General features: G+C 42.4%; 2 protein-coding genes across 17 annotated transcripts; both read left to right on the top strand.

Annotated features, from left to right (window-relative positions):
• Nucleotides 1-378: 378 nt before the first annotated feature.
• Nucleotides 379-78,753, top strand: LOC131131339 (pleckstrin homology domain-containing family A member 5-like). Of its 16 annotated transcripts, XM_078789435.1 has the most exons (30): nucleotides 385-605; nucleotides 684-760; nucleotides 3,779-3,836; nucleotides 46,315-46,398; nucleotides 49,132-49,170; nucleotides 54,324-54,444; nucleotides 55,024-55,128; nucleotides 56,643-56,715; nucleotides 58,372-58,472; nucleotides 59,221-59,336; nucleotides 61,192-61,677; nucleotides 62,032-62,515; nucleotides 62,843-62,926; nucleotides 63,473-63,592; nucleotides 64,898-64,951; nucleotides 65,597-65,677; nucleotides 69,344-69,400; nucleotides 69,482-69,562; nucleotides 70,084-70,233; nucleotides 70,319-70,420; nucleotides 70,493-70,645; nucleotides 71,892-72,038; nucleotides 72,444-72,558; nucleotides 73,058-73,173; nucleotides 74,358-74,573; nucleotides 74,659-74,814; nucleotides 74,919-75,052; nucleotides 76,116-76,255; nucleotides 77,769-77,871; nucleotides 78,023-78,167. In XM_078789435.1, the coding sequence occupies exons 1-29, from the start codon at nucleotides 514-516 to the stop codon at nucleotides 77,861-77,863; spliced, it is 3,837 nt and encodes a 1,278-aa protein (XP_078645561.1). In that variant the 5' UTR covers nucleotides 385-513; the 3' UTR covers nucleotides 77,864-77,871; nucleotides 78,023-78,167. The 16 variants fall into 16 exon arrangements, 14 of the variants coding, with proteins under 14 accessions (XP_078645561.1, XP_078645621.1, XP_057931949.2 ...); XM_078789495.1 differs by lacking the exon at nucleotides 77,769-77,871 and having other exon boundaries at nucleotides 386-605; nucleotides 78,023-78,753; XM_058075966.2 differs by lacking the exon at nucleotides 49,132-49,170 and having other exon boundaries at nucleotides 386-605.
• Nucleotides 78,754-79,004: 251 nt separating this feature from the next.
• LOC131131340 (zinc finger protein aebp2-like) lies at nucleotides 79,005-95,443 on the top strand. The gene is made up of 9 exons (XM_078790327.1): nucleotides 79,005-79,580; nucleotides 80,931-81,141; nucleotides 81,344-81,451; nucleotides 83,039-83,225; nucleotides 83,435-83,559; nucleotides 88,051-88,118; nucleotides 93,523-93,636; nucleotides 93,999-94,028; nucleotides 95,073-95,443. The coding sequence occupies exons 1-9, from the start codon at nucleotides 79,108-79,110 to the stop codon at nucleotides 95,077-95,079; spliced, it is 1,323 nt and encodes a 440-aa protein (XP_078646453.1). The 5' UTR covers nucleotides 79,005-79,107; the 3' UTR covers nucleotides 95,080-95,443.
• Nucleotides 95,444-121,896: the final 26,453 nt, after the last annotated feature.

The raw sequence follows: 121,896 nt of genomic DNA, 5'->3' as shown, positions 1-121,896 counted from the left end.
TACTTTCATTCATTCATATATTGTGCATTTCCAGGGGGCTAACCCCTTCGCCCCGGAACCGAGTGACGCCCCTGCACAACATTAAACGGATCAATGAAGGATCATGAACAAAAAATGTAATCCTTCATTTTCTGCATTTTAAATGTTACAAAGAGTTGTCACTAGAATGATAAGGAGCCGCACCGGTACCACTTGACTTTACCTTTTGCCAATTAAGGGGTCCCACCACACCCCCACCCCTCCGGGCGTCACGGCTCTTTAATCCGGCCCTGCCCCCTTTGGTGGTTTACGCGCCGGGCCGTCTTTGTTTGGGATACGCATCCAAACTGCAACATCAGAGAGGAAGACACTTCGGACGGGGCCGCGAACCGAGCCGGCACCCAATAAACGTCCCCCAATAAATGACAGCAGCCGGGAGTTGACGAGTGAAGCGAGGCTGGCTGCCGTTGCCAAGGTTTCCGTGTACGCGCCGACCGCCTGCCAGCCTGCGCGCGTCACCCTCCGTTGGCAGACATGGCGGCGGACCTCCAGCCACGGTGGGTCTGCGGTCTGCCTTCGTCCTGGAGTTACGGGATCACTCGTGACGGGCGGCTCTTCTTCGTCAAGTGAGTGGCAAAAACGAAAGAAAACGCCGTCTTTGCAGCAAAGTCGCCGCGTGATCGTGAATGCGTTTGTGTCCACAGCGAAGAAGCCAAGAGTACAACCTGGCTGCATCCACGCAGCGGAGAGGCGGTCATAACCGGACACCGGAAAACTCCAGGTGAGGCGTCACGGCCATTCCGGTGTGTTGTTCTTCACCGAACCTTGACTTCCACCCGGGCTGTGGGCTGTGGGCTGTGGGCTGGGACCGAGCCGGGGCCCCCGTAAGCCCACCTCTAACCTGCCCCTGACACTTCCTCATGGCCGGTGACACATTTTTACCTTGGACGCCAACACATTTTAGGAATGATCTGTCCAAGTCTTCTTTTTAGTTGCGTGGCTTCGGTGAGCTAAGACTTAATTAGTGATTGCTAATTCATGCCGTGTTTGCTAGTAAATGTTTAGGACTACACGGCAGCTTCCATTGCAAATGCAGGGCTGCAGTATGTACTCAATAATATAGATATATATATATATATATATATATATATAATAATATAACGACTTAATAAATATCTGCTGCTGTAGCCTTCTTCATCATCATCATCATGTCAGTGAGTCATCAAGTCCACAACAATATTTTGGTTTGCATATTATGACGTATTATGAGTATTAGGGCCACATTGGGGAAAAAATAAAGTCCTAAATGGAAGAGATTGAAAACTTTCCTGCTGATTCAGGCAAACTTTGATTGATAACGTGGCAGCAAGATGAAGGTAATAATACGTTTTATGGTAGGTATTGTTTTCCAGGCTGCACTGTGGGTGAGTGGCTAGCGTGCGAGAGTGGCTAGCACACAGTAGAGGCAAGCACACGCGAGAGGCTAGCGCGCGGCAGTGGCTAATGCACGCGAAAGGCTTGCGCGTGGCAGAGGCGAGCGCGCGAGAGTGGCTAGCGCGCGAGAGAGTGGCTAGCGCGCGAGAGTGGCTAGCGCGCGAGAGTGGCTAGCGCGCGAGAGTGGCTAGCGCGCGAGAGTGGCTAGCGCACGAGAGTGGCTGGCGCGCGAGAGTGGCTAGCGCGCGAAAGGCTTGCGCGTGGCAGAGGCGAGCACGCGAGAGTGGCTAGCGCGCAAGAGTGGCTAGCGCGCGAGAGTGGCTAGCGCGCGAGAGTGGCTAGCGCGCGAGAGTGGCTAGTGCGCGAGAGTGGCTAGCGCGCGAAAGGCTTGCGCGTGGCAGAGGCGAGCACGCGAGAGTGGCTAGCGCGCAAGAGTGGCTAGCGCGCAAGAGTGGCTAGCGCGCGAGAGTGGCTAGCGCGCGCGAGAGTGGCTAGCGCGCGCGAGAGTGGCTAGCGCGCGAGAGTGGCTAGCGCGCGAGAGTGGCTAGCGCGCGAGAGTGGCTAGCGCGTGAGAGTGGCTAGTGCGCGTGAGAGTGGCTAGCGCGCGAGAGAGTGGCTAGCGCGTGAGAGTGGCTAGCGCACGAGAGTGGCTAGCGCGCGAGAGTGGCTAGCGTGCGAGAGTGGCTAGCGTGCGAGAGTGGCTAGCGTGCGAGAGTGGCTAGCGCGCGAGAGTGGCTAGCGTGCGAGAGTGGCTAGCGTGTGAGAGTGGCTAGCGCGCAGGCCACACAGAACGAGTAATTTCAGTCATTTTAGCGCGTTGCAGAGGCGAGCGCGCGAGAGTGGCTAGCGCGCGAGAGTGGCTAGCACGCGAGAGTGGCTAGCGCGCGAGAGTGGCTAGCGCGCGAGAGAGTGGCTAGCGCGCGAGAGTGGCTAGCGCGCGAGAGTGGCTAGCGCGCGAGAGTGGCTAGCGCGAGAGAGTGGCTAGCGCGCGAGAGTGGCTAGCGCGCGAGAGTGGCTAGCGCGAGAGAGTGGCTAGCGCGCGAGAGAGTGGTTAGCGCGTGAGAGTGGCTAGTGCGCGAGTGGCTAGCGCGCGAGAGTGGCTAGCGCGCGAGAGGCTAGCGCGCAGGCCACACAGAACGAGTAATTTCAGTAATTTTAGCGCGCGAGAGAGTGGCTAGCGCGCGCGAGAGTGGCTAGCACGCGCGAGAGTGGCTAGCACGCGCGAGAGTGGCTAGCACGTGCGAGAGTGGCTAGTGCGCGAGAGTGGCTAGCGCGAGAGAGTGGCTAGCGCGCGAGAGAGTGGCTAGCGCGCGAGAGTGGTTAGCGCGCGAGAGTGGCTAGTGCGCGAGTGGCTAGCGCGCGAGAGTGGCTAGCGCGCGCGAGAGGCTAGCGCGCAGGCCACACAGAACGAGTAATTTCAGTAATTTTAGCGCATGGCAGAGGCGAGAGTGGCTAGCGCGCGCGAGAGTGGCTAGCACGCGCAAGAGTGGCTAGCATGCGCGAGAGTGGCTAGCGCGCGCGAGAGTGGCTAGCACGCGCGAGAGTGGCTAGCGCGCGAGAGAGTGGCTAGCGCGCGAGAGAGTGGCTAGCGCGCGCGAGAGTGGCTAGCACGCGCGAGAGTGGCTAGCACGCGCGAGAGTGGCTAGCGTGCGAGAGAGTGGCTAGTGTGCGAGAGTGGCTAGTGCGTGACAGTGGCTAGCGCGCAGGCCACACAGAACGAATAATTTCAGTAATTTTTCTGCTCAACTTGGATGTCAACAAAATTATTTAAAAATAATAAATTTTCATGAGAATATGCGGTAGAAAATGAATGAATGAATTAATATTTTTTCCCTTTTTGGTGTAAAAATAATTAATTTTCATGAGAATACGTGGTATAAAATTAATAAATGAATAAATATTTTGTCCCTTTTTGGCCCTAATACACCATATAATCCATATAATCCATATAATCCAATTTTGGTGCCAAATCAGTGCTTTTGAAACAAATTGTGGACTTTAGAGCTCCCATAACTCACACTTGGCAGATTTTCAGGCTTTTTTTAGGATGTGTAGTGAAGCCTGTTATTTGACTTGTTTTCATGAAATGGTACACATACCGTATACACAGGGCGTGCTTATCTAGGGGCGGTGAGAAGGTGTCTCCTTAATTGGGGCGTCATGAAAAACAAGTGACCATTCGATGGCCTCTTGTTAAAGTGAAGGAGGCCATAGATTTTTCCTAAGCTCCGAGTCCACATAGAAGTCCACATAGTCCACATAGAACATGACTGGAATGTCTGGAACGTCCATTTGTGTTCAAATTTCGTTCGACCTCAATGTGCTTGATCCATGACTGAAATATGGAACCGGCTTTCTTTCGCAGATCTGCCCACCGGATGGGAAGAAGGATATACGTTTGAGGGTGCACGATGCTTCATTAAGTGAGTGACATTTCACCCACGTGCATGACAGAATGATCACATCACAGCATATCATAGAATCCGTAGCCATTGCATCCATGGCAGCTAACCACCACAATGCATTTGTGAGAATGTGAAACCTTTAGTCCTCATATCGTTATGGGGCGGCCTGTGAAAAGTTAATCATTACACATGGAACAACATTGTGCAAGCACACGGCGGACGTGTGCATAGTGCATAGGCTCTTTTTATGATATGATTTTATGGCTGGGATCAGCCGATCCAACACTTCTCTTGTCTGCGTTTTTACCATCTTGAATAGACGGAGAAATATATCTCAGGTTTGCGTCAACGTGCGGGATCGTAGCAATTAGTTCCAGTTGTGCTGTGCTTGAAGACTCGGATATATGTCTGAGTAGCTTCTTATAATCGGGTTTCCATCCGAATGTTCCACTCATCTTTTTAGAAAACAGCATGCAAATGCTGTGCGTTCTATGCATCGCATGTTATGTAAGAGCTTGGCTTTTCTATCTCTTCCTCCTCTTTTAAGTTTTAATACGGGTTCTCCCTCGTTCAGCCCGTATTAAAACTTGGGATGACGTTAAATCATCAACTGCTGTTTTCAACCCATCAAACATCAGCGCTTGAGCCGGTCTAGTTTCGAGTATTACATTAGGGTGAAGGAATTCATCAGTGAACAGATAAATTGATCAGATAATTGATTTGGAAACGACTGAGGCGTATAGTGAAGAGCGCTGGCCGACTCGGGTACTGGGCCATACTTCAAAGATGGAAAACAACTAATTTTTATTTTTAAATAATTTTGTTGACATCCAAGTTAAGCAGAATAATTACTGAAATATTATATGATAATATTTTTATATTATTTTATTTTATGATGTTATGATGTTATGATTTTTAATTATTTTATAATTTTATAATTTTATAATTTATTATTTTATTATTTTATTATTTTATTATTTTATTATTTTATTATTTTATTATTTTATTATTTTATTATTTTATTATTTTATTTTAATTATTATGTTATAATAATTACACAATCATATTTAAAATAATACAAATAAATTTCACAACATGCACGGGGAGAACATGCAAACTCCACACAGAGATAGCCGAGGGTGGAATCGAACTAGCTGTGAGGTCTGCACATACAAAGGGTTGGAGAAAACAACTCCTTTTTATTTTTAAATAATTTTGTTGACATCCATCTATTTTATTATTTTATTATTTTATTATTTTATTATTTTATTATTTTATTATTTTTTTATTTTATTATTTTATTATTTTTATTATTTTTATTATTTTATTATTTTATTATTTTATTATTTTATTATTTTATTATTTTATTATTTTATTTTTTATTTTATTTTTATTTAATAATTACACAATCGTATTTAAAATAATACAAATAAAATCCACAACATGCACGGGGAGAACATGCAAACTCCACACAGAGATACCCGAGGGTGGAATCGAACTGGGGTCTCCTAGCTGTGAGGTCTGCGCGCGAACCACCCCAACCGTGCAGCCCCTCCACAACAAATAATCCCGCAAAACTAGCAGCAATGCTGAGCAATAATATCTCAGGATTTGACACTATTAGTGTAAAAATACCACCGTTAAAGTACTTTCTAAAGTACTATTCTGCACAATTCAAACAGTTGCATGACTGTGTCGAAATATTGATGTTCAGGATTTTGGCGACCCTGGATTGACCCACAAATTGATACCAAAACAATATTATTGTTGTAACATTTGAAGTGAAATCAATCACTTTTATGATGACGTCTCAGCACGTTTTAATCTTGAATTAATTAAAGGGATGGACGTTTGTCGAGATTTCACACACTTTAAACCAATCAAGGTGAAAATCAGGACGATGACTTAGCATATCGGGGATGAAAGGGTGTCGGTTCGCATCCCTGAGTTCCGTCTCTTTGACTTGCTGGCGTATTGGAGCAGCGCCATGTGGCGGGGGGGCTGTCAGGCGGTGACGCTGGAAGGGAGCCCAGTGTTTTATCGCTTTTATCGCTCAGTCAAAATTCCTGCTACTTTCTACTTCCTCAGTCATCAATAATCAGGAATTGTCAAAACGGTTCGATTGGTGATTGATTCTGAAATGCTTTGTATCGTCTTTGATTGTGTTATTGATTATATGACAGGTGAGTAGCACAGTTTATAGCAACCACTGTGTGTGTGTGTGTGTGTGTGTGTGTACAGCGAGCCTAGAGTGCCCCACATATTTGCTGAAGTCAGTTGCAATTAAAATACTCCTAAAACTCAGTCACGGCTAATTGAATTGACACATCCTCTGACCTGCAGCAGAAACATTTTGCTTTCTAGCGCTCGGAACCGCTTTTCCGGAAAATGCAGCGGAACCGTTCACATGGCCCCAAGTGTCTTTGAAACGTGTCAACTCACATCGACGCTTCGGTTTAAGGATGTCCGTGTATCTTCTTCGCTCGTGTTCGTGTCTCCAGGCATGGGCTGGGTACCGGTTTTATGGGGTACCGCGATCGGTTTGAAAACCATTAAGATTTTCCGTCTTGTTCTGTCATGTTCTCCCGTGCATGCGTGGGTTTTCTCCAGGTACTCCGGTTTCCTCCCACATTCCAAAAACATGCTAGGTTAATTAGCCACTCCAAATTGTCCATAGGTATGAATGTGAGTGTGAATGGTTGTTTGTCTATATGTGCCCTGGGATTGGCTGGCCACCAGTCCAGGGTGTACCTCTACCCCTGCGGCGAATATTTGAGTTTACCTCCTAGAAATGTTCTTGAAAATACAAAAAGAATGAATTCCCTCGACACGGAATTGAAGAGTGAAGCTATCACAGCTAACGTCAAACTTCTTTCTTATGATTGTGTGCAGTGCAAGTTTGAATTCGATTCATTGTTATTGTTACTGGGCTGCATGGTGGTCGAGTGGTTAGCGTGCAGCCCACACAGCTAGGAGACCCGAGTTCAATTCCACCCTCGGCCATCTCTTTCCCCGGATACTTCGGTTTCCTCCTACATTCGAAAAACATGCTAGGTTAATTGGCCACTCCAAATTTTCCATAGAGGCTAGCGCGCGAGAGAGTGGCTAGCGCGCGAGAGAGTGGCTAGCGCGCGAGAGAGTGGCTAGCGCGCGAGAGAGTGGCTAGCACGCGAGAGAGTGGCCAACGCGCGAGAGAGTGGCTAACGCGCGAGAGAGTGGCTAACGCGCGAGAGAGTGGCTAACGCGCGAGAGAGTGGCTAACGCGCGAGAGAGTGGCTAACGCGCGAGAGAGTGGCTAACGCGCGAGAGAGTGGCTAACGCGCGAGAGAGTGGCTAGCGCGCGAGAGAGTGGCTAACGCGTGAGAGAGTGGCTAACGCGTGAGAGAGTGGCTAACGCGCGAGAGAGTGGCTAGCGCGCGAGAGAGTGGCTAGCGCGCGAGAGAGTGGCTAGCGCGCGAGAGAGTGGCTAGCGCGCGAGAGAGTGGCTAGCGCGCGAGAGAGTGGCTAGCGCGCGAGAGAGTGGCTAGCGCGCGAGAGAGTGGCTAGCGCGCGAGAGAGTGGCTAACGCGCATGTGAGTGTGAATGGTTGTTTGTCTATATGTGCCCTGGGATTGGCTGGCCACCAGTCCAGGGTGTACCCCGCCTCTCGCCTGAAGACAGCTGGGATAGGCTCCAGCACCCCCGCCACCCTCGTGAGGATAAGCGGTAGAAAATGAATGAATGAATGAATTTGTTGTGGTATTTATTTGTATTATTTCAAATACGATTGTGTAATTTTAAATATTTCAGTAATTATTCTGCTCAACTTGGATGTCAACAAAATTATTTAAAAATAATCAATTTTGAGAATACGCGGTAGAAAATTAATAGATTAATTAATATTTTTCCCTTTTTGGCCCTAATACACCATATAACGTGACAACTATCTGGGAAAGTGCTTGTGACATTTTAAGTTTGTGTTACGAGTAGTTAGTATAAGGACCTTGTAGTCTTCGCCACTTCTTATGTTTGTGGAGTTTGAACATTAACGAACAAATATTTGTAACAAGGATGACATATTCATCTTTTATCTGGTAAATAAAGCGGAGTACACGATTGATTCATCACTTTGACCCAACACGTCTTTGGAAGCTGTAAAAGGATCGAAGCCCTTCTGATGCTTCTGCTTGTCTTGGCTGTCATCATCGGGTTACACAGTGTGAGCATGGAGGAGCAGATTGTGCTGACGTCGACTGTCCTCTGAAGGGGAGGACGGGCGCAGGGCATTGGTGAGATAGTGCGGATTCGGTATTGGATGGAATTATGGAATGTGAGTTTGGAATGAGATATCTCAGGCTGTTTTTATCGGCATGCTGTGAAGAGGCTGTTTTCAGTTGTGGAGCTGAGTGCTATCTAATTACTACTTGCTGCCATACTATGGTGTGAACATGAAGTAGCTGTGGTACCGGTTCAAGCCACATCTTCCACGATAAACACAAAAAAGCCCGACATTTGAGCCATCGTTGTGTTTGACGTCAGCATGGAATAACTTGTGAGACGAGGGCATCGGAGGCAAATCCTTCAAAACGCACAGGGGGCCAAAACTCAGTCGACTGAACAAGACGAAATCCCTCCCGGTCTCTGACTGTCTTATTCCTCTTGAAGGTGTTATTTACAACATATTGCGCAACTGCAGGGTCTTGAGACACATGCTAACTCGCAAACTAGAGAGCTAGCCACCTAAACGGTAGCCTCCAAGTTATTTCCTTTAAACTTAAATAGCCAAAAACTTACCACTTCCACACGGATAGGGAGGATAACTATTAGCAGTTATTTAACCTTTAACATGAACATGAATCAAACGTAATATTTTTTTCTGGGTACATGATACCATACAGCATCCATATCAAACTTTCATATCATTAAACTTTCATATCAAGGCGGGGGCCTCAAACTAGTGTCCTGCGGGCCACATTTGGCCTGCGGGCCACATGTTTGAGACCCCTGCCTTAAGGATTCCCCATGGGGCAAGTCATTTTTTTATATATATTTGACTTTTATATTTGACTTGACTTTTTAATGAGTATGGGTGGTCTCCTGTGTAGCCGTGTAGTCCAGTATCTTTGCCTCTGCAGAAAGCCAGACGTCCATGATTATTTTTCAAACTAGTAATTGGAATCGGTGATTGTTTGCACCAAGTTCAGCATATAAAGTAGAACTATCGACTCTGTACTTCCTTTTCTTTCAGCAAGTTGGTCCTCCCGTTCAGCAAAGGCATACAAACCTGTCACGTCCCTCTCATAACATATCACTAATTCACGACCCAACCGACCTACTCTGTTACTTACATAACGACTGTAAAAAGGGGCATAACTAATGTACTGGGTACCTGGGTCGTAGACACAGCGGTATCTTATGTGTCTTTATTTTTCAATCAGCTGTAACTCATTGAGTACAGAAGAACGGGTCAATAGCTGCTAACCCATTAGCACTGACACCTTGTTAAGCCGCTGCCTTCTGGCTCTGTTTTCACTGGGATAAATCAGGACAAAGAGGAATTTGTCCAGCTATTTAGCCGTTTGGGCACTTAAAAAGTGAAACCAATTACTGTATTTTCTGGAGTATAAGTCGCTCCGGAGTATAAGTCGCACAAGGCCAAAAATGCATAATTAGGTATAAAAAAAACATACATAAGTCGCACTGGAGTATAAGTCGCAGGAACAGCCAACCTATGAAAAAAAGTGTGACTTATAGTCCAGAAAATATGGTATATACCGTATTTTCTGGACTATAAGTCGCTCCGGAATAAAGTCGCACAAGGTCAAAAATGCATAATTAGGTATAAAAAAACATACATAAGTCACACTGGAGTATAAGTCGCATTTTCTGCAGGTAATTTATTTTCCAAACTACTTGACCAAAACAGACATTACATCATCTTGGAAGGCAAACTCAAACATTAATAAAAGAATAGAGAACAGGCTGAATAGGTGTAAGATATGCTAACACGATGCTTATTCAGATACACTAAAAATAAACATGAACAGAAAAGGTGTCCAGTGTTTATGGAACATAAACACTTTTTTCATTTATAAGTCGCTCTGGAGTATAAGTCGCAGGAACAGCCAACCTATGAAAAAAAGTGCGACTTATAGTCCGGAAAATACGGTATGTCAATGTCTACGAATAAATATTACCAGATCCAATAAACTTTTTTATGTAAGCCAACTATGTGGACAGCAATTCCATCTATCACCATTTTCGATAGCAATTATCCTCATTAGGATTGTGGGGGCATGCTGGACTTTTGGCGAGAGGCGGAGTCCACCCTGGACTGGTGGCCAGCCAATCCCAGGGCACATATAGACAAACAACCATTCACACTCACATTCATATCTATGGACAATTTGGAGTCGGCAATGAAACTCGGAGTACTCGGAGAAAAGAACATGCAAACTCCACACCGAGATGCCCAAGCGAAGATTCGAACCCCGGTCATTACGATCTCCTGACTGTGTGGCCAACATGCTAACCGTGCGGCACTGGACAGCAATTCTGGGGGGGAACGAAATGTGAGATTTTAAGAATCAAGTAATAAATGTAGGCGAATAAAGTGGTAATATTACGTGTCAGCATTGCTCGGCTGAAACAAAGTAAAAACTTTTTGTCCCTCAGCATTTTCGAGATCGTCTTAAAACGAGCTTCTGTCGGCCTTTTGTCCAAAAGACGCCACAATCTTTAAAGCTTCACTTGGAGTTTCCTTTTGATGAATTCCATCGAACAACGCGGATACACAACGATTCTCCGTCTGGATCCGTCACAGAGTTGATGTATTTACGATACTTTAGGGATTTCCTGACATCCATCGATATCTGTACCTCCCGTCCTGAAGCCGTAGCCTCTTGCCCGTTGACGCTGGATGTTTACTGGATGTTTCTCGTTGCAAGAATGGAGCTAATTGCCACGTAGATGAAAATGAAAAGCTGGAGTCACAAAGCTCGAGGCCAGTCTAATTGAATTACGGTATATTCCGTTTTTTATGTCTCAGTCAATGACTTCTCGCCAGTGTCCTTTGTGGGCAATTTGCTGCAGCATCAACATGAAGCGCCACATAAAATATGAAATATTGTTATAATGCACTGTGCAGTCGCTGCTTCCGGGCTGTTCGCTTGTACTCTTGCATAATTCAGCAAGCAGAACTGAGAAAGAAAGAGCATGTCAAATTGAACTTTGGCTAATTTCCAAAATCTGTCTTTGGCTCTTGGATCGTTCGCGCGGTGCGATCATTCTAAAATGGATCAGTTGGTCTGCAACTTTATCCCGTTGATGAAATTACAAATGAAAAATCTTAGTCGTGATTCTTCTTAATTGGGCGATAAATAGCTTCATCAGAATGTAGTAAAACAGTAGAAAAACATATTTAATCGGGAGGTAAAACAAAACATGAATCTGTATTGAACCGTTGGATACTGTGGTCTCGGCTCAGTACTCACTAGGAATTGAACGGCACGACATGTCACGTTGTGGCGTCTTAAGTACAACGCAAAACTGACTTTGTTGCTTGACGCCGCCGTGAACCGCTTTCTGAAAATGTGTTTATCTTCGCTTATTTGTTATTGCTATTATTTTTTTTTATTAATAGAAAATTTTTTTAATATATTCGTTTGACTTGGGCTGTATTGCCATTATGAAAACTGTTATAATTGGAATGTTTAATAGCAAATTGGATTTGTACGTGGAATTGTCTGTGGAATAATGAATACTGCATAGTTTGATTGAAATATCTAAGAACAGAACTATGGTTAACGGATGTGTAATTATTGTTGTATAGACTTGGGAATTTATTATTTATACTTATTTTATGAAAATTCATCCAAGGTGTACGCACATCAGAAAATGAGGCAATCGTATTTTCCAGGCTATAAGTCATGCTAGCCAAACATGCACAATAACGAAGAAAAAACAGAAGTCGTACTGAGCTATAATTGGCTGTTTTTAGGGAAATTAATTTCATAAGATCAGACACCAAGAACAGACATTTCATCTTGAAAGGTAAGTTATGGTCGTAACAATCAGATGGAGAAAACAAGCTAAAAACGTGACTAGCTATGCATTTGTGTTCCGTCTTTCTAAGTTGATGTTTACGTTGGTCATTTTCAGTGGTGCAGGAGTCATAGAAGTTGCAGATTTTCTTCTTCTTCTTTCTCTTTGGGCTTTTCCCTTCAGGGGTCGCCACAGCAAAGCGATTACCTCCATCCAACCTTGTCTTCTGCATCGGTCTCTCTCACGCCAACTACCCTCATGTTCTTCTTCACTACATCCATAAACGTCTTTGGTCTTCCTCTACGTCTCCTACCTCCCCTTCTACCAATATATTCACTATCTCTACTCAGTAACGTCCTTCTCATGTACTTGTTCCTGATCCTATCCATCCTGGTCACTCCCAATGTGAACCTCAGCATCCACATCTCTGCTACCTCCAGTTCTGCTTCCTGTCTTTTCCTCAGTGGAACTGTCCCTGATGTCATCTATTTATTCTCCACATTATTATTATTATTTATTATTATGTGGGAGCCAGGCAACGATATTTTGTTGGCAATTTCACTGCTGTGATATTGTGCAATGACAATAAAGAAATTCTATCTATCTATCTATCTATCCATTCATCCATCTCTATTATCAAACCATGAAAAAATGTGCATTTCATTTCAAAACTGTACTTGACAGCATTATTAGTGATTTAGATTTAAAAACCTGTATCGGTCCGAAAAGGAGAATCACTACATTGTTGATATTAAAGTCCACAAATGTACACCCAGGATGTGTTAACGACTGCATTGGGACTCCTTGACTGGATTGCGTAACTTTGGAAATTCCGTCCCATGCATGGGAAACATGTGACTGAGGATGGTGTAATCACGCAGCTAATTGCTTTCAACGTTTAGCAAGCTGCGCCAATCAAATATTGACCGAGCATCATTTGATGGGAGCGCACCACTTTCCAAAATAAAAAAAAAAAATGTTTATTTGAATTTTACACAGTGATGGAGTCCTCCGTCTTCTCAAAACATGATTGCAGCTCCAGGCAAGAATATTTCCACAGTTAACCTTCAGTGGGATGGAGCTTGGGAGTTTAACGTGTGGAAATTGCAAACTGACTCATCTATTCGGAACACTGAGTTACACGAAGCATTAGCCTCTTCAACAAATAGCGATAACAACACATGCCAGTCAAGTTTTTATATTTTAACTGTTAAGAAATTCAATTCAGCTGTCCAAATATTAACGTTTAAACTGCCCACTAATAATCAATAATGAGTAAGGACTACATAAAGTTTCATGTAAACTTAAATGAGCCAATATTTTATTTAAAAAAACAATATACAGTTTCAAATCCCATATTTTTTTTCCCCCATAGTGCATTTATGTTGTTTATTACGAGCGGTGACCATCCTATTTTGTTTGACGGCTCTTGAACGCACCATTGTGCTAACTCTCTGCCATGCTGCACAGATAGATTACCATACTGGACTTCTCCTGGGGTTTTTTTCACCTCATCCATGCATCCATCCATGCATCCATCCATGCATCCATCCATGCATCCATCCATGCATCCAACGGAAGGGAAGCATTTAGCCTCCAGTAGTTGTTTGCTCCCAAAGCCTCTTAGATTTGCGCTATCTTGTATTTAATGCTGAGAGAGCATTGAGTAATCCTGGTAGTAATCTGCAGCGAGCTGCCCTTTGCTGATGTTGTGCCAGGTTGAATCGAGGCACAGCTGCTGTCATGTTGCTCGCGCTGTTACTCCACTGGCATTCCCGTTTAGTATTTATTCAGGAAGAATCGCATCTACTTGGCACAATTCATGCCGATCCATGCCAAATCCTCAAAAGCGCTTTTGCTGCAAAGTGCCAACCAATGATGATGATGTTTTCATTTAAGTGCTTTCTCATATTTGGAGGGTGGAAAACAAAGCGGTAATCAATGCATGCAACGTTTGAGCTTACGGTGTGAGAGTGTTCTGGTTCAGTGGAACCTTGGTTAGCATACGCCCTGGTTAGCATGTTTTTCGCTTCATGCAAAAAAAGTACAGCAAAGAGTTGCCACATTTTCTGTTTGGCGTAAATACAGCACTAAGTTCCTATTGTATTTTTGCCACAGAATATAATTATTAGCAGCTTGCTAATTCAGTCGTTTTTCAAAAATTAATGAATGTTTCGAGGTTGACTATGGCCTATTATCAGTCAAATATTGAAAGACAAGTTATGTGGCATTTAAGTGCATGTCAGAGTCAGCCTTGGCATGTCTGACATGATAGAGTCGATAAAAAAAAGTTCTCCTCCCATTCCATGTGGAAGTGGTTGGTTTTTGGCTTCTTTTTTTTGTCGTTTTTTGAAACACTTTTATCACGTTCCTATGTTTGTGCAAGCGTGCACAATGTGGCGTAAACAAAGAATAACAGGGAGTGTAAAGTTGACTGTAGGGGTGTTATTTCATGTCTAGAGGGCTCTAATAATGGTTAAAATGTATTTAGACAGTCATAAACAGGTTTACTGTGTTGTTATTATGAAAGTATTTCATTAATATTAAATCCTGCTTCATGGAAATTCACGGATCGTGGTCGCGATAAACGAGGGATGACTATATTTTAAACACCTCCATACCGAGATGCTATTTCAGTTCATTGGTAGAAAGCACCTTTATGGGAAATCCATTTTTTAAGGTCAAAGCATCGGCCTTTTTGTCAAGGTAAACTGCTGTCCTATTTTGCCTCCACAAGCCAGCATGTTTTCACTTCCTCTTTCATCCCTTCCTTGTTTCTCTTCACTGTTTGCCTCCGTCCAGTGGACAGCGCGCAGTCTAGTTGTTTCCCAGATGGTCCGTGTTGATTAGGCAGCTTTTGGAAGCTATCGCTCTGCCCAAACGCTCCACAGCTGTGAGCTGTTGGAACGCTGTGCTAAAATGTGCACAGAGCGATTTTGGAGCCGTCTACTGCTTCCTGAAACAAATTGTTACAAATTCGGTTATTGACATTACATTCGTCTGGAGGCCTTCAGGAAAGTGGTCCAAATCTGTGATCTAAGCAGGCAGTTTGAAGGCTCACTGGGATGCATTAAGAGGTAATAAATGTCCGTTTCTGTGCAAAAGTTTTCCTAATATTTTGCTCTGCATCGGCTCATTTATAACAGATCTCTGCAAAGCGGATGTTGTACGTTGTAGAAAAGGGTCTAAAGATGCTGGGCTCGCCGCTAATTCTCATGACATATGTCTATCTTGTTATGGGTCATTTCTTGAAGCTATTCATGTAAAAATAATGACACGTATGAAGAGATTCTATAAAGAAAAAAAAAACCTCAAGGCAGAGTCGAACAGCTGCAAGAGGTCAACTCTGTGTGCATTCGCTTGTAAGAAGTACTCTGTGACTTGAGTGCATGTTGTGCATGTTGTGCATTGTTCCTAGGTCGTTGTGGCTTCTTCAATTTGAGCCTCAAAACAGATAAAGTGCGTCCTCGCATATTTGTGATTCAGCATTAATGGAGCCACCAGTTCATGGCTTTATGGTAAAAAATAATGTTTCGGAGAGCGCCATAGTTCCCTTCATATTGGAACAGAAAACGTTCAAACCCTAATGAAGGAGATGACAGATTTGAAAGAGTTGATGTTTGCTAAATCCAAGGATGAAGAGTCTTGAACCAGTCATGATGTGCTATATATATCACTATATTGACACTTACTATGGTACCCATTATGGCATTGGATGCTCATATCACCCAGTACTTCGGTATGGGACAAAAATAAAATAAAAAAAACATTGGAAAGCAGGAAGTCAATATACCATATCTTACTTATTGTGTAGAAATATGGGCTAATAACTATAAAAGCAATCTTCACTCGCCAAATGTACTTCAAAAAAGGCCAGTAAGGATAATTCATAATGCCGCCTACAGAGAACATACTAACTCCTTATTTCTAAAATGACAAATACTTCAACTTGCTGATATAGTTCATCTTCAAACAGCTAAAATAATGCATAAGGCTAAAAATAAGCAATTAGCTAAAAATGTCATCCAATACTTCTCTACAAGAGAGGAGAAATATGATCTCAAAAAACCTTAAACTGTATTATGGAAAGCAGGAAGTGAACAAATGTAACAGTTACTGATTGTAAAAGAAATACTATTTCAATACTATTTATTAGTATTGAGTACCTATACATTTTATACTTTAAATGTGTTTCAATTACTGGATGATTTTGGCTATTCACTGGAGGGATCTTCTTTGTTCAGCAGTACTACATGAACAGACATACTGTCTTTGACAGTACACAAGAATACACACTGTAGTAGTGTTTTCCCACTGAGCCAAGACCAATAGGTCGGGAATCACTGCACTGCGGAGTGTATACTTTAATTGTGTTTGTGGGTGACACGGAGGCATCCAGAGACGGGTAATACTCGAGTAATGAGTAGTACTTGTTTGTTTTTACTGCCCAGCTGTGGGCTACTTCACTGCTGCGAGTCTTCTCCCACACTCTGTTCTCAGATCTCCACGTCCCTGCCTGAACAAATATTTGAACTCTTCTCACTGAATCATGTATATGGCCTTTGATTGATATTGTACTTTGCTTTCTCACAATGGCGTCGTCACCGTTACTGAAAGAATGCGGGAACGCTGGCACACATCGCCATCAACAACGAAGACATACACATCACACGGGCTGCTTTTAATCGCTTTTTTCTTCCTGGGATTGCACAGATTTCCCAGTTTCACTTTGGATGCGGAGTTATTGACACGGGCACCTCTCATAGTGTTATTGCTATTCCGGGATTTGTCAGGTTTTCTTATTTTAAGGCACATTTGATTATGGATTCAGCACGTTTGATGTTTTTAACCTGCAGCTTCCAGTCAAAGTCATCCATCACTCGTCATTTCACACCTCCACTTTGTCGTTGTTCTGCAAAGACATATGAATTAAAAAATCGTGCTGTTTCATGGTTGAATACGGCCTATTATTAGTCAAAAATGTGTCATTTTTTAAGCACATTTTCATGTCTTTTTTTGCCAAAAAAAATGACAAAGGTCTTTGTAGTATTATGGCCACTAGGCGTCAGTAATGTTCCATTATTGTCAACCATGTCATGTTCGACATGTTCAACTTTCTCCTCACTTTCCATGTGGAAGTGGTACGTTTTTGGCTTCTTTGTCTTTCCTCCCCACTCCTTTTTAAACCCTTTGAATACAGTAAATAAATTGGAGGTGTTATTTCATGTCTACAGGGCTCTAATAATAGTAAAGGTTTTGTTTAGAAAGTCATAAACGGGTTTTCTATGCTCTAACAATTTATTAATATTGAAACCTACCTCTGGGAAGTTCACTTATCAGATTGGTGACTTGGCTGAAACGTGATTCCGGACTGAAAACGTCGATTGCGTTTGAGGTCCCTGCATAGTTCACCTTGGCGGAGGTCTGAGCTTTAGAACCTGATGAAAGTGAGTCCACCACTCACATTTCTGCAAATATTTGATGATCATTTTTCATGGGACGACACTGAAGAGGCAACTTAGAGTGAACCTAATGCCAAAGAGCATTAACCCTCCTCTTGTGTTAGGGTCGGCACCGACCCGTTTTACATTTTAATGCATAAAAAAATCCCATAACATTTGTTTATTGCATCAAGGCTTTTTGACTTTGTCAGGAAACTCTATTTCAACAAAATAAAACCAAAAAAATCATTTTACTACATTTTAAAATGGCCTGGTTGAAATGATGACAACTGTATTGTTAGGGTGGGTTTGGACCCGGTTATAATAATATGACTATAAAGCAATATGTTGAGCCAAAACAGAAATCATAAGTGTCCAATTAGCCAACGCAATGACAACCAGCTCCTCTTCTCATCATGGAAGCTTCAGGGGATTCTCATTTTCTTCACCGCTTTTCCAGTATACCAGCAGAAAAACAAGGTCCAGACATGTGAGGTGAATTCACTCATTTGATTGGCTGATTTCACTTTTACAATTTGGATCATGGAAAGAATGGCAAGAAGTACAGTGAACCAAGATCTGGACCTGTTCTGCTTTTTCATTTCACTTTATACTAAAGTTCCGTTGATGAAAACAATCACTTTTTCTACCTTTTCTTGACATGAATATATATGGGTCAAAATTCACCCCAACACCATAGATGATTCTTTAGTCATTAATACTAAAATGAGAAAATAAATACAACTAATTGATTTAAGAGATATGTTCTATAGCCCTCAGTAATACCCAGCTAACAAAAGAACCTTCAATTTATGAATATGATTCTTTAGAGGTTCATTTTACTATTTTTGGAAATAGAAATGGAGGGGTATAGTGACAAAAAAAGGCCTACATGCCAACACCAAAAGTATTAAAAGCAACATTTTCATGGATGAGGAAGCCTAAGAAGGTAACCAAGACATTAGAACCAAATTTGATGGTAACTTATTATTTTTAGTGTATTTTATAGCTGATTTAATATATGGGTCAAAACCGACCCGTTAACATAAGAGATGCTACCAGAAAGCTAACACAAGAGGAAGGTTAAAGCAGTGTTGGAAAATAATACTATAATAAAACAATATTCTCACTTTGGGTCCAGTTTGGATATTTTCACTTTGAGGTGTACTTACTTTGAGTAGACAGTAAATTTATACTGTAAATTTATACTATGTACACTGACTGAAAAGATATATAAAATATTTTTTAGAAATAAGTGAGGCTTGTACTTTTTATGTGAAATGTCTAGTTTTATATTTCGCTATATTTAAACTTTATATTGACTTTTTTTTAACAGTACAGCGTGAGCAAACACTTCTGACTGCATGGACTAATAGTCCCTTCTGGGCGGGAAAGCGCACACTATTACACAACATTACAAGCCTTCACTAACAAGTTGAGCCCATCCATCACATCAGTCCTTAAGTTTAAAATCAGCATACGCTTCATCTGGCAACACTGAAATAAAATCAGCCTGCTCTTATTATATCATGCGGTGCACTTTCACCCACAGCGTGGCTGTGAGGAAGAGCGATGGAGGCACCTGACAGGACCTTCATTGCTCTTATCAATCCATCAGTCTGATAGCTGATCAACTGTCGGCCATAAAGCGTCTCCGTCGTGTCAATTTCCAAAGTGCTTCTGCAAGGAGAAAAGACGTCTTGTCACAAATCAATGAGCAGGAAACCCTCCTCCTCCTCATATGAGGAATCCCACTCAGTGGTAAGATAGTAAGACCTCTGCTGGTGCTTCTAATAAATACAACTTCACGTGTGTGATGGCAGGGCCGCTATAATGCCTCGGTTAGTGATGATACAAGCTGAGACTCGCATGGAATGACCATGCCCAGCTTTTTGTTAAATTCACCAACGTGTGCAATCCGTATGCTAGCGCCGTTTCCTTGTGAAATCAATCCCTTTTTCATATTTGATGTGAGAAATGTCATGAATGTCATGAATAATGCAACAACTCTAAGCCACACTTAGCATACTGGAGGTCGGGAGCTCGCTGGGGTTACCAACCACTTCCGTTCCTTGACTGTGATGGAAGTCACATTTTCACTGAACCAACTCCTAAGTCACTCACGCTTCACAGAGAACACATGAAGTACATATAAAGTAAGGTCATAAAAAGGTAAGAATGAAATGAAACGGTAATAAAGAAAGAATACCAAGTACCTTTTACTACTGTGGGTGTCCTGCAGGCCTTAGTACCTTCTTGAAATGTCGTCACAAAAGTTATTCTGGAAGGATAACCGCATGTTCTCCTCCCAGATGTCCTTGTAATAGCGCACTGAATCCATGACCCTATATTCTGTTGAAATGCCGTCCAAAAAGTCCAACTTTTGTCTGGTCAGAACACTGACTATATTTTCCCAAAGGTCTTGTGACCCATCGGAAGGATTCACCTCTGTTCCATGTTTTCACCATTTGTTGATAATGGCTCTCACTGTGGTCGGCTGGAGACCCAAAGCTTTATGAATGTCTTTATTACCTTTTCCAGACTGATAAATCTCAATGTTTTGCAGGGGGTGGGGGGTGGGGTGACCGTTTCACACATTTTGTGTTCAATAGTCTTGTCATTGACTAATATTTAACCTTCCTCTTGTGTTAGCTTTCTGGTAGCATCTCTTATGTTAACGGGTCGGTTTTGACCCATATATTAAATCAGCTATAAAATACACTAAAAATAATAAGTTACCATCAAATTTGCTTCTCATGTCTTGGTTACCTTCTTAGGCTTCCTCATCCATGAAAATGTTGCTTTTAATACTTTTGGTGTTGGCATGTAGGCCTTTTTTTGTCACTATACCCCTCCATTTCTATTTCCAAAAATAGTAAAATGAACCTCTAAAGAATCATATTCATAAATTGAAGGTTCTTTTGTTAGCTGGGTATTACTGAGGGCTATAGAACATATCTCTTAAATCAATTAGTTGTATTTATTTTCTCATTTTAGTATTAATGACTAAAGAATCATCTATGGTGTTGGGGTGAATTTTGACCCATATATATTCATGTCAAGAAAAGGTAGAAAAAGTGATTGTTTTCAGCAACACAACTTTAGTATAAAGTGAAATGAAAAAGCAGAACAGGTCCAGATCTTGGTTCACTGTACTTCTTGCCATTCTTTCCATGATCCAAATTGTAAAAGTGAAATCAGCCAATCAAATGAATGAATTCACCTCACATGTCTGGACCTTGTTTTTCTGCTGGTATACTGGAAAAGCGGTGAAGAAAATGAGAATCCCCTGAAGCTTCCATGATGAGAAGAGGAGCTGGTTGTCATTGTGTTGGCTAATTGTACACTTATGATTTCACTTTTGGCTCAAAATATTGCTTTATAGTCATATTATTATAACCGGGTCCAAACCCACCCTAACAATACAGTGGTCATCATTTCAACCAGGCCATTTTAAAATGGAGTAAAAATGATTTTTTTTGGTTTTATTTTGTTATGGGAAAGTCAAAAAGCCTTGATGCTATAAACAAATGTTATGTGATTCTTTTGAAGTGTGCCAATCATGCAAACTAATAAGAAATCAATACGACAGCAAACACTTTTTTGGCACGGCTACATAAAATGTATGTGGAACAGGAAGTGTAAGATCTTGCGCTCAGCTAGCTTGTTTGTTTTTATTGTTTATTTACGGAGGAGGGAGACTCATTGGTCATTCAGAGAGACAATGGGAATATGTACACAAGCAGATTGCCCAATGGCGAAGACGCGTGTGCAATGATAACCTTATCTAAGGTTATAAAGTCATTTCCAGGGCGGGTCATGTGTCTTTAAATGTCCTGCTACATCGAGCTTTCTGTCTAATGTCCCTTTTTCACAGCTCATGTCTTACATATCAAAACAGTCAAACGTAGATGGATGAATAAAGCACACGTGAGCAGATCTGATCCGGCCAAATGTCTTCAAGCTCGTCCTTTTGAGAAGTCATGTCTTCTCGCAAGAAATTAGGCTGTTTTTTTTTTCAAGGCAGATTAAGACTGCCAGGAGCTCTGGGGCCGCTCAGTCAGTCTTAACCCGCTGGCAGCATATTCATTCTTAATTTGTAATATTCATGTAGAAAACAAGGCAGATGCTTTGGGAGCAACATTACACTGATTTTGTTTGGATAAAACATTCCTGGGGTTATTTGTGGTGGGGACTTTAGTCCAAGTCCGACTCGTCTTCTGGGAAATAGTAACACTCAAACTTACCTTGTGGAGAGGTCGTTTTCATTTTTCATTGTCATTTTCATCGTTTTCAATATGCTGGAGCCTATCCCAGCTGTCTTCGGGGTACACCCCGGACTGGTCACCAAATGTGCATATTGTTTGATGAATGATAGGCTGAGTTTTACCATGAAAATGCCTGAAAAAATGAATTCCAAGCACAAAGTTGCAAGGGAGCACTGTATGCACTTTATTGTTATGAGCAGCATAATATGAATGTAATATTTATGTTTATAATATAAGTCAGTCAGACATGACCACTTGGACAATAATAACAACAATAATAATAGTAATACTATAATAATAATAATAATAATAATAATAATAATAATAATAATAATAATAATAATAATAATAATAATAATAATAATAATGTGGAGAATAAATAGATGACATCAAATATGAACAATGATGTACAGCGTAAACAGTAAATTTGACAAATTATTTAAATAATTTTGAATAAATAATATATATCATAATATATATAATAATAATCAAATATAATAATCTGATAATAATAATATTATAATATTATGTAATAATATAAAGAGCATAAAGGTCCCCTTTAAGTAACTTAACATTCATTCATTCATTTTCTACCGCTTATCCTCACGAGGGTCACAGGGGGTGCTGGAGCCTATCCCAGCTGTCTTCAGGCAGTACACCCTGGACTGGTGGCCAGCCAATCACAGGGCACATATAGACAAACAACCATTCACACTCACATTCATACTTATGGACAATTTGGAGTGGCCAATTAACCTAGCATGTTTTTGGAAAGACCCAGGTTCAATTCCACCCTCGGCCATCTCTTTGTGTAGTTTGCATGTTCTCCCCGTGCATGTGTGGGTTTTCTCCAGGTAGGCTCCAGCACCCCCTCAGAGTTTTTTTTGGAATGTTTGAGGAAAAAACCCACGGAGAAAACCCACGCATGCACGGGGAGAACATGCAAACTCCACACAGAGATAGCCGAGGGTGGCATTGAACTGGGGTCTCCCAACTGTGGGGCCTGCGTGCTAACCACTTGTGCAGCCAAGCAACCAAGAGTAAACTACTGGTGTTTCATCTAGTATTTGTAATGTCTCCCATTTGCCGTTGGAGGGCAGTGTTGAGTTTTGGTCCAACATCCAATCCCCTACCAGCGGATGAAAGAGTCCATGAAATATTTGGCATGCCTTAAAATGAACGATTGAGTTTATGGACCATCTCATATCTTTGTAACGCCACTCCCTGTAATCATTCTCCCCGCCCTTCGGCCCTTTTTGTGCATGGTCCATCATTAGGGCCGATAAGCTCTACCTCAGTGCATTTTTCATCGGGATGATAAAAGGCCTTGCATCCTTGCATCCTTGCATCCTTGCATCCTTGCATCCAGCAGCGGTGGGAGGATGGCTGGCCAGATTTCACCTTGATGTCTTCACAGCTGAGTGGGTGTCCAACAAGGAAGACATCTTTCCACTTTATTGCTGGTCGCTGACAGCAGATGCATCTTGCACTTCTACTAGCAACTTATGAGGGAAACAGCACTATTTATTTATTTGGCTTTGCTTTTAAGGGGAACATTTATTATGTGTATGCATGTGTGTCATGTGATCATGGGGGGGGGGGTGGGTGCTAGATAACTCCATAACACACACTCAGTGTTTGTGGGTAGGTGGGTAAAACAGGCACTTTTTGGTTTGTGTCATTAAAAAAATTAAATCAATACCCGGCGGGCGAGTGGTTAGTGCGCAGGCGTCACAGCTAGGAGACCCGAGTTCAATTCCACCCTCGGCCATCTCTGTGTGGAGTTTGCATGTTCTCCCCGTGCATGTGTGGGTTTTCTCCGGGTACTCCGGTTTCCTCCCACATTCCAAAAACATGCTAGGTTAATTAGCCACTCCAAATTGTCCATAGGTATGAATGTGAGTGTGAATGGTTGTTTGTCTATATGTGCCCTGGGATTGGCTGGCCACCAGTCCAGGGTGTACCCCGCCTCTTACCCGAAGATGGGATAGGCTCCAGCACCCCCTGCGACCCTCGTGAGGATAAGCGGTAGAAAATGAATGAATGAATGTTATTTAAAGGGGACCTATATGCTCTTTATATTATTATATTATTATAATATTATTATTTGATTATTATATTAGATTATTATAATATATATTATTATAATATTATTTATTCAAAATTATTTAAATTATAAAATAATAATTATAATAATATTTATATTTTTTTATTTTATAATTATATAATTACTATATAAATTATAATAATAATAATTATTATTATTAAATAATTTACTGTTTTCGCTGTACATTGTTGTTCATATTTGACTAATCTATTTATTCTCCACATTATTATTATTATTATTATTATTATTTGATTATTATATTAGATTATTATAATCTATATTATTATATATATTATTTAGTCAAAATTATTTAAATTATTAAATAATAATTATAATAATATTTTTATTTTTTAATTATATAATTATATAAATTACAATAATAATAATATTATTATTAAATTATTTACTGTTTACGCTGTACATTGTTGTTCATATTTGATGTAATCTATTTATTCTCCACATTATTATTATTATTATTATTATTATTTGATTATTATATTAGATTATTATAATCTATATTATTTTATATATTATTTAGTCAAAATTATTTAAATTATGAAATAATAATTATAATAATATTTTTATTTTTTTATTTTTTATTTTTATAATTATATAATTATATAAATTAATCTATGTAATCTATTTATTCTCCACATTATTATTATTATTATTATTATTATTATTATTATTATTATTATTATTATTATTATTATTATTATTATTTTATTATTATTTTATTATTATTTATCTTCTTTTGTCTCTGGTAATATACGGGAACCTGGCAATGACATTTCGTTGGCAATTTCACTGCTGTGTTCACAAGTCTGTCTGTCTGTCATATTGAGTTGTTGACTCCGATAGAGCAGCTCGACGCAATAACCAGCACACAAAGCTTTCTTAATGATGAAGCACAAAAATAAAAAGGTTAATTTAAGCTAATGTGGAAATGACGGCCTGTCAATGGGACACTTTCTATTAGCACTCAATGTTTTACCACCTTAGCCTTAACGTGAATGTGGAATATAAAAGCCAAAAGGAAAGGAAGTGCAAGTTAGTGGCATCACATTGATTGAGCTACTCGCTAGCCGGCTCCGAAAGCTGCCCTCAATTTGTCAGCTGTGTATTCCTCTGTCACCGCCCAGCGCTTGTCGTAGCGTGGCATTGATTGCCCCCGTTTCAGATATGGATTAACTGGCCTCTGCAGTCCCGTATCAACGTGCGAAAACCAAACCGTCATTGCAAATTAGTGTCAGCGCCAACTTCTGGTTCTTCTTTAACCCTCTCTTCTTCTCATGAGAAGCAGGGGTGTCGTACACGGTGGGGGTGCACCAATCCGATTCCGATACTGATCATCCGGGACTGAAGCACATGGATTGATTATACATTTTTCCAATTATTTAGTGTAGACCAGGGGTCTCAAACTCAATTTACCTGGGCGCCACCGGACCTAGGTTCTGGGGGAAGCCGGGCCTCATCAGGTTTTAAAAAAACAAACAAAATGCATTTATTAAAAACTGGAAAAAAATCAATAAAAAAACTATCTTCAATGCTTTTGCTTCTGCTATACCCTACACTTTTTCCGTACTTTGGTTCCGGCTTTCCACACCAAAATATCTGATAAAACAATCCACTGTTCTCAAATATCTGAATTTTTATTTTGCTATACACAAAATAAGATAAAAAAAAATAAACAAATTAAGAATAAATTCAATAAATCAATCAATCAGTAATAAATAAGTAAAATAATAATAAAACAGCAAATAAGAAAAACATACAGTTGTTAGAGAAATTATTTTTTTCAGATTCAAATGTACAGTATTAACAGTTATTTAACCTTTAACATGAACATTAATGAAACTTAATAATTGGACCCAATTAGCAAGTTAGCATCCTACTCAGTTCCATCTGGGAGCAGCGTCGTAACTTTAACAACATGTTTTAATGAGATGCTTTATCTTCACGTGTATTTTCCGTTTGATTCCAAATCATTTCCTGCATTTATTTGTACCCAGCATCATAAGCCTTTAGCTTCATTGCTAATCCAAAGCAAAACAGGGCGGGGTAACAGTATGGGCGGGCCAAAATCATGTTAATTGTGTCCGGTGTGCGCACAGCTTTAAGCTGTCATTTCAACATTAAACTTTGGTATCAAGGTGGGGGCCTCAAACTAGCGTCTCGCGGGCCAAATGCGGCCCGCGGCCCGTGAGTTTGAGACCCCTGGTGTAGATAATAAATAAGTGCTGTTGGCCATATGGGATTAAACAAGGAACCATAAAACTACCTCCATTTTGACAAAACATATTTGACTTTGAACATGTATCACTGATGTTGATTTAAACTGGAGGGGAGGGGGGGGGGCACAGTAACTCACAAGCCAAACAACAATGGAGGACCGCAGTGCTATTGGATATCCCCGGATGCTTCTTCCTCTGATGTCATTTACTTTCATTTTCTCATGCTTGGCTGTTTTCTCTCTTGGCCAATCTTGCTGCGTCTTCCTCACGGCTGACTAATTCCTGTTGGTCATCACTCGAGTCAAATGTGTGCAACCCTGACCTGGCTGTCTTGCTGCTCATGCAAGCCGCTAACAAGGCCGGAGGGTCTCGAGGAAGTAGAGCTTAACAGATTCTACGTTGCTTTTCATTGTGGTGTCGGATAAAGATTCTTCCTCAGCAGCCTTTGTGCATCAGTCACTTTGTGTTTGGGTATGATTGTTTGCCTGATTCAAGGATTGCTGATAGGAACCATTGATGTCCATCACTGGAGGATGTGTGGGTTGGTTTAAAACGCTGGTTTAAAGAAGAGTCTTGAACTTAAAACTAGAACTTTGAAAAAAATAAAAATTTAAAATTATTTTTGAAAATAATTGAAATTTAAAATTTAAAATTTAAAATTTAAAATTTAAAATTTAAAATTTAAAATTTAAAATTTAAAATTTAAAATTTAAAATTTAAAATTAATCAAATAAACTATTCAAATTTAAAATTTTAAAATTTAAAATTTAAAATTTAAAATTTAAAATTTAAAATTTAAAATTTAAAATTTAAAATTTAAAATTTAAAATTTTTAATTTTTAATTTTTAATTTTTAATTTTTAATTTTTAATTTTTAATTTTTAATTTTTAATTTTTAATTGAAAATATAAAAATAAAAAATATCAAAACATATAAATAAAATCATATATATATATATTTGATTTATATATAAAATATAAATCAAATAAACTAAAAAAAATTATATTCTGAAAGCAGGAAGTGAACAAATGTAACAGTTAGTGATTGTAAAAGTACCAGATGGAGGGGTAGGATTTAATAAGCTTTGCTTCTTCCTACTCCTTTTGGACATGTGGAACTGGGAACTGATTATGTGATGCATTCAATTGGAATCTGATGCATGTTCAAATGAAATAAAACCATTACCATTACCATTACCATTACCATTGCTTGTGACATGTCATTGAAGCCACTTTGTACTGTCAAACACACAAACACACACTTTCCATGACATTGTGTGCTTCAGAGAAGTAGGCCAAAGCAGGACCGGGGTCCTCTGGCAAGCCGACTCAGCACGCTCGGCATTGCCAAAGGCTACTGGTGTATCAAAATGTCACTCTGCTTAAACCGGCATTGCAGTTGGACTCATTTAAAGACATTTAGTGGTCCAGAAAACATAAATAATTAACAAATAGCTTTGTCATAATATACATTCAATGTAGATAAATAGTTACCGCAGCGGTCTGACCACACATAATGCCCCCCCATCCACAAATAAAGTGCTTAATGCTTACAGCCGACTACAGTGAGTGGTAGCCTAGGACTTGGTTTCCATGAAGACATCTTTGTTTGCACAGCAGATCCCCTCAAAGTCTACAGTGCAGGCTTGGACCATGAATCATCCATCGTCATACACCTGGAGATGAGAAGTTTTTACAGACCGTAGTTGATGTGCAGAGTCCTCCGCTAAGGCCGGGTGAGGTATGTGACAAAAAAATAAAATTAAAAATTAAAAAATAATAAATATTTATAAAAATGTAAAAAAAATAAATAAAAAAATTATAACAATTTTAAAAAATGTAAAAAAAATTAAAAAAACTAAAACATTAAAAAATTTAAACATTATAAAAATTTTAAAAAATGTAAAATAAAAAAAAATTATTACGTCCCCAAAATGCTAGTGATTCTCCAGGTCGCCCTTTCTTTCCTCTGGTCAGGTCACGTGTGCACCCGCTCAATCGGTTCTGGAGTTGTAAGATTCCATTCTTCCATTCCTTTGCTTGCAAGTGCAGATGTTTGTTGCCGTTCTTGTGGATTGAGACAATGATATATAAAGAAATAATCCACTGTCGTAAAACTCCAGGTTTTTCAGTGCGGGGGTGTTTGAAATGTTACACCATGGAGGTTTGAGTTGAACAGAGACGTGGAAATTGAGGATGGGTGGGGGGTGGGGGGGTGTAAAGGTCAGTAATGTTTAAGTGTCATTTCTTTATAATGGAAAAACACGTTGCCAAATCCTGAACGCCCATCTCTGCTTTTGTAATCAGTCTCAACCTGAAAAATGAATAAAAGCATTTTTCCCTCCATTACTGTAAACATCAGTTTGCCGGTTGGCTTGGCCTTATCAAACCAACCAGATGCAAATACAGGCCGAAACGAGACTTGATGATTCATTTGGTTCGCTTGTGACACCCCTGAACAAGAGGAAGTGTCTGCACTTGTAGGTGGATGTGAAAGTTGAGGGAGTCGGTCATGAGAATGAGTATTTCCCTTCGTAGCCACCAATAGATTTATTCTGTTTGGGACTATTTAAGGTCAGAATAACCGGGATATAAAATATATTATAATGCTGCATCCATTTTACTCATTATTGATCTGAAATTGACATCAGATTGTGTTCTAAATATTTGACACTGTTTCCCGTGTTTATTAGTGTTTATAGTTTGTGCATCATGCACCTCGCTGGAGAATAACCCAAATATGTCAACATTAGAGTACACACCAAACAAATACAATTATTTTTGCGCATGAAAAATAACAAAATGAACGTGTAATGAGAACTTGAATGGTGAAAGATCCATTATTCATCACTAAATGTTTGCATCTCCATTAGGGAGTCGGCGACGACAGGAAATGTAAACACAACGTCGACAGCTGTGTGCCGTCAGCTTTCTTTTCAACGAAAAAAAGCCTCGACTTTGCACATATTTAGTTTACAGCTCTTGCAATCTTTGCAACTTTAATGCAAAAAGATGCGAGTAAAGCCTGATGAGGGCACAGCCGGGGGGGTCGGCTAAGCTGCGCTAGCTTGTATTGCTTCTGCGGGGGTGAAGGCTCACGCTAAAGTGAATCCGTGGCGCCATTTGGCATGTGAACTTTGGAAGTGGTGACAATCGGCGATGCCAAGGCTTAAACGGGAGGCCGTGATGCGAGCCCGTCGTGCATTCTGTCCCCTGAACGACCTCTTGTGATTGATGATAACTCACACATCACTAATCTGCTGCCCTCGGGTCTGTCTTCACTTTTTCCTCTTTTGGGAATACTGTACCTTGTGCTTGGCTCCAGGATTGCACATTCCCAGTGCTTCCAGCGCTGCTTTGTGCTCTCGTACAGTATGATAGCAGTCCTAGATACAGCCCATTGATTTCAAATGAGTCATTTCTACACCATTTTTTTTTCGCCAGTGTGTAATTATTGTCAGCAGGGTGTCGAGCGTTCAGCTCTTTCAGATGTCGGAGCAGCTCGGGCACAATATAGTCCGATTCCCTCTTTGATTGCTCTGTTTTGTTCGCTTGTGCGAAATTAGCTGCGTTACTTTTCATCTTCTAATTAGCTTGTCTGCTCGTGCCGACGTCCCTGCCTATTGTTTCATCCTCACGGATGGATGCACGTGGAAAACCGAGTTGATTCTCTGTGGTGTGGTGTGTGGGCTTTCCACTTGCGTGGCACCGCAGCAAAAAATGGAAAGTAGAGTTGCTCAGGTTATTTGCAAGGAGCCACTGGCTTCCTGTGTATTCCAAAAATACAAATACAAATACAAATTACTGTGATTGGCTGGACACCAGTCCAGGGTGTACCCCTCCTCTCGCCCGAAGACAGCTGGGATAGACTCCAGCACCCCTGTGACCCTCGTAAGGAAAAAGCGGTAGAAAATGAATGAATGAATGAAATAATAATTAATAAAAATATATAAATAAAATAAAAATTAATAATAAAAATAAAATAGAAATTAATAAAATAAAAATTAATAAAATAAAAATTAATAAAATAAAAATTAATAAAAAATAATAAAAATAAATAATAATAAAATTAATAAAAAATAAAAATCAATGTAAATTAATAAAAAATAAACAAATAACATTTATAAAAAATAAAAATTATAAAAAAAAACACTTTAATTATATGAGGAAAGCAGGAAGTGAACAAATGTTCAGGGAGAACATGCAAACTACACACAGAGATGACCGAGGGTGGAATTGAACCCTGGTCCTTAGCTGTGAGGTCTGCGCGCTAACCACTAACCATTGCGCGCTAACCACTTGACCGCCGTGCAGCCCCTAAATAAAACATAAAAAATTATGTTAGTTATGTTAAATTATTATTAGGAAAGCAGGAAGTGGACAAATGTAACAGTTAGTGATTGTAAAAGTACCAGATGGAGGGGTAGGATTTAATAAGCTTTGCTTCTTCCTACTCCTTTTGGACATGTGGAACTGGGAACTGATTATGGGATGCACTCAATTGGAATCTGATGCATGTTCAAATGAAATAAAACCATTACCATTTATGGAGGGTCGAAGCATTTGTGTTATTGAACAGGGAAGGTTTATTATTTACTTACTGTAGAATGAATGTATGCTGACTCAAGATTCATTCTGAAAGCTCTTTCACTGACTTTTTTCCTTCTGATTGGGCTAACATGTAATCACTGGGGTATTTTCCTAGCACACATCAACACAGGCAGAGGGTGGTCAGATTAGTCCACGATCGCGTCGGCTTCCTGAAGTCAAGCTAATAACAGACCAATTTGTGCTGGAGCCATCGCTGAGTAGCAACAGAAGCTCGTGCAGCGATCTGGCGCACGCTGATTGTCATGAATTCAAACCGGCAGCCACGCGCTGCGCCGCTTTTCTTCCCAACACCAGCAGGTAACAACCTGCTCCTCACTTGCAAAGAAGAGAGCGTGGGAGTGTAGGTGGGTGAGGTAAGAGCCACCGACCGGAGCGAGTGGGTTGGTAGAAAAGATCCTCTGAGAGGAGATGAACATGCGAACACTTAGCAAGTCCCCTCTCCCTGACTCCGTGTGGGTAGTTAATGAGTCTGAAAGCTTCTCCTGTGCTTCTGTCACCGACGACCGGATGGAGGCTCCAACGCAGATGAAAAGCAACTACTGCTTATTGATAATTGGATCCAAGACCGCATTTTTAGTGTGTTTTGCTTTTTACATATGCTGCCCAGTCTCCCTTTATGGCGTTACGGTGCAATGATAGTCAAGGTTAATACCAAAAACCATGGACCAAAAACCATGGACACAACCAACGTACTTCATACAATATTTCCTCAACACTAACCCTTCTTTCAAATGGGATTCTTTTCTTTCTTTGTTCAGATGGATCCATTACAGAAACAAGGGGAAGAGTCTTGAACCAGTCATGATGTGCTATATATGTATATCACTATATTGACACTTACTATGGTACCCATTATGGCATTGGATGCTCATATCACCTCCTACTGTGGTACGAGGTGCATTATTAAAAGCGGTAGAAAATGAATTAATGAATGAAATACAATTTAATAAAAAATATATAAATAAAATTAATTTTAAAAATTACTAAAAAATAAATAATAAAAAACATGTATTACAAAATAAAAATCAATGAAAATTAATAAAAAATAAACAAATAACATTCATAAAAATTATTTTAAAAATACTTAAATTATATTAGGAAAGCAGGAAGTGAACAAATGTTCGGGGAGAACATGCAAACTACACACAGAGATGGCCGAGGGTGGAATTGAACCCTGGTCCCTAGCTGTGAGGTCTGCGCACTAACCACTAACCACTGCGCGCTAACCACTCGACCGCCGTGCAGCCCTTAAATAAAACATAAAAAACATAAAAATAAAAAAAATTCAAAACCTTAAACTATATTAGGAAAGCAGGAAGTGAACAAATGTAACAGTTAGTGATTGTAAAAGTACCAGATGGAGGGGTAGGATTTAATAAGCTTTGCTTCTTCCTACTCCTTTTGGACATGTGGAACTGGGAACTGATTATGGGATGCACTCAATTGGAATCTGACGCATTCATTCATTCATTCATTTTCTACCGCTTTTTTCTCACGAGGGTCGTGGGGGGTGCTGGAGCCTATCCCAGCTGTCTTCGGGCGGGAGGCGGGGTACACCCTGGACTGGTGGCCAGCCAATCACAGGGCACATATAGACAAACAACCATTCACACTCACATTCATACCTATGGACAATTTGGAGTGGCTAATTAACCTAGCATGTTTTTGGAATGCGGGAGGAAACCGGAGTACCCGGAGAAAACCCACGCATGCACGGGGAGAACATGCAAACTCTACACAGAGATGGCCGAGGGTGGAATTGAACCCTCTAAAGCGGTAGAAAATGAATGAATGAATGAATGAATATTCTACAGTTGTTGTTAATGTCAGCGTTTGGGTCGAAAGGCAGCGAACAGGGACAGTCGTGCCAGTGGAAAACCCAAGTATCACTCCTGAGTGGATACGGGAATGGAAGACTCACCAGAGAGGAAAAACCTATCATGTGACCTCCATTGTTGTGTATTTTTTCGTGTTGCGTTCCTCGTCTTTGTTACATTGTGTGACGGGTATGATGTCACACCACTTTTGTAGCGAATGCAGCCGCCGCCATCTCACCTACACGCCCTGTGGTGGAAACACGAGCCAGATTCCGGTGTAGCGTTCCATGTGTATCTAATCCTACAAATATACCAAACATTTCTTGTTTCAGGATGAAATATGATGCTTCCCGTGCATTGTTAGCCTTCTCCTGCCTTTGGAGTCTTGGAGCCAAAGCACATGTTTTGACATGGCCGTCATAAAGACCAACGATGTGTAGCCATCAAGTGGTAGGGTGCTGTTAACTTTGGGTCGGAGATGAAACAGGCAGGGTTTGTGTAACCTTGGTCGGGTCCAGCCCTCCTTAAAAATATCTGTAAGGCAGTACTCCCACTGATGGTTGAAGCAGATCTCTAATCGCAATCTTCTCCCTATTCATTAAATTGTATCGAGACATTAGATTTCATTTGGCGTACCGCTGCAATTATTATGATTAACGACCCATGTGAGAGTTTTAAGGTTTTTAGTGTTTAGTGTAAACCCAACGGGCCCAAAAAGCAGTTGACTGGTGTTTGATTTGAGCAATGATAGCAAACAAGGACTCGGTTATCCTGCCCGGAAAGATATTCTCTCTTGAGGCAAGACAACACTTCCACAGATGGCTGAGCAGCTTGCTTTGACTCTCCCTCTGACACCTTTTCTTCTCTGCTTTGGAACCCAAGCTCCGTGGCCACACATTCTTCTTCCACGGATCCATACACTGGATATCATATAATATATCCTCCAGGTATTCATTACATTCTCTTGTTTTGCTGGCTGGTGTCCATTCGGCGTCCCAGACGGTAGCTGAATCCCATGTCTCCGGGTTCCAGCACGGCGTGGGCATTCCCCGGAGGAGCATTGATAGCCGGTGGACTGGTTCTGTAATGGATAGATGGTGCATTATTTATGTAACAAAGCTGGTCCGAGTAGTTATGGTGTGTCAGTGGGAGGGGCTTGACTAGCTTGATGTATCTTTGTGCTCCGTTGACAGCAAATTGCAGGTTGCTGAGCAGCAGAGCCGTTTGGGTACGGGGCGAGGTCATTGTCTGGGCTTTCATGTCTTCAAAAGCTGGAGGCCCAATCCGGAACCTGTTTGGTATTTTTCCCATTTGCTAGTTAGTGCATCTCCGTTCATGTTGAAAGGAAAGCCTACAATAACAACGAGTTTAGATCCGAACCCGCCTGTGATTGATTGATATATGTTGTTATTAGTTTAGAATAAATAAAGTGGAGGCTAACCGGTTAGCTCGGTGGCTTACTGTGCCCAAAGTGGCGGCGGTCTCCGGTGTCCCTACCGGTGTCTTAATATGAAACAATGAAGAATATTTACTTACCTTCTTGGAAATTAAAGATTTCCACATGCCCCCACAATTTGCTCGCGCACCCCTGGTTGGATATCGCTGCCATAGAAAACCTGTTTAGGACCGCCTAAAAACGTTTTTTTTTTCACATTATTGGAGACCTCTATTAAAAACATAACACCCCTATAGTCACCTGTGTTAGGGATCGAAACATAAAATAAAGACCTTTTGTTCCGGCAATTAAGTCTGGTGCTTGTGTGTCCCACTGAACATTACAGCAATATTACTGACACCTAGTGACCAGTGGTGAGTACTACATATCACCACAATTTGTTGGAATGGGTTTTTCTGAATGTCTCTTATTTGTATTTGAGTTCATTTCACCAATTTAGGTGAATAAGAGATGACTCAACCACAAAACAGCATGATTTATTCATTAATATACTAGAGTCATCTGTGGTGCGTTCAAGGCCTGACATCCTGACAAGTTTTTTGACCAGAAATCAGCCAATTTGCAGGGTTGCCAAAGCAAAAGCAGTCAACATTGTTATCCTTGTAAAGTGCGTCCACTTTTTTTTTTTTTTTTTTTTACCGAGTTCCATGTTGTGTCTCCATGCTGGATCTCATGCGAGATAATGAAGCTACATAGTTTCTTGCACTTCTTGCAACACATTCAGCCACTTTATCAAAGGGGAGTCAAATAGTTTCGGGATGAGCCATTAACAGCCAGGGCAGCCATATTTATTTTTTCAACAGGCCCCCTTTGTCAGAGCTTGCTGAAGAATGAGCCAAAGGAGTTGCCGCTATGTACGAGACGCTAAACGCCAGAAACAACACATCCTGCTGGCGAAATAAAGTCTCCAAAGTATTTCAAACCTGGCAACAGCAGAGAGCGAGGGTTCCCAAACTTTTTCCAGCAAAATGTTGTGAGGAAAAGGACACAAGGGCCGTTTTGCTATTGTTTATTTTGTAAAAAGCTTACTTAAAATCAAGATGATTTGTGTGTATTTAGAATCAACTCTATGTTATACTTGTACACCATTTGTTCCCCATTGTTGCTGTTTTTTGGGGAGGGGGTTTGTTTCATGACATTTCTACAATAGCCACGTTTACATGAGATTTTCCTCTTTCCGAATGACGTACCAGAAAACAGTGTATACATGGAAAGGAATATTCCAATCTCCTGTCTACATGCACCGCTATAATCAAACGGAATAGTCAATGGGGCATACGCAGTAAAATGTAAACAACATCACGTCATTCATCGAAGATGGCGGACAAGAGTGCGATGACTGCGGTTGTCGGGACAGTTGCTACGCTTTTTCGCAGTTGCGAGTTTTTCGGCCGTCCAGTCTTGCAATTACGTTCAGTTCTTTTAAAGTTTGTATCAAAAACGAACTTTCCGCTGTAGTCTAGTGATGACTGCACGCCGCCATTTTCAAAACCTGAGAGACGTCTGCGTGTGAGCATGCGCTGAAAGAACACACCCTGACAACTTTCCGAATGAGCGGGTACAAGATACCTCGGATATATCGGATTGGGGAAAGGAATATTCCACCCCTGTGAATCCGATTATGTATTCATTCGGATTGGCACTTTTCTTTTGGAATGATGTGTATACAAAGGTTAGATTCCTTCCGTTTGAGCAAGTAACCCGAATGGAATTGGAATATTTGGGTCCATGTAAACGTGGCTAATGTGATATTGGTGCTAATTAAATGTAGTCCGCTGTTGTGGATTTGATTCCATACGGGAGAATAAGATAAGATAAGATAAGATAAATTTGCATTGCACAGCAGCAAGAGTACAGCATCAGTTAAGCAGTACAAAAATACACAATATAAAAAAATAAACAATATAAACAACCCAAGTATTAACAAATCAACAGAGTTATAAACAACTACAGTATGCAGATAGTATGAAACGAGATGAAATATATGACCAGTCTATACATTATGAGATCTTGCTAGTGAGTGAGGCATTATAGAAATACTTCACATAGAACTTAATATATTGTATTTAGAGCCTTTATATTGCACGTGGAGGTTGATCAGATATTACACAGTGAATGGAGTCTGGAGTAACTATACTGAGTATAAAAACAAAGTATTGCACAGATGTACATAGTGGTGTAGAAGTCTATTGGGAGTACTACTCTGTTCAACGTAAAAATAAAACCTTAATGCAGACAAAATGTGCATGTTTTCCCTTTCCAAAGTGGCATCAATATGTGATAATATACTGTAGAAACGATACCAAACCCTACTTTCATTGCAACACAACATTCTATGGCCGCCTGCATGTGTGAGTGTGTAGCATGCAGCATCCCAGGCATGGGCCCGTACATGCCTGCTTTGTAACGCTAGTGCACCTTGCTTCACTTCCGGGCTGTGACGTCACCGCCTCTCGGGTTTCAGTGTGCCTGCAGTCCTGGCGCGCGCTGCTGCTCGTCAGTCAGCAGCACGAGGACGACCTGATAGCACAGCTGCAGGCGAGCACGCATGCTAAATAATAACAATAATAATAACAACAACAACAACAACAACGCGCTCATCTCATCGAAGACCTTTTACAACGGATAGAGGATCTCCTCGCGTCTCTACTTTGGTATTTGCTGCGGCTTTTTTTACTGCTTTGGACGCTATGGAGGCTTTTTAGTGTAAGTACAAAAAACTCTGCTTGTGATAACGCACTGTGCTTCAGTATATTGTTTTGTATTTTATTGTAGTCACTCGGGTATGGTTTGTTTGCTACATATGACTGCATTTGTGCTTATGTGCTGAACTATCTTCAATATTGGTCTCCAATGCAGCGATTTCACACTATGTAGTTTCTACTTGTGTCCAACGTTCATTTCTTGCGATGCAAGATTCAACATGTACTGCAGCTCAGTTGATTTTTTTGTATCATAGTTTGGAGTGAAGCTGTCTCATTCCCTCATTGCTACTGTTTTTTCCTCCTTTGATTGTAATGTCGCACCGTTTGGAGTCAGTTATTTCGGTTTGTGAACGATCTTTGAAAGCTTTTTTTATTGGCTGCGTGAGAGTTCAACTGGAGTGAATCAACTGCAAAGCGCGCATCACCATGTTATCATCAAGTCTCCTGGGAAAGGTATTATAGAGGTGGATTCCTTTACTGACTCGAGTTCATCCGAGTCACTCGTTCAAGTGAAGCGGGTACTCGGTTCAACCGAGTCACGTGACTGATCATTAATGACATGTTCGTTGGTGTCTTTGAACGAGTTAACAGAGTCCAGTACCCGTGAGTCCCGAGTCAGTAGAAAATGGAAAAAGGGAGTTTCGAAGCACTCGGCAACATCTCTACAAGGTATTTTGTGTTTACTTTTGTGGATAGTGTTGGCTTTATGCATGAATTCCTTCCAAAAATCAATTGAACCGGTTTTTCTCGATCCTGGTGTTGACATACTGGATGTTATCAGCCTGTTGTGCCAAAGCTGAGCTCATATAAACCAAGTAGGATCATACAGCTAGCAATTGGTTTCCATGTGTGTCAGAGTAGAGGTTTGTCAAAATGAACGCCTAGTTGTTACTTTAATATCATGCAATGTCAAACGATTATTTATTGCGGTACGCTGTTGTGATGATACACACCAACGGGTGTTCAATGGGGCTAATAGTGTAGGAGCTAAGGGGGGGCCTGGGACCCTAGCATCATCACAAGCCAATGTCTCTGTTCTGTTTCGATGGCTAGATAAATGCTATTTGTGGCTGCGAGCTCATTAACCAGCAGATTAGCAACCGTACAGATGTACGGTGGGGTTGCGCCGCTAATTGCTTGGCCAGCTCTTCGGGCACAACACATCGTGCGGATGGAAGGCGGCGTCACATTCAATTTCAGGCTTTGAGTCATGATGGACCTCTGAGATGGTAAACAGTGACAGGTCAATTTCATCCAATCATCTCTTTTGTCGAATGGGAGTCCTTCTCTGACCTGTACGTGACTCACTGCTCATTTAGTCATGTAGTATTTGCATTTGGGACATAAATATAAATATTGCCTGTTAAATAGGTCTCTGTCATGTTGCAGCGATGAAACCAACGAGGGAAGGCTCAGCCAGGATGCATTCACTGCCTTACAGAACATTGGATATTTGTAACAGTTTTTTAAAAATGGGTCTTTTCCCTCATTTGGGTGCTCAAAACATATTTGATGGAGCCACAAGGAGGCTAAAAAAATGGAGTCGTGTAAAGTTTGTAGCGTCAAAGCTGGTGTAGGTGAATAATTCATGAATCGTTGATTTATCAGTTGTTGCACCTCTACTTTTGAATACACTTGTCCCTTGTTCATCACGGTCAATTGGTTCCAGACACCGCCACGATTTTTAAGCATTATTAGAGCCCTGCAGACATGAATAACACCCCTATAGTCACACTTCTGTTACTCTTTTAAACCGCAAACTCGCAGGGATCAGCGAGCTAACTAGTTAGCCTTCAGTTGATTTATTCTCAACTTAAAAAAGAGGTACATGTCGTATATTCCGTGTCAAGGTCAAGGTCGTGTAAGGTGTCATTCATGTTCTGTGTCCGTACTGACTGACTACTTATACTTGTACACCATTTGTTCCCCATTGTTGCTGTTTTTTGGGGGGGGGGGTGTTTCATGAAATTTCTACAATAGCCACGTTTAGGAGATTTTCCTCTTTCCGAATGACAGTGTATACATGGAAAGGAATATTCCAATCTCCTGTCTACATGCACCGCTATAATCGGAATAAACGGAATAAAAGGAATAGTCAATAGGGCATACGCAGTAAAACGTAAACAACATCACGTGATTCATCGAAGATGGCGGACGAGAGTGCGATGACCACGGTTGTCGGGACAGTTGCTACACTTTTTCGCAGTTGCGAGTTTTTCGGCCGTCCAGTTCTTTTAAAGTTTGTATCAAAAACGAACTTTCCGCTGTAGTCCAGTGATGACTGCACGCCGCCATTTTCAAAACCTGAGAGACGCCTGCGTGTTACGTGACAGCTGAGCGTGACAACTTTCCGATTGAGCGGGTACAAGATACCTTGGATACATCGGATTGGGGAAAGGAATATTCCACCCCTGTGAATCCGATTATGTATTCATTCGCATTGGCACTTTTCTTTCGGAATGATGTGTATACAAAGGTTAGATTCTTTCCGTTTGAGCAAATAACCCAAATGGAATTGGAATATTTGGGTCCATGTACTAAACTTAAAAAAGACATACATGTCGTATAGTCCGTGTCAAGGTCATGTAAGGTTGTCATTCATGTTCTGTGTCCGTACTGACACCTAGTGGCCAGAGTACTACACATGACTGGTCTTTCACTCATACTAATGGGCCACTGTCCGTCATCATATATGAATTCATTTTTGAAAAACCACGTTGGCGTGAGGGACCGATGTCCGAACCCTGAGGGGCGACTTCATAGAACATTTTCACTCAAAGACAATGTTGAGTTCAAGTCCATTTCCACACTTCTGGATGAATCGTTGTCAAGTGAGACTGTCCTATCTCATCGTCATCTATTTCTTTAAGGAGTTGACCTTGATTAGACGGTTGGACTTCTATTTCGGGAAAGGACAGCATCTAGAGTATACGATGGAGAAAAGTAGGATGGCACATGGTTTTCTGTACTGTATCCGCCATGGTGCCACATAAGTCTTTGCGAATAGTGTTTTTTCTCTCCGAAGCAGCTTGTCACCATGGTGCTCAAATCCTCTCAAATCGGCTGTTCAGCTGTGTCACCTTGACACTGCTTTATCACAGTCACGGCTGCCTCGGGGGCGGGGAGCCGGGGGGGTCTAATTGAATTATTTGGACAAAAAAAAATGTGATTTGTAACTTGACTGAGCAGCTGTTTTGGGTGGTTAAGTGGAAATATCCAAAGGTCAAAGTCAAAGCTCAGATGGCGTGTTTGGGGGGTTCCCACCTTTTTACGTTCTGGGACCGCTCATGGCTTTGCAGTGGCAGCACTCGCTGCATTTTAGGTGGGCTTTCTACCGGGGGCTGCAAAGCCCGTGTTTTGTCTTGTTGGCCCTTTCTTCTCTTGCCCCCCACATGCCCCCTTCCAAACTGCCTATTCTGCTTATTCAGCCCAGCCTTTGTGAGGAGGAGGGCTATTCATACCGCTCGTCAATGTCCATGCGGGATTGAGGAGTTCCTTTGCACTTCAGGTCTTTTCAGCTTCTAGTATGGCTGCTCCTACCACTTCAACTTTAATGGGGTCGGATTTATACAGATTTACATTTATTTGTTTTTGCACAAAAAAAGACCAAGTTCACCATAAGTCTGTAATCATTAAAAACGGGTGATAACACAGATTAATTTTACAATGGCCTTGGGGGTCCGCTGTCTGATTCAGGATGTGCGTTATGTCCACACCAAGTCAGATTAGATGATTCAAACGTCGCCAAATGGCCACGTGTGAAAAGAGAGTAGAGTGTGACTTGTTCACATAGGAAACAAGGTCACGGTCCGAGGAGCCTGGTTTAATATCCCTTAGTCGTATTTAATAGGATCATCAAATCTGAACAGCGACACAAAGGATGCGATCCCACGGTGAGAAGTAGCGATTAAAGAAAGCAGTCAATGCAGTAGCTGGCATTCCGTCATATCCTTGGGGACGCACACGGGACGGCCTGATTGGCTGGACCCGCACTTCTGGTTTCAGCTCTCATGCCGTAACCCTATAACCTCAAACAGCACCTATTAGACGTAATCGATCCGTAATGCCCAACAATAAAAGCATTTTGCCTTCACTGTATTATTGTAGGGTGCATCAAATTTGAAATTTTTATTTCATAATATCTATTTGGCTGGCATTTCATTTTTTTCTATTGAACATAAAAATGTCTTCTGCAAAGTTTTGAGGAAATCCATTGAGATTTAGGGGTGCCACCTCACACATAAACTTTTGTAAAATTTTTGGAAAATGTGCAATTTGTAGTCTAATTGCCAAAAAGTTGACCTGGAAATGTTGAGTACAATGAACTTCTATACAACATCATTTTTTTATAGGGTTATTAAAATAAATATATTTGTTTTCTCTTTGGGCAGATTGGGTATTTTTCAGAATTCAACTTTCATGATTCTCCATTCATTTGTCCTATTGACAAAATGAATGGCAGTAAATGTTCACATGACCTTACCCTGAATTTTATGTAGAAGTGATGGATATTTGACATACATATAAAGTTTAAACACTTTTTTTAAATTTTATTTGTATTTTATTGTAAACACAAGGGGCAATAGTAACATATTTAAATAACAATTCATGGCGACCATTGAGCAATGTTCACTACTTTATTCCACAAAAGCAGATGTATGGTGGCACCCCTAAATAATCATGTATTGGAAAAATATTTTGTATGTGTTGTTTCGACATATATTGGAACACTTTTAGCACCAAGCCATATCAAAATTCAATAATTGTGTTTTTTGATGCACCCTAGTGTATTGTGTACAATACAGACAATCTTGTGATTTAATGGCCAATGTTGCACATGCGAGCAGTTCAAATCCCTCCCACAAAAGGCCAGGTTCCAGCTTTGGTTTGGTTTTGCCACAGAGACGTTTCCAAGGCTGGGCCCGACACTCCCGCTGTTAAAATAACACGACTCTGTTGTCAGACCACTTCTAATGTCAAGAGCCTTTGGAGCGCGTGTGACCTGTGCTTGAAGAGGAGTAACGGATCAAAGACCCACCCAGAATCATAAAAGCCAAGCGTGGGAGGGGTCGCCCCCCGAGACAGTTCACTCCTAATTATTATGTTGAGGACCCGCCCTCCTCACTGCGACGTGGTCAGCTCATCTTCTTGCTGCTAGTTCTTCACCCCACCCCACCCGAGAGCCAGTAGGGAGGAAATCTGGTTTCCTTCGGAGAGACCCTCCTCATAAACCAACATCTCGCGCTGAAAAATGCTACGAAACAGAGCGAGTCGTGAAGTCCAGAAACGTTACCATATGCTCCACCCACATGATTTGAAGTAACTGTAGCCCAGTGCTGACTGTGGGGACCACAGACCACATCCCTCACAACATATGTGATCGCTTTAAATGCTGAAGGAGCTAACTTTAGTCTCGGGATGTTTTGAAAACATATTTTCCGAGGGTGATTTTCTTTTAGACTTGCCGTTCAGCATTATGAGTTTGTTTTTTTGTAATAATATCTCGTGCCACTAATGGATGAATATTCCAGAGGCCCCTTCGTCTATATCAGATGATCCACTCGCATTAGTCCTCGCCTACCTCGAGGAGGGTGTGCGCTAAGATACAATGGAACCTCTGAGGTCAAACACTGTTTGTCTGTTTCCACATCCTCATCACACTCTAATTTGTTTGCTTTTCGAGTCAATAAATAAGATTATTCATACAAATGCCTGATTATGATCATCAAAACTCAATTTGTAATATTTAAACAAGATTGCACAGTTCCCAAAATAGGGAAACTGCTTCATCAGAGTATTCCTTTTCAAATACATATATAATAGAACAATATTTCTTATACTGTATTATATGAATCTCATTTGCGAGTATTTATTTGGTATTATAGTTAGTTGGAAAACTTTGTTTGTAGTACTGAACGTGGTGTTTTTGAGATAAAATACACAGGAAGATTATTCACCAACTTTACTTCACACAACTCATTAAAAACGAATTACCGTATTTTCTAAGTCGCTCCAGAGTATAAGTCACACAAAGCCAAAAATACATAATTAGGTATAAAAAAACATACATAAGTCGCACTGGAGTATGAGTTGCATTTTTTGCGGGTAATTTATTTATCTAATTACACAATAAAACAACAATAAAAGAATAGAGAACAGGCTGAATAGGTGTAAGCAATGCTAACACAATGCTTATTCAGCTACACAAAAAATAAACATGAACAGAAAAGGTGTCCAGTGTTTATGGAACATAAACACTTTTGTCATTTATAAGTCGCTCTGGAGTATAAGTCGCAGGAACAGCCAACCTATGAAAAAAAAAGTGTGACTTATAGTCCAGAAAATACGGTACTTAATAGTCTTACAGAACACTTACACACATACACGGTACAGATATATTGGCGCTGAATAATAAACAATAAATATAGCAACTTTTCATAATTTCAGACCAAAAAAACCCAAATATTCTTTTTTAAACCATGCCCACTTCTTAGGTGAACAATACAGTAGTGGTGTACTCGCGCATCCCTAATTGATAAGGTATGATCTGTCTACCGAGCTAGCCCCTTGCCTCGCTATTTGACAAGATCTTTCCTATGTCACCATAACTTGAGGTTCTGGTTATGATATTGGTACTTTGGTAAACTGTCTTTGGTTCGACTTCTACATTTTTGTGACATCCCTAATTAGGTTGAACGAAACAGTAAACAACCTCAGGGGCATTCCACCAACATACGGTACTTGGATTCCACCTTTTCTGCTCCTTGATAAAGGAGGCTTTAATTCCCTCACAGCCTTCCATTCACTGCCGTGGGGATGCCGCTGCTGGGTCAAGTGTAAAGTGGTCTAACAGGACCACTTTCTCCCTTTAAAACCCACTTCTTTTCCTGACCTGCCTTTGCTGGCCCACACTCAACCATCATGTTACATCAGAAGCTCCATGTTTTCCACTGAGCTTCACCAGCTGCTTGGGAGGAATGTTCAGGACCTTCTTAAATAGCTTCCGTCCGTATAGCACAACCCCTCTTAAAAACGCCGACCCTTGCTCGTGTGTCAGGAAGCACATCTGCAAAGGCTTCCATGTTTAACTTGAATGGGAGGACCGTGGAGAACCTTCGTGTAAATCGGCAATCCATCCATCAATTCTGCCTGTTTGAGAAATGGAGGAAGTTGTCGTGCTACAACGTTGGTAACCCAAGAAACGGCGAGCTTGAATGAATTTGAATGATGAAACATTTTACGATGCGTTGACAAGGACGGTAACATCAGAAAATATTTGGGCACATTTTATCTTTGATATGCACCACGGAGATCATTTACACATGCAGGCAAACAGCTGATACGTGCGATCACTCGCCAAGCAACCCGATGAGCATGTAAATAACCTGGCCAGACATTCTATGGTCCATGCGAGGCGTAGTACATGTGAAGGCATACCAGTGAATAATGGTGCCATTGGTCTGTCCCTCGACCGCACATGGAACTCCATCGCCAGCACCGTCTCCTGTAATTACGGGCCTCAGCTGTGGAGACTATTACTCTCCATGCTAAACTGAAACTCAACCCCCTATTTCACTCTCGGTATTTGCTCTTTTCAGCACACAAGAAGGTTGTGTTTAAAGGCGGTGTTATTTTTGGACTGCCGTTTGACTCTCCTCTGTTTATGGTGCAGCCGGAGCGAGTTGAAACGTCAAAGCAAAGCACGAGGCTGTATGTCGTCCATTCCTCCTGCATTGAATTTAGACCTCAGAGTAGATCCCCGCGTCATCAGTCATTGATTGAAATGCCTGGTTTTGATGCACGGCTCGCTTATGGAGAATCAGATGTTTCTATGGAAAGAATTTGCCTGTTTTCACAATTGTGGGACCTTGAATGCTTTCAATGCGACAACAGCCTTCCGAGTTACTGAACTACCACTAAATGCAGTACACTGAAAGTACAGTATACCATTTGTAATATATGACGAGACTTGATATTGACTCACTCATGCAGTGTTTTGGTTCAGAGGCCAACGTTGGTGATTTACAAGCAACAGTCAAGCCAGTTATTTCTCCCTGAGCGTCGGCATGGCACACAATCCTCAGCACTTTACTGCCAAGCTGCCGCCAAGCAGTGAGAATGTGTGGCTGACATCCTGGAATTCTAGTTATGTTGCAATAGGAATAGCTTGAATGCTGTCGTTGGACTCTTGGGACATAAAAAAAAAAGCTTTCACATCTTCACAAAAACATAAACAACATAGTATTGTTTCGGTTTGGGATAAAGTTTACTATTTTAAGAATAATTTTATTTGTATTATTTCAATTCATTTTCATTTCACATTGCATCTGTGTGGTTGACAGGGTTTCGTTAGTCCTGCATTGAACTCATGAATGTAAATTATAAACGTAAATGTCAAAGTTGGGTTTGGGTTTTCAAGGGTTTACATTCTTTTAACATTTTTGTAATATCAAATTTGATATTTGATTTGATGCTCTTGTGACGAGACTGTGATCTACGGCATCACTGTAATGAGTGATAATACACTCGTATTGAAGTGGCATTATTTATTTATATTTGAAGCGCACATGAAGTGCCTGATGTACACCTTGCAATCCAACTACTTTGGTGTTCACAGCGTCGTGTGGAGATTTGTTTCCATGTACACCTTGTAATCCAACTACTTTGGTGTTCACGGTGTCATGTGGAGGTTCATTTCCATGTACACCTTGCAATCCAACTACTTTGGTGTTCACAGCGTCATGTGGAAGTTTTTTCCATGTACACTTTGCAACCCAACTACTTTGGTGTTCACAGCGTCATGTGGAGATTTGTTTCCATGTACACCTTGTAATCCAACTACTTTGGTGTTCACGGCGTCATGTGGAGGTTTGTTTCCATGTACACCTTGCAATCCAACTACTTTGGTGTTCACAGCGTCATGTGGAGATTCGTTTCCATGTACACCTTGTAATCCAACTACTTTGGTGTTCACAGTGTCATGTGGAGATTTGTTTCCATGTACACCTTGCAATCCAACTACTTTGGTGTTCACAGCGTCATGTGGAAGTTTTTTCCATGTACACTTTGCAACCCAACTACTTTGGTGTTCACAGCGTCATGTGGAGATTTGTTTCCATGTACACCTTGCAATCCAACTACCTTGGTGTTCACGCCGTAATGTGGAGGTTTTTTTCCATGTACACCTTGTAATCCAACTACTTTGGTGTTCGCAGCGTCATGTGGAGATTTGTTTCCATGTACACCTTGCAATCCAACTACTTTGGTGTTCACAGTGTTTTTTTCCATCGCCGTTAAACAGCTGCTGTCTACTGGTCCAAGCAGAATTTTACATTTCATAAATTTTACTTCATATTTGAAGTACGTATATTGCCTACATAGAAGAGATACAACAATGTGACAATTTAGCGAGCGTTTGTGTCCAAAGTGTGGTGCGGGGGCCATCGGCTCATTGCAGAAATAAAATCAACAAAAAACGAAAGTAGCAAAAAGGCGTCATGTAACTAGAAAAAGCAAGAATGTCGATGCTAATAACTAAAACAAACACAAAGATTTATCTTTAAAAATAAATCTTCAATGTTTTTATTATATTTAAGAAAAATGGTAAATATCAACAGTGGTTTATTTCAATAGCATTTTTTCAGACAATCAACATTTCAAAAGACATCTCATGAAAATGAATGTTAAAATCTCATCTCATGTCTTGAGTTGATGTCTGGTGACACCCCCCACAACGTACCGTCGCCGTAAAAGGTTGAGAGTTGATGAATTGACCTAAAAGCTTCTTTAGCCTCCTATAGATGTAGCTTACCTTTCTCATGTTCTCTCTTCCATAGTCACAATGAGCGAAAGGTGACTTGCAAGCATCCCGTCTCAGGCTCACCCTCTCAAGACAACTGCATCTTTGTCATCAACGAACAGTAAGGCTTTTCTTTCTTTTCCTTTTCTCCAGAATGTCACTGGGTAGCATTTTGAGCACCACTTGCTGTCGGAACGTCCGATGCCTTTCCACCCGGGGGCCTCTAATTGCAGCTCTGCCCTCTCCATTCAGATTCCGTCCTTCTGTTCTGCCAAGTGTTGTGCGCCATTGATGAGCGTTGATAGCGGACGATGATAAAACGCTCATTGTTTTGTGTTTACATCACTTTATGGGAATGTCATGATCCGCTCTCAGTTCCTCTTGACCGGGGCCAGACTTTGCAGCCTTTTGCATACTTAGAAGTCACAACGGGGGTTCAGAATTGAGTTTTAGCTTGTCATGGGTTACGGCTGCAGCAGTCGCCCATGTTATGACTATTGTTGTTATTATGATGTTATCATTGTCCCTGTTGTGAGATCATTTATTGCTGCAATCGAAGCCTGTTTGTTGTTCCGACGAGGACAAGTCACAGGGCCTGCCAAACCATGAAAAAGTGCAACTAATCTCTAAAAGAGCCGAGTCGACAGTGTGCAGTAGAAAAGGGGCACTCACTCTTAAAGGTAGCTTTAGGTTCCATTTCCATATTGACCATAGCGGCTTTTTGGTGCCCAATTGTCACCCCACAGAAACTCAGCTTTCACATGGTATTGTGAAGATGTCTTCAGTGTTCAGCATAGTAGGTGAGTAGTACGACCTTAGGATCCATTATCTCCGCTCATGGCTCTGGCAAATATTTTCCCGCTATAATTTGTGCTGCTGTGTTCAAATCCCCGAATGGCCCCGAATATTCATTTAGCCGAGGTGAAAAAGACCCATTTTTACATGCTTGTCAGGCTGCTTGTGGCGCAGGAGGCATCACACGTCGTCCACTTAACACATTCCTCCCCTCGCTGTGTTACTCTCACTTCTCTGACGCCTCGCACAGAAGGAGGGAACGCACGGCGGTGCAAGATGACATCTAAATTGGCAGCATCCAGTGAACATCAGCCTAATATGAGTCGGGTACGCTTTAACTTTTGGTGAGAAAATGGCATCAACAACAATTTAGCATTTAACTCCTTTCAAGAAAAAGAGGAAATGTCATGGCTAATAGCCAGTTTTGGCTGTCGTTCAGGAAAAGTAGTAAAAGGGGAAAATTGGCCATGAACAAGCAGACAATAGTGAGATTTTATCTGCCGCAAGGATAAAGAGGCCATGTGGAAAATTACTGACTGCACTCAGATTTGGCAGCATGTTTAGCAAGCAGCCAGAAAATAACATGAACTCTTTCTATTGAAAAATACACGCCGTATGTACTGGATAAACCTGCCAGACATAAAAATGGCTCCTTTGGACCATTGTTCCTTCTCACTCTAGTGGGTCATGTCACTTCTCACCAACAATCATTCATTTCTGAGTGTGTAAGACGTATTTTCTTAGTCCATGAATTTGAAAATTGTTGTTTCGGTAAATTTTTTTTTAAATAATTATAGATATTACGGATGGTCGCAAATGCTGAATTGCAAATACCCCGGGATTCACTCCATATCTTTCACTTCTGCTTCTGTTTTCTGCTCTGGTCCGGAGTGGCCGTGTGCCCACGTCATCTAGGCATCTTTCTGTCACTGTACATGTAACATGTTTCAACCTATTTTTAGTCATCCACATGATCACGAGCATGCTGACGGCAAATATTTGGAGACCTCTCATGTGGCGAACATGTTTACCAAAGCCTGACCTTCAAGCGGTGACAAAATACGCGACTCCTCCCCCTGTCCTGGAAGGCTGTCATTGGAAAGTCAGTAGTTGACATTTATCCATCCATGCATCCATCCATGACATTTTCTGCTCATCCCAGATATTGTTTACTCTCCCACCATACTTAAGGTAGTTAACTCAGCAGGTTTGAAAAAGACATCTATTTTTATTTTCTTAGAAACGGCACACAAGAAGGTTTCTTTTCTTAGATCCTCTTAGAATGTCTCTTCTCTTAGAAGAGACAGATCCTTTACCTCCTCTTCAAGTATTCTGACGTCAGGAGAAGCCCACCACACGCTTTGAAATTCAAACAAATTGTATGCGACATTGGAAGAGCATTCACGGTGTTAGGGTTCTCCATAAGGTTCTCCATAATCACAGTTCGGTATGTACGTCGGTTCAGATTTTAAAAAAAAAGCAAAATATAAAATGTATTGTCTTTCATGTCAACACCTTTAATGATTTTTAAAATTAAACATAAAAAGAATCATTAAAAAAATGCACATTTTCATCATGTGTCGTACCAAAGGTTCCTACCGGATCATTCCGGTTCATTCAGTAAAAAAATCCGTTCATTTCATTCATTTGGTCGTTAGCCTGTGATCTCCCCCTGTGCATAGACCCGGTCAGCTGTGTCGAGTCAGTCACGTTCACTCACGTTCACGTTCGTTCCGACTCAACAGCGCAACAATACGTGATGACTCGTTGGTCATGAACGAACGGGTCAAAATAATTGACTCTCCACCCAATTTAAAAAAATAAGCATTTGCAACTGAATGGACTGAACGGGTATTTTAGAGGCGGTGACCTCATTCATTCATTCATTCCGTTTACAAAAAAGAGCTGGTTCTTTTGACCGGTTCGTTCATGACCGACACATCACTAGTCCCTACCAGTCCCTACCAGTCGCTACCAGTCCCTACCAGTCCCTACCAGTACTTGACGTTGTCTAACATGTCATCTTTCTCAACCAGCCTTTCTTTCCTCTGTTTTGTAGTGTGAATTGTGGAAAATTATTGCATTCAGCGTATCGCAGGTAAAAAAAACTGATTGTGAGCATTTGTGTTGAATGCGTGTCAAGCATCTGAAGGTGTCGGGCCTTGCTGCTGCACACTAACCGCACACTGTGGGTGATCTGAATGCCGTCTTGCCTGTGATAACCTGTTATGCCTTTGCATTCCAATGTCCTGTCTGCCGTGTTCGCAACACAAATATCACCCAGCCGAGGGTCCAACTGCATCGTCTCTCCGAAAGAGCGGATCGCTGCATAAATCTCGCTTATCGACATCGCGCACGTCACCGCGGTTGCATTGGTACTGATTTGCACGGGAACACCAAATCTACTCGTCCTTTGACTCCGCAGAGGTTGCTTGATAGCACGCCAGTCGGATTACACATCTTGGCCCGGTGCTGAACAAACAAACCGACATTGTTCATCTTAAGCTAAGCTCACCTTGTTGCTTACGTGAACGGAACAGAGCCCCGTTCACATCATAAGACCCTCTCAGCTCTTTCGACAGCTGCAAAATGTGCTTCATCGCTTTACTCGACAGTCCATCCTGATCTAGTTATTATCTTGCCTTTGCTCGACAGTCTTTTGTTCAGCACACAGGAAAAAAAAAAGGTACGGTCCACCCTGCCAAACAAAGGTGTTAGTTCTTTCTTTAGAAATGCTGTGTGGTCATTTGAAAACGCACTCTCAGCCAGTCTCTATGGCGTGCTCCAAAACACGGCGCAGGCCACCGAGGCTCTCTTCTGACCCCATTACACACACACACACACACACACACACACACACGCTCAGACCGATCAATGCAGGGCTAGACATGGCGTGGCCATGAACTATAAAAGAACAAGCCTCGGGACTCAATTTACCTGGGGGCCATTGGAGCTAGGGTCTGGGCAAGGCTGGGCCGCATCAGGTTTTCCAAAAAAAAAAAACAAACGCATTTATTAAAAACAAAAAAATACAAACTTTTTCAGTGCTTTGGTTCCGATTTTCTACAATAAAAACGCTGATAAAACATTCCACTGCTCTCAAATATATTAATTTTTATTTTTCTGCACAAAATAAGATGAAAAATAAATAAACAAATCAGGAATAAAGAAAATCAATCAATCAGTAATAAATAAATATAATAATAATAATAACAATAAAACGGCAAATAATATAAACTTAAGAAACCACATATAGTTGGTGGGTAGACAAATTATTTTTTTCCAGATTAAAATTAACAAAGCATTATTAGAGCCCTGTAGACATGACAAAAGTCATATTTATACTTTTTTTATTTACAACATATTGCGCAACTGCAGGGTCTTGAGACACATGCTAACTCGCAAACTAGAGAGCTAGCGACCTAAACGGTAGCCTTCAAGTTATTTCCTTTAAACTTAAATAGCCAAAAACTTACCACTTCCACACGTAGAGGGAGGATAACTATTAACAGTTATTTAACCTTTAACATGAACATTAATCAAACGTAATAATTTTTTCTGGGTACATGATACCATACAGCATCCATATCAAACTTGCGCGGGCCGCACTAACATTAAACTTTCATATCAAAGCGGGGGCCTCAAACTAGTGTCCTGCGGGCCACATTTGGCCGGCGGGCCGCGTGTTTGAGACCCGTGCTTTAAAGGAAGTGTTGTCATCCGACTCCGATAAGGCAAGTTACAGTTTGAAGCCTTTTAGGATGAAATATTCACTCAGGTTCAATGCCCTCCAATTCCAGCGGACTTAGATATGCCCGTTCATAATGCGAGACATTACCTAGAGTTATTACCTTGTACAGTCCATCCCACGCTTATCCGTATTTGAGACGCACATAAAAATCCTCGCGGACTCGTGCGTGCCACAATAGGCCACTTTATGATGTGGACACGTGTGGCTTATACGGTCTGTTTGTTTTTATTTGGCGAGGTAAAGGATGACGTTCACTTGCACATTTGAAACAATAAACCATTCCCAGACCAAGAATAGGAACGAGCAAAGCCCGTGACTTATGATGCTCCCTGAGAGGAAGTCTCATCATATGCTTAAGGCGTACTAGATTTATTGTCTAAATATACTCTAGGCCAGTGATTTTCAACCACTGTGCCGCGGGACACTAGTGTGCCTTGAGAAATTGTCAGGTGTGCCGTGAGGAATTATGCAATATCACTTTTTATAATTAACATTTATTAATCACCATTTGCAAATATGTCAAAATCCACGTATACGTGGACCCAAATATTCCAATTGCATTTGGTTTATTTGCTCAAACTGAAAAAATGTAACCTTTGTATACGCCCAATTCCGAAAGAATAGTGCCAATCCGAATGAATATATAATCGGATTAACAGGGGTGGAATATTCCTTTCTCCAATCCGATTGAGGTATCTTGTAGCTGCTCAAACGGAAAGTTGTCAAGGTGCGTTTTTCTTCTTCTGTTGTTTATTGGCGGTTGGCAAGCAGCTTTCGTGTGCATTAGCGCCATCTGTGGAACAGAATCTAAACCCTTCTTTAAGCCATTCATAAGTCCATAAGTCAAAAGAAAATATATATCTATATCAAACATGTACCGAGTTGAATTATAAAATATTAGCAAGATTGAATTTGATCCTTTCCTGGTTAAATTGATCATATTGCATGCTCAGATATGACATAACACGCAAAACCAGACGTTCTTCAGTTTTAAAAATGGAGGCCAGCAATTGGCACTGGACTGCTACGGAAAGTTTTGTTTTTGATCCAAATTAAATTTCAAGATTGGACGAAAAACTGGCAATATGGAGTTATTCCAACACAGAACAACTCGGGGAAGTTTTACTACAAATGCCCCATTGGCTATTCTGGTTGATTATTGCGGCGCATGTAGACAAGAGATTGGAATATTCCTTTCCATGGATACCATTGTTTCCGGAAAAGTCATTCGGAAAGACAAAAACTCCTCATGTAAACATGGCTACTGTGGAGTGTCTGTGGTGTAAAGACTAGCAGAGCAATGTGATATTGGTCCGTGTGGCAACACCTAGCTCGTTCCCCTTATAGACTTAGTGATGTTTTCCAATGTAAAAAAAAACGTGCCGTGGCTCCAAAAAGGTTGAAAAACACTGATCTAGGTATCTGTAGCTTTTATTTGAAGGCCGTGTCTGCCAACTCTAATGGCTGCATGTACCGTTTGTGACGGATGCCTTGTTTCTTCTCACGCCTCTTAGCACAGTACACCTCGACTGTACACTGATTATAATTACCCACAATGTATCACACACACCATCTCAGGGGCAAAGGAATGTTCTGTTTTGTAAATGAGCATCATACGGAGCATTATCTTTATCTCCTCGCCGGCCTTCCCACGATGTTTTCTTTTAAACGATAACACGGCACAACAACGATTATGGTTCACTTAGGATTTGACTCTTCCCTGCAAGTGCAGCAAATATGCAGAGTTCATTAGCTGGAGGAGGCAAATCTTCGTGGCCACTCATCACTTTTGCTAGGAGGCTATTTAGGGATGGGGAATTGTGTCCAAAGGAGCATTCGTCAGCTGCTTGTCCATCACAGGACTTCAACTCAGACTGGAAATCAAACATTTATTCAGTCCCTGGAGACGGCAAAGCCGAAATAAATAAAGAATACTCTTAAATTGTTACATCATATGGAAACAATGCTGCTGTGTCTTGTTAGCTAACAAACTAACAATAGCAACTTCTTCCCAAAGTGCAGGTAAGCAAACTTTGTGATTGTTTTTGAAGTCCACGTCAGGTACGTTGTGTGCTGCATGAGATTAATCCTTGTGTCAGTGGTGCCTGCATTTTTCAACTCAGCCGATGTTATTCCTTCTAATCCAATACTTGTTTGTGCACCTTGACTGTGACAGCATGGAATTTCGGTGTCTTTTCCGCAGCGATTGCCTCAGGCCCTGTCGGCACAGAAACGTTTTGGGTAAACGCAGCCGTGACGGATTCAGTGTGAGCGAGTGGGGTGGGTCGTTTTTCATCAATTTTGCTCGTCTACACAGAAACGACAAGCCGCCGTTTTCAGATTTTCACACTCTGGAAACCGTTTTCTTTGCCGTTTTGCCTTGAAAACGTTTCCGTGTGGATAGCACCTTGGACTCATGGGAATGATGGATGGAAGGAATGGTACTGTTTAGGGATCGACCGATATGGTTTTTTGGGGGCCGATGCAGATACCGATTTTTTTTCCATCACCCTTAGCCGATGGCCGATTTTGCTTGGGCCGATATTTGTGGCCGATACTGCTTTTAATCCCTCAATTTACATGAAGAAATGACCATGATAAATATTTATTATTGAAGTGTAAACACTGAACACAAGTAGGATTCAGCTTTTTAAACACACATTTAAACGGCATTATCAACTTTAAAAGGAATAAATATTCAACCATGTGCAAAACATTTCTGTCCTAGTTTAAATTTATCTAGCATCGATGTGATGACTGCTCCTCCGCAGTGTGACACGCAACCATATTATCGTTAAAGTTCATTAAAGTTCATGTTGCGCACGATAAAGACCTCTCGTGACTACGTGTGTTGCGGGGTCCTCTGCCACCGGGGCAACACAAAGCTGCCCCGGCGGATGCCTGACTGTAAATCATGTGGTGGAAAAATACCCACGCGCGTGTCGGCCGATACTGATACAAGGAAAAAACGCAAAAATCGGCCCGATATATCGCCCGGCCGATGTATCGGTCGATCCTTAGTACTGTTTTTTAAATGCTTTTGACTCGCTGGCATCGGACGATCAAATTGGTTTGAGTCAAATAAAGTTAGCAGTGCACTCATTCAGCCGCCAAAAACACGTGTGCGACACTTTAGTCGGTGTTGCAGTGCTTCTGCTGCGCCGCGGTGTCATGTTTCCACCAGATTACAACATTGTTCCCCTCCTGAAGAATGTAGGACATCCCCATAGGCCAGACACAACTTGACAGCTTTTTGTGAATGTGTTATGGGTTACGTGATTGATATGGCAGGCATCGTGGCCGTGTTTCAGTGTGTCAGGCCAACATTCTAAAATTACCGCAAGCTCCATGCTGAGGTCAAATTCAGGGTTCAGTACTAGATGTGGCTCGCTTCTCTTCTCCACCTTTTATTCAGATTGACTTTTACAGTTTCCCTTCTACCCGACCGATTACAAAGTCGGACTTCATGTGCTCTTGTTTGGCTTGCTTTGCATATTTAGATCTGCAGCCAAAGTGCCAGTGAATGAGAAGAAGAAACAGCCAGGAAGCACCATGAGCGAGGCCTCCAACAACACGGGCGGCTCGGACTGCACCGCAAACCAAGCCAGCCCAGCAGCAAGGGTGGGTAACACTCAATGAATAAGTCCTATTACAGTCGTCCCTCATTTATCGCGGGTCATTAGTTCCAGAACCAACCGTAATAAGTTAATTTCTGCATGATCTGAGTCAATATTAATTCATGTTTTTGTAGCTATGGTACAGAAAACCTGCTTACAACCTTCTAAATACGTTTTTTTTAAACTTAATTGGAGGCCTCAAGACATGAAACGGAGATAAAACCGTGATAAAGGAGGGACGACCGCACAGCCACTCACTTTTAAAAATGAATCTGTTTCCAAGGGTCCGTCTAAAACCAGGCGGATATTTTCAACCATTTTCCTTCCAGGAAATTCTGTATATCCAATTAGCGTAATTCCCAGTGTATAAGCCACCATTTTTTTTTTCATTAAAAAATGGTGGCTTATACACACACAGGCTGCAATAATGAAAGCCACGGGTGATCGGCTTTTGCCATCGCCGTTGAAATGGAATACAAATACGTCTGCATATGTTGATCACATGCTTTTCCACGGAAATTGGCTGATACTGATCAATGGATGCTGATCAGAGCCTCCCTAACAGTAACTTTTCTATTTCTAGGCATCAAGACCTCCTAAAAAACTTCATAATTTTGGGAAAAGGTCCAACTCCATTAGGAGGAATCCCAGTGCTCCAGTTATAAAGAGGAACTGGCTTTATAAGCAGGTAGGGTATATTTCTTCGATGCACGGATGATGATGCTTCTTCCATCTAGTATATGGTTTTATATGGTCATCATAACAATAATATCATAGCATATCATTAAAGGGAAATTTGTATTGGTCAGTATATGCATGTGGACGTCATGAAAAGATTCAGACACATGAAGAGTTGTCCCCGCTAGATTTCCGTGAATAGTCCTCAGAAGCGTATTTGATGTCCTACAGGATGTGGTTTCTTTGTCCGGTGTTGCTACTTAGGCAGCACAAGCACCGCCTGAATAGCAAGCCCTCATCAAGGCTCCCGCTCGCAGCAGCGGGGTGAAAAGGGGATGCTCGGGGCGGCCGTTTGCCAGACAGGACTCTCAGGCTTCCTAAGTGGCAGACTCATTTACTTTTGATTGCAGCCTCCTTTCAATGCCTGATGGCTTCCTTTGGCGGAGCTGCCAGCTGCTGCTTCTTTGGGAGCTCAGTCGGGGTGATGGAGATCAAGAAAGGACATACAATTCTGCTAACAGGAATAAAAGCTGGATTTCCACTTCTTTCCCTGCCTCTTTGAAACCTAGAAGCCATTGAAGTCTTGCTTATGGAAACACTGCAAGACTTCACTTGATCCGTGAAAAGCCTATTGGTTCTTCATTCTCAAGTGAAGTCTGATCAACTGCTCATGAAACATATTGCTAATTACCGTAATTCCCAGTGTATAAGTGTATATATTTTTTCATGTATAAAAACTGTGCGAAGAGTAAAATCATCACACAACAGCTTAACACTCAAAAGATATACCTCAGAAATATACAAGACAAATACAAATAACAATAAAAAAAAAATAATAGAAAATAGCAACTGTTTCAACAGCTTCCCATAATGCATTATTCACAGCGAAGCAGTTCATTGGCCAATGGGTGTTCCTGTACTCTTGACTTTATCTTTATTGTTATTGTCATGATACAATGAAATTAAAGCGCATACCAGTCAGTGCATGATTGAAGACCATACATAAAAGCTATAAAAGAGCCTAAAAACATATAAAACATGTAAAACGTGTAAAAATAAACATAAATAGGTGACACCGACATCCATTCATATTGCAGCCATACTTTCCATTCAAGCCTACCTTCATTCACAGTCCCTAGGTTACCTCGTAGCATGACAACTATTTTGGCTATTACTGAGTTTTGCCTTTAAACTCTTATTGATACTTCGCTTGTATATTTCTGAGGTATACGTTTTGAGTGTTAAGTTGCTGTGTGATGATTTTAGCCTTTTTATAAGATAACAGCGTGAGTCAGACTGATGACATGGACCCTATGCGGTTTATAGTCCAGTGCGGTTCATATATACTGTATGTATACATCTATTTTTCTCTTTAAATTTAGTAGGTGCGGCTTTCACACCGGAAATTACGGTTAGCGTTTTAAATACGAAACCTTCTGCAGGCTTGCCGAGTTCCCCACTTGGCCGTATGGATAGTCATTTCTTGTCCTTTGCAAACTAACTGTGCTCGTGGCGTCTTTGCAGGACAGCACAGGGATGAAGTTGTGGAAGAAGCGTTGGTTTGTGCTGTCAGACTTGTGCCTCTTCTATTACAGAGGTGAGTCATCTCAACTTTTCAGAGCCTTAAGCCATGCCCTTGGCTACTTCCATTCAGATGGACTCGGGCCCCGCCGGTGAATAGCCTACAGGTACAGGATGTCAGGAGGCAGCGGAAGTGGTGGTGAAAGAAGCACGGCTCGGATGGTACAAACATGCTTTTAAAAGAGAACCTATGCCAGAAAATGGATTTCACCCTGAAGTTCAACAAGGATCCTGGAATCATACTGGCTCCACACACTTTATGGTTTCACTCCCATGAATACAAAAACCTAATTTCCCTAAAATGTCCTTGTTATTTCCACAATATGTACAATAATATAATTCGTAAGTAATGATTTCTTTACAAATACACAAGCGTGAGGCTTGGTTTATTTCTTATACTCAGAATTAGGGATGAAATGATTCCTTTGAGTAATGTGAGTACATCCGTTAACAAAAATAAGAAGAATGTTTTTCTTTTTCACGGAAATCTCCCGCTTCCAAACAAACAAGAAGCGAGTTCACTCTGTGAATTTCTTTCAGCACTATGAACGGAGTGAGCGATTTTGTCATACAGGCTCTTTGTCTCGGTGGGAAGAGGCGGGGCCGCTTGTGTACACACAGCGTGCAGCAGAGTGTAATAGTAGAAACTGTAGGAGTAGATTGCAGTTTTTCACTTAAAATAAGTTAAACTCTCGTGTCTCGTGACACCACTAGTATTTAGAATTGCTCTTTAACCAAGCAAAAAAATATTTTATCTGGTTTAATTGTCAGTAGAATAGTGACAAAAAAAATGTGATGTCCGCAGCCCTATTAAGGAACATCAAAAATAAAAAATAATTGGCGTTTAAAAATAAGCATCACATATTTTTCTTTTTTTTTTTAAACGATACATGCTAACTTTCTGATGAGCAGTCAGTAGAAAACATCGAGTCAAAGAAATGGTTGTGTTATGATCAGCCACGCTGTCCCAGCAACGATGTCTGTTTAGGCAGCAGACGCAGTAAAAGCCCGATTCCAGTGATGCTGATTCTGCTCAATTAATGCCCGGCCTCTCATTCCGCTGATCAGGATGACATCAGGTCTGTGTTGTTTCTGCTGTCTGACAGTCCTGTTGCCGTCTTTCCGCCCACTGACCGACAAAAGCCACAGGCAGAAGCTGTGAACCAAAAGGATTTACTCAGATGGGCATGTTGCGAAACTGTATCCATCAGCATGGATTGGATAGAGTGGTTACAATCTCGCCTGTCCATCAAGGCCAAAACAACTGCTCTCCGGTGTTCATCAGACAATTAAAGTGCACTCAGGATCTCCCACGGTCTTAGCTTATGTCCAGTAAAATTCAAAATATGTTTAGTTTTCTTGCCCACTTTCTGCTGTGTGCAGCAGATTCCAAGTATCAAAAAGGGAGGTTGAGTTCTTGGCTTAAAACTTAAATCTCAATGCAACTCCCCCCCTGTGGAGAGTGCTTTATTGTCAATGTGGAGCCTCATCTGCAAATTTAATGAGGATTAGAGATGTGCAGGATTTGGAATTAACACTCTTCTTTTCCGCTAACTGCACTGTGGAACTACATCCGACCACGCCCTTTGGAGTTTACTTTTTTTTTTTGGTCGGAATCCTTTAAACACACATAGCCACGATGCTATGATGATACACCGTTTGTCTATTGCAGATGAAAAAGAAGAGGGGATACTTGGCAGCATCCTCCTACCAAGCTTTCATATATCCATGCTGTCTGTGGACGACCACATCAACAGAAAGTACGCTTTCAAGGTCAGTACTTTTACCAGAAAACGTTTCGGGGGCGAGTACTTGAGGGGAACACCATTTTGTCCCACCCCCCAAAAAAACATTATCAGTGAAGCATGAACACAACAAGGTAAAAATGGAGGATTTGTAAACAATGGTACATGGATGCTGTACATTGTACCCGTATGGTCACATATTTATAAATATGTGATTTATAAATATTATATAGTATTTTACGCAGTTTACGTTCCCTGAGAGTCAACAAGTTCCCTTGCCAAGCCAACCAAACAGAGACACCAAGGAGTCTGTAGATCTCCAACCACACGGCCCGCTTCTTTTCCAACCTTGTCACATGCTTCCAGAGGGGCAGTTGAGGCCACGAGGGGAATGCAAGAGGAGGGCATGACCTCCTCTTGTCTGCACATTCTTCCTTCTACGTTGTTAGTAATTTGGGGTCGTGGTACTTCATTCACAAAGAGAAAATTAGTATATTGAGCTTGTTCAATAACTCTTCTTTTTCTCTGTCGTGCCTGAACAATGTTGGCCGCGAGGCACCAGGCCAACCGTGCCGCAACGTGTCCGCCATATGATTCACTGCAAGGTAAGTGTAGGTTGATTTGCAGCTCTCATATATTCTCAGTGCCGTTCCTCTCAATGTTTGCATTATGATAGAAGAAATTCTTTATTTGAATTAGTTGCAATTCAAAATCCCGGTGAACACGACGCATTTTTTTTTTTCCCTCTTTCAGATCCGTGTACATTGTCATGACAGGCGACACATCCCAACATGCGAACATACTACTTTTGCACTGACACAGCCAAAGAGATGGAGTCTTGGATGAAAGTGATGACAGACGCCGCCCTCGTGCACTCGGAGCCTGTCACGAGGTTTGTAAAAGACGTACACGTGGGTCCTCGGTTCTGTGCCGCCACAGGAAACTTGTGCATGGCAAGTTTTGCGCTCAGATGCAATGTCTTTTTTTGGACTTAACTAAAAATACTGGCATACGGCCACGCCAGCTGATGTTGTGATACCGTTACTTCCTGGTGGTGAATAGAAGTGCTGCTGCTGGATGGACATGCTGGTGCAGACTATGGAATGGACTGCTTGGATCGGAGATTGGATTGGAGATTTTTGATGCAGGCCGATACAATCCGCTACTGTTTTTTTTGTAATTTTTTTAATGATATTCATATTGGATCGGGGCACCACCACTAATATTCACTACCCCTTTGGTCAACCATCATTAAGGATAAAGATTGAATGCTAAAGGGGTCATGGATTTAGTGCGCTGTTACAAGGAGATAATGCTTCCAGACTAGCCTGGGACAATAATTTAAGAAGGTAAAACGTGTGAGTGAGTAATGAAAGTATAATTTTGGTGTACCTCGACTTATATGACAGTCTAGGAATGGAACATGTTCCTAACCCGAGGGCCACATGTACTCATGTAGTCATTGCCAACGTTGTAAACCAGTCATGTGATATTCTATTCCCATCCTAAGCTGGTTGGCTTTACTGGCAACGCTTGTACATGCATTTGGGTTTGCTGAAGAAGATCAGGGGCTGGGGGGGGGTCGGGGCCAGGTGGGTTGGTGGTGTGCTTCAGCAATGTCCTGGGTTTTTGCTGGGGTGTCCGATGTTCCCACTCGTCTTTTGTTGTTTTGTCTTATGTAAGATTCTGTGATTATATGTGTGGGAAAAAATCAGAAGGGGTAGGATTTAATAAGCTTTGCTTCTTCCTGCTCCTTTTCAGACTTGTAGTAATGAGGTGTTGTGTGTGTGCATGTATGTATATGTATATATGTATATATAGGGAGCAACGTGGGAGCAAGTGCCACGAGCATATAAACCAGGGGTGGGCAAACTACGGCCCGGGGGCCACATCCGGCCCGCCAAGTGTTTAAAAACGGCCCGCCCATTCTTTCCAAAATATTTAATTTAAACTTAACATACATGGCATCATGGCTTGTTACGTGTAACATATGCCCCCCCCCCCATAAATTTGGCCCGCAAGTCAAAACATTTCCCCACCCGTGATATAAACACTTGGTACAGATGATGGACAGATCAGCAGTGGCTAATGTTATTTAGCAGCCTGCGTCTGTGCTGCTCTTTAAGCACGGGCAAAGCGGAGGCGTAACGTTCAAGCGCTTTGTCTCAAGCCGAGCAGTAGAGCCCAAACGGAGGTTTTAAAGGTGTGATGCCGCTGCAAGGTCCACCCGGACTAACAACACACACTCCTTCCATCCTGAGCGCGGAATTTCAATTGAGGTTTTTGATGGGCTAAATGTTGTTGGAGGTCGGTGGTTGGGGGTTGGAGGAGACGCCGTTGAAGCGCAAACTCTGACGGAACTCCTCTCCAAATGCCCTCTCGCCGCTGACCCAATAAGCCCCTCTGCCAAGAGGAATTTACTGATCTTTGAAGCTGTGACCTTGAGTCCTGGTGAGTACTGGTGTCAATTACCATTGGAGACCTCCTAAAGAAGTACAGATTTGTAGAGAGCAGCGAATGGATTACTAGAGGCTGAAACGTGCTCTGGCAGAGGCTGTGTGTGTTTTTTTGGTTTTTTTCTTGGAGATCTCACGTTCCCTTTTACACGCCCGGTCGTCTCTGGCAGCTGGAGGAAACATTGTGCAGTCCTCTTTGTTTCGAAACCTGAATGATAGCAGATGACTTCCATCTGTTCAGAAGGAATTAGGACTTGCAGGTAATTTGCATGCTTTCTGTGCTTTTGTCAGGTTGGACAAGCTAAGAGTGGAGCAGTGTGGACCTCGGGAGGTCAATCATGTGGCCAATCACAAGCCGCCCTTGACACAGCCCGAAATCGAGAACAATGAGCGCAACCGCGAGGTGGACCGCGAGCATTTGACAGCGGAGGACAGGAAGCACCGTGATGCCGAGCGCTACGGCTTCCAGACGGATGGCGCGGACCTGGATCGCCCCCTCACCAAGATCAACAGTATCAAACTGCAGCCTGCCCAGGCAGCGGCCGTCACGGTCAAAGCTGCGACACCAAGAAGCCCCGCGGAGACAGACGGCTTACACCACAGCCCGCGGCTCAATGGAGCTTCTGAAGCGGGTCCCTCTGATGGTGACGGCGTCCCCCATCAGCGAAGTCCTAACTACGAGCCGGACCGGACGCTGAGCAGGACCAACTCCATGCAGCAGCTGGAGCAGTGGGTTCGCACCCAAAGGGGACGCACCCAGGATGACGACACCCGGAGGTTTGTTTCATTGTTTTGCATTGATATTGTGTATTATTCTTTCATGCGTACTTTCATAAACATTCACAATGATTTTTGATTCAAATATTTGATATGTCATTCACCATAAGTCTGTGGCAATTTCCGTTTGTCTATAAGATAAGATAAGATAAGATATGCCTTTATTCGTCCCACAGTGGGGAAATTTGCATTGCACAGCAGCAAGAGTACAGAATCAGTAAAGCAGTACTGCAGTAGTAACTGCTGCCCACCAGGGGGTACCAGGATTGGGTTTTTAAAGGAACCTTTGGAACGCATTCATTCACTGTATTCATGAAATCCAACCGCAGCACAACCGCCATTCCTCTTCCACAGCATCACATCGTACCAGACACTCCCGAGGAACATGCCAAACCACCGGATGCCCTACGTGCCTCGTTACGGCGACGGTTACCGCAGCATGCCCAGAAACAGCATGGCACAGCGGGACAGCATCTGCAGCATCTCGCCATCGTTGTACGAGCAAGCCCTGGGTCCCCCGATGGCCGAGAAACGCCGCTCCATGCGCAACGATACCATGTGGCAGCTCTACGAGTGGCAGCAACGACAGGCCTACACCAGGCCCGCACCGGGGACCTACGGGCACATGTCCAGCCCCAAAACCATGATCAACCTCTCGGAGCACGCAGCGCCGAGCTACTCCATCCCGCCCTCACCCTCCCACGGATCCCTGTCCACGTATGGCGGCTACCCTCACGCTCGATCCTACAACATGAGCAGCGCCCGCTCGGAGATGGCGTCTCCCGTCTACCAAAGAGACATGAGCATTGACAGACGGCAGAGGCAACAAATGCACAAGGTTAGTGGAGAACCGGATGACGTGTTCAAGTCCCTTTGTTACCTCTAACAACCAAGGTTGTTATATTTGCATCTTTTTCTCTGTGGGTTTTCTATTAACCTAGATTTTTTTTTTTAGTTATCTTTTTAAATTCTCGGTCATTAAAAAAACGTCACACAGTAAATGTTTTTCTCTTTGAGTTGATAAAAGAATGTTTTAAACCTTGGCAACCGGCTCACTTTTCTCTCTGCGGTTTTCTGTCGGCTTTGCTGTTCTTATAGTGAACCAACGCTCCGTACAGGAAATGAATGCAAGGCTTTTTCCTCTATTATTTCCTGTCTCTTTCAGTATGCCTATCCACCCGATAGAAGGTCGATGCCCGTAGGAATTCCGGTCCAGACCATCACCGCCCAGTCTCTCCAAGGCAAGACTGTAAGTCTTAATTAGTTTGTACTGCTTTCCATCTTCTTTGCGTAAATAACACCCCACTGTTGTGATAATCTAGTAGCGTCAAGCCCAAGGTCCTAGAACCATTCGTTGGGGTTGTTTTCACGTTGCGTCGACTCAATTGTTCCCTCCATTTTAGTCTTAAGACGACCTTGTGACAGAATGTTAGGGAAGAGTCGCATCTTCAGTTGGCTTCTTTCAAGCGTTGGGATTAAGAGTGCCGATTTACTTGCCGCTCGTCTGTAGAGATTTGAAGACGCTGTCGCTCACAGCTCGCTAAGCCAGCTCAGAAAGTCCCCGTCGGCAATGCTGAACCGCCTCTCTGTCTTGAGTGGAAGTGGGGTAGCATGCATGCCGCCGCCGCCGCCCCGGCTACTCCCACAGTCAGGATCTGCATGAAATTCAGTACCTGGCGGCTATGGTGCATCTCCTATCCTGCTGTGTTCTCTCCTTCTCCACCCCCTCTTCCACTACGCTGCCCCTGCTTGGTAATGGCTGTGCGTCCCACACCCCCCCCTCCCTCCTTTGCAGCCTGAGGAACTGACTTTGCTTCTGATAAAGCTGCGGCGGCAGCAGGCAGAGTTAAACAGTGTCCGGGAGCACACTCTAGCACAGCTTACGCAACTAAACATGGATGGCGACAACCCAAAGGTCAGCCCCCCCACAAAGGATTCCTCTGCAGGCATGTTTGTTATTGTGTGGTGTCTCTGCCATCCATCTCCCACCTCCGCCGTACGTCCTGGTGAAAGGCTTGGGTGTCATTCACACGCATCCTGGACAAATCACTACTTGTATGTACTGTATATATATGTACTATACATGTGGATGTAATACAATTCATGACAAATTGTTATGATTATGACAGCAAAACTGGCAGAAATACGGTACAAAATACCAAAAATACTGTAATTTACAACTGGAGGACAATTTGATAGCGGCGATGTTTGACTAGCGCAGTGCTTCTTAACTAATTTTTAAAATAATTTTAATTTTAAAAATAATTTTAATTAATTACAATTATTATTGTATATAATATAATATATAAATTATTATTATTAAATTAAAATTAATAAAAAAATAACTTAATTTATATTATGAAAGCAGGAAGTGAACAAATGTAACAGTTACTGATTTTAAAAGTACCAGATGGAGGGGCAGGATTTAATAAGCTTTGCTTCGTCCTACTCCTTTTGGACATGTGGAACTGGGAACTGATTATGGGATGCACTCAATTGGAATCTGATGCATGTTCAAATGAAATAAAACCATTACCATTACCATTACCATTACCATATAGGGTATTTTGACATACAGCTATAAGTTGCAGAACAAGCCAAACTATAAAAAAAGTGTGAAAGTAGAATCTGATACTTAGTTTTTCGGTGTGGTGACTGTCGTTCATGTATGATATAGTTTCCATATGCATCCCTGTCTGATGCAGGACACGATTTAGTTTCCTCATAGGAGACATGAGCGACCCCAAATCAACATCAGGCCCATTTTAGCAGGACGAGCAGTTGATGAAGTTATTTAGCTTCTGTAAGGAGTTCAGGCAGATGTTGGCAGGGAAATGAAACCTAAAGCCATTGGGAAGCTTAACGTGGTTTTGGCTGCAAGCAACACGTGATATAATTAAATCAGGATCAGGACATCTTTAAGATGTCAGAACTCCGATTTGGCTCATGTAGGTCAGCTGAGTGTGGGGTGGGAGGGAGGTGGGGTGGGTGGGGCGTTTGCCATCACTTCAGACTAATTGTGCAGCCCACGTTAAACTGCCGCGACGCAAGCCGAGCCCAGCTGTCATATGGAGTCATTTCTCAAGTGTCCCCCGTCACCCCCTCTTATCAACCCCCCCCCATCTCTCTTTGCTTGTTGCTGACAAAGTGTGAAAGATGAAAGAAACACACAATGTGCCTCATTTCCTGTCATTCTTCTTCTTCTTGCCGCTGATGCTAGAATGATATTCTGTCTCATCATCTCCAAAGGACTCTCTTGTATTTGGACGCACAGGTGGGGCAATGCATGGTCACATGACCCCCCCCCCCCCCGTTACGTTATTGGAATACAGTGGAACCCGATTCATCCAATCCAACTCATCAATGAAAACACATATTACATTGCTCCTCGTGAGGCTCTTCTGCACTCCGTGTGCATGCAAGCCGGCCCCGCCTCCACTCACCGACACAAAGACCCTATATGACTTACAAAAGGGCTCAGCGACGGCTTTTATTGTGGCGAGTCAGCCAATCTGAGGGGCTGGGGGGGGGCGACTGAAGCGGGTTCCACTGTACTTAGACCCTAATCCTGACCCCAGCACCCACCTATTTCATTATGGTGACCTCATCGTTTATTTGCTTAGTCTTTATTTTCATTTGTGCAACCACGTCACATATGCATTTTATGAATTATTATTTATTGGAGAGTATTTTTTCGAGCTAGCCATATCTGCTTTTAACTGACAACTCCAGAGCTCCTGCATTGGAAGAGGGTCTCGGTATAGCCACACCTATCTTCTACAGATGAACGTGTGTGTGTGTGTACCTTTTTTCCATGGCAAACATGCAGTCCACAGCAAGCCGCAAAACCTTGTTAGCGTTGTCTTTGTGGTGCAGCACTGCTATGAACTGACTATGGCTCCTCTCCACACTGGACTAGATGAAGGAAAATGACCCTTTAATCATCATGACTCACACTTTGATTGAGAACTCGGCCCCCAGGCCTCAACTTTACCAGCAAGTAAGGCCAACTTGAGGCTGACTGTTGTGTTAACTTTGCAATGCTCCGTCCTCCATGGCATTCTGAAGACTGGTTGTATCTGTCGCTTGTGTCACCAGTGCCAACCCATTCATTGCTTTGACTGTTGTGTTGCAATGAAAAGTCATGCCAGTATGAACATGACTTGGAAATGACAAAGTAGAATGTGTGCTCAAAATACCTCTCGGGATGGTTTTTGGGGCACACTTCACTTTAGAAATGTCTCTTCAGAATAAAAGTCCCATCACGGTGTGAAGATGAGGGATACCGCTGAGTAAGGTATCCACTCGTGCATGTCTGACTTGTTTGGATTCATGATAAATCATGACATCATGGATGATTTTCAAGTCATCATCGAAGGCATCCGGTTGGTGGACTTATCCACGGAGATCGGAACATATGGCCGCCCTTTCTAAAGAGCGCCCCCAACCAACCCAACCGCTCACAACAGCTGCATCGTCACCTGTTCAGCTGCTGGCCGTTTGTCACTCGTCACGCTGTCACACGCCGCTGAACGTGAGCGTCTGCATGCTCTGTGGGGAGTATTTGTCTGCCATGTGACCCAACCGGGGAAAAACATCTCACATTTTGCAAATGTCAGCGTGGAGGCCATTTTTGGATGTTGGCTCATCAGTACAGTCACGGTTCAGACATCACTCTCTCACGCCATCACGTTTTTTTCATGTATTAATTCACACATTCATACCATAAAGACAAGTTATATGTAGTATTCTGGTCGCTAGGTGTCAGTAACGTTACACTGATGAGACAGTACTTTACCGTAACACGCCCTCGATTCTCCGACACGACGTAGTGAAAAAATAAAGTGGTAGGTTTTTGCCTTCTTACTTTGCACTTTCTCCTCACTCCATTGTGGATAATCAGCACCCGTTCTTAAATATGAATAACCAAAACGAAAGTGGGATGTTGTTGTTCCCCCAAACCACTTTCCACCATTTACAGTGAAGAAAATAAGTATTTGAACACCCTGCTATTTTGCTATTTCTCCCACTTAGAAATCATGGAGGGGTCTGAAATTTTCATCGTAGGTGCATGTCCACTGTGAGAGAGATAAACTAAAAAGAAAAATCCAGAAATCACAATGCATGATTTTTTAACAATTTATTTGTGTGATACAGCTGCAAATAAGTATTTGAACACCTGAGAAAATGAATGTTAATATTTGGTACAGTAGCCTTTGTTTGCTATTACAGAGGTCAAACGTTTCCTGTAGTTTTTCACCAGGTTTGCACACACTGCAGGAGGGATCTTGGCCCACTCCTCCACACAGATCTTCTCTAGATCAGTCAGGTTTCTGGGCTGTCGCTGAGAAACACGGAGTTTGAGCTCCCTCCAAAGATTTTCGATTGGGTTCAGGTCTGGAGACTGGCTGGGCCATGCTAGAACCTTGATATGCTTCTTACGGAGCCACTCCTTGGTTTTCCTGGCTGTGTGCTTCGGGTCGTTGTCGTGTTGGAAGACCCAGCCACGACCCATCTTCAATGCTCTGACAGAGGGAAGGAGGTTGTTCCCCAAAATCTCACAATACACGGCCCCAGTCATCCTCTCTTTAATGCAGTGCACTCGTCCTGTCCCATGTGCAGAAAAACACCCCCAAAGCATGATGCTACCACCCCCATGCTTCACAGTAGGGATGGTGTTCTTCGGATTGTACTCTTCATTCTTCTTCCTCCAAACACGCTTATTGGAATTATGACCAAAAAGTTCTATTTTGGTCTCATCTGACCATAAAACTTTCTCCCATGACTCCTCTGTATCATCCAAATGGTCATATGCAAACTTAAGACGGGCCTTGACATGTGCTGGTTTAAGCAGGGGAACCTTTGGTGCCATGCATGATTTCACATCATGACGTCTTAGTGTATTACCTACAGTAACCTTGGAAACGGTGGTCCCAGCTCTTTTCAGGTCATTGACCAAGTCCTGTCGTGTAGTTCTGGGCTGATTCCTCACCTTTCTTAGAATCATTGAGACCCCACGAGGTGATATCTTGCATGGGGCTCCACTCCGATTGAGATTGACCGTCATGTTTAGCTTCTTCCATTTTCTAATGATAGCTCCAACAGTGGACCTTTTTTCACCAAGCTGCTTGGTAATTGCTCCGTAGCCCTTTCCAGCCTTGTGGAGGTGTACAATTTTGTCTCTGGTGTCTTTGGACAGCTCTTTGGTCTTCGCCATGTTACAAGTTAAAGTCTTACTGATTGTATGGGGTGGACAGGTGTCTTTATGCAGCTAACGACCTCAAACAGGTGCATCTGATTCAGGATGATACATGGAGTGCAGGTGGACTTCTAATGGGCAGACTAACAGGTCTTTCAGGGTCAGAATTCTAGATGATACACAGGTGTTCAAATACTTATTTGCAGCTGTATCACACAAATAAATTGTTAAAAAATCATGCATTGTGATTTCTGGATTTTTCTTTTTAGTTTATCTCTCTCACAGTGGACATGCACCTACGATGAAAATTTCAGACCCCTCCATGATTTCTAAGTGGGAGAAATAGCAAAATAGCAGGGTGTTCAAATACTTATTTTCTTCACTGTATATATATATATTTCCACCATATATTTATACCTTGTTGATGTTTTTTTTTTTGCTCAAGAGGCAAAAAGCGATGGTGACGCAACTACACAATAGAAGAGCTCATGTTTGGTGCAGGTTTAAGCCATAAAAAGTGCATTTTATTAGTCTATAGAAAACCTTTTACCACCTCCCAAATGTGTTAGAGCCCTCTAGACATGATCTAACACCCCTATAGGGGCCCTATATGGCTGTATGAAGTGGTAGGTTTTCGCCTTCTTACTTTGCGCTTCCTCCCCACTCCATTGTAGATAGTCGGCACCCGTTCTTAAATATGAATGACCAAAACAAAAGTGGGATGTTGCTGTTCCCCCAAAAACCACTTTCCACCATTTCCAGTGATTTTCTAAAGCCCTTGCAAACTAGGATTTGCTTTTTCGCACACTCAGTGTCGATTTCTTCAGTGGCACTGATTGATTGCCTCTGCTGTGGAAGCTACAATTAGAATGGCTAGAATGTCTGCAGGATTATGCAAAAATTTGTGGAGGGTTACGTGTTTGGTAGAAATCAGAGAGAGAGAGAGAAACGACTCGAGTTTTGTCTGTTTAAGAAATTTTTTTCAACCCTAACGCCAAATCCTAAAGATGTATTTAGTGCATTTTATTAGTCTATAGGAAACCTTTTACCACCTTCCAAATGTGTTAGAGCCATCTAGACATGATCTAACACCCCTATAAATTCAAAATTAAAATATGTACAGTGGTGCCTTGGTTAACATCATTAAACGGACTTAAACCAAAACGGACTCTAACCAAAGCAAACCCAGACAATCCCTCGGGTGAATAGCGTTCCCTTTTAGTCGGCATCATTGTCAACAGGCTGCCACCTGCCATTTGTCATAAGCCACCGCGTTGTGCCGAGAGACAGAGAAGGCGTTGGTGATCCGACATCATAATTGTCCAACAAAGTGTTTTTGACTGATCTGCCACTGTCGGTGTGTGCTATCGCCCTTCATCACCGCCGTGTCGCAACTTCCACACAGTATTTTGTCTCTTCATAATAATGTTGTGTGTTTCTGTCTGATGATCTGATCTTTATTGACAGCTCAGTCCTGAAGACCCCAGAGAGCGCCACTACATGGCGGAAGAGGGTGATATTGACGTAAGCTCCGTTCTCCCCATCCTTTAAGATATACGCTGTGTCGACCGCCACATCCACGTCTCCCATGTGTTTCCTCCTCAGGCCAAGCTGAGCCAGTTGTGTGAGCAGGATAAAGTGGTGAGGACGCATGAGGACAAACTCCAGCAGCTGTACAGAGAGAAGGTGACTCACCACTAAATGACTCGATGTTGCTTTTTCTATGGAGGGACTCTTAAAAGCAAGTTTTGTCAGGCCGATATTAAAGGTATTCCATCAAGGCCTAATCCATTTGGTCTGCGTGAGCAAGAGAGAGAGAGAAACGACTGAAGTTTTGTCTGTTTCATGTTTTTGTCCATTGAAAAGACTTGGACTTATTTTTCCATAAACGTAAACGTTCCATTATTTACTCATTCCCTACCAAAGAAGTATGTATTTATATCTCATTGATGGGTTTTTTTTGCGCAAGAGGCAAAAAGAGGTGTTGACGCAACTACACAATAGAATAGCTCATGTTCGGTGCAGGTTTAAGCCATAAAATTGCATTTTATTAGTCTATAGAAAACCTTTTACCACCTTCCAAATGTGTTAGAGCCCTCTAGACATGATCTAACACCCCTACAGGGGTCCTATATGAACCAGCACGGTTTATTAATGAATCTGCTTCTGCACTGATGGTGGAACTGACAAGTCGTGCGTCCCTGCAGCACACGCTGGAGACGGCGCTGCTGTCGGCCAGCCAGGAGCTGGAGCTGGGCTCAGACGACCCGGCTTCCATGCAGAGCGTCATCCAGCAGAGAGACTTACTGCAGAGCGGCTTGCTCAGCACCTGCAGAGAGCTATCCCGGGTCACAGCTGTAAGCCCATAAATACAATCCTAAATCTTTCAAAGTTGCTTTTTTTTCCCGTCTGGAAAAAGTTCAAGTGTTTTTCCCACATCAGGAGTTGGAGCGGTCGTGGATGGACTATGATCAACTAGAAGGAGCGATGAACGTGGCGAAGAGCAACTTGTTGGAGCAGCTTGAAGCGCTGAGAAGTACACAGGTGCGAATATGTCATCGCTTGGCCTCCCAGCGTCATTTCAAACCTCCTGTCACCTGCTTTTGCTTCTCACAGACGGACCCCCCCAGCCAGCAGCACGTCCACATTCAGAAGGAGCTGTGGCGGATCCAGGATGTGATGGAGGCCCTCAATAAGCACAAAGAGCAGAGACAGGCGGATGCCAGCATGGGCTTGTACGGGCCCAACTTCGGCAAGCAGAGAACTGAGGTGAAGCGCCGCCACGACAGGAGCACTGTACGGCAGGGGTGTCCAAAGTGTGGTCCGGGGGCCGTTTGTGGCTCCTAGGGAATATGCTACACAAAAAAAAGTTTAAATATTGATAAGGTTTAGCATATCTTATACGGTACCACTCAACAGTTTGGACGAATCCTCTCATTCAAAAACTCGAAAAAAACAGCCTGCTTCTGTAATTATACAAATACTCATTATTAATCATGATAATTATATACGATTATTAATCGTAATTGTACAGTCTTCCCTCATTTGTTGTGGTTAATTGTTTCCAGGTAACCCGAGTTTCCACAAAGTAGGATTCAATATTAACTCATTCAATATCAAAAACCTATTTATAAGTTTTTATAAACCCGAACGCCCAATCCTAAAAGTTTATCTATACGCACAAAGAGGTGATGACGCAACTGCACCCTAATGATGTCACGTTTAGAGCAGGTTCAAACCATAAAAACAACCACAAGGTGGCAGAAGTGCATTTGATAAGAGTGTCAAAATGTTTTAGTTGGGAGCTGATATTTTCCTGAAACTGCTGATTACTAAAAAACATAAAAAGGTAGAAAAAATATTTTTTTTTTCTAGTGAAAGACAAGAGTCTAATCTTTCTTTTTTGGTAGGTTCCATATTTATATATCCATGCCTTGATAAATCAGTCACAACAGTCGAAAATGGCTGGGATTGATTGAGTATTTATAATATGGCAGAAGTGCATTTGATAAGAGTGTCAAAATGTTTTAGTTGGGAGCTGATATTTTCCTGAAACTTACCCATCTTCTACTGCTGATTACTAAAGAACAGAAAAAGGTAGAAAAAATATTTTTTTTCTAGTGAAAGACAAGAGTCTAATCTTTCTTTTTTGGTAGGTTCCATTTTGGTAGGTTCCATATTTTATATATCCATGCCTTGATAAATCAGTCACAACAGTCGAAAATGTTGTGACTAGAGTATTTATAATATGGCAGAAGTGCATTTGATAAGAGTGTCAAAATGTTTTAGTTGGGAGCTGATATTTTCCTGAAACAGTCGAAAATGGCTGGGATCGATTCAGTATTTATAATATGGAGTATTGTAATATTTTTGTCGTTAGGGCATTAGAAAACCTGTTTACGATCTTCACAATCCCCCAGCCCACTGTGGAGGTCTCACCGTGGACCAGTTGGAGCTTGGCCAGACCGCTGTGTCACCTTGCGTCCTTTCCTGTCACGCCTTGTTTTATCCCCAGGACGACGACGTGGTACCCCCACGGCCGCCTTTACCCCAGGCCTACGAGCCCCACCCCCCCACTTTGCCCTCCCATGCTGGCGTTCGCTCAGCATCCCTCCAAAGAACCGAGGAGAGGAAGGCTAATCAGAGGAATGGCACACACGGCGTAAGCTTGTCCACCTGATGACCTTGCCTGCAGCTGCGTCACTTCCTGTTGTGGAGATTTTTTTTTACTTTACTTTATTTTGACGGCTACGTCTTTTAGTTGGATTGCATCCCTTTTATTTGATCTCATTTTTCCATATTTTTGTTTTTCCAGTCATCATTCGGTTAAAACTTCACCACCAGGATGGTTTGACCTGGTAGACATGCTTGTCTGGGTGTTGCAAGCTTTTTTCTTGTGATGTCGACAGCTTGTCTTACCCTTGGTTGTCAACCATGCCGGGTTGCCGGATCATGCCGGATCATCGTCCATGATTTTAGTTGTCTCTGAAGTCATTCTCTGGGATGAAAAGCCATATTTCCCCCTTTACTTTAAAAAGTAAAGCAGCTGTTTATCATTGATTGGCAGGGGCCCGACTACCGACTGTACAAGAGCGAACCGGAGCTCACCACAGTGGCCGAAGTGGACGAGAGCAACGGAGAGGACAGATCCGAACAACCTGCTGACCACCCTGCTAACAAAGGTGCAGCCACTGTAGACCACACTCTTCTGTCTCTCTTTCTCGGTGGTTAGCTCCTAAACCAGGTGGTCTTGGCTTTTTGGTCCAAGCTGTACTTGTACACTGAAGATTAAATAATTAGATGTCATCTTTAATCTGTGAATAATTTAATTTAATCTGCTACATATTTGCATGTTTTTGATCAAATCTGTTTTTATTTATGGGGGGGGGGAAACCCGTCTGCACAAAAGCTTACCAACTCAACTGCTTACTTCACTCATAATGTGCCACCAAAAAGAACAATGCAACACACAATGGAAGTGTACTGTACTATTTTATGCAAATGTATAACCCGCAAGGCATGCCGGGAAACCCACATGCACACTTCCTCAACAGGAGGTTACACAGCAGGCAGCAGTGGAAATTAGATGTAGCATTAGCATTAGCGATCAGACAATTTTCATGCATTTTTGTGCATCATTGCTGGAGTTCTGAATGTGGATGTTTGGACTTTCTCCACCAGGTATATCCTACCCGGTAGGCATAGTTCCACCCAGAACCAGATCCCCAGTGCCTGAATCATCCTCCATCGCGTCCTATGTTACCTTAAGGAAGAGTAAAAAGCCTGACTCCAGAACGGTAAGTCACTAAAGTTAGTCACACAGTGATATTAGTCTGCAGAGTTTCCTGTTACTTACCGTATTTTATACTAGGGATCGACCGGTATGGTTTTTTTGGGGCCGATACCGATTTTCTTCCATCACTCTCAGCCGATGGCCGATTTAGCTCGGGTCGATATTTGTGGCCGATACTGCTTTTGATCCCTCAATTTACATGAAAAACTGACCATGATAACAAATATTCCAGGTCTCAAGTTTAAACAAATATTTATTGAAATGTAAACATTGAACACAGTAGGATTCAGCTTTCTTAAAAACACATTTAAACGCCGTTATCAACTTTAAAAGGAATAAATATTCAACCATGTGCAAAACATTTAAATTTATCTAGCATCGATGTGATGACTGCTCCTCCGCAGCGTGACGTGCAAAAAAAGCAATATATAGTAGATTTTCCTCCCGTGGGGACTCCGCCGACCACTTGCTGTTTTGTAATAGCCCTCCTAACTGTTTGTTGTGGTCCTCCAAGCCAAAGGTTTCAAGCTCGTGTGCGGCAAGGACTCCACTCACCACATGTCCCGGGTGTGACCAGTCCTCCCCAAAACGGCTCATTATAAAATGAATAAGAAGCTTGGTTCATCCAGCTCCCCCCCACGCACACGATCAAACACAGCAAGTGTGTTATTAGTGGGCCCCGCTGCAGGGCGTGGCCTTTTCACTCGGTTTGCACTCGTCTATGTTTAACACCAATGAAGTGGAGAATTCAATATGAATGAAAGTCCATGAAGCCACGAAGTGTCTGTTGCACGCATGTACTGCTTTTGTTCCACTTAACTGCGTAGCCTGCAGCGCTAAGAGGCGCTAAGAGGCTCTCAGAGTTCAGTTCGGGCCCCGTGGGTACCGGCCCCTCCAACAATCTGGACAGTAGCTGTAGCGTCCTCCAGCGCTGGACTGAGTCCAGACTTAGCAGCTCCCTCTAGCGTGGCGCCGTGCGTGGAGTCAACGTCAGCCTCGCATGCTCGGGCATTAAATGCCCGCGTCTGAGTGCGCCTGCGTGTGTGCCAAGAGAAGCGTGCCGCTGCACAGCAGCCTTTCATTCAGGTTGCCTCCCGAGCTCTCGTTCTGGCGTGCACGAGTCAACGTTGAAGACACCTGAAGCGCGATCATGTGTGATCCTTACGGTTGTCCCGTGTGGCCCCCCAGGAGCGTCCACACAGCGCCGTGGAGCATCAGCTGTGCGCTCTGGAGAGCGGGCGGCCCAGGATGAGCGTGGAGGAGCAGCTGGAGAGGATTCGCCGCCACCAGCAGGGTGCCCTGAAGGAGAAGAAGAAAGATCTCCGGGTCCGTGGTAGCAGCGAGGAGAATGCGCTGTCTCGTAGCAATTCCTTCACGAAAGAAAACCACTTCCGCAATATGCAGGTGCGGAAGACGGATGCTATTCCCACTTTGACGTGGAAACAATCTCGGACTGTTGTTGATGCTTTTTGTGAATATCTTGCCGCAGTCCCAACAGAGGCGCCGGGATGAGGTGATGAGCACCGACATTCTGGAGTTGGAGGCCTCGCTCAGGCAGCAGGAGGTGGTGAGGGAGCAGGAGACACCCGCTGAGGAGATAGCGCGCCTCAAAGAAGCCTCCAACTCCTTTAATGTGGACCGAGAAGTACGGCTGAGTCATTCCCACACCGGGCGTTCAACCTTCACGGCGGCGTGCGTGAGAGGTTCTTGACGGGCAAAATGAACGCCGCGCTCTCTCTCCGCTTTCAGCTGTCTGTGCCTGACAAAGTGCTGATACCCGAACGTTATGTGGAGTCCGACCCCGAGGAGGCGCTGAGCCCCGAGCAGGAAGCTGACAAGCAGAGAAAAGTCGACCGCATCAAAGCTCTCATCGCCAAAAACAGGTAACCACGTCACTGCACTCACGTCCTACGTATGTACTGGGGCGCTCCCATCCATCGATGACCCATCGGTATCGGCCGATATCACTACGGCTGTAAGAAAATATCATTTTGGCGATATATCACAATACTTTGTTCCACGATACTGTATCGATATTGTATGATATGGATATTTTTAGGCATTTTTAGACCTCCGATCGTTAGGTGGCAGCATCAATTAGGCAAGGACGTTGAACGAGCTTCACGAGTGAAACGTCCTCACACATAAACACAGTTCAACATGGCCGAATGCCAGCACATAACAGCGGCCCCTGTGTGGACACATTTTGGATTTCTACACAAAGTAGCACTACATAAAGTGCAGAAATGGACAAAACCCATGCCGTTTGGAAAATGTGTCATAAAGTATTCGGGAAACACGACAAATCTTAGCGAGACACCATGAGGACCTCTGAGGCCGCTAGCAAGCAATGCCAAGGTCTTTTTGTATACTACACAAGTAGTTCTGTGATATTGCAGGTATTTTTGTTTTTCAAATTGATATCACTATTTTGTTAAATAATGCTTATTTCAAGCATCCTGAAAGGACTTTTTACTGATGTTAGTTACTTTGTTCCACAAAAATACTCTTCTGATGGTGGATAAGTCAGGGACTGGATACTATGCATTTTTTTAATTTTTTAATTTCATTTAATTTATTTGTTTTTTATGTTTTTTTTTTTTATTTAAAGCTGGATGTTAAAGCTTTATTTATCCAAATAAACTATACACTTTAAGTTTTTACAGAGGAAAGGTTGTGATACAGCATAACATGCTGTTCTAATGGAATAAAAATGTGTTTATGCATATTGCTGACGTATAATGCATAAGTGCATATTGCTGGTGTCATTCAGTTAAAACAAAAACAATATTGCCTTGTTAACAGTATCATGATAATATCGTGATATATCATATCGTAGCGCCAGATTCTTGCCAACACACATCCCTAGATGTCACTGAAAAAGCTCAGTTTTGTAATAGTTGTAGATTGAATCCATTCCACTCTGTGTACCCCCCCGTCCCGCAGCATGCAGAATGTGATCCCCAACGTAGCTTTAAGCCCCGTGGAGACGGAAGAGGACGTCAGCCTCCAGGAGAAAGAGAAGATCATTAACATCTCCTACGAGCTCGCAGCAGAAGCCTCCAAACGCAGCAAGCTGGTTGCAGGTAAGAAAGAATAGAGCCGCAGCATTTTATATACGGTACGTCCTGGATATTTTAGAACAACGCCGAGATTCCTTCGCTTACTTCCCTTACTTCTCTATCCTGTTGTATTAACAAGCTAGCAGTAGGAATCCATACCTAACTCTCAAGAGTACACTCACCGTACACTTTAGTGGCGTGAAAGTGCATTTATAGTTGACTTTTAGCGTTACAGTTTAGTTTAAAAAGACGTTTACTACGCTCCGTGTCGCAGCCGCGCTCCCGTAAATTCATTCAAAACCTCATTTCGCTTCGTAAACAAGATGCTCGATGGAGACGTAATTGCATCGTAACCCGCAACCTGTAGACCACCTGTACTGATGTCCGCCTATTTTTTACAACTAAAAAAGGGTCAACATCAAAGACAGCGACAGGAATAAAGGAACTAGTCAATTGGGTTTTAATTCTTGTGGATGTGCAGATGTACCTAATAAAGTGTCCAGTGGGTGTATTTCAATGAGGACTTCTGAAATCTGCGTGAACTTGCTGTGTCTCCCAAACAAGTGGGACTAAACTTTAGTTTAGTTAGTCATTGATTCAGAATAGCTGCTCTGCCGTTCGGATACGCTGCCTGGACTTGAACGAGCACTCGCCGCCCTCGGAGCACGACCGTGGCTCCCTTTCTCCATGACGTCACAGCTGCCGACTTGAAAGCGTCTGCGTCGCCATGACCAACCGCCGTGCTCAGAGCTGGCGTCCGATCCACGGCTGATGAGCGGTCATGGCAGCAGATGCCAAAACAAGAGATTTCGAATCAGCAAGGGATGCAGATTAGAAACTAAACAGATGCTCTCGCTGTAACCGCACCATCAGTCACCGGTTAGACGCTTACGCTGCTGTAGTCAAAGTGGGGAAAGGAAGCCCACGTCGGCGTGCTGGAAGTGTTCATGGCAAAGGGCCAACTGTAACTATCAGCTTACTAAGAACACTTAACTAACAACACTAGATTCATCACACGGCAACTTAACACTCAAAGGGTGTGCCTGACAAATACGTATACATGAACCAGTATGATTTTGTAATGACAACAATTTTTTAAAAAGTTTTCCCATAGTCTGTTGTGTCTGAACAACGTATTCATTGGGGTGCTGCAATGACGTCAGCCTCCCTCTGGGCTCTTGATTATAACGGATTATGCGTCGATGATGAAGTAGCTGCTGTTTATTATATAAACTCGTAATGTTGAATGCAATTATATTTCTTCTGTACCTTTTGATTGTTAGGTTGCTGTGTGATGAGTTTAATGTTGTTTTTAAAACGACACCGTGAGTCAAACTGTTATATTGAGTAATGTCCATGTCCATGATGCCCCACGTCCAATGACGTCATTCAGTGCTTCCAATCTAATATCTCACCCGAAGACGTCCATCCTTCCATCCATCCATCCATCCATCCATCCATCCACCAACATGATGTGTGTTGTTGTTGCTGTGCCTTTTTTTGTTGTGTTCAACTTGCTGCTCTGTTTTGTTTGCAGTGAAAAGCCCGTCGTCGTCATCCTCCCCACCCCTTTCGCCGCCTCCTAACACCCCCCCTCTGCTCGCTGACGGGTCTCACTTCATGTGTGTGTAGTAGCACCAGTAAGGGCTTTCATCATCATCAACGTGTTTGTTGCATGTGATGCCTTTCTCTTTAAGACTAGACCATGAACGCTGGACCATGATGGCTTTACATCCTCCTGCGTCTACGCTTTGTGTCCTTTGCCCTCATTTGGAATCTTTCTCTCCTCAGCGCAAGCTCTGGCATCAGTCAAAACCTACACATGAAGGAAATAAGAGCGGGGACAGACCCAAGGACATGGCCACCTTGTCTCCCAAGGTCGTAACCCGACTTGTGTGTGATCACTGTGACATTTGAAGCACCGTTTAGGTTGCTACCAGCGTGTCCTTCTCATTGACCCGCCCCCCCCCCCCCCCCACACTGGTTTTATTCTTATTTTTTCACCTTTCATTACCTTCATTTTAAATTATTTATATCATTTAACAGCCTGTTTGAGCTTTTAGTTGATTGATGTCTTTATTTTAACATTTAACCATTTCATGTGGAAACATTTGTTGCTCGGCAGGCTCCTGCAGATGAAGATGTTGGGAATCATTTCAAATGATGACACTCGCGTTGAATGTTATGGCTTGAGCCACTCTTGGCTTTGTTTGTGTTCAGAGATATATTTAAATTGAGAGATGCAACGTGTATGTTTGGCTCTATTTTATAATAGTTTTGTAGGCCTAGGCTGGAGAACGATGTAAGCACATGTTAAAAGCAATACTGGAAGAGTTGCTGAATCCGGCTTGCATTTTTGTCTGTGTACAAAGTGTAATTAAGAGGCTGACTATGTATATAACGTTCTTGCTACGGCAGGATGGGAGCATGTATCCAACCTGTGGTTACATACTAAATTTAATTTACCAATGTTATAATCCCATCTGTTTTATATCACGATAAATAAATGTTTTTGGTCTTTATGCCTCGTTATCTTGAATTAATTTTACAACTGAAGAAGTCATTAAGGTATCTCAAAGAGTAAGTAATAAACCAATTAAAACAAGCATGGTGCCTCAGCAGCGGCAACCGACTTCAATATAATGAAATTGCGCCCTCTGCTGGTCACGTAGCTAACAACAACCTTGTTATACATACATACAGGAAGTGTCACGAAATAGTGGGACGTGACAGTAACACGTGGTGCGTTTAAATGGCAAGTCAACGTTCCGCCCACTGCCGCCGATGTCCAATCACAGGGCACCTTGTGCGACACTCCGCCCCTTTCACTGACGCCCTTGACTGTCTAATTTGCATAGCGAAAGTGTCGGCGCGGTATGTCTGCCACTGAAATGGCGGCACCCGCCACCGAGTCCAGTCCTTCGGTGGGTGTCGCGAGCGGTGCTTCGGTCGAGAACGACGCCGAGCTCGACGGCCGAATACACGCGGAAACGGAGGAAACAGACGTCTCCGCGGAGCCGAAAATGGCGGAGGCCGGTGAGGCGGCGGAGCAGGCCGCTAGCAAGGCGCCGGCTCTGGAGGTGACACCCGCTGCCCAAGACACTGAGATCCCTCCGTCAGACCCGCAGCAGAACTCCGGGGAAGATAACGCTGACAAGCCGAAAGGAGCTAAAGAAGAGCCCGGGGAGGAGAGCCGATATTCGGGTATGAACTGCGACAAGAGCAAAGCGAGTTGCGAAGACGACAAAGTGAACAGCGGCGATGGGGAGCTGGGGGAGAAGAGGCGACCCAGCCTGGAGATCTCCTCGTCGGACGGCGAACCGCTCAGCCGTATGGACTCCGAAGACAGGTAAGAAGTTTGGAACCGGGGGTGTCCGCAAATCGTCCACTCTAATACGCCCACTCTAACTGGAAACAAATGTATGCAGTATCAAATATCAGTTTATTTTAATGGAATCGTTGGTATTGTGTCAATGTAGTATCCAAATAGGTTACAAGGCATTCATTCAGAGACTGTGTAGTATTCTACACTAGGTGTCAGACACACAAGCACCAGACCTGATGACCCCAACAAACAGCTTTTACTGAATGATCTCTCACAACAGGCACAATAATCCCTCACACAGGCGGTTGTTGCACCTTTAACCCGCGCAAAGCTAAAACTCAACCCTGAACCGTCAATGTCACTTCCTGTCCACCCGCTACTCTGCTCCCCTGCTTGAACACATTTACACCAACAAACAATCATGAGCCTTATTTATTTATTTATTAGAAGGTGGTAAACTTGTTTTACAGTGGTGTCATTGGGCCTATTTTAGGGGGGCTTCAGACTCCCTAAAATGTTCTCTAAATAATTTGATATTTTTTTATTGATTTTTTTGTTTGTTTTTTTACAAAAAAATCTGACACATTTTATATAATAGGGCTAAAGCATACTAATAAGCAAGCCAGTAATAATACTAATACTAGCCTACTACTGCTACTGCTAGTAGTGCACTCGAAATACTTCATACTGTAATATTTATTTACATGTAAAACAACCCTGTTATGTGTTGTTTTTATTGTTTAGCTGTAGTAGCTGTCACAACAGCAAGATATTTGCATCCAAGTGAAAGTTATGCTTGAAATGTATCTTTTTCCACAAAAAGCTGGTTTTCTCCGTTTTAGTCAGGAACTGATATTTTCCTTAAACTTAGCTATGTTCCACTGCTGATCATTAAAGAATGGAAAACGTAAAAACAAATGGGGCTTCAGTCCCCCTAAAATGTTCTTAAGACCCCCTAAATAATTTGATATTTTTTATTTATTTATTTTTTTACAAAAAAAATATCTGACATTTAATATAATAGGGCTACTAGTAGTAGTAAGAATCAGTAGAAGAATAATGATGATAGTAATAATGGGTTCTTGTTTTTAATTTTTTTAATTTTTTTGAATGTACTACATTCATTCGTATCCTTTGCATCTCCAGGGGGCTAAGCCCCCCCCCCGTCCTCAGAACCTAGTGACCCCCCTGATGTTTTCTGTGCTCCAACAATAAAAATATTTTAAGAAAGAATCGTTCTTCGAGTAAATTCACTTATCACGGTCAGGAACAGTGATAAATGAGGGATAACTCCACTATTGTGGGACGCTTAAGACTTGTAGTAAACTGACGCCTAATCCTTCGCTTTCCCCGCATCTCTGGCTCCCTCGGTAGCATCAGCAGCACCCTGATGGAGATGGAGAGCACGGTGTCCAGCGGCCGCTCCACCCCGGCTATGATGAACGGTCAGAGCAGTGCCGGTTCCTCTGCTGCTAAGACAGTGGCTTACTCTTGTTGCTGGGACCTTTGTCTGCAGTACTTCAACTCCAGTCCTGATCTTGCCGAGCATATCCGGGGCGTCCATGTGGATGGACAAAGAGGCGGGGTCAGTAGATTTCGACATTGGACGTGCAACTTCAAACCACCCATGTGTTCTGTCAAAGTCATTTTAACCCACAGGGAATCATGTCGTGAATCCGCTACATGAATGGAGACGTTCCACCAAGTCATCATGAACTTTCACATTTGATTTGATTTGAATCCACCATCCAACACGATGTCCGCCAACCCTTGTCTCCGTCTTTCAGGTGTTTGTGTGTCTTTGGAAAGGTTGCAAGGTCTACAATACTCCCTCAACCAGTCAGAGTTGGCTCCAGAGACACATGCTGACCCACAGTGGAGATAAACCCTTTAAGGTGATCCTTCAACACTCAACATTATTCCATCCCGTACGCTCCGTCTTCTCCACGCCTCGGTTCCAACTGTGCTTCAAGAATATATTAATGAACTCATTCGATACCAATCACCTAGCCATAGCTTTTTATAAACACAAACACCCCACCCCAAAGGCGTATTTTAACGTATTTTATCATTTTTAGTCAAAGACATGCAACTGCACAGTAATGGATGTCATGGCCACAAGGGGGCAGAAGTGAGTTGGCTAATTCATTGGCAGGTAGAAACACACAAGCAGGAAGTGGAACAAAAGTGGGAACAAAAACACACACAGTTTAGTTCCAAATGTAAACACTCTAAATACTTCATACTGTAATATTTGTTATTTACATGTCAAACAACCCTTTTATGTGTTGTTTTTATTTTTTATTGTTTAGCTGTAGTAGCTGTCACAACAGCAAGATATTTACGTCCAATTGAAAGTTATGCTTGAAATTTATCTTTTTCCACAAAAAGCTGGTTTTCTCCGTTTTAGTCGGGAACTGGTATTTTCCTGAAACTTAGCTATGTTCCACTGCTGATTAAACAAATTTATTTAGAAGGTCGTAAACAGGTTTTCTATGCTGTAATTATGAAAGTATTCCATTTATATATGAGTAAAACTTTGACTATAGGGGTGCTATTCCCTTTCTAGGGGGTTCTAATAGTGTTAGAATGTATTTAGAAGGTCGTAAACAGGCTTTCTATGCTCAAATTATGAAAGTATTCCATTTATAAACAAGTAAGAAATAATATGGGTCTAACTTTGACTATAGGGGTGCTATTCCTTTTGTAGGTGGCTCTAATAGTGTTAGAATGTATTTAGACGGTCGTAAACAGGTTTTCTATGCTCTAATTATGAAATAATTCCATTTATATATGAGTACAACTTTACCTATAGGGGTGCTATTCCCTTTCCAAGTGGCTCTAATAGTGTTAAAATGTATTTAGAAGATTGTAAACATGTTTTTTCCATGCTCAAATTATGGAAGTATTCCATTTGTAAACAAGTAAGAAATAATGAGTCTAACTTTGACTATAGGGGTGTTATTTGCTTTCTTGGTGGCTCTAATAGTGTTAAAATGTATTTAGAAGGTTGTAAACAGGTTTTGTATTTATATATGGAATACATTTATTCTATTTTATTCTATTTATGTATGGAATACAGGTATATACAGGAATTCCATTTACATATGAGTAAAACTTTGACTATAGGGGTGCTATTCCCTTTCTAGGTGACTCTAACAGTGTTAAAATGTATTTAGAAGGTTTTCTACGCTCTAATTATGAAATATTCCGCTTATATAAGTGATGCACAAGTAAGTAATACAACTTCATGAAAGTTAATTGAACAAGGTTGCGTCCGGAACAAGTAACCGCAATAAATGGGGGGGATTAAAATTGTGGTTTGCATCCATTTGAGTCCATACGTGCTTCATCCACGCTCCCTAAACATCATTCATCAATCATGACTGACGTTTTGAAGCACAGGGCGGCATGTGTTTACCTGTGTTTTGTCTGCCAGGCTGCAGTAAATACCCACAACCTTGTCTTGCTCTGTGCCGCAGTGTGTGGTTGGCGGCTGCAACGCAAGTTTCGCTTCACAGGGAGGGCTGGCTCGCCACGTTCCCAGTCACTTCAGCCAACAGAGCTCGTCTAAAATGGCCAGCCAGGCCAAACTCAAGGAGGAGTCCCCCTCCAAGGCGGGCCTCAACAAGAGGAAGAAACTCAAAAACAAACGCAGGTGCTCCCTACGTACGTAAACCAAAATACACACGACACAAACATGGCTTCACTCGGGTGGACCAAATCATCGATATGGGAGATCATCGTTAAACCATAGAAACAATTTAGCCGTGTCCGGCAACATTTTGAGCGGCCGTCATCGTCATGTCGCCAACCGACCGAGAATGATGCTCGTTTTGTTTCGATGTTTGACCCCCACTGTCTGTCCACCTCACCAGCGAGGCCCCATGACTTCTTTGATGCCCAAACCATGGACGCCATCCGTCACCGAGCCATCTGTCTCAACCTCGCTACTCACATCGAAAGCGTGGGCAACGGCCACAGCGTGGTCTTTAACAGCACGGTGAGTCTCTCGCCTTCAGCCGGTGGTCCTCATCCTGTTGAAAACTCCAAACCAATCAGCTAAAACAGGAAGGATGAAGCCACACGTGTATTTATGTACTTTATAAATATCTACCTTGGGGGCGAAAAGGAAAGGACTTTTTATTAGGCTGCGTTTCCATCTATGCACTTTTATTTTTGGCCATCAGGGGGCGTGAGAGTTTCACTTTTGGAAACATATTCATTCAAGCTGCTGTTTTTATTTTTAAACTCTGCACTTTAAGTGAACCTTTTTTTTTGCCTGAAGGCTTGGTGGTGTTGTTCTCTGAATCAAACCTCACAAGAAAGACAATTGTATTGTACGTATAGGTGTGTATGCTACCCCTACCATTCTATTATTCATTAGTCTTGTAAATATAAGCATAGGAAATACATTTTTCATCACAATTTCATTTATAAATTTCATTTATTGAAGGCTTAGTTTACAAATTTTCTTTTGGGTCAAAATTGCATTGACACACATTCTTCTGCAGGCTTTCTCAGGCCGCATCTGGCCCCCAGGCCTTGAGTTTGACACCCGAGAAATAGGCAAGTTTTACTGTATAACTGTAAAATTTTGATGGTTATATTTGTGCCGGGGCTGCACGGCGGTCGAGTGGTGAGCGCGGAGACCTCACAGCTAGGAGACCCGAGTTCAATCCCACCCTCGGCCATCTCTGTGTGGAGTTTGCATGTTCTCCCCGTGCATGCGTGGCTTTTCTCCGGGTACTCCGGTTTCCTCCCACATTCCAAAAACATGCTAGGTTAATTAGCCACTCCAAATTGTCCATAGGTATGAATGTGAGTGTGAATGGTTGTTTGTCTATATGTGCCCTGTGATTGGCTGGCCACCAGTCCAGGGTGTGGAAGACAGCTGGGATAGGCTCCAGCACCCCCGTGACCCTCATGAAGATAAGCAGTAGAAAATGAATGAGTGAACATCTGCGCTAGTCCTTGTTGTTCCACTAGACCAGGGGTCACCGACCTTCACACGACCTTTCCCGGTGACCTTGTGCCCTCTTCAATACTACAACGACCTGGTCAGTGCAGCATGTAGTCACATTCCAGTGACTGCTATTCCATGACAAATTGACGCCATGAGGCTGAATGGTCGCCTTGAATGAATGCTATTTAGCATATTGTTTATTTTCCCCCTCAATCAGTTAATTGATCTCATTATACATTTTAATTGTGCTACGTCGCTGTTGCATGCCACTGCTGGCTAACCTTGCAGAAACAATTAGCGTGTTCATGAGATGTAAAATCCATGTTTACCCTCCAAGGGAAAAGTGGCAAGCATCTCCTGAGGTGCTTTTGATCTTGTAATGTAGCATCGCATCTAATGGAGCTGGAGATATGAAGCGGAAAAGCTTCATTTTTTTTTGTTTTGTTGTATGGCAGATGTACAAGTACACATAACAATGGTTTTACTGCATTGCGCACTATCGGCAGATATGAAAGTGTGACGTAATGCGTGTAGTTGTGATTAAAATACTGACTGGAATTTTAGATGAGGTCATTTATTTCGTATCGTTGGCCGTGATGCATGTGCAAATTAGTGTGACCATTCCAGCCTGCCACAAGCCCATAAAAACAACAAGCTATGGTCAGTAATTGGCCCCCGGGCCGCACATTTTGTACACCCTGGTTTACGTATTTCACCGTTAAGGCTAATTGTTACCAAATAACGGGAGAGTTGTCTTAGCGCTATGGCCGTCATGAGCTGCACGCTTCTGGAGGTCCACTGCCGCAGCCAATACTTCGCCTTTTGTGTTTGGCCGTCGAGTAAATACATGACGTGTGCGTGGCATGTGGGAATTTGGAGCGGAGTTACGATGCACGAATCCATTCATGGCGGCTCGGATGTATTGGTAGCGGACTGCGGCGCTAATCCGTATGCGCAAGTAAACAGACAACACAGCACGAGAGGCGCTGGAGACTTTTGGTCACAAGCTTGAACGGAAGAAGACCGCCAGCGGTGGGAGAGTAACAAATATAAAGATGGACGCTTTTAGAAAAAGGACAGGGAAAGAGGTTGAGGTGAATGTCCGGGTCATGGAATCGGAAGATCTAGCTGAGTATATGTTCTCCTTCCTCGCCCTAGAGAGTTGTGGGTGAGAAGGAGCACCACGGGCCCCAGTGGACTCCTGCAGGCCAGGGACGGAGCAGAGCCGCGGGGGTTCGGTGGAGTTTGGCCAGTGAGCCCGCTGACATGCTGGAGCAAGTCGGCCATGTTTATGATGGGATATTTTTGTTATTGCGCCAATCTGCGTCATTCCGCGCTTCACCCCCTGACACAAGACAGGCACCCAGTTAGAACAGGCCTGCCCTCCCCTGGCTGCGCTTCTGCACTTTTCATGCCTGTTTTGGAGCCACTCTGATGTTCTTTTCACAGCGCCGACTCCCCTTTTCGCTACCTCCCCGCCTCCCTTTTCCTCCCTCTCTCTCTCGGGCGGTCACGAATCACTTCATGCTGCTGGCACAATAATAAGAGTAATCATAATCATAATAACACGGGACAAGCTAAAACTCAACTCTGAACCCGCAGCATCACTTCCTGTCCCCGACAAGGTAGACTATGTTATATGCCTCAACCCCCCCCCCCCCCCCCCATAATGTAAACCTTAACACTGCAGCTGAAATACTCTCTGTCCAGATGTTTGGGAAAAGTCAAGAAAATCATTTCGGGGGTGAAAAGTGACAAGTTCAAAATCACGCCTTGAGGGGAGGTCTTTTGCTTTTTTTTTGTCCTCTGTTTGTCCTCCATGTTCTCCTCCAAGCAGTTTTCCATCCCTGCCCCAGCCAGTCTCTGGAGTAACAAAAATAATTTCAGATATGCAAGTGCGTAAGAACTTTTGTGAGCTCATTCAGCGTCCCAAAAATAGACTTTTCCCAACATGAAAGAGCCCATTGACGCGTGAGGTTATATCTGTGGCTATTTCTGATACTCCAGGTTATTTTTCCAGCTCTCGCTCTTCCTACCGACAATATTTGTGTGAATTCCGTGCTAGTTTTACTGTAAACTGAGACAGCAGGATGGATGGAATGATGTTATGCAAAGAAAAGAACGAGAAAAAAACGTTTCTCTCGCAAGCATTAAATGGCTAAAGTAGGGATGACGCGTATGATCATGCAGCTTATGATTCCAGTGATGTATACCTACAACACAGACTAGTGAAAAATGGATGCAGTAGCAGTATCTCACGTGTCAGCAACCATCTTAGGGTATCTCCTGAAGGGGCAATACTACAGAAACGAAACTTGGTGCTCACCGTCTGCTTCTTCGTTGGTGTTTGTGGCTATTTGTTCGGGTCTGTGGATGAAGTATTGTACTGAAGACATACTACAGTAAAGTCTCGTTATATCGATATCGGTTAAAACTACTTATTACGATACTATTTTCATTTCCCGGCAAATTTCTAGTCTTTTATGATATAACTAGCTCCGTTAGTACGATACACGGTTATTATGATAATCCGGTTACTACGATGCCCTTTTCATCTCCCGCCAGCCAGTTTGGTCTGCTTATATCGATACAAAAGCAGCTTAAATCAATCTTTGCTTAAGGATTTCAATACCAAAAATGTGTCCCGGTAACCGGTAATCACTACAGCGTAAGTTTATTTTTATTTACTGTAGTACAAAATGTATTGTAGTACAAAAGCATGCCAGATACGCAATCCATGAACTCAAGGAGAAAATTACATGCCATATCAAAGATCCGCCCACTTTTAATGCAGTTCGGCGCAGGATCGGATATATGGATAGTCCGGTTATATCGGTATTTTTTCCGACTCCCGAGAATATCGATATAACGAGACTTTACTGTATTATAAAAATGGCTCCCTTTTGTGATATTCTGTATCATATGATATGATAGTCATGTATCACCCCATCTACATGTTCGTGTTTCTCCACAAGAACCAGGAGGCAATGGAGGCCGGGAATCCTGACGACTATGTGACCCCCATCTGTTGTGCTGGCTTCTTTTCATTCATTTCAATTAGAGCTTTAATGTTTTAATTGGCATTCGAGTTCACATGGAAAAAAATGATAATGAATCAGTCATTCAATAGAATTTCTTCAAATGCCTTGCAGCGCGACAGGGACTAGGCTACATTGCTTGCGCGTGCATTATTAAGCGCTCTCACATTGCTTATTAGCGTTAATGATCAAGCCGTGTATCACTCGCTGAGATGTTTGCATATGAAGCCTCATTATTCATGTGAGGACCATGAGGGGGCTTGCCTTTGAAGATGGGTCTCAATGAACCAGTGGGACTTCTGCAGGCGTCATTTTGGTCCACAGTTTGCTTTGAAATTTCCCATCAACTGTAATGGGTTAAACTGTCTCGTTCACGTTTGTTATTGATGATGCAGATGACCGATTATTAGCCAAACCAAAATGATACCTGTACCGGAGCAAATGACCTGGAAAGAGTTGATGGTTTTTGTGTCCGTTTGTATCTGTGTAGGTGCTCGCCAAGAGGAAAGAAGGATCGGGAAAAGTGAAAGTCCTTTTACACTGGACGCCTGAAGACATGTGAGTACTCTAATAATATATACCATAATATTTACAGTGACAGCATCACAATACACTGATAATAACAATATTGGGATGAAGACCATGATTTTGCTGGGGCAATTTTATCTTGTCTGGCGCAGCTTTTGGATCAGGAAATGACCAGTTGCTGCTCTGCCAATGGAATTTGTGCATTCCTGGCGCTAAACATTTCCACTCTAAATACAGACAGAAACGAAGGAGACTAACGAGTGGTGGGTATGGAGCGGGAGCTCGGAGAAATGTGTGAATGTGTGAAAATCGAGCTTTCGGGGCTGGACAGTGCCGGCTTTCCACTCGCATATGCGCCTAGAAATGCATTGTGCATGTAGGAACTATAAAAAGAGAGCTTGCGTGCGAGTACAGAACTCAACCCCGTCTAGGGCCCTATGATTCCCGGGTTAGCGGAATCACGGAATCGGCCAATAAAAACAGTTTCTACCGTGAAACGCAGAATCTAGAGGAAATGTACATCATGTGAATGTAATGCTGTCATTGTGATGAGAAGGAACATTTGTGTGGGGAAGCATTTTCACGGCGGACATCACAAACACCAACCCCCCCTCCCCCCTCCCCCAACTAAACGTGGGGGAAGTTGGCGAAAAGCCTTTGAAACTCCCTTTCTCTCTATTTTGGAGTGTGAACGGAAGCTAGCTAGTTTGGCAGAGCATGCTAGTGCTAGGGTTGTGTGTGTGTGTGTGTGTGTGTGTGTGTGTGTGTGTGTGTGTGTGAGGCCGTATGAGTGTTTTTTCCACCCTGCTGTTTTTTTTAGTGCCGGTCAACAAGCATTTTACCATGCCTGCTGATGTCGTGCAAGTTCAGAGTGAAATAAGGACGAGAGGCACATTTATTCTTGCAACCAGCTCGTCGTAACCTTAAAACTTCCCTCCTTCAAAATAAAAGCATCCTTTGCCATATTCAATGGCAATGGAACACACCACTACATTTTATTTACCAAATACCCATGCTAATACGTATAAGTATGGCTTCAAATGTACGGTTTGATTTGGAATGGTAAAACCGTACTCTTAAAATTCCTAGCAGGTCATGAACATTGGTATTCCCAGCTTAGTTTCACACAGCAGCCACAGCTCAATGGAGGGGAACCTTGGTGCCAGCTCATTGACCCATTGGGCCGAAGGCCACGCAGGTCCGGTGCTGTACTTCCAAACGGGGATCATGTCCCTGCAAGTAAGCTTCACAGACTACTGTGATGCTCAGTTGGGCTGCTGCTTTTCTACTGCGCTCCCATGAAAGCTTTTGCCACGGAGCAGAAGGATGTGAACCGTAGAAAAATGTAGAAGCAAGCAGAAAGATCACAATGACTGATGTGAGAAGAAGAAAGATGATCTGGACTAAGAAGATCAGGTGATGCATCAGGAAGCAGATTGCTGCTGACAGCTTCTGACAGCATCCTCCAATCTCCATCACTTTCTTTCAGAGCAATATGGAGTCAGTATGTGTTGGTGGTAGTACTTTTGTAGTAGTAGTCGTAGTAAGCTGTGGGTAGAAGAATGGCCGACATAATAGGCGACCAAGTGTCACGACCTTCACTGCCGAGGCCAGACTCAAGTGCTTCTAAATGCCTGAGCCACCGAAGCCATTTTTAGCAAGCTAATGTGGGCGGCCATGTTATTAATGCTGGTGTTAGCCTTTCACATTGTGACTGGAACTCATTAACTGTGTTTGGATTAACAAGTAACTGAAGGTTATCAACCACAGTGAGCACTGACATCCTACTGAGCAGTAAAACATTGACCCCCACACATACCCTACACACTGAACGACACATAAAATGACATTGTAGAAGCTTTCATCATGAACATTACATAACATATAACAGAACATTTACAAACAAAAAATTCATCATACATCACCTTAACACTCAAAAGGTATACATCAGAAATATTGTATATACAAACATGTACTAAAACAAGTTTAAAATGGGGTGGGGTGAAGGGACAAAATTGTAAGTTTTCCCATGGTGCATTTCATTGGAAGACAAGAAGCATAAAAAATGGTGGTTGTCCATCAGAGCGAGCCAGAAGACCCAAAGGGATGCTGACTTCATTGCAGCAGGACGGGAAAAACATATTGTAGATATTTTTTTTTTCATTTAAGACTTGTATTAGTGCATGTTTGTATGCTTCTGAGCTATACATATTGAGTGTTAAGTTGCTGTGCGATGATGACACTGGGAGTCAGACTGTTATGTTGTTATATATAATGACGTCCAGCAGGAGGGAGACAGTGCACCGATAGCTCGTGAAGCTTCTGCCAAAAAAAAAAGCGCCACCATGTTGATGTCACAAGATTAGGACGTAGCCATAAATTAGCTGCACCACTCTATAAACCGCAGAGTTCAAAGTTGAAGAGTAAGGTAGCGGCTTATACTTTAATACCATAATTATTTTTCATAGATGATTGTTTGGTGCGAAATGCCGTTCCGCACTCGACTCTGACCTGCTTCTCTCTGCTTTGCAGTGAGATGTCTTTTCAAATGACATTTGGATTCTGCCGAGTTCCAAATAAAGCCTTTTAATATGCTTGCAATTTCATTTACACTGCGGCTTTGTGTTGAACTTATTGCTCCTGTCAGCTAGCCTTGGCGGCAGCCATCAGTCCGGATTGGAAGTACGGGCTTCCCTATGGCAGCCCCCACCCCCCCACACCAAAGAGACCTCACTCACAATATGCATTTATGCCTCGCCAATAAAGACAAATGAGATTCTCCCCTGGAAAAGAAAAGACATCCCTTTTGTCTTGATTTGGTTTAGTGTCAAGTGTGCACAGGATGGAGTGATTGTGTTGGTTACAGTGGCACTTTTAGGGCGACTCCAGAATTGAACAAAAGCATTCAAAACACTGTTGACTGTTTACTGCATGTTTAAAACATTGTGAAGTATACTTTGCACAAGGACACTAAACCCAACATTAATGCTGCGTTAAAGGGCAGCTCTTTGTCATCATGTCTCCCCTCCTAAAAATGACAATGCCGCACACATAGAACTACACGCCGCACGGTGGATTAGTGGTTAGCATGTTGGTCACATCATCGGGAGATGAGGAAGTCCTGGGTTGGAGTCTCCGCTTGGGCATCTCCCCGTGAATGCTATCCTATGCTAACTTAATTGACGACTAAATTGTCCATAGGTGTGAATGGTTGTTTGTCTATATGTGCCCTGTGATTGGCTGGCCACCAGTCCAGGGTGGACCCCGCCTCTTCCCACAAGTCAGCTGGGATAGGCTCCAGCATACCCTTCCTAATAAGGCGTTAAAGGCATAGAAAACGGATGGACGACATGCAACATTCAGCTCATTCAGTGTGGTAGCATGGCTCAGCATGGCTCAACCACTTGATGGTTGCGAGTTTGGATCCTCCTTCAACGCATGAATAGGATATTTCAACATGGATTCAGTTCAGCTTCAGTATTTTCTACTGAAATTGCTTCTGGTAGTTTTTCTCAAATATTAAAACCAACTTACAGTCATTATGGCATGTATCATGTTGAATGTTGAGGAGGAATTTCATTTTGGAATATGGCTGTAATATTATAATATGTGGAGAAAGTGTTTCTTGTTTTTGAATAGAAATTGCTTTTTTCCGTATTGCACACGTTTCTTTCCAAATCCGTAACAAAGTGCAAAAAAAGACACCAGATGAAGTTTCTTACGTTTGAGTCAGATTATGATGCATGGTCATAGATTTGGTTATTGATATCTACTTTCTTTGCGTCATAGTAAATGCAGATATTTTTTTATGCTTTGATGTTGCTTGACTGGCTTGTAGAAATGCAGAAGCCATAAAATAATTGGTCATATTTTATATGTGCTTTACGTCTCCTGTCCTTTTCCTGACCTTGGTCAAACCCTTAATACATTTTTTTTTTACCATTTTTTTTTTTCCTCCAGCGGCTTGAATGCACTGCATGTGAACTACCTTCACGCCATCTCAGCAAACGGACTGATTAAGCATGTGAATAAGCCATTTGGCAGGGTGTCAGCCCGCTTGGCTTTGTGTGTGTGTGTGCGTCTGTCTGTCTGTCTCAGGGGGCTCCAGCGATGACGCACATAGTGACGAGGGGAATGCTGGGGGTGGAGACGAGGGGGTGGGTGGCTGAGGAGGGAGGAGAGGCACGGTCGACTCGCTAAGCTCTTTGTTTCCATCTTCTGCAACCTGACTTGCCACGCGAGTGCTCGCACCCTCCGTCCTTTTAAGGGGATCATGCTGACGTGGGTACAGTAAGGTGCAGCCGAGCACTGCAGCACATCATATATATATATATATATATGTGTGTGTGTGTGTGTTTGACACCGCCCTGTATCTCAGTCTTGAAGACGACACTTGGCTCATATGTGGAATTGCTCCCATAATGCATCATTTAGATTTCACGGCTAAATGCATGCACATACTGTAAGTAGAATACAGAGGTTTTGTCCTCTCCGGGCTGGTGTATGCAAACTCTGCAGTGATTTGGCTTTGCTACCAGAGGGTCTCTTTGTCCATCCAGGGCTCGACAATAACGAAGTACCGATGGCCCGGGGCAAGTTAAAACAAAATTGGGGCAAGTAAATCCAATCAGTGATATTCCCGTCGGACAAGTGCACTTTGGCATGCCATACTGCCAAGAATTTTTTTTTTTAAAGCGGTTCTTGTTGGGTGTTGGTAAAACACGGACTGCGTAATTCCGCTGGTAATTTGCAATCCTTGCAAATCTTGAAGTAGACCAATAAGAATCGTTTATTTGTTCGCGATCAACCAATCAGCGATGGTTTGACTAGGAAAACATCTATCATGGCGTCCCTGCCAACATGGTCTAATTCTTCAACACCTTGTGAAGGAAACCAGCAAAAAGTGGTGAACCAGTGCCTCCTAAACAAGTATTTTATTAGCGGAATTAGCCAATCAAATGATGGCACAGGTGAGTGAATCACATTGCTGGGACAATTTGAAGTGGTCCCAATGAAACGCCGCCCATTAGATCCAATACCAAGTGCTGAGTTTGCACAAGCTACAAAATCTAGCGCTTCCATTTCTCGGTGGATTTTTCTCACCTTTGCTTCACAAATTATTGTTTGACCATTGAGCATTTTTTTTCTGGATTAAAAACACTTTACTAGTACACAAATGTGTCTATTCAATAATGTTTCATTGTGGTGCACAACTTCTAAATATTACTGCTGATGAATTATCAGCATATCCGGGCAAGTAGTTCTCACCTTAAGGATTCCCCATGGGCAAGTCATTTTTATATTTAATGTAGAGCCCTGCCATCTCACTCATGTTGGCCCAGTTATCATCCCTCCTTTTCTTGACCTCCTCAATGCGGCTCATTCCGGTGACCACATGTTCTCTGGATGTGTTTTTTTTTTTTTTTTTTTACAGTCTGCCTGACGTGTGGGTGAATGAAACAGAGCGATCTCAGCTGAAGACGAAAGTGGTGCACTTATCTCAGTTGCCGCAGGACACCGCCATGCTGCTGGACCCAAACATATACAGGTGAGACGTTATACATTATAGAAAGAGGATAAACACGTGTTTCCCATGTGATAAGAAGCTTGGACGTATTTTAGAGTCAGGGAGTTAGCGTGCAGGGTTTGGGCCGTGTGTGCGGTCCGGAACACCAGAGGGCGCTAAGGAGGTGGGTCATGCCTGTGTCAGTGAACGTCTCAGTGGGATCATTAAACCAATATGGCAATCAATATGAACTGCTTGAGTTTTGGGAATTGTTTGAAAATATATTTCTTTTGTTCTGTAATAATATTTTGAGTCAAATTATTGGATTATTCACAACAACACACATTTATTTATATTTACTGTATGATCCTATGTTAAACTTCTTAAAAAAATTGTCATTCCAGAGCACTTCCACAGAAGAGACAGAAGCAGAGGTAAGCTGCACCCACTCTGTAATACTTTATCATTAGTTAGAAGTTCTTTAGGCATACGGAAGGGTCAGGTAAGGTGATATATGAAACCATTACAATCACCAGCTTCACAAACTGGTACATTAAAAAAAATGTTTATCATTGAAAACTCATAAAGTTGATGACATGAACTGAGAAGTTGTGACTTCATAATTATTCCCGTTACAGTAGATCCTCGCAGTTCAGCATTTACGACCTCACAAATGTCCCAGTTTTTGGGGTTGAGGGGATATATAGATATATCTATACCTTTTATATTTAGTAATGTTCTTTTTGTTGCTTTTTAAAATCAGAAAAATATGCCTTTTTACACAGAAAACTCACCCCAAGTCGTAATAATTTACAAATATATGACAATACATAACAAAAATGTATTTAGCGTTGAGATTTCCCACTTTCTTTAGCGGTCCTTGAACACACCATTGTTGCGGTGAGACACCCAACATTTGTATGTTTTTCCCATCTGAGCAACACATTCATTGGGGCGCTGCAATGACATCAGCCTCCCTCTTGACTCGGGGTCATTTGGCTCCATCTGGTGGACAGAGGCAACATTGCCACGCCGTCCCCCATTTTGTATGCTGCTTATCCTCCAATGAAGTGGCTTTCTCTTTTTCATTTGACATTCATATTGGCACATGTTTGTATATTTCCGAGGTGTACCTTTTTGATGAGGGCTCTAGAGCAAATGTTGAACAGAAAAGCGGGGTTTCTACTGTATCATTTTGCACGCTCACGTCTGAGAGAGCGTGTAAAATGATCTCCTTGTCGCGCCACCAAACCATGTAAAGAAAGTCCTTTGGCCCAAAGGTATACATGGCAAAATAAATAACAATATATATACTTTATATACACAATGACTTCAACAGTTGACCAATGAGTGCCTTTGAAACGCATGTGTAAGGACATATGTATTTCCTAGCAAGTGTTCTAATGTCCATAACAGTTTTCACTTTGACGTCACTAAAAGCATCTCTTGCGTTCTCTCTCACACTTGGGTGCACTCAGCCTGTAAGGACTCGTCTCTGGACTTTTTTTTTTTTTCTCACTGGGATGGGACACTCGTCATTGTCTCTGCTGACAAGCAAAGTGGTGACGATACCAACTTTATGGGAATATTTCACACAGGAAACAACGTGAACTTTTTTTTTTTTTCTTCGTCAAGAAAATGGAACTTGGATTTTTTTTTACCACAAAACAAAAGAGAAAACTCTGATACTTTCTAGTGAAAAAAAAACAGTTTGGTGCAACCTTGTCTAAACGATACTTTGTACTGTTTTGTGTCAATCATATATGCAAATTTGTAACTTATTTTTATAACAACAAAGTTATTGTGGATGGATGTGAGCGTTTTCAATAGAATTACTGTGATAAGCTACGGACACTTGTGTGTGTGTTTGTGTGTGTGTGTGTTTGTGTGTGTGTGAAACCAGTCCATACAGTATTACTATTTAAACCAGGGGTGGACAAGCTACGCCCTGGGGGCCACATCCGGCCCAAGTCCACCCGATCTTCCCAAAGTACTTCATTTAAACTCAACATACAACCTGACATCATGGCTAGAGCCAACCTTTTGATGTAATTTCGTTATCTGACGTGGTCTGTTGTTTACAAAGTGCTCCTGAAAAAAGGGACACAAGCACATAATAATAATAATAATAATAATTAATAATAATGAAAATAATAATAAAAAATATAATAATAAAAATAATACAAACAAAACAAATAATAAAAATAATTACACAAATAAATAAATATATAAAATATTTAAATATAAAATAATAACTAATAATAGCAGATTGCATGACACTTTTACAGAGTGTAATTTTACGTGTAAAATATATAGTCTGGCTCCCCCCGCCAATTTAGTTAAATCAATGCGGCCCGCGAGTTTGCCCGCAAGTTTTATGGTAGGTTCCTTCCTCATTAATGACTGCTATTTTTTTCTACCTTATCGTAATCCGGGTAAGTTTGGTGGAAACGTACAAGGTTTTTTTTTGGAACCCTGATGTCAAAAAGGAGCCATACGGTCGTCTGGATGGTCGACTGGTAAGCACCCCCACTCCTAACTGCCCCCCCCCCCCGGCTTGTACATTGTGTAAATCCTCCTTGTCTGCCATGGAAGCACTTCAAAGCCTTTTTAAGCTACTTTTGTTTCCTACTGTACGTTGTACCATTTCAGCGGGTGTTTGTGTTTCTAATAAAACAAGGGACGTGACACAAGTTGACAAATATACACGAGGTTGTTTTTACAGATGAAAATGGGAGTGCAGAAGTTCCAGAAAGAAGCAACACTTGTGTTGTGGTTTCAATGAGTTCCTCGTGTTTACATTGGCAGGGTTGGCTGCCTTATTTGGCATCCGCTCGCTGAAACAAGCTTTGGGACCACGCGGCGAGGAAGCTAATGACTAGGCCAGCAGGCTCTGCCTCTGTCGGCCTCGGCTGAAAGCGGAGTTCACGGAAAGGTCTGCTGTGGCGTTGTGCTTGTCCACTTGCTGCTCTCAATTGGACTTTATTGAAACGTCGGCTTATGGAGTTGATGGTGAAACCAAACAAGTCGAGCTGTGTTTGCGTATGTTTGACTCCATTCGGACTTCTAAAGTCCTGCTAAACGTTGGAAACCGGTCATTGCTCACAGATTTTTCTCACACGTATTCATTCTCACCTGAGTGCCTGTCTATAGCAGGGGTCTCAAACTCAATTTACCTGGGGGCCACTGGAGCTAGGGTCTGGGCAAGGCTGGGCCGCATCAGGTTTTCCAAAAAAACCAAAAAAAAAAACGCATTTATTAAAAACAGAAAAATATACAAACTTTTTCAGTGCTTTGGTTCCGATTTTCTACAATAAAAGCTCTGATAAAACATTCCACTGTTCTCAAATAGCTTAATTTTTATTTTTCTGCACAAAATCCTGACTGAACTTGCATCTACGTGGGTTGATCTGACAAATATTTAAGTTGATTTGATCAAACGTAGAATGACTCCAGCTTCTGCTTGAACACCAACAAGTAGCCAGCAGCTGTTTAAGTCTGAAGGAACAGAAAAATCCATCGGCCACTCTCTGACGCTGGGAACACCGAGGAAGGTTGGATTGCAAGGTTTGCGTAGAGCACTTAACGTACTGTATTATCACGCATAGTGGCGAAGCCGTAGTACACAGCCTGATTGGCGTCTGGCTGCTCTGTCATCTCAGTTCAGCTTTTCTCGTCACATTTTAATCTCGCAGGTTTATAGAAGTCTGGTTGTTGTGGGAATCAGAGATGGTGTATCAGAAATGGTTTCTGTCCAGCTGGAGATCATCACACGGCCAAAAACGTCAGATTCGTCTTTGTTTATTATATGGATTTGATTGTTGTTCTTCAGCGAGTCGGCTAAATGGACATTTGCTTACATTCTCAAGACTCGTGTCATGATCGGAATACTTGACGGCAGTATTATTGATTTAAGGAGACGGGTTGCTGGCCAACATCGTTCTTAGACGACGTGCATTGAATCCGGCTGCTGCACGGGAGGATTCGCCAGGGTCAAGGGCGGCAAATGTGCCGATTGATGATGACAGATGTAGAAATACTTAGTTGGAGCTGTTTTTCCGAGTCAGACCGTCAGTCATGGTAATTGGTGAAGACAATATTATATTATATTATATTATATTAACCACGGCCAGCATCAGCTTCTTGTTTACTTTGAGTCCCATCTAGCAAATACAATGTAGCGTTGTACTCTAACGCTTTCCTCAAAAGGATGGAGGTCACCAAGTGTGAATAATGTGCTGCTGCTGCGTCTGTTGAAACACTTGTGTAGCCTCGGGCAGACTCAAATGTACTTCAGTGTGTTTCCACTGCGGTATGCAGCAAAAACGACATGGAGTCAATTCCTGCGAATTGACTTGTATCGATCAGTTTTATCTCCATGTAACTGAGGTACAAGTGGAGTTTGTCTAGAGTTGCTCTGCTGGCTGAACCGGACCGCTCGTCTCTCAGACGATTAGATAAACTTATCCTTCAAATGCAATTGGCCCGCGGTCCGTCCGTCGCTTACGGACTCCTATTTTATACACTTCAGCGATTTGTGAGAGTTTCGACATGCTCATCGCTTTGTCCCTCGTGTCGTTGTTATCGTCTTGGAACGTTTTCAGGCAGCGATGCTCAGCCTTGTTCACACATTTGTTGTGTCTATCATACGGACCTGAGCTAAACCATAACTGTCAATCACAACGAATAGATAAACGCATAACCTCACCACCGTCTGATGTGCTGTGAAATTACGTTTTAATCCCAGCATTTCGTAGATGACCAGCGATACGCAGTAGAAATGTAACTTTTGAGGAGGCCTGTCCGGATTTGATTGAACTAACAGCTGTCACGGTGATCAATAAATCAAGTAACCGCACGATAAATTCAATCGAACTTCATCATTTTGCCACGAATGGCCGTGAATGAGTTCAATGCCAACTGTGCGTCACCAAGAAGGAGCGCTTGATTTGCTCACCTTGGACACCATAATTCCTCATATCGGCACCCCAAGTATCAAAATAGTTGATACTAGGAGAAAAGGCTGCTGGGGTTCTTCCTACTATGGGAGATGAACTTCCATAAATATCCACGTAATCCATGTAAACGTACCTGGTATGTTTACTCTGGCGCCAACACACTCCCATGCCGCTGCTTTTTATGTTTATATCTGTCTTATTTCTCTAGAAATGTCAACTAGCTCTGGGAAATCTGACACCGCAAGTCATATTTTCCCCTCCATGTTGACCTGCCGGAGGGCAACGAATAGCATCCATCCGCTCATTGGTTTGGTCGCTCAATGAAACACCCGCTCATTGGTCCTCGGTTCTCGGCCTTTCCGCGTTGGGATCGCCAGCATTTGTACACATGAGGACATGGTCGTCCAGTAACCAGTAGGTTCGTGGTTCGATCCCCGGCTCTTCCATTGACCATGTCGAAGTGTCCTTGAGCAAGACACTAAATCAGTGTGGGAATGGGTGACTGAGAGGCATGTATTGTAAAGCACTTTAGATAAAAAAAAAAAACATTTACCATTTAAAAAATGTAACATTCCCGAATTTCTTGCGATAATCCCCTCCATGTTGACCTGCCAGAGAGCAACGAATCCATCCGCTCATTGGTCCTCGGTCGTCGGTCTTCCCGTGCTGGGATCGCCAGCATTTGTACACATGATGACATGGTTGTCCAGTAACCAGTAGGTTCGTGGTTCAATCCCCGGCCCCTCCATCGACCATGTCGAAGTGTCCTTGAGCAAGACACTAAATCAGTGTGGGGATGGGTGACTGAGAGGCATGTATTGTAAAGCGCTTTGGATTTTAAAAAAGCCCTATTTACCATTTTAAAAATGTAATATTCCCGAATTTCTTGCGATAATTGCCTAAATCTCGTAGCTGGACTAGGCGACGTCACCTCTCGTGTGTAGAGCCCATAAAACACGACAGTTTCTGTGAAATATCGTATGATAACCGAATGTGCCAACATTTTCTTGGAAAAACAAATTATGCCAAAACCGATCTTTCTGTATACGTAAGTGGAATAAATATGGCAGTGAAATATTTTAAAGTTCCAAAATACTGTAAATAAGTCGAAGAAATACTATTGCCAGACTGCTCAGTCGGTCCCAGTCAGATATCGTGCAAATGAAGTTTTTGGCCTGAGCTCGTCGGAGGCAGCTGACTCATGGGTTTGCGTTTGGCTGCCTGCTCTGCTAAGATTACCTAAGGTACTGGCGACCGCTTGTTGTCGCCGCATGGCTAACACACATGGACACGTCACCACAAATCTCGCTTGGTTGCTCCCTTCTCTTTTAAACACTCTCAATGACAGCTACAAGTCTGTCAAGGGAACAACGGTCTTGGATTCGAACGTGTTCTCGTATGACTTGTCGGCGTCCGTAATGTTTGTATTAGCAGCACGAAAGCAACGGGGTGACATTTAAATAGAACATGGCGTGTCTTGACAGTGTCCAGTCCCCAGATGGATGGCGTTCCAGGCGTTGTGTCGTTGCCGACCAGGTTATGTAACCTTCACCTCCGCATGAAATGCTTGACATGTGCGCATATCAGCGTCGGATAAAAGCGGGATGACAAGCTGCCTCCTGCTCTCAGAGGGAGCGCAGGAGAACGCCGATGATGAGGAGGCGCGTGCAGAGGGACCTTTTGTAGCCTCCTGCCTCTCAGGGCTCCTTTGGCCTGTGTATAATTGATGAGTGGAGTGAATAAGAGATGCGTTTGTGACTGTCAGCCAGCCTGATGGGGACGGACACGGCTCAAGTTTGGCTCTCCTCATCTCGCTGATGAGGACAATGTCCGTGTTTCTTCCTCCGACTTCCCAGGCCGGGGTCCGGGGGGGTCAGGTGCGGGGTTTCGTGTGCCCAGATTGTAAAGAGTGTGGGGGTTTAGAGTGGGAATAGGAAGTATTAAAAAAAAAACGTATCAGAATTTAAGCATGTGATGATACCAGGATTGACCTCAGCTATCTCTCAAGTTCTTCATTCCGTATTCCGGGATTTTTTTTGTTATAACACCGAAAATAGTCATTCCCAACGTAAATGTGAGCTGTCATTAAACCATTTTGGTGTGGAGGCATGGCTTTGGGCTTTTTAGAAAGCTGGCAAAATGTTTTTTTAATTCCCGACTGTCAGAATGTGTCTAAGTAAGAGCTTCAATATAATGAAAATGAAAGTTAAGATCAGTGTAAGCCTCCTTAATAATTTGATATTTTTTTATAGATTTTTTATTATTTTTTATAGGGGTTTTTTTTTTTTACACTAAAAATCTCGGACAAATTTTACAGAATAAGGTAAAAGCAGGCTGAAGACATCCTTTCTCTATGCGGTTTTTAGCCCCCCTAAAATATTCTTAAGCCCCCCTTAATAATTTGATATTTTTTATAGATTTTTTTTTTCCCAAAAAAATCTCTGACAAATTTTATATAATAGGGTAAACGCAGACTGCGCACATCCTTTTCTCTTTACGGGTTTTAGCCCCACTAAAATGTTCTTAAGTCCCCCTAAATAATTAGATTTTTTTAAAGTGATTTTTTATTATTTTGTATTGATTTTTTTTTTAAATCTCTGACAAATTTTATATAATAGGGCAAAAGCAGGCTGCAAACGTCCTGTCTCTTTGCGGGTTTTAGCCCCCCTAAAATGTTCTTAAGCCCCCCTAAATAATTTGATATTTTTTATGATTTTTTATGATTTTTTTTAATCTGTGACAAATTTTATAGAATTTAATTATTCATTATTCTGAAGTTCATTATTCATTCACTATTATCTTAGCTTATCTTAATCTTTTATCGTGCAAGTCTAAAAGTATGTTTTGTAACTTTTAACTTGCTTGTCAATGAATTAGCCAGTTTAAAATATCAACAATAAAATCCAGTTTTTTAATTAACCTTTTCATTATTAAGGGACACAAAAATGACAGATTGAGATCTATCTGCGCTCAAAAGGTTCTAAAGCCATTTTCACAGCTTTGGGTCTCCAGCTGACCACAGTGAGAGCCATTGTCCACAAATGGTGAAAACATGGAACAGTGCTGAACCTTCCCAGGAGTGGCTGGCCAACCAAAATGAGCCCAAGGGCGCAGCCACGCTTCATCTAAAAGGTCACAAAAGGTCCCACAACAACATCCAAAGAAGTGCAGGCCTCAGTTAAGGTCCGTGTTCATGACAACCAATAGAAATTGATCTCAAACTGCACCACGACAATTCATAATCAGTACTTTGTTTCATTAGCTTTTATGAAAACGTTATTGTTGACGTCCCAAAGGATGGGAGCATCCATCGTATGGAACATGACCCGCCAAAAGGCTCCATTGTACACCAGTCGTCTGAATCACATGAGAAAGGCAACCAGGTTCACCAGGATTAGACATGCAATAAATCCCTTAAAGTCCAAGTCGCTAAATCATTGTTGTTCCACCGCAGTCCAGAGGTCGTGACCTTTCCCGTGCTTGTATGCTTTGCTCTGAAATTGATGTGGCGTGTATTAGTGCACAGATGAAAAATGGCATTTTTACCTGTGTCCAGTAGGAGCCGGCGGCTCGGTGCGATCCGCCATGGTTAGCTTCCAACAAAGCTGTCCGGAAAGGAGAGGAGAGTTGTCTCCATTGCGGAAGGAACCACAGTACACTGCGGGGTACATTTACATCTTTTATGTACATGAAAGTGTTGGAAATAAAGTACAGGTGGTGGTAGGTTTCTGACGTTTCTCCACGTTCCGCAGCCGCAAAAATAACACAGCTTAGGTCACTTTTTCACTTCATTACCCCCCCCCCCCCATTTAAAATACTATTGAAAAGCGGCCACTATTTAAGAATCACAGCACTAACCTGAGACTGATTTACTGTTTTATTGTCAAGGTGTCCAGGATCAGCGTTCAAATAAATCCTATATTTATTGGATGAAGCGAAGATGTCACTTTACGTTAAAATGTTACGACGGTCACGGTGTTATTTTACTGGCTTCGTTTCGGGCTCATTTTCTTTTTAATTGCCATTCAGCTGCTGCAAAAACAACAATTTACATATCAATGTATTTCATCAGAGCGGAATTACCAAGAGAAATTGGACATGTTAGAGATTTGATAGAAAGTGGCGTTGTTAAAATGGCCCCTGAAGAAATATATTTTGTGCGCCTGACGTGAATAATGATGCCATGTGGTCGGCGTCAGGTTGTCAAACATGTACGCCGCCGTGTAGCTAAGCTAAGTTCTACTAGCGTCATCTGTTAAGGTTATATTTTTATTACTCCACTCAAACTAGATCATCTATCAACGATCTAAACACAGCAGCACTGCCACGCCGTACATTCTAAAAAATAATAATAATAATAATAAAAACAGCAAAAAGTTGAAATCTAAAAAAGTCATAATTTTATATTTTATGACAATAATATGATACGATGAGGAACCAATTTAGTAGCGTGAAGTTGAAATATTACATGTTTCTGATTAGGAAAAACTGACACAACTACAAATAAAGTTGTATGTTGCGAAAAAAGTATGCCAAAATAATATCATAATAAAACAAACAACAGAAAAAATATGAAATATAAAATTTTTTCAACTGGACATCACCAACAGATGTCCGGATATTCTCCTTCAGGATTTTTTGGTAGACAGCAGAATTCATACTTTCATTGATAGCAGCAAGTCTTCCAGGTCCTGAAGCAGCAAAACAGCCCCAGACCATCACACTACCACCACCGTATTTTACTGTTGCTTTTATGCCGGATGGAATGGGACACACACGTTCCAAAAACTTTTGTCTGGTGAGACCACAGAGTATTTGGGGGATCGTCAAGATGTTTTCTGGCAAAATGGAGACAAGCCTTAATTCTTAGTTATTTTTGTTCAGTCGTGGTTTTGGTCTTGGAACTCTGCCATGCAGACCGTGTTTGGCCAGTGCCTTTCTTTGGATGTTCTTGTGGGGTCTTTTGTGACCCCTTGGCTGAGTCTTTGCTGCGCTGTTGGGGTCATTTTGGTTGGTTGGCTGTCAGGTTCAAACTCCTGTGACACTTGTAAAAACACTTAAATACAGAAGAGACAGATAACAATATTCAAAGTTACTCGCAGCAAGGAGAGTGAAACCACACACCCAGTGACATGCAGCTCCACTCTGCGTATGCAGCTCATGCTTTTCTCTTTTTATTCTCTTTTCGGGGGGAGAAGGCCGTTGCACGAGCTGTATTTGTTTGTCTATGTGTGTGCGTATATGTGAGAGTAATTACTTTTATTGTTTTATGAGTTCTTATCTTGGCACATTCTTGCAGGATTAACATGAACAAATGCAGGGTTGCTGTTGGTGCATCCAGGCACCTGGGGGACCTGGGGGTCGCTGGGGGTCTCTGATCGGGGTCACAGGAACATTTCTTCTTCAGCTCATTCAAACACTTTCTATTGTCTAAGCAAATGGATATAAGGGTGATAATTAACGCTATAATAATTGTATCTACATTTTATTCTAACACTCGCTTATCTTGGGAAGGTTCACCACTTTTCCGGCTCTCACTGTGGTTGGCTGGAGTCCCAAAGCTTTAGAAATCAGTATTTTCCAGACTGATAGAGTTCAATTAATCGCAGTCTAGTTATGTATTAACGGGTGGGTGAGGTGACGGTGGGGGGCAATGGCTTTTTCACACATGTAGGGTTGGAATTTTTTCTCTACTAAGCAAAAGTTTCATTTAAAAACGGCATTTTGTGTTGTCATTGACTAATGCATATAGTATAACATCATTGTGCTAACAAAAAGAACACTTTCTATTTATTTCTGGTATTATTTTTTAACTTTATGACTTCCCTCACTAAAATCAAATGTAACCAGCAAAGAGATTGAAGGTTCCAAACCCATCCCGCTCATGCACGTGCGTTTTCCAATGAAATGTAGCCATGCTAACAGGGACGCGTCGCATGCGGACGGCTCCCATTGAGAAAGTGACCACTGGCCTTTACGCAACCGCTGGGACTCGGTGACTGACATTTCCGCTAATGCCATCACATGAGCCGTGCCATTTTAGTGCAGACATGGACGACCGCCACCATGTGCTCCGACTGCTGTGACCACACGGGAAACGCCGTGTCTGTTTGTGTTTTCAAGAGAAAGCCGGCAGAGGTCAACTCTTCCATGACCATCTATGGCGGTAAAGTGGCGGCTGTCTTCTGGCGTTGGTGCTGATGCATCACTTTCATATATTTCACACTGAAAGTGTCACAGATGGCAGGTGGAGGACTTCCACTGCGGGTCGCCCGCTACACAACATCGGTACAGTGGAACCTGTTTACCGCGGCCATGCTTATGGCACGTTTCCTTCTAAAGACGTGCCCGCTGAAGTCGACATCAACAGCTTTTTCATTTATTCATTTTCTTTGCCACTTGTTCTCACAGTATGCTGGAGCCTATTCCAGCTGACTTGGGGCGAGAGGCGGGGTAGACCCTGGACTGGTCACCAGCCAATCGCAGGGCGCCCGACAGCAGCAGCTGTTGCTCAATTAATGCATTATGGGTAGAAGTTAAAGTAGCCTTTGTTTATTTTAAACTTTAAGCATTGGTCCGTGTCTTTGCTTTAGGGGTGTTAAGTTGCTGTGTGATGATTTTATCTTTCTTTTTAAGATGACACCATGAGTAATGACCTCCTGGGATTTCCAAAGGGTTGGCAAGCTAGATTGGCTCCTGTTAAATAAAGAGCTGCCTGGTTTCGCAAAAATAAAAGAGGGCGCACTTGAGCACCACGCTCTGGGGTCTTGGCGCCCGACGGCAGCAGCTGTTGGTCAATTAATGCATTATGGGTAGAAGTTAAAGTAGCCTCTCTTTATTTTAAACTTGTATTGGTCTCTGTCTTGTATATTTATAACTACTTTAGGGATGTTAAGTTGCTGTGTGATGATTTTATTTTTCTTTTTAAGAGGGCGCACGTGGGCCCGGGGGATTTTGACGCCCGATGGCAGCAGCTGTTGGTCAATTAATGCATTATGGGTAGAAGTTAAAGTAGCCTCTCTTTATTTTAAACTTGTATTGGTCCCTGTCTTGTATATTTATAACTACTTTAGGGATGTTAAGTTGCTGTGTGATGATTTTATTTTTCTTTTTAAGAGGGCGCACGTGGGCCCGGGGGATTTTGACGCCCGATGGCAGCAGCTGTTGGTCAATTAATGCATTATGGGTAGAAGTTAAAGTAGCCTTTGTTCATTTTAAACTTGTATTGGTCCCTGTCTTGTATATTTATAACTACTTTAGGGGTGTTAAGTTGCTGTGTGATGATTTTATTTTTCTTTTTAAGATGACACCATGAGTAATGACCTCCTGGGAAGCTAGATTGGCTCAAGATTGGCTCCTGTTAAATAAAGAGCTGCCCGGTTTTGCCAAAAAAAAAAATCCTTGAAATTGCCACAGACGATTGTATGAGAGTACAAATTGAGCGAGAAATGTCAGACAAATCCACGGAAGATGATGAAAAAGTGGATTGCGGTGACCCGCGTTCAGAAGTGGCCGTTGACTTGGAAGTCGTCTGTTGTGCCCGTCTTATTCCCACATCAATATGGCGGCGTCAATGCCTCCATTGCTGGCTAGTCTGTGTTGGTGTGTAAAAGGATCTGCAGCCCTCCTCCTGTTTGTGTCTTTGGGGGGGGGGCGGAGGGGGGGTGAGCTGGACATGCAGCAGGCAATACAACAAGGAGAGCTGTGGCTTTCAGCTGAGTCCAGCGTTTTCCCTCCTGGCTCCCTGATGGCTCCCAGATGTTCCGAAAAGCAGACAAACGCTCCGCTTCTAGTTTTCCTTCTCCTGTCTACATTTGCTGGGACCCTTGACGTCCGGCCGGCCGGCCTCCTTTTCTAAATTTCTGCCTTCACAATACACACTTCACCTTTTCATCTCGTAAACACCCCTCCTCAAATAAACATGAGCTCTTCCTTTTTTTTATTCATCAACCAACAAATAAACTCCCCATGCAACATTCACGTCATCCTAATGCGCTTCGCTGCGCCTTCACAACACGCTGTGTTCCAGCCATTGTGTTTCAGCTAAAACATCCCTTTCAGGTGTAAAAATAGCACCCCCCCCTTCCTCATGCATGAATTAATTTGTAAGAAAAGGCAAGGAAAGAGATACGGAGATGAATATTTTAAAGGGAGTAGGGAAGTAACAACCCCCCCCCCCCCCCCTCTTAATTCTCTGAATGAAAACGGCCTTAATGGAGTGTCAGGATCCATTCACCATGCACTACCGTACACGGCCTTAAAGGCGTACGCCATTTGCTTTTTTCAATGGCCACGTTCACCAATCATTACCATTCACGTGGTAACCATTAACTCATTCGATACCGGACGTTTGTCCAACGTCAGAACCTATTTTTATATATAATACACAATATTGTGTTCTATGGCGATGTCAACATGAAACCTACCAAAATAAAGATTAAACTGTTTCTACTCGGGATCTCAGCATGAAAATGCGATATCGGGAACGCCCCAACCTTCTTGGTGTCTGCGTGGAGGCAAGAGAAGAAGAATCCACATGACAATATATAGACAAACAACCATTCACACTCACATTCATACCTATGGACAATTTGGAGTGGCTAATTAACCTAGCATGTTTTTGGAATGTGGGAGGAACTCGGAGTACCCGGAGAAAACCCACGCATGCACGGGGAGAACATGCAAACTCCACACAGCGATGGCTGAGGGTGGGATTGAACTCGGGTCTCCTAGCTGTGAGGTCTGCACGCTAACCACTCGACCCCCTTTACCAAGGATTAATCCATTTATTTATTCTTTTTGAACGAGGAACCTCCTCATGTTTGAATGGCATCTCTTGACACCCCCCCACTGGTTTAAAGTGCATCACCTTAAAGGTTCCCAGGCTCCATCATGTGAGCCATAAACCTAACAACGCGTTCCCTCACCTGACAGTTACTGACAGCTCCGACGGGGGCTTTAATTGTTGATATTTCACACGAGACATGTCAGACAATTGAGCGTTGGATTGATTTAGCAGAACTTGACTCCTGTGTCTGATGTCGGATGCGGTGAAGGCGTTCCTTCTGTCTGGTGTCAATGTGCTGCTCATGGATTCAGGTTAGGAATGGGAACTTTAATGATGCACTAAGGTGCTGCAGCAGCATATTTGGATGATGTCCCTGCCGACATCCTTTCTCCATGCGGGTTTTAGAAAAAAATGTATATTATTTATTGATTTTTTTTTTAATCTGACAAATTTTATATAATAGGGCAAAAGCAGGCTGAAGACATCCTTTCTTGATGCAGGTTTTAGGTCCCCTAAATAATTTTATATTATTTATTGATTTATTATTTTTTTGATGTATTATTTGATTTATTATTTTTTATTATTATTTTTTTTTTGCGGGTTTTAGCCCCCCTAAAATGTTCTTAAGCCCCCCTAAATAATTTGATATTATAAATTTATTTTAAATTTATTTTTTATTTTAATTTTATTTTATTTTTTTACAAAAAAATCTCTGACAAATTTTATATAATAGGGCAAAAACAGGCTGAAGACATCCTTTCTCTATGTGGGTTTTAGCTCCCCTAAAATGTTCTTAAGTACCCCTAAATAATTTGATATTTTTTTATTGATTTTTTATTATTTTTTCATAGATTAAGAAATAAATCTCTGACAAATTTTATAGAATAAGGCAAAAGCAGGCTGAAGACATCCTTTCTGTATGCGGGTTTTAGCCCCCCTAAAACGCTCTTAAGCCCCCCTAAATGATTTGATATTTATTTATTTACAGTGAAGAAAATAAGTATTTGAACACCCTGCTATTTTGCTATTTCTCCCACTTAGAAATCATGGAGGGGTCTGAAATTTTCATCGTAGGTGCATGTCCACTGTGAGAGAGATAAACTAAAAAGAAAAATCCAGAAATCACAATGCATGATTTTTTAACAATTTATTTGTGTGATACAGCTGCTAATAAGTATTTGAACACCTGAGAAAATGAATGTTAATATTTGGTACAGTAGCCTTTGTTTGCTATTACAGAGGTCAAACGTTTCCTGTAGTTTTTCACCAGGTTTGCACACACTGCAGGAGGGATCTTGGCCCACTCCTCCACACAGATCTTCTCTAGATCAGTCAGGTTTCTGGGCTGTCGCTGAGAAACACGGAGTTTGAGCTCCCTCCAAAGATTTTCGATTGGGTTCAGGTCTGGAGACTGGCTGGGCCATGCTAGAACCTTGATATGCTTCTTACGGAGCCACTCCTTGGTTTTCCTGGCTGTGTGCTTCGGGTCGTTGTCGTGTTGGAAGACCCAGCCACGACCCATCTTCAATGCTCTGACAGAGGGAAGGAGGTTGTTCCCCAAAATCTCACAATACACGGCCCCAGTCATCCTCTCTTTAATGCAGTGCACTCGTCCTGTCCCATGTGCAGAAAAACACCCCCAAAGCATGATGCTACCACCCCCATGCTTCACAGTAGGGATGGTGTTCTTCGGATTGTACTCTTCATTCTTCTTCCTCCAAACACGCTTATTGGAATTATGACCAAAAAGTTCTATTTTGGTCTCATCTGACCATAAAACTTTCTCCCATGACTCCTCTGTATCATCCAAATGGTCATATGCAAACTTAAGACGGGCCTTGACATGTGCTGGTTTAAGCAGGGGAACCTTTCGTGCCATGCATGATTTCACATCATGACGTCTTAGTGTATTACCTACAGTAACCTTGGAAACGGTGGTCCCAGCTCTTTTCAGGTCATTGACCAAGTCCTGTCGTGTAGTTCTGGGCTGATTCCTCACCTTTCTTAGAATCATTGAGACCCCACGAGGTGATATCTTGCATGGGGCTCCACTCCGATTGAGATTGACCGTCATGTTTAGCTTCTTCCATTTTCTAATGATAGCTCCAACAGTGGACCTTTTTTCACCAAGCTGCTTGGTAATTGCTCCGTAGCCCTTTCCAGCCTTGTGGAGGTGTACAATTTTGTCTCTGGTGTCTTTGGACAGCTCTTTGGTCTTCGCCATGTTACAAGTTAAAGTCTTACTGATTGTATGGGGTGGACAGGTGTCTTTATGCAGCTAACGACCTCAAACAGGTGCATCTGATTCAGGATGATACATGGAGTGCAGGTGGACTTCTAATGGGCAGACTAACAGGTCTTTCAGGGTCAGAATTCTAGATGATACACAGGTGTTCAAATACTTATTTGCAGCTGTATCACACAAATAAATTGTTAAAAAATCATGCATTGTGATTTCTGGATTTTTCTTTTTAGTTTATCTCTCTCACAGTGGACATGCACCTACGATGAAAATTTCAGACCCCTCCATGATTTCTAAGTGGGAGAAATAGCAAAATAGCAGGGTGTTCAAATACTTATTTTCTTCACTGTATTTTTTACAAAACAAAATCTCTGACAAATTTTATAGAATAAGGCAAAAGCAGGCTGAAGACATCCTTTCTCTATGTGGGTTTTAGCCCCCCCTAAAATGTTCTTATGCCCCCCTAAATAATTAGATTTTTTTTTTTTTTTTACAAAAAAAATCTCGGACAAATTTTATATAATGGGGCAAAAGCAGGCTGCAAACATTCTTTCTCTTCTCGGGTTTTAGCCCCCCTAAAATGTTCTTAAGCCCCCCCTTAATAATTTGATATTTAAAAAAAAAAATGTTATTGATTTTTTTTTTTTACAGAAAAAAATGACAAATTTTATATAATAGGACAAAAGCAGGCGAATACTAGCCTACTTAGTAGTAGTAATAATCAGAAGAAGAATACTGATGATAGTAATGATAATAGACTAATCAATAATATAATGATGATTATTATATCATTGATCACAGTCCACTGGACAGAATGGTTGCAGAGCTTGAGCAGCGGTGTTGCAGTGTACATTGTGTGTACTTAATACACATATATTTAACGGTGGCCTAAAACAATTGAGTATCTCTACTAAATCTGTCCAAAAGTGGGAATGTTTTTATTCCTTATTTGTTTTTTGGAGTTTTTGACCCAACTACGGTGGGCCCCCATGCATTGGCAATTCACGGCCCCACAAATTTGCAATGAATCAATCAGCAGCTGCCCAGTTCAGGTTGCCCGAGCATGTTTGTATGGTCGTGTTTTTATTTTGTGGAAACCAAGCAGCCAAGGCACAGATGGGCTAACCCTTCAGCCAGGCAGCCTTCAGCCAGCCTTTCATGCAACGTCGCTGCTGTTTGTGTCAGCCTCTACCAAACATCTCATAGAAACGTCTGTGGCCGCGACCGTGCTCCAAGGATTGCTGCTTCAACACTTCATCGTAATTATGGTGTCCGCTTGGCAATTTGGCTTTTTCTGGCTGATATTTTGACTTCTACTAATTTGGAAATGCTGAGCTTTTGTGGTTTAGACAAGCGCCGCACTCAGCCGTAAGCATCATGAGCTCATGCCATCTACCCGCTCCTTTTCGCATCCGAGCTTGTTTTAACTATATCAAGTACTACATCCTGTTCTGCTCTTTTCGGGTCAAGTTTACACTCCTACAGCCCGCGGTTTCATCCTGATCTCCCTCTGACATCACACATATCTGACTTGCACAAACACAAACATTGCCGCGGAAATGATATGTCACCAATATCATGAGTAATTGCCACTTTTTCTTTCGCTGGACTCCTATTTCACATATTTCTCCTATTTGCTTTCGCCGCACTCTCACAGCCTCCTTTCCCTCTCGGTAATGAAAAGCATGTTTGTGGTGGTGCGCTGATTTGGAGCAACATTGAGGGGGAGAAATCCTTTGGGAGAAGAAGTGTTCTTCAAAAGAGACGGGCCTGAATGTGATTAGCAAACAACAATGGCCGTCGTTAAGAGGAGCTGCACTTCAGTGGGGTGTCGAACCTTGCCCCAAATTCAGATCATATTGTCTTGTATCATCGTTACACAGTCGGCTGTCATTGTGCCACCCGCCACTCCTCTGGAAATCAGCATTTATGGGCCTGCAAGCCATCAAAATATTATTTTTAAAATTCATTTTTTTAAAATATTACTGTGAACACGTTTGTTCATTGTTTGTTCATTACCGTATTCAATCAGCCATTTTTCCAAAGGCAACCCCTTCAGTAACCAAACACATTTAAGACCATTTTGACTGATTTTTCAAGGCGTTCTGTGGATCTACACAGAACACCTTATATGTACAGCCGTGGGTTGCTGACCCCTGATATTTAATATAAATGTATTTAATATAAATTTAATATAAATGGCTATATCAGGGGTCAGCAACCCCGCATGTGGCTCTTCAGTCTCTTTGTTTGGCTCCCTTCGCCATGCTCAGTATTAACAGCCAAATGAGAAAAATACTCTTGTATTATATAATTATGTAAATGTTCTTAAGCCCCCCTAAATAATTTGATATTTGTTATTGATTTTTTTTAACAAAAAAAATCTGACAAATTTTGTATAATAGGGCAAAAGCAGGCTGCGACATCCTTTCTCTATGCGGGTTTTAGCCACCCTAAAATGTTCTTAAGCCCCCCTGAATAATTTGATTTTTTTTTTTATAGATTTTTTTTTTACAGAAAAAATTAAAAATTTTATATAATAGGCAAAAGCAGGCTAATACTAGCCTACTTAGTAGTAGTAATAATCAGGAGAAGAATAATGATGATAGTAATAATAATACACTATCTGTCCAAAAGTGGGAACGTTATATACCGGTTCTTGTTCCTTATTTTTTTATTATATTGTATATTTTTATTATATTATATAATTTTTATTATATTATTAATTTATATTATTATACTTTTCACTTTCGTTTTCATGTTTTAAAAGTGCCCTAAAAGGGACATCCTTTAGTGTGCGGTTGCATCAACACATCTTTTTTGGTTTTGAATGAGTTCATCACTGAGATTTCACACTTTGTTCCGTGGTCCTTGAACGCACCAGATGCAAACCTTATACCTTCGAGCACTGACTTGGTGACCAAGCTAAAGGCCACGCCCATTTCATCTGTTCATTGATGACGTTCCATTATCCATATTCCATTAGAGTACCTGTTAATTTTATAGTTCAGGTGAGTTTAATAAGGCATCTTTAGGGATTAAAGCTGGATTGTGTTGTGGAGTCTAACCTCCCTTCATTTGGTTTTTCCTTCCGCTTCATGCAATTTGGTATTTCATAGCTCATAGCAAAGTTTACACTCCACGATATCTCACTCTCCCTTCTCCTCCCTTTTCTTATTAAAAACACCCCCGCTCGCCTCCACTAAATAATCCGTACCCGTCCTGTCCCGCGGAACCCCTCCCTCACCCACCGACTTGGCGTGAAAGGAATGACGCACGGCCCTGCTGTCGGGGAGAGATAGCAGACCTGACTCAGGTTGTGACGTCACCGGGTTATCTGCAAGCCGTCCCGCTGCAGAACGGGGGCCGGCCTCGTGCACACGCTCCCTTGCATGCCGGTGCCAAAGCTGGGTTTTACCAACTCCCCCCGAACCTCCAACTAATTCATGGTACACACACGCCAGACACTAAATCCCACACACATGTACAGTAGATGTTGGGGGGGGGGGCAACATGTGGAAGAAGTTCAAGTGAGGATGGGCATGTCAAGTGAATGAGGTCAATTCCAGTCATTCGTGAAGTCAAATTGATTGTCTTGAAGCAATTGAGACGCAACGGAGGCCACGGCGATGTTGCAATTTTAACAACAAAAACACGAGTTGAGCTAAATCCACGCCGACGCTCGGACAGCATCGTCGACGCTGGAATAGAAACAGGAATTTAAAACATTTAGAGAGAGATTTTTTTTTAAACACTTGAATGAAGTTTCTTCATAGGCATAAAGCGCTGCAATGACGTCAGCCTCCCTCTGGGCAGCCCCATCCATCTATGCTGCTTGTCCTCCAATGACCTGCAATAGCTGCTGTTTGTTAGTTAAAACTTGTATTGTATTGTACATGTCATGTATATTTGCTAGGTACCTCTTGACTGTAAAGTTGCTGTGTGATGAATTTAGTGTTTTTTTTTGTATTATATTGAGTAACATGGAGTAATGACCGCCTGCAATTTCTAATTTTTTTGTAGCTTATGATTGACTGGTCCTCACGGACGGACGCACGCCACATTTTATGACACGGGCACATGCAGCTTGTTCACCGGTGTGTCTTATACAAGAACAAGTCTGTTTCTTCCTCTAAACGTGGCGAGTCTGGAATTTACTGCCTTTCAACTTGGACATGCAGCTTTTATGCTCTGTCCCATTTCATCTAAAGGAAAGTCTTCGTGTTTGTAGTTGGTGAGCTAACGTTTCTCCCTGGGGGGCCGCCAAAAGTACACAAACTCCACAGAGAACTCCCAGGAAGAAGGAGCGAACAAACATCCTCTAATTCCAAACTGATTGTGACTTTCACTCCTGTTGGCAAGTCTGGAAAAGGAGAAAGAAATTGGAGGGAAAAAATGCAGACGCTCCCTCAATAATTCTCTGACATGGAAAATCTGGCATTGAAGTTCAGCGGGTTTGGTTGGGATTCACATGAATTAGATGTCCCACTTTTTTTCCATGACACTGAATTCAGATCAGGAGATGGTGCCAGCTTTTGTTTCCCAGATGGATCCCGGAATTTGGCATGGATATCAGTGGTAGAGACATCTGTATCCAAAGCTTCAGAACTCCACCACCCACCATGTTCCTGGATTTGAATTGTCCCGTTTCTTTGGATTAATGGATGCTTTCTGCAGACTGCACCGTGCGGGCCTTGCTTCTTTGGGTTTGATCCTGCTGGTATCGACTGGGCCATATAGAGAGGATAAAAGAACGACGGAAGTAATGATGTTAGCCAAGAGGGCAGCGCTGCAGTCGGCTCAAACGGATGGAGTCGTTTCCTTTGTGCTCACCGGCTTACATCAGCCAGTCATGACGCAATTTGGCCTTCATATATTACAATGGCGCAGTACAGGGCTTTTGTATGATGCAACATGTACATTTAAGAGCTGGAGCCACAGCTTTTCTGTGGAAGCTTTGCTAGCAAGTACTTGAACCAGACATCAAGTAGTAGCAAAAACAACACTTCCGTTGGACTTTGTGGAGGGAATAAAAGATATCACTCTTTGGTGCAAATGCAGTTCCAAAAAAATGTATTGTTGATCTTGTTGCCACTATTCAAGTCCTAGTCACACTAAAAAGATGCTTTGATGATAATAGATTGTCCTTGAACCTAAATAAAACTAAAATCATGCTGTTTGCTAACAGCAGAAAGGACACCAGCAAGTACAAATAGACGGTGTGGACATTGAAAGGGTGAACGAAAATACATTTCTGGGGATCACAATAGATGAAAATATGAGCTGGAAACCTCATATTACAAATATACAACATAAGGTGGCCAGAAATATTTCAATATTGAACAAAGCAAAATTTGTTCTCAATCAGAAATCACTCCACACTCTTTATTGCTCTCTGGTTCTACCATATCTTACTTATTGTGTGGAAATATGGGCTAATAACTATAAAAGCAATCTTCACTGGCTAAATGTACTGCAAAAAAGGCCAGTAAGGATAATTCATAATGCCGCCTACAGAGAACATACTAACTCCTTATTTCTAAAATCACAAATACTTCAACTTGCTGATATAGTTCATCTTCAAACAGCTAAAATAATGCATAAGGATAAAAATAAGCCCATCAGACCATCAGAATCCTTACTTCTGCTACGACTTAACTATTTCAACTTTGGCCGAGGTCTTTGGTTTCCGTGGTCCTATTCCACATCTCCATCTGCTATCCTTACCAGCATAAAAAGATATTATTTTACAGTATTGTGCTGGATGAGTGCTCGGCCAAGTAAAGCAATCTTCAGGCTGCAGCTCCATGAATTCGTGAAGATATGGAGTCTTCTCACCAGGCTACCAAAGCAAATGTATTCTTATCCGAAATGATCCAAAATTAACCTTATCCGAAGGTTTAGCTGATAAAGTACTCGTGCTATTGAATGCTGATTATGTTCAGCGTGAAATGTATTCTTGACCTTGGCAATAGTCCTTTTACGAAGCTGTTTCCTTTGTGTCCCGTACTTTGTTCTCCGATGTAATCCAGCCTTTAATAACAACAGCAGCGTGTCCGTCAGGGTGTGCATTGATCAGGTGTAACATGTCCGCCTTTCAAAATATACCGCTCTTCTGCGTGTACGCTGTTTAAAACACGGAGATTGAGTGACTTTGTTCAATATTTGCCTTTCATTTGAGAGTTAATCCAAGCACACATAGCGTATACAAAGATGGACGCCCAGCTGCTTTATTTCAAATAGACGTTTTTTGGTTGTTTCCTCGACTTCTTTGCCCTGTATGGCCTATCTTAGTTATTGGGTTTTCCGAAGTACATCTTTGACCGTACTCACCATTTTTGCACTGATCTTACAAGACTTCTCGTCACGAATGCTCTTGTTTACAATCCCAATGATTGTGGTATTTATGTGCCTGCATATTGGCACCCTTATTGATGCCATATTTGACCCCTTTGGCTACACTAGCTTCCCTGTTTTTTTTTTCACTAGGATGGAACTTAATGGAACCAATGGAACACTCCAAAAGTATACCCCAGCAATGTAGAAACATGTACCGATACAAGTTTCCCGATCGGCATGAGGCGTTGCGATGACGTCAGCCTCCAGCTGGGCTCCTCTGGCGTCAGTTAAGTAATATGAGATTTGCTCTTGGCTGTGCGATCCAAGATGGCTGAATAAACAAGCAATAGTCCGTCGACATTTTCATTAAAGATATCGCTGGAGATCCGATGCAAACCGAGACACGTACTTTTTATATGAAGTTATTCAGAAGCACAAATCATACTTCATGAACATGAGTGTGAAGACCGAACAAAGACAAAAGAAAACTGAAAAAGCATCTTAGGAAGTCACTGCCAGCTCCCTTTAAACACGTTGTCACACTCGTGATCAAAATATATTTAGAATTTTAAAATAAACCAAAATAACGTCATGCCACGGCGGAATGGACAACAATTCACCTCCGGATTCAAACCACATGTGGTGCAGTTCTATCGGGATGGATTCAAACATTTCCACAGAATTAGATGCCAATCCCAATAATAATTGGAATTGAAAGTGCCCCGGTCTAATCCGAGGGGTTAAATGGTAATTTTACGATTTTGTAGCATCCAATTGTGCTGTCACATCGGATTACGTGCAAAGTCGTGGATATTATCGAAAAATGATGTGGTTGTGAAGCGTGATGCATATTTAAATCGCAGTCACACGTGCCGTCATAGCAATGCGTCAATGAATGAACGAAGCTGCTAATACCTATGGGGGGGGGGGGGGGGGTCATCATTTTTAGACTTTGTAGGCCTTTACCTTCAGAAAATCCATCTGACAATGACCATGGACGGTACTTTTCTTATTTGGTGGACAAGGTCTTCCACCCACACGCTGATGCAGACTCATCCATTGTCCATGCCACACTAAGTCAAAGGAGGGCAAGGACACAGAAGGAAGGCTGCACCTTCTGATAGGCCCTTTTTTCCTTTTCTGCTTCACCATGATAAGTAGAAAAAGAGCAATAGGTAAAAGGAGTTTGTCTCTTCGAGCTGTTAACCTGCTCAGAGGCGTCGCTGGAGATACAGGCAGCGCCAGGCTGTGGAAACAATGTCTTCCTTCTCCCGGCATCAAAAGAACGTTCTGTCTGAGAATGTAACGAGTCTAATGAGGACAAGAAGGAGATTAATGGGGAACTTGAAACGGGAGAGGGATAATCATGTCTTCAGTTTGCTTTGGACAGATCTGTCCTTCCCAGAGCCAAAGAGAAATCCAACCGGTCAAGGAGCTAAAAAGACAGATGCCACCAGTCCACAAATCTGACTAAATGACACTTCTCATCGTTCAACTCACTTATTCCAGTTCATAAAGTCACATTTCTCAAGAGGAGGTTGTTTGAAATGCAGATCTACAAAGATTCCTGAAAACCCCTCCAGAGGACGTACAGCCAACCTCCACAAACGCCTTCTCCTCTGATTTTGGGTCAATATTTGCAATAACAGTGGCTTTTGTAGTACTGTATGTGGATAAGATCCAGTTGCAACATCACAACTTTTCTCTTGAATTTGTAACAAGTAACAATGAAAACAAAAATAAACACAGAAAATCATGTATTATGAAAAAAAGGGAAGTGTTGATACTAAAAACTAGCAACACAAAGATTTGTCTTTAAATACTGTATATTACCATAATTCCGTTGTATACGCCACTTGTTTTTGCAGTGTGACGAGGACAAGTGAGGTGGAAGTTGTCAGTTTTGGAAGTCGTATGCACTGATCTCTGAAGTCAGTTGTAGAAATACTATATAGTAATACTACATCCTCTGTCTGGACTACCAAAGGCTGTACTGAATGAAGACGATAGCTCAAGTTAGATGGCTAAAAGAGAGCCAGAGAGACCGACAAAGTGTGTGATGAAGACATTATGTATTAAGTTGTTTAAGTCATTATGTATTAAGTCGTATGCAGCGATCTCTGAAGTCAGTTGTAGAAATACTATGTAGAAATACTACATCCTCTGTCTGGACTACTCGGACTGCCAACAGTCCGCTATCGCCGACTGGTTTCCAAAGGCTGTACTGAATGAAGACGATAGCTCAAGTTAGATGGCTAAAAGAGAGCGAGAGAGACCGACAAAGTGTGTGACGAACACATTATGCTTAAGTGGTTTAAGTCATTATGTATTAAGTCGTATGCAGCGATCTCTGAAGTCAGTTGTAGAAGTACTATATAGAAATACTGCATCCTCTGTCTGGACTACTCGGACTGCCAACAGTCCACTATCGCCGACTGGTTTCCAAAGGCTGTACTGAATGAAGACGATAGCTCAAGTTAGATGGCTAAAAGAGAGCGAGAGAGACCGACAAAGTGTGTGACGAACACATTATGTTTAAGTGGTTTAAGTCATTATGTATTAAGTCGTATGCAGCGATCTCTGAAGTCAGTTGTAGAAGTACTATATAGAAATACTGCATCCTCTGTCTGGACTACTCGGACTGCCAACAGTCCACTATCGCCGACTGGTTTCCAAAGGCTGTACTGAATGAAGACGATAGCTCAAGTTAGATGGCTAAAAGAGAGCGAGAGAGACCGACAAAGTGTGTGATGAAGATGTTATGTTTAAGTCATTAAGTATGAAGTCGTATGCAGTGATCTCTGAAGTCAGTTGTAGAAATACCATGTAGAAATACTACATCCCCTTCTCTGGACTACTTGGACTGCCAAGTTAGATGGCTAAAAGAGAGCGAGAGAGACCGACAAAGTGTGTGATGAAGACATTACGAGGTTGGTTTTAGGTGTGGAAATGCGCTACCTATCAGATTTCAACTAATGCTTATTCATTCTGGAAGCTGTGTTCGCTGAAATCAGATTTTAGGGCCACGCTGGCATCACTTCCTTGGTACAAACACGTACTCACACAACACCAATGTCTTCTAAATCTACAATGTTGCAGAAAATCTTTATTCTTTTTGTCAGATGTTGACTAAAATGCTAATTTGGCCGTTCTTTGGTTTGTTTGTGGACAAGCCACGCGTGTATTTTGGCTCACTTTAAAACATGAAAATCCTGCTGTAGAAAATCCACGTGCTTGTGATTCCGTACTTTCATAGCCTGTCAGTGGATAATCTCCTGTTTCCTGCATGACAGATAGAAGCTAAATGTATAGGTTGGCGTGATGGATCACACTGGCTCTGTACTGTTTATCAGTGCTCAAACAGTGAAGATATAGGCCCATATAAAAGTGACCTCCGGTTTGATTTATTAGGTTGACTTACAGCATAGATCCTTCATTCTCAGGGCCACATAGTCCAACGACGAGCGCCGCACAGACGGCGATGCGTTGTACCGCTGACAAATCCATCCTTGGTGTCGTCTGATGGGCTTTGTCTCCACTAGAATGGATTCATTCTAATATGTTCTTCTCATGCTGGTGACGCATGCAGCAGTTTAGTCTTTTATTCGGATTCTCGTGTTCAACTGAACGCCGACAAAGGAGAATCCAGACTTACTGAGGGCGATCGCTGCCGTGCTTTTTCCAGCTGACTTTGGCCAAGAGCCGGGTTAAAATACCCTGAACTGATCACCCGTCAATTACACCTGACATGTTTTTGGGACTGGTACCTCTAACGGAGTTCCCAGTAGAGAAAGTACAAATACATTCAAACTGATAATCTGTGAAAGTAGACTTAAGAAAGTCCATTTTATTTACGGCCGTCTGAGAGGAAGTGTGCAGTCGGGCTGCAGATAACAGCCAGTTGATATAGAGTCTGGGAAACTGGTGGACTTGCTTGGGAGTTTTATGGCACTGCAGTCAGCTGTAAGGTGCTGTCATCCTGTTTTCACTCTCTTTCTCGTCTTTGTTTCATCTATGGTCTGCATAATTTGGCGATTTTCGTTCAAGTCCTGAGGGGTGAACGATACAACAAAACCAAGTTAATACAAGGGGGTTGCATTCTCAGACCTGCCGGGTGGAGACAAGTTGGAACATCTATGCGGTTGATCTGACAAATCTTCAGTAGAATTGATCACATTTGGGATTACGGCAGGTTATACTTGGACATCAACAACGATGGAGAAAAACAATCACACGCCAAGGTCGGTTGGATTGCAATTGTGCTTCCAATAACGCCTTGCACGCTGCCTCGTCCATATTACTGTGTTAGAATTCATGGTACTGATGCCATAGTTCAGTCTGATTAGCTTCTGCCTGCCCTGTTTGTCATATTTAAATCATTCTATCTTGTGGCATCCCTACTTTATTTATTCTAAATTATTTACATTATTTGTACAAATTACTGTTTACGCTGTACATTGTTCATATTTGATGTCATCTATTTATTCTCCACATTATTATTTATTATTTATTATTATACGGGAGCCCGGCAACGACCTTTCGTTGGCAATTTCACTGCTGTGTTATTGTGCAATGACAATAAAGAAAGTCTATATCTATCTATCCATCCATCCATCCACCCATCCATCATCCACCCACCCATCCAATCCATCCACTCATCCATCTACCCACCCATCCATCCACCCATCCATCTAATCCATCCAATCCATCCACTCATCCATCTACCCATCCATCCACCCACCCACCCATCATCCATCCACCCATCCATCCATCCATCCATCCACCCATCCAATCCATCTACCCATCTACCCATCCACGCATCCACCCATCCACCCATCCACTCATCCATCCATCCATCCATCCATCCACCCATCCCATCCATCTATCCATCCATCCACCCATCCACTCATCCACTCATCCACCCATCCATCCACCCATCCAATCCATCCACTCATCCATCCATCCACCTATCCATCCAATCCATCCACTCATCCATCTACCCATCCATCCACCCACCCACCCATCATCCATCCACCCATCCATCATCCACCCACCCATCCAATCCATCCACTCATCCATCTACCCACCCATCCATCCACCCATCCATCTAATCCATCCAATCCATCCACTCATCCATCTACCCATCCATCCACCCACCCACCCATCATCCATCCACCCATCCATCCATCCATCCATCCACCCATCCAATCCATCTACCCATCTACCCATCCACGCATCCACCCATCCACCCATCCACTCATCCATCCATCCATCCATCCATCCACCCATCCCATCCATCTATCCATCCATCCACCCATCCACTCATCCACTCATCCACCCATCCATCCACCCATCCAATCCATCCACTCATCCATCCATCCACCTATCCATCCAATCCATCCACTCATCCATCTACCCATCCACCCACCCATCCATCCATCCACCCATCCAATCCATCCAATAATCCACCCATCCATCCATCCACCCACCCATCCATCCACCCACCCATCCATCATCCACCCAGCCACCCACCCATCCATCCATCCATCCATCCATCCACTTATTCCCTTGTTTGTTTGAGTTCCTAGTGCCAAAACACTCCTATTGGCTCTAATTCAAATCCTCTGGCCCTCCATTGGCCAAGGTCTTAACCCCCTGAGGTGATACAGGTGATACTGTGGATATTAGGACCAATACTCCCACCCCTACTCCTCATCGTTTGTTGCCATTAGTCAGTGATGGAACGTAAATCATTTGCCAAGGCGACTTTTCTTCCAGTATGTGTGTACACCCAAATCATTCCCAGCCCGAAAGCCAATGTCCATATAATTGATGACTCGTATTCTAACTGAAAATGAAAATGCAGCATCATGAGGGATAAATTCCATTTTCTTAAAACATCACATTGTGGTCAAGAATGTCTGAGCGCTGTGCTTCTGTCGCAAGACCGGGAGCTGTGTGTGTGTGATCACATG

The sequence above is a fragment of the Doryrhamphus excisus genome, linkage group LG1 (assembly GCF_037039965.1).
Source record: "Doryrhamphus excisus strain RoL-2023G ecotype Guam linkage group LG1, RoL_Dexc_Guam_v1.1, whole genome shotgun sequence".
NCBI lineage: Eukaryota > Metazoa > Chordata > Actinopteri > Syngnathiformes > Syngnathidae > Doryrhamphus > Doryrhamphus excisus.
This window is presented reverse-complemented; position numbering and strand designations above follow the sequence as displayed.

Coding starts and splice junctions, on each gene's coding strand:
- LOC131131340 (XM_078790327.1), top strand. CDS start 79,108: ATGTCTGCCACTGAAATGGCGGCACCCGCCACCGAGTCCAGTCCTTCG. Junction 88,119..93,522: donor CACTGGACGCCTGAAGACAT/GTGAGTACTCTA, acceptor TTTTTTTTACAG/TCTGCCTGACGTGTGGGTGA. Junction 93,637..93,998: donor CTGGACCCAAACATATACAG/GTGAGACGTTAT, acceptor TTGTCATTCCAG/AGCACTTCCACAGAAGAGAC.
- LOC131131339 (XM_078789435.1), top strand. CDS start 514: ATGGCGGCGGACCTCCAGCCACGGTGGGTCTGCGGTCTGCCTTCGTCC. Junction 69,401..69,481: donor CGGAAGAGGGTGATATTGAC/GTAAGCTCCGTT, acceptor TTTCCTCCTCAG/GCCAAGCTGAGCCAGTTGTG. Junction 70,646..71,891: donor TCGGCAAGCAGAGAACTGAG/GTGAAGCGCCGC, acceptor TTTTATCCCCAG/GACGACGACGTGGTACCCCC.